The 144,179-nt window shown below is 36.1% G+C and overlaps 1 long non-coding RNA gene across 1 annotated transcript; it reads left to right on the top strand.

The window, feature by feature from the left end:
• Nucleotides 1-17,569: 17,569 nt before the first annotated feature.
• On the top strand, nucleotides 17,570-84,597 carry LOC144284955 (uncharacterized). Its single transcript, XR_013353365.1, has 5 exons — nucleotides 17,570-18,050; nucleotides 26,515-26,607; nucleotides 26,983-27,095; nucleotides 83,270-83,376; nucleotides 84,478-84,597. It is a non-coding gene; the product is annotated as an uncharacterized LOC144284955 (long non-coding RNA).
• Nucleotides 84,598-144,179: the final 59,582 nt, after the last annotated feature.

The following is a 144,179-nucleotide window of genomic DNA, read 5'->3' on the forward strand; positions in this document are numbered from 1 at the left end:
TGTCTTTGTCTGGTTTTGGTGTTAATATAATATTGTCCTTACAGATGACTTAGAGAGTATTTCCCCTTCTTCTAGTGCCTAAAAGAGATTGCGGGGAATTTGTATAATTTCTTCCTTAAGTATTTGGTAGAATTTACTAGTGAATCCATCTGGGCATGGCTCCTTTTTTTAAGGTTATTAATTGTTGATTCAACTTCTTTAATAGACCTTATAGGCCTATCCGGATGGTTTATTTCTTCTTATGTGGATTTTGGCAAACTGTATCTTTTTAAAAAGTGAGTTCATTTTGCTTAGATTATCAGATTTGTAGCATAGAGTTGTTCATACTATTCCTTTATCATCTTTTCAATATCCATAGTGTCTTTACAGACCTATATATTTTTTTAAAATGTATTTATTCATGAGAGAGAGAAAGAGGGAGGGAGAGAGAGAAAGAGAGAGAGAGGGAAAGAGAGAGAGAGAGAGAGAGGCAGAGACACAGGAAGAGGGAGAAGCAGTCTCCATGCAGGGAGCCTAACATGGGACTTGATCCCAGGTCTCCAGGATCCCACCCTGGGCTGAAGACTACGCTAAACCGCTGAGCCACCAGGGCTGCCCTACAAACCTATATTTTAAAACAATATTCTGGATGATGTCTTGAGAAAAAACTATAGAGGGACAAATGTGGAAGTCAGGCGGACAGTTAGGAGATGATTTCCATATCCAACTAGGAAATGATGGTTGTTCAGGTCAGTATACTAATATTGGTGGTGGTATGAAAAAGAGATCAGTCAATAATTACTAAAATTTTTAGTCTAAAAAAAATCTGGGAGAGTATAGAGAACACTGTAAGAGGAATGTATTTTGACACAGAGAAGATCAAGAGTTCAGTTTGGGGTATGTTAAATTAGAAAATCATATTCATATTCCAAATGGAATATTGAAAAAGCAGCTAGATCTGTCTAAGTCTGGAATTCAATACAGACATCCAGGTTGGAAACAGAAATTTAGGTTATAGTCAGAAATATGAGACTAGATTAAATCATCAAGTTTTGGTAAAGAAGAGATTGTAGCAAGCAAGCCCTGAATCACTCCAATTAAATTGTTAGGAAGATGAAGATAAATTGGCTAAGAAGCTGAAAATGAATGGCCAATGAGGTAAGAATAAAGCTAGGATAATTCGATGTCCTGAAAGTCAGGTACAGAAGGAGTTAAGTGAGATGAAGATTGAATCTTAGATTGAAATAATGTCAGATATTATTTGTAATATTAAGTTGTCAAATATTAAAATTCTAAAATGCCAATTATTTAATATGTATTAAGTATAATTTAATATTATGGCTTCTAAAGATAGAAATAGTTATATAGGTAGAGTTCTACTATTTGTATACAAAAATATTTACAAATGTTCAATGCATCAGTTATGAGGGGAGAGTTTGGCAAAAGCTGGACTGGTGTTGGTTCAAGGATAACAGGAGGTGCAGAATCCGAAGTAGCCCATCAGTGCAACTATTTTGAAGGGTTTAACTGTAAAGTGAAAGAAAGAAATGGAGTGCATACTGAGGTAATGGGATCAAGTAAGGGTTTTGCTGGTTACTTTCAACTTCAGAGAAATAACGTTTGAGTGCTGATAGGAAACATTCAGCAAACTTGGGGAAAATGACTAAGCAGGAGAGGATGGCTGAAGTGATGATCTTGAGTAAGTGAGAGTGGATGGAGTCTGGCACATAATTAGAGCATCTGACCATAGCTGGGAGCACAGAGAGCTCAGTCAGAGAGAGGAGATAAGGCAAATGATGGGTCAATGTGGTGGGAGGTTATGGAAGTCCTCTTCTTATTTCTTCCATTTTTTTCCCCAATGAGTTAGGAAGTAAGGTCATGATTGCAGAGAGATAATGAGTGAAGATGTTGAAATTTTGAAGAGAAGGTGTGGAATATTGACTTGACAGAATGGGAGAGTGGTTGAACTAAAGAAATATACTGTGAATAGCACTCAATTAAGGATCCAGTTAGGTCATTGTCCCTTAATTTAAAGTGGCTGCAGTTCACAGGGCTGCTGGCTGCTCCCAGGCTGTACATCTTCACCTGTTCAGGCACAGGAGGACAGCTTCATGTGAGGGGTTGGGGATTGCCAAGCAAGCAAAAATAAGCTCCCACTCTAGGCCATTTCACATTTTCTTCTACTTCATCTTTAATAAAGTATAGAACTCCTTGATTTCTCCTATTTGTCACGATCTAGGGATAGTTAAAGCAGAAAAATCTATCATAACCATTCAAATGTGGAAAATTTGGTTCTAGAGTACCATGGCATATTTTCACAAAACCCTTGTTAATCTTTAGAACTCTATGTCATAAGAAGAACCTGCACAGATGTGATGACCTGTGCCTAAACTGATGAATCAGATATAGGAGGAAGAACTCTGAAGAGGAAACACAGTTGAAAGTAGATTCATTTTCTGGATTTTTAAAAATCCATTGATTTAAAATTATGAAAGTCCTATATAAGTGGCTTACCAATAAAAAGGTATATAAATCATCATGTGCTAAGAGATCACTTAATGTTTTACCAAAATAAGCTCATCAGTAAGTGAAAGATGTATCTTAAAAAGAGAGACAAGAGAGAGGAATTGTTAATATACCTGAAGTCAGTAGGAGAGCCAAGACATTCCTCGGATTACCCATATACCTACATCTTCAGTGCCAGTTATGCCTAAAACAGCAAGACACAGATTTATACCTTGCTGTTGTAGCATCTTACATAATGATCATCTCAACATTTACATTGTATGTTTTGATTATTGATGGTGTTTTTTTTCCTTGACAACATTCACTTTCTTTAAATAGATGCATTATCAGGCATCATTATTTTTAAGCATCTTCCACTTTTATGGAAACAAAATAATTTATAGTAAAACTATCTCTAGTTTTACAATATGAGTTTGAAAAAAAAAGAGATATTCAATGTAACACTTAGAGATATACGATTTTTTTAGGCTCTAATCAGTCCCGTATAGAGAAGTAGATGTGTATTAGATACTTCTGTGGCTCAATTACAAGCAACTGATTAACATCTGTGGTTTTTCCCTATTGAAAGCTTGATTCTAAGATTTCTTGCATCATTGCTCCAGATAGCATCTTTTTAAAGAGTGTAAGTATCTTAGTTGGATTTTAAAATATAGGTAAAATTTAAGAGTTTAGGGCTCCCCCATTTGCAATAAATACTGATTAAACCAGATATTAGTGGGAAGCAGACAAAAGGTGAAGTTACAAAAATACCAACAAACTTTTCCATGTAACAAGAACAAAGGGAGTCTTTCTAATTTTTAACATGTGCAATTTCGTCATATCTCTTTGTATTAGAGCTAATAAGTTTAGGTACCTGCAGTTCCACATCTGGGTAAATTCTAATTTAAATTCCAATGAAAACATTGGTTCTCTGGTGAAAGCACTCGTGTAAAATTGGGTAGTTTTTACATAGTGAATTGTTGCTGGAATCAAGCTGCAACATACCAGTTGGTCACACAAATAACTCCATATTGCCCCTTATAGAATATGTGCATGTCAATTACAGATGCTGCTGTTTTCATATAGATACAATGAGCTCTAGCACTAATTTCACTGATTTATAAACTGTGACAATTTTATAGCCTGCTTTAAATACTTTGTGCTCATTGGGGAAAACAGCCTGCATTTAGGATCTTGTGGCATGTACCAGCTTCTTTGTAGATATTCCACAGGCCATATGCATCTGTGTGGCATCCTAAAAACCTGCCAATGATTCATACATGAACTAACTCAGATTAATGTTGGCAGAGGAGAGAGAGAGAGAGAGGCTGCTGTAAATAGTAAATAAACAAGGCAGTTTCAAATTGGAAATACTTCTTATTGAAAAGCTGAAGTGCCCAACTATTTCATTTCCTGGATGCCCTTAAAGGAGAGGAAATATATTCTTTAGTGGTGATTTAAGTGTTATTTTACTTTTGTTTTGTTCTTCTTTGTCAATGAACTGCCTACTATTAATTAACACGATGGAAAGGTGTTGCTGAGAGACACACCCTGTGTGAACTCTTTCCCACCAGTGGGCCCCCCTGCTCTGATACCTTAGTGTCTGATGGGCATATCTGATGGGCACCTCCACCCGCTGGTATTACTGCAGAGAGCCTGTAATGGAAAGTCACAGGGGGAGCAGTGGTGAGCCATCAATCATACATCCACATCTTGGCCAAGGAGGACTTCTTTCTTCATATGACTGATTTATAACTCGGGAAGACATTCTCCTGGGTAATGGCATTTACTAGAATTTTCACAGCTCCCACAGAAACCAGGGATCTTGTCATAAAACTCCGGAGCAAAGGAGAATGTCTGAACAAAGGTGCCATGGGAAAACTGTGCACTCCTCGCGCTTAGGCATGCAGAAAGCATTTTCTTAAGGAGCTCTGGTATAAATTTAAAATACGACATGTCTGGCAATTTCAATTTTTAACAACCAAGTCCTCAAAAAGAAGCAGGGCCAGACTCGAGAAAGAGAAAGGAAGGTAAATTTTGGATGCAAATGAAGGCCAGCTACAGCAGTGCACGGAGGGAAGGCATTTGGGTAAATGTGCCTGCGGAGGAATTTGTAGTAGGTCATTTCGGGTTGTTCCCGAATACGCAAGATCTCTTGGCAGCAATACCTGGGAGTGATGTAGACGCAGTCTGAATTGTCGGCCAAGGGTGGTAGGCTAGTGTTTTCTTTCGGAATTCAGGTGCTTAACCGTAGATTACAAAATCTGCAGGTGTCAATTCAGGACAGCAGAATCCTTGGATTCAGGGCTGATAGGCCTGAGTGTGTATCCATGGGGTGCTCCGTGGTAGCAGTAGAGGCAGTGGGAAGGGAAGCCAAAAGGCTGGCACCCTATCACTGCAGGCCCTGGGGTTCACACCAAGACAGCCCGGTTCATCCCTCCCCTTGCTTCTCTGACCTTTTGGATCGCTGGGCCATGGGAGCTGTCAGGTACCATTCAGAAAAACAAGAAGCATCATTCTTAGTCCCAACAAGTCACACCAGTAGGAGCCTTGGAAAATTGATTTACTGTGCTTCGAGGCTCGGTGGAGAGAACCAAAAAGGCAGTGAGCACCTAGCAATCTTCAAGCTAAGGCCTGTGTTTTTTAAGCAAACACACTTCTCAGGAAGAAAGTATATTTCTTTCCAACTTCCCGTAGAAACAAAGTTGGCCAGGAAAGATAGTAGTAGGCTGGTGCTGCTGTGGAAGGAATTGGCTATAAATAAATCATTCAAAGAAATGCTCCATACCATCTACAGAGACCAAAAACTAAAGGAATACCTATGAAAACATAATGCATAAAAATTATTATAAATATTTAGGCAGTTGAATGACTATCTCACATCTTTTAGGTAAAATCAGAACATGTCAAGTCACTAAAACTCTTCTACTTCTGGCTGGGAAGACATGCCAGCTGGGCTTAAGCGTGTGCATTAGGAACAGGGCAGAGCATTTCCTGCGACAAAGGGAGTTGGGCCTCCTTGCGTCTGTCTATGCTCACAACCAACATCCACATCAGTAAGACCTGGGAGGGTTGGGTGGTAGGGGTACTCTATCAACCTTGATCACAGTGGGTGGACATGAGAGATATTCAGGAGGTGGAATCAGTACAACTTGGTGACTCACCGGATGCAGAGGGTGAAGGATGGAGCACAGTAGGGGCAATCCCACTTGGATTCCAGCTTAAGTGATAGGGTGGCTGACGGTGCTGCCCACTGGCGGATGAAGTGCAGGAGGCACATGTGTGTGTATGTATATGTATATGGGGTCACCAATCGTGATGATAATTGTGATTTTCAATATCCTGGGTTTAAAGTGCTTCTGAGAGGAATGGATGTGAGTGGAGAGAAGGCATATATGACTTCCTATTTGGTTATGAAAAAGATAAAATAGAACAAAGAATGCAGCATGTAGAAGAAGGGGTCTTTTCTTCATGATAATCCTGTTCCACTTGATTAATCTGCCCACGATACCCTTCCCTCCAACACCCCCACCCCCCCAGGAACTGTAGCCTCCACTTGAGACTGTCCAGTAGAGAAGTCTTCCTTGGTGAGCCCTTTCCTAAACATCCTTTTCCTTGGAGAACAGAATATTGTATATTTTGTGCCAGGTAACACAGATTCCTCCTAGATGTGTGACTATGGGCACCTCCTTATCTTTCCTATTTCCTCATTGTCCATGACTGTAAAATGGGTATAATAATAATAAAGATAGCACCATAGGGTTGTTACCAGCATTAGTTGAGATACTATTTGCAAAGGGTTTTGAATAATACCTGGACCTAATGAGTATTACATGTGTGGTTTTGAAAAAAAATAAGGAACAACTGCAGCTAAGTCTTCCTGAGTAGTGACAGGAATGGAAAGGATTGGTTTAGTAACTTGTCTAAGATCACAGAGTGAACAAAAAGTTAACAGAGACCACGCTGTTCAGGACACTTAGAATGCTTCTTGTGACATTTCCATAGTGAAAAGGTTGTCAAAATTCATTTATCATTTTGGAGGAGAAATGTTTTCAGAACCTCTAGTTTCAGTGTGAATAATAAAGATGAATTCCTGAATATTGGTTAATAAGATCTATTAGTGCAAGGATCCTTTATTTAAATGATATTTAATGCATAGAGTAACTAGAGAATAAATTCTATGTTAAGAACCTAATAAATGCCACGGGTATAATATCGCCAACAGCAATAACTAAGAGGTCAGCCAGAAGGTAAGCACAACACTAATCACTTATTCCTGGAATTAGGCTGGAGATTTGCTAACAGTTTAAGCTAGGGGAAAAAAAATCCTTCTTCTAGTATTTTTGGACATATTACATTAGCAGAAGTTATCTTACTTCTCAGAATAAGCATCTAATAGAAAAAAAGCTTCCTGTAGTAACCACCAATGAAAATCAAAACAAATCAAAAACATTATGACATTATTTTGGAAAACTTGGATAGCACACTGAGAAGATCACTCCAAGTCAGGGTTTAGTTACCCACAGAAAAGCAATACCTTTCTCTTTTTTTGATACTGAAATATTCCTTTTATATTCATCTCATCTTAAGATTTCAGACATGCTCCTTAACTCTCTTTTTAACACATATAATACATTCCTTATTTTCCAGAAAATAGGATTAGTTTTTCTCTACAAAAATATTATAATCTATGAAAACTTTCCCAATTTCATTAAATAACCCTCAAATACATTTTAAAAAAGATTTTATTTATTTATGAGAGACACAAAGAAAGAGGCAGAGACATAGACAGAAGGAGAAGCAGGCTCTCTGCAGGGAGCCCGATGTAGGACTCGATCCTGGGACTCCAGAACCATGCCCTGAGCTAAAGGCAGACACTCAACCACTAAGCCACCCAGGTGTCACCTTCAAATACATTTTTAAAGTGACTTTTCCCTTCTATCATATGGATAAAATTGTTTGAACACCCTCACATTATTGGAATGCTTTGTTTCCATTTTATAAAAATTTTGAATAAAATTGTGATTAATTTATGTGTAGTAAAATATTTGTACGGATCCTTCATGTTTCCTTAGGATAAGTGTATAGCTATGACATTCTTTTGTCAATAATTTTAAAGCTTTGGGTATATATTAATTATAATAATAAAATTAATACAATAATAAAATAAATAATATATACTTATACTACCCATCATGTATCTCTGAAATTATAAAAATATGTATTTTCTATATGCCTTCTATATCTGTTTATATTGTTAGGGAAAACATTTCAGTAAATGGTAAAGTGGAATTTGATTCTCTCCTTTCTAAAATTTTCAATTTGGGGGGTCCCTGGGGGGCTCAATTGGTTAAGTGTCTGCCTTTGGCTCAGGTCATGATCTTGGGGTTCTGGGATTAAGCCCCACATCAGGCTCCCTGCTCAGTGGAGAGTCTGCTTCTTCCTCTGCCCCTCTCCCTGCCCGTGTGCTCTCTCTAACTCTGGCTCACTCTCTCTCAAATAAATAAATAAAATCTTTTTAAAAAATAAAGCAAAATTATCAATCTGGTTAAGTATTTTCAACCTTTGTAATATTTATTTTGTATTATATTTATGCTCCAATATCTTCCTATTAAAATTATATGTATATATACATGGAGATATATTGTGTATTATAATAATTGATGACAGTTTGTATTTGTTTTTTATCTCTACTCTTTTTAAATGTATAGAACTTTAATTTTCCTATAGTCTTTCATTTCCCCTTTATCAGTTTTCCAATGTGTTTATGCTACAAAACGCATTTTTCCTTTTTTATATATTCACCCTTTACATTTAACTCTTTAAGTATACTTGATTTTTATGTAGATGCTTGATAACTTACTTTTCTTACTTTATCCATTATTGAACAACCAAGCAATCACCCTGGAAATACTCATTAGATCTAATACCTCTTCCCTAGTCATTTGAAAGATAACAGTGCAAGTTATAATTTTTTTAGAATTCTTTTCTCCAATAGCAAACAAAAGGAACAAAAATAAGAAGTAAAAGCAGTGAACTCTACACCATGAATGCTGATGTTTCTTCAATGGCACTAGCTGCTACTCATCATCTGTTGTTTCTCTTTTGAGTTGCTACCTTTAAAAAAATACTGTTTATTCTATTGACTATTCCACTTTCCATCTCTTACCTATCACCTTCATTTCTTATGCTCTTTCTCTGGATCAACTTCAATTGCCTTCACTGTTTTCTCCTTTTGCCATTTTCAATCACTTTAAATTTTAACCAATTATAGCTTCTGCCTCTGTGTTCTTTGGAAACCATTATTTCTCACCAAGTCAAGATTTTCTCATATCAAAGTTTGCAAGTATAAATTTGTCCAAAAATGTATGACTATTAAATAATTTAAAAAATATTTCTACCAAGTCCCATTTGGATCAGCTTTTATGATCTTCAGTGTCACAATTTCCTTTGTCAAAACACGGTACCAGTTTAGCTAGTTTTTTTGAAGGGTGAAGGTATCCTCTCTAATCCTTTCCAGATGGCAAAGACATTGTTGAGAACACATCTGTTTTGTCACGTCAACCATCTTCTCCCTCCTTCTCTCTTTCTCCGCTCATCCTCCATCCCCTTCCCCTTCAACCCTCTTTGCCTTCCTTCTTCTGGTGCTACCTAGCTTCTTTTACTGGCTTAGGAAACAGCTAATACAGATGAAGTAAAAGATACAGGATTGATTTTTGAAATTTTTATCATATAAGCAGATAGACTGACAAATATTCTTATTAGAATTTAAGTAAAGTTTAAAATATAACTCAAATAACTTAGTAAAAATGTCTACTGTCCCATATTTTTATATTTATCACCATAAATGCATAAAATATTGTTAATAATAAGTTATGTTACAAAGACTATTTTAAGATAAAAAATATTTTAACTTTAAACGTATATCTTCTTGATTCAATCACTGCTGAACTAACATGAATCAATGTGTTATATGATTAATCTGGATACATTTTCTTTTTGTAAAATAAGTCCAATACATTATCAAATGTGGAAGATGTTAATATCAGCCTATTAGTTGCACATGTTTTCAGGGTAATCATATTATATAACTGGCAGTAATTTTCTATAGATTTGGTCACTTGTTCTGTAGCAAGGTACGTGAGTGTTACTATAAACATTTGAGTGACACCACTATAAAAGAATATATTCCCTTTTTGGACATGTTGCGGGGAAAGCCAAGAAAGAATAAAATAATATAAAAAACAGAGTAATATGGGCAGACACAAAAATCACATATAGATTGCAGTGGAAAAATGTCAACCTGAATGTATTTTAAGAAAAAAATAGACAAAACAGCAGATGATGAAAATTCAGTGGAGATGTTTATTGTGAACCCAGTAGCTTAAAACAACAGGCATTTATTTTCCCACAGTTCTAGAGATAAGCTTCAAATTTAACTAAGTGAAAATTGAGGAGCCTGCAGGGCAGTGCTCCCTCCCCTGGAAGCTCTAGTTGGAGGATCCTTCCTTACCTCTTCCAAATTCCAGTGGCTACAAGCATCCTTGACTTTGGTCACAGTCCTCTCCATAGGTGTCTCACAGTTGACCTCCATCTATATAATGTTCTTCACCTCTTTCATGTGTCTGTCTCATCTACTTCCACCTGTCACTTATGAGATGCTGGAATATTATCCATCCAATCCATCCATGGAAAAGAAGAAAATCTTGCCATTTGTGACAGCATGGGTGAACCTAGAGGACATTATGCTGAATGAAATAAGCCAGATTTAGAATGGCAAATCTTGCATGATTGCACCTATATAGAATGATGTCTTCCAGAGGCTGTATGGTGACAGAAATTGGGGAGTTGTTGGCCAAGGACATTTAGTTATAAGCTCTGGGGATCTGATGTACACTATAGTGACTGCAGTCAATAACGCTATATTGTGTATTTGAAAATTGTGAAGAGAGTAGATATTAACAAAACAGAGAAATAGATAGTTCACTAAAGGGAACTATGTGAAGTGATAGATGTGTTAATCAGCTGATAATCATTTCACAATATATACATTGAATCATCACATTGTGAGCCTTAAAAAACACACATTGCATTGTACATCCTAAATATAGACAATTTTTATTTGTTAATCATACTTCAATAAAGATGGAAGAAAAAAAGACACTTAGGATTGCATTTAAGATTCCCCTGATAATCCAAAATAATCTCATCAGAGAAATCTTAATTTAATCACATTTGAAAAATTTTTATCATATAAGGCAATAGTCACAGGTCACAGGAAATAGGACCTGATATCTTTGAGAGGCACCTGCAGCCCACTACAACTTACAATTTCCTTTTTTGTTTTCTCAACTTTCTTATGAATTTACTTCTTTCACCCCAACTTCCTGTTTTTTAGATTATTAATAAGGATTGCTAAAATAATTCTATAGAAAATTCTATAGAAAATATATTTAATGTTATATATGATTATATGTCATATATTGTATAACACATGTTACTATGTATAACATATGTTTATACATTCATTTATACAATTGACCCTCGGAACAGCACAGGTTTGAACCAAGTATATCTACTTACATGAAGATTAAAAAAAAAAATACAGTAGAGTACCATAGAGGTATTTTCTCTGCCTTGTGATCTTATTAGTAACATTTCCTCTAGCTTACTTTATGATAAGAATACAGTACATTATACATATTACATACAAAATATGTGTTAATCAACTGTTTATGTTATTGATAAGACTTCTGATCAACAGTAGGGTATTGGTAGTAAATAAGTTTGTGGCAATTCAGAAGTTATACACAGATTTTCAAATGTGCAGGCACCAGTGCCCCTAACTTGCACATGGTTCAAGAATCAACTGTACTGCACTGGTAATTCAAACATTACAAATTAAAACAATAAAAAAAGTAAACTTCTTTGATTATCAGATTGCCAAAGATGAAATATACAGACACTATACGGACGGATGAGTTTCTATGAGGATACCCCAAGTATCAAATGGGAGTTACCCAACTAAGAGTGGTCTAAACAATAAGAACATTTATGATTTCAAACAAAATGAACTCCTGAGATCAGTAACTTCAGAGTTGTCACAAAGGCTCTATTATGATTTCAACTACTCAATTTCTATTTATTTCTGTGATGTCATCTTTAACTGATGAGATTCATGCTTGTGCTTATTCATTGAGTTCCAGGCATCAATATAAACAAAATGTCCACCCACATATTATTTGTTACTGGGGAACATCTTTCATAGAGGCCCCCAGAATACTCTCCTAAAAGTCTGAATGGTCAGGATTAGATCACACGCAGGTGTCCTGATTCTAGGAAGTCCAGAAGCCGAGTTTACAGCATATTCAGCCTCCATCATGAGAGCTGAAGCCTACCAAGGAGAGAAATTGTCCTGAGAATCCTCTGTAGGTTGACATGGAGCATACAGACAGAGTGGATTAGGAGTGCCTTCAATATCTAGGCACAATTTGTTAATCAGGAGATGTTTCTGGAATTTAGATATCTCAAATTGAAAATAATGATGCACAACAACAACTTAGTATCTATGGTATAATAAATAATATGAAACTTTAGGTATGAGAAGTAATAAAGAAATGTAAGAGCATTTATTTAGACGAGATCAGGCTCGTTCAGGGTGGTATGGCCGTAGACAAGAGCATGTATATAAAAAAAACCATATATATATATATATATATATATATATATATATATATATATATACCCATCAATGAGAGAAGTAGTAAATATTACATATTTAATGATATAAATATAATGAATGCATTTCCTTAGTATTTTTCTCCAGAAATACAGATTTTTTTATTTATAAGAGAATCTTTAATAATTTTCAGGTAATGGTATTGCAAAAATCATTTCCCAGCAAGATATCCCTTTAAAACCTCTGCAGACAACGAGGAAGGTGGGGATAGGATAGGACTTCTGACAAGACCTCTGTGTCATCTGTTTGCTGCTGAGATGCCATTTGTTCACATTTTCAGCCAATACTACTAGAGCATGTCTGCATCAATAGTAAATAATCTTTGTTCAATGTAATTTGGGAGATTTTTCCAACATGAAATAACTCTTGACTGAGCCATTTTCTACCATCCTTTAGGACCAACGGCTCTCTTCCTGTTTCATGAAATTACTAATCATCACACATCAATGGCTAAATAAAAATTTCCTTCATCTTTAACATAGTACTTCTAAGAATCATTCATTTTTTTGAAAATACCTTTTTTTTGGGAGCCTTTCCAGTACTGATCTAAACACAAGTAAACTTCTATTGTGTACACTTTTTTGGGAGCCTTTCCAGTACTGATCTAAACACAAGTAAACTTCTATTGTGTACACTTTTTTTTTAGATAATTTGGTAACATGAATCAAAATATAAAATGAATATATCTTCTGGTCCAGGATTCATTTCCAAGTATTTATTCTAAAGGGATATTTGGCCTAGTGTAAAAAAATATGTAGATTGGTGTTTGTATCAGTTGGAATAGATTCTTTGAATAATCTTTCAGTAACAGCAAACATCTTAGTGTCTTAAAAATGACAATTTATTATTTGCTCAGACTCTATGAACATTACCAGTAGATGGGGACTCTGCTTCATACATCCTCACTTCAAGACCCTAATCTCAAATGTTGTTGTCTCTGTGGCAGAGAAAAGTTACTTCTTGAGGAATGTACTTGGCAAGTAAAAGTGCTGGAGCCAGACAGGTGACAGATGGCATTTCCACAACAATTCATGCCATCTACCTCCACCTTCACTACCACCACCACCCCCCACCAGTGGGGTCAGGCAATCACATTTAGATCTATGCTTAGAACGAAGAGCGTCAGAGAAAAGTTGGTGAACAGTATTATTGTAGACTACCACCATTTCATATGTGAGTTTCTTGTTATGTTAAAAATTGACAACTCTCAAAACAGTTATCAATGAGAGTTAGTTAAATAAGTTATTGTATACCCATACATTGGAATATTCTATCACTATTTTAGGTAATTTAAGTCAAAACTTACTAACCTAAAAGATTTCTGGTAAATACTGCTAAGAGAATGAAATACTGTTAGTTTGTATATAATATTTGGCCTCTTTTAATTAAAAACATAAATAGAAATACAAAAGGACATGAAAATAATCATAGAAGGAAGCTCAGATATGGTGGTTGATGTCAAGGAGGGTGTAACTGGACAGAGTATTGGTTTCTCTATTCAGCTTTTCTCAATTATTTTTCTATTTTTTCTAAAAATGTATGTATTGTTTTGTAAGTAAATAGAATTTAAAAATTATACTTGTAAACAAATACTCCATATAGACTTGAACTTCTCACTGTGACTGAGAATGGCATGTCCTAATTATCATTGTATTTCCAGATGCTCTTTGCTTGAATATGGAAAACTAGTTGATTTTGTATTTTATAATCAGTAATTGATTTGTATTTTGTTATCGGTCAATAAAAATATTCTATTACTACTTTCATGGACTTTTTTGATTTATGGGCATAATAATCTTACTACTCATAATTAATGATGATTGTATTAACTCTAATTTGTTTTATTTTATTTTTTACTTTGATTACTTCTATTAAATTCATTTTAATAGTCATTCCTTTTATTTCTGCGTGCCATCTTATTGGAATAGTGTGAGCTTATGGAATGCAGTAAATAATAGTGAGGATGGGGGAGAGACTGGTGTTGAACTAGCCCTCCCACCAAATATTAGACAGTAACTGTACAAAACACATGGAACAGGTGTTTCCTTCATGGGATAGAGGCTGTACAAGAGCCAAATCCCTGGACACAAAGGGAAACTCTCCTGATAAGTCTTACAATTATCCAGCTCTCTGCCTCAGGACACTTTCCCAAACCTAATGCAATGAGCTGGAGTCTGAGTAAAGCTCAGCATGCTGGAGGGATGAGGAGGCAAAACATGGACATACAAATTCTTACCGTATGTGAGTCCTCCCATATTCTTGCTTGAGGTTTGGGTTGCATAGGGGTAGGGTGAAACACCGGAGTCTTAAAGGAACATGGTGGCTACAAGCTGATAACAGAACAGAAATACTAGCATTCAAACAGTGCTGAGGAATGTCTCTTGCCTTGCCAGAGTGGAAAAGTATCACTGACCCTCATTAATACCAGAGCATCCAGCTCCATCTTGGGAGCAAGGACATCACCCTAGAGTGAGACCTATTCTGGACCCACCCTTGCAAAGGTAAAGATCCAGAGGTAAGCGAGAGGTAGGAATTGGAATCTTGACCAGCCTAAGGTGCTTGGGGATACCTCAGATTGCCCATTGACCTTCCTTTTCATAGGATAAAGGGAGATCCACACAAGTTCAAGGTAAGCAGTCAGTAACTGCCTACCACAACAAGGACACAACACTCTGCGAGGGAGGATAATGAATTCCAGGGTCTCTACAATGTCACCACAATACCCAGCAAACAGCAGAGTACTATTAGATATCATGCACATGTATGTGTTTGTTTATAATACATATGTCTTCCGGGCAAAGAATAACATAAAAAGCAGTCATGAGATACCCAGATACTGCTTTATTAGGCAAAAATGATAAAACAACTATTACAAATATATCAGGGAATAGAAGATAGAGTCTTAAGGAATAAATGGGGAATTTCATCAGAGAAATTAACATTTTAGAAAGAATCAGTTGCCAAACTTAAAACTTACAAGTTCTATAACTACAAAGAAAAATCTCTGAATGGACTTAATACCAGACTGGGAAGGGCTGAAGAAATAAATAGTCATGTAACTTCTACAATCTCTGTAGAAATTTCTAAGACTAAAGAAGCAAGAGAAAAAGGATTGAGGGAAAATGAACAGAGCCTCAGAGAAGCATATGGCAGTATCAGGCATTCTAGAGTACATGCCATTGAAGGTCCAGAAGGAGATGGTAGGGAAAGCATTGAAAGATCTAGTGGAATACTGATTCCAGAATATGATGAAAAATGTCTACCTAAAGTTCCAAACACTCAGCAGCTCCAAGCTAGAAAGGATAGAGACACACAAAAAAACCCACCTGGATACTTCTTACTCAAACTGCTGAAAACTAAACAAAGGAGAGAATTTGAAGCCAACAAGAGGGAGGCAGAGGTTCTGCACATAGGGAAATAGTCACATCAGTTGAAGCCTTAAAGTGGCAGGACAAACAGTAACAATAGCAATAGAAACTACCCCCACCCCTAGAGTTCTATGCTCTGTAAAAACATCCTTCAAAATGAGGGTGATAAACCTTCTCAGATAAATGAAAGCTGAGCATTTCTCTGCTGGCAGATGTTTGCTACAGGAAGTGCTTGAGGCGGTCCTTCCAGCTGAAGAAAAATGACACTAGCTGGAAAATTGGGTTTGTAGGGGAAGGAAGAGCAGGATCTAGAGTTGCTGGATGACTTTATCTAGGGACCTGCCACCCAGGAAGGGCAGGGGCAGAAAGGATGCCTGGGGCTCCCCATCCCTGGCTCCATCTGGAGCGTGTCACGAGGAGGCTCCCCAGTGGATCTACACATTCTGAGTTACTTGGCCCAGAGGATTTCTTCATGCTCTTCAGAGCATAGACCCAGAACCCCATGGACAGGAGGGCATGCCTCCACCGGCTGCCAGCTCCGAGACTTTGGGACCTCAATTCTGGTTTCCAGGTTCAAACATTTAAATCACCATCTATTCTTTCAAGATAAGCACAAAGCTGCTTCTCCCACCTGACTCCACACAATTCTTTTTACTGTAAATACTTAAATTCATAAATTCCTCAAAAAACAGCATAGTGTGCTTCCAGCTAGGAGTTTGTGAAATTGGAGAACAAATCATAGGGCACCTAGCAACACAGAATCTCTGTCCTTCAAGCGTGGGGACTTCTTTAAAACATACCAAGTAGATTATAATTGAAGAATTAAAGAAATGTAGCAAGACGAGTAATAATGGTGGTGAGAACCAAATCTATCTTGTTTCTTATTTCAATAATAAAGCCACTACTATATATGACGAGGGCTGTTGATTTCAGATAAGTGTTCTTTATTAAGGCTTGGAAATGTGCTTCTCTCTCCAGGTTATTAAGCACCATATTGAGAGTTCCAGCAACATGGTGAACTTAAGCTAATGCTAGCTAATGTCCCACCCCCAACCCCTGCCAGCACAAACTCATAAAAATTCAGGAGATAGCGTACTATCCAGAGAGATTATTATTAGCATATTACCCAGAGAGATTATACTGATGTGCCATTCCCACTCAGACATAGAGCAGACAACAGTTTCCATGCCCAAAATCGAGCTCCAGAATTTTTTTCCCCTGCAAGCCTGTGTCCTTTAAAGGACTTTCCATATCAATAAGTGGAAATCCCTTCTTTGGGGTATTCAAGCCCCAAACTCGAAGTCTTCCTTGACTCCTCTCTTTCTTTGCATCTCACATCCAACCCATCAGCAAATCTTCTCAGCTTTACCTTTACATTTATTAGACCATGTTTACCACCCTGGGCTAACCCACTCCAAACTTTCCTCTGTGCTGTTATGATAGCCTCCTATGGCACCTTGGGGCAAGACTGGAGTGGCCCACAGTAGTAAATATCGGATATTTCTCTTCAGCTCCCGACCCTGCGATGACATTCTATACCTCTGGAATTAAAAGTCAGAGATTCTGTAATGGTCTATAGGGCCTTCCATGATCTGAACCCATTGCATGTCTGACTGCCTTGGGCTGGATTGAGCCCCACTTCTCCCATCCATCATACTCTCAGTGGGACTGTATTTGGAGATATGGCCTGTAAGAGGTAAGAAAGGTTAAGTAAGATCTTAAGTGTGGGTCTTAAACAATGTGACTGGTGTCCTTATAAGAAGAGGAAGAGACAAGAGAGACCAGAGCTTACTCTATCTCTCTCTCTCTCTCTGGCGACAGAGGGAGAAGATGGCCATCTGCAAGCCAGGGAGAGAGCTCTCACCAGAAACCAATAGTGAAGACATCTTGATGTTTATCTTCCTGCTTCTGGAACTGTGAGAAAATAATGTTCTGTTGTTTCAGTCCCTAGTCTGTAGTGTTCTGTTACCACCCTAAGATGGTTAGTTCTCTGACCTGATTCCTGTTGAGGTTCCCTGCCCTCACTCAGCTCCATTTGCCCATCTGTGGGGCTCCACTGACCCAGCACACTCCAGCCTCCTGACCCGTACTTGCTGTTCTCTTGTTCTGAAAACTTTCCCTCCACATTTCTCCACGCCCTGAAAGAGTCCTTGGAAATGATCTGTGATCCACCAATATTTTAAAGCTTTTTAAGGGAATGAACTTTCCACATTGTGGGTTTTTTTTTTTTTTTTCCCGATTCTGGCACAAAGGAGTGAGCAAAAGGAGCTCCTTATTCCACAGTTATCCCAGTGGCTTTGTAGGTATGAGGCTGCGTCTCATCATCTATCATCTTCACAGCCTGTACCTGACCAGGGGGAAGAGAGGCTGCTGCCTTATACAGAGGCTTTCCAGTTATTTCCTACTCTACCCAGTTGTCAAGGCAAAGGAGCACTCAAACATTAGCACAAAAGAGGCAAGTCATCCTCCTCCTCCTCATCATCATCATCAAACAAAAAAAAATTTTACATGTGATTTTAAGTTAGTGTGGCTGTGATAGAAGACCCCCAATCCCTCTCCTCTGCTGGTATTGGGATAAATCTGCTATTCTCTCTTACACAGGAGTTTGTGTTTGCTTATCAGGCAAAGAAGGCAGGTGGCGATTTCAAGCTGTTTTGACATGAGACTTGGGCCAATGCCCAGAGCACGGGAGGAAACTCCCAGACTGCACTCTGGAAACTAGAGCTTGGAGCCAGAGGTGACCAGGAGAGGTCAAGCACCTGGGAATGCACATAAATTACGGGGATAGCATTGATTTGCTATGGGGTGAAACAGGGCTTAGATGAACTTCATCTTTACCTGTAGGGGCCGAGTTGACATTTTGATGACAGTGTAAATAGACAAAGTAGACAGGCCTTAACTAAATAAAGAATGAGAGAGGAGATACAGATCTATTCTTTTCCTTAGACTTTATGAAAATACAAAACTCATTATATCTTAATTATGCAGTGAAAGTAAGGTCCACACACGGTTTCCCACTGAGGGCAACGTGAGCATGTAACACACAGGCGGCTCTTAACCCCCTGAATGAGGGCAATTTTCTTCGACAGGTGAAAATATAAAAAGCAGTCCCTTTGGGGAATGCTGGGTAATTCCTGACAGTATCTCCTTTCCAAACAATGAGGATAGAAAGTTACTTGAATTGTAAATGAAATCCAAAGACACCTTTTTATAATCGTTTGAACGTTGATGGTAATGGCATGACTATTTTAGAGAACAGAGAAATCACGTTTCTGAAAATCAAGAAGGAAAAGCACATTTTAATTATTCATAAGTTATATTTATTTATATTGTTAGGCGGCACGCATTTTCTTCCACAAATCTGTTATTTTAAATGTTTTTTGTTATATCAATATTTTCAGCTAAAAATTAAGAAACATTTTTTTTCAAAAAAATATGAGATGATCTTATCCAAAAATATTACCCACATCTGCCTCTCTAAATTACTTCATGTATTTTAATCTTTTATCTGGTGAAACAGAGAAAGATAAGCTAGCAGAGGCTGCATCTTGATGGTGGCAGGTTACGGCTCCCGGGTGCCCAGGGGAGGTTAAAGCACTTGTCTCTTTACCTGGACGGTGCTGAGGTGCGAAGAACGTGGCCTGAGGACTTCTGCTGCTCCGTACGTCCTAGACTTATGACAAGACAGAGATTGCTAGTTGTCTATAAAACCCATTTTTTTCTCTTTCATGGTAACACATGCTGGTGGGTAAGAATGTTTGGAATCACAGAAAGTGAGGGTTTAGGAGTATAAAATTGTAATGGTTTCTATTCAGAAGGCAGTGGCCTGGGGAAGCAGAGGTGTTTATATTTTGATATCATAATAAAACTAGAGGTAATGTTGAATATCTAAGAATGTAGCAGGTGAATTTAAGTAATTTATCTCTCCTCTGTTTCCAAACATATCTTAAGATACACAAAGCAGATATTATGCCCCATTTTAAAATGATTAGATGAAGCAGATCTCTTATTAAAGTGAAGAAAGAGAGAAAATTTAAGACTTTAAATAAACAACAATCACTTTAAAAAACAACAACAACAAAAAATCAAAGTTGAAGGATTAGCACTATAAATGTCAAGAGGCCAAGGATGAGCTGATGATGGTTATCGCCAGGATGGACATGGTAATGGTAATAATGGTAATGCTGGTGTTCATGCCGGCGCAGTGACATCAGACATTGTAGTAAGAGGTTCCCATTTTAGAGATGAGTAAAGCGAGTCTCTGGCACGTAAACAGCTTGTCAAGCACATGCAGTGATGGACGAGAGCTGGGACTTTCAGTAATGTCAAGTAGGAGAGAGGTTGTGGTGTAGACAGACAGTGTGCATGAGCAAGGATGTGTGTCCCAGTGGAATTTGGTGACTGAAGCAGAAAGAGGTTCTACAAACACAGGGGTCGTTAGATGGTGGATGTGACATAAATCCCAGTGTGACAGTGCGCCGGAGAGAGCCCACCGGTCTGTTCCTGTTGGGGGAAGTTGAGGGAGGTCAAGAAAGTGGACAGTGGGAAAAAAAAAAAAAACAGATTGATAGAGTTTATGCACAATCATCAGATTTTGTTCTATTGTCTTTCATCCACATAATGATATTTAAAAAATACTATATCATTAAATCTGTACCATATGCCAGCGCTCTCTCCTACCCTTTCCCATGCAAAGAATGGCAAAGTGGATGAGTCAAATCAATGCCACAAACCAGAGAATTTCATAGCGTAGGGTGATACGGAGGAGCAATTAGGAAGCAGTCTCGTCCACTGTTCTGTCCCCCTGTTCTGTGCCAAGGAGAGGAAGAGAGCTAACAGCAGGCCAATACAGGCCGAATTCCTCCCAAACCAATCTGGAAGACACCATGTTTCAGATAATACGTGCGCTCCAATTCAGATGCTTCAGGTTATACAGCAAATAACAGTTAACTATTATTAAGGGTCTAATTAATTATCTATCTGTAAATCATTGAGGTACCTTGATTTTCTTCTGGAACTCTGATAGTATCTCTGAGACAGAGAGAAGCGGTTGGGGGGGGGGGGTTAAGTAGCATGTTCTGCATTGGTGAAAAGTCCCTACAAGTAATCTGGTGGTGAAAATGATGGTTTAGGTTAAAAACAGCACCTCGAGCCCCTCGGTGGCAGTGGTAACCCCAGGCCCGAGAGCTGGGCTGGTGGTGCTGGGCTCCCGGCCAGGTGGAGGAAGGAGGAAGCAGGCAGGTGGTTCTCCTGCACCGCGCTGGCTGCTCCAAGCCCTGTCGGGGTGCCTGCAGCTCTCCCGGCCCCACGGGGAGGACACCGTGACAAATGGCACAGAAGCAGACATGGTGTCACAGCCCTGCCACTGCGAGATGGAAGACACGCCAGGGGCCCTTTAAAACATCTCTTCACCAGAATGGGGATGGCATGTGCCATTTTCAAGGTGAGTTTCTCCCACGTTCAGTGCAGAAGGGGCTTTCTGGGGGCAGAGGGAGCAGCTGCTGCCGGGCAGGGGCAGCAGGGAGGACTCAGAATCCGGCACTCCCGGTGCTGAGGCCCAGGTAACCGCTGCCCCTCCCTGCGGGGAGCCCTGTCCCACATCCTTCAGGAGAGTGCTTGGCAGCTGGGACAGCCCAGAGGTTGGCTTCCTTGCTGCCAGGACCTCTGCACAGACGCTGCTTTGCTTCCCGTGTGGTCTCCATCCTGCCCATAGCAGCTGCTAGCTCCAGCCACTCTGGTCTCTCAGTTCTTCCCACCAGCTCTACAGGATTCCACCTGTCACAGGCCCTTTGCTCCTCCTCAAAGCTGGTGTTGTCAGGTCATGAAGCCTGAGATTTCCTTTCTGTTCTGGCACCCAGCACACAGAATTGATCATACTTGTATATTTATCTCATCATTACCATAAGAAGTGCAAAGCATTATGAAAAGTGTCCTCCCTGTGCTTTTCAAGACACTGAGGATCCCGCTTTAAACAATTTCTGTCTTTGAAATCTTAATGATCTTTGTAGAATTCTTTACCAAAAAAAAAAAAAAAAAAAAAGTTTTCTGGATAATCCCATTAGATTCTCAAATAACTCTCTGGCATAGGAAAGTAAAATATTATAATTTCTGTTTCACTAATCAATCAATTAATCAATACCAGCAAAAAGCTGTACTTCACTTCATCTATTGATGAAGTTGAGAGCATCTTTTTCTCCAGCATCTCCTCCTCCTCATGTGAAGGGTCCTTCTCATTCAGCCTCCCATCAACCAGTCTTGAAAACACAGCGTCGGTCAAAACTTCTTGGTTTCCTTTACAATCCACTTCCAGACTCTGGGTTTTGTTGTCACTCCCTGAACCATAGCCCCTTTGCCCACCCTGAGTCTGTTTCTCTGCCATGTCTCACTGATGCTCTCAAACTGGCTGCCCACGTGCCACACTTTTCACACCATGAGTCCTAACTACGACTAATTGCTCTGAAATACAACTCCGATTATGTCCCTTGGGTCTTCAGTGATTCTTCACTTGCCCCTGAATGTCATATAAATGCTACTGTGATATTCAAGGCCTTTCACCATCTCACCAAACCTGTATTCCTAACCTTTGGTACCAATAACTCACCCACAGATACTGACCCAACAACTAATACTAGATCATATATTACAGCAGGTACTGGGTCCCAGGCTTTAGAGATATCTCAGGAATACCCAAAATATCATTGCAAAGTAATGTTTTAGCCTGCTAGGGTTGTCATAATAAAATTTCCGCAGAATGGATGGCTTAAACACCAGAAATCTGGAGCCCAGAATTCCCAGATCAAGATGTTGGCAGGGTTGGTTTCTCCTGAGGACTCTCTTTGGCTTGCAGATGACAGGCAGCCTTCTTGCTCTGTCCTCACATGGTTTTTGTTCTGAGCGTGTGCATCACTGGTGTCTCTTTCTTTTCTAAGGATACTAAGTCTACGGGACGAAGGCCCATGCTTATGACCTCATTTTATTTTATTTTTATTTTTTTCAAGATTTTATTTATTTATTCATGAGAATACACAGAGAGGAGAGAGACAGAGACAGAGACACAGGCAGAGGGAGAAGCAGGCTCCATGCAGGGAGCCCGACATGGGACCCGATCTCGGGTCTCCAGGATCACGCCCTGGGCTGAAGGTGGCGCTAAACCCCTGAGCCACCTGGGCTTCCCTATGACCTCATTTTAACCTTCGTTCTCTTGAAAGGCCTCACCTCTGAACACAGTCACAGTGGGGGTGTCAGGGATTCAACATACAAATTTCTTGGAGACAAAGTTCAGTTCATAACAGATTCTGTTCTTGCACCATTTTACATGAGAGAAATTGAGTTTCTGGAGTTTATGCAACTAGTTCTGTGGAGAGCCAGGATTTTAACACAGGTCTTCCTAATCCCACTTAATATGCCGTAAATGTCAAATATTAATTATTGTGTAAGCATAGGTGCAATATTTGATGAATTGTCTTTGATTATGTTAATCTCCTGGCCTGGTAGCCCAATGCCCCTATTTCACTGCCAACCATCTGAACCCTTCATACCCTGCATGGGCCACTGTAAAGGCTACAAGAGAACTTGATCTTACTCCTCAGGCGCAAAACAAAGATGCTGACCAAAGATGCTGACCTTTGGTTACTATCTTTTTTGTAGTTTAATAACTATCATGGAGACTTACTGAGATTTTTATTCGTTTTTCCCTACTGACCTATGATTTGTATTTGTTGTTTTATATCTAAGAAACTGTTTTCAAGCCAAATTCATAAATATTTCTTGTATGTTTTCTTCTAGAAGTTTTATAGTTTTAGATTTTTTACATTTAGATATATTACCCATTTTTTTCTTTTATTGAGATATAATTGACACAAAACATTACATTAATTCCAGGTTACAACACGATGATTCAGTATTTGTATATATTGTAAAGTGATCACTACAACAAGTCTAGTTAACATATGTTACCATGCAAAGTTACAGAATTATTTTTTTTTGCAATGACAACTTTTAAGATTTACTCTTAGCAACTTAAAAATATGCAGTATAGCATCAACTATAATTGCTGTTCTACACATTACATCCACATCACTTATTTACTATATAACTGGAAGTTTGTATCCTTTTTTTTTTTTTTTTTTAATTTGTATCTTTTGACTTCTTTCATTCCTTTCACCTACCCAAAACTAACTAATCCCTGTTTCTGGCAACCACCTAATTGTTCTCTGTATCTATGAGCTTCTTCCTTGTTGTGCTTTGTTTTGAATTTTTATTTTTTCTACTTTTTATTTTTTTAATATTTTATTTATTTATTTGACAGAGAAAGAGGGAGAGCACAAGCAGGGGAAATGGGAGCAGGAGCCTGAGAAGAAGAATTAGGCTCCCACTAAGCAGGAAGCCCAACGAGGGGCTGATCCCAGGATGCTGGGATCAAGACGTGAGCCAAAGGCAGATATTTAACTGACTGAGCCACCCAGTGCCTCTTGGGTTTTTAAAGGCCACATATAAGATATAAATATCATGCAGTATTTGTCTCTTTATCCAACTTATTTCAGTTAGCATAATGCCCCCAAGATCTAACCATATTTCCATGTTGCCACGAATGACAAGATTTTATTCTTTATTACAGCTGAATAATAATATATGGTGTGCATGTGTAGATAGATAGATATACACAAAACACACACACAAAAATTGTTTTGTATATATATATTTATCTGTCAATATGCATGTAGATTTTGTCATATCTAAGCTAATTATAAATGATTTTCAATGAATAGGCAGGTGCACGTATCTTTTCAAGTTACTGTTTTCAATTTCTTTGGATCAATAGTCAGAAGTAAAATTGCTGGATCATATGGTCCTTCCATTTTCTTAAATTTTTTGAGAAACCTCCATTCTGTTTTCGATACTGGCTGCATCACTTTTCATTCCCAGGAATAGTACACAGGGATTCCCTATCTTCACCAACACTTATCTCTTGTCCTTTTGCTAATAGCCATTCTAACAGGTGTGCAGTGATATCTCACTGTGGTTTTGATTTGTATTTCCCTAAAAATTAGTGATGTTGAGCCTCCCTTAATGTACCTGATGGCCATCTGTGTGTCTCCTTTGGAAAAATATCCATTCAGATTCTCTGTCCATTTTAAAATTGGATTGTTGATTTTGTTTTTTTTTAATATTTTATTTATTTATTCATGAGAGACACACGGAGAGGGAGAGAAGCAGAGACACAGGCAGAGGGACAAACAGGCTTCATGCAAGGAGCCCAATATGGGACTCGATCCCAGGACTCCAGGATCACCCCCTGGGCCAAAGGCAGGCACTAAACCACTGAGCCCCCTAGGGATCCCGATTTGGGGGTTCTTAATCATTTTTGTTTTTTGTTTTTCCTGTTGTGTTGTATGACATTTTAAAATACATTTTGGAAATTAACCCCTTTATCAGATATATGATTTGCAAGTATTTCCTACAAATCAGTAGGTTGCCTTTTCATTTTCTTTATAATTTCCTTTCCTGTACAGAAGCTTTATATTTTAATATAGTTCCACTTGTTGATTTTTGTATTTGTTGCCCTTGCTTTTGTTGTCAAATCCAAATAATCATCACCAAGATTGATGTCAAGGACCTTACTGCCTATGTTTTTTTCTATGATTGTTTTTGTAAGTTTAGGTTTTACATTCAAGTATTTAATCCATTTTGAGTTGATTTTTATATATCGCATAAGAGTGTGGTCTGGTTTTATTCTTTTGCATGTAGTTATCCAGTTTTCCCAGTGTCATTTATTGAAAAGACTATTGTTTCCTCATTGTATATTCTTGGCTCCTTTGTCATAAATTAATTTACCATATATGCATGGGTTTATTTCTGGGCTGTCTATTCTATTCCATTGATCTATGTGTCTGTTTTTATTCCGATACCATACTGCTTTGGGTTCGATAGCTTTGCAATATAGTTTGAAATCAGAGAATGTGATGTCTCCAACTTTGCTTTTTTTTCAAGATTGCCTTTTGGCTGTTCAAGATCTTTTGTGGTCCCATACAAATTTTAGGATTCTTTTTTTCTATTTCTGTAAAAACCCCGTTACATTTTGATAGGGATTGCATTGAATCCACAGTTTGTTTTGGATAATGTGGACATTTTAATAATATTCTTCTGATTCATGATCATAGAATATCTTTAATTTATTTCTGTCTTCAATTTCTTTCACGAATGTCTTATGGTTTTTAGTGTACAGGTTTTTTTACCTCCTTGCTTAAATTTATTCTTAGGTGTTTTGTTCTTTCTGATGCAATTACAAGTGGGATTATTTTATTCCCTTCTTTCTTATAGTTTCTTAGTAGGTTATAAAAATGCAATAGATTTCTGTATATTGATTTTTGTAACCTGCAACTTTACTCAATTCATTTATTAGTTCTATCAGGTTTTTTGCGTGTAATCTTTAAGGTTTTCTATATATAATATGATATTATCTGTAAGTAGTGACAATTTGAATTCTTTTTATTTCTTTTTCTTGCCAAATGCTCTGGCTATAACTCCCAATATTTTATTGAATAAAAGTGGTGAGAGTGGACATCCTTGTCTTGTTCCTGAACTTAGAAGAAAAGTTTTTCCTTTTCCACCATTGAGTATGATGTGAGTTATGGGCTTGTCATACATGGTCTTTATTATTTTGAAGTACGTCCCTCTATATCCACTTTATTAAGAGTGTTTATCATAAATGGATGTTGAATTTGTCAAATGCTTTTTCTACATATGATTCTTTTTAATTTAATTATTATTTGTGCTATAAGAGATGAGTAGAGGACATTTTTGCATATGGATGTCAAATTGTCCCCAAACCAACTGTTTAAAGACTGTAATTTCTCTACTGGGCTTCTTTTATACTTCTTTTTTTTTTTTTTAAGATTTTATTCATTTATTTGAGACAGAGAGAGCACACAAGTTGGGGAAGGGAGAAGCAGACTCTCCACTGAGCAGGAAGCCTGACACAGACTCAATCCCAGGATCCTGAGATCATGACCTGAGGTGAAAGCAGCGCTTAACCAACTGAGCCACCAAGGCACTCCTTCCTTTAACTTCTGCTAAAATTTATTAACCATATATTTAAGACTATATCTGTATTTTTGAATGTTTTATTGATATATATATATACATATATATATACCCTTTCTCCAATATCACACTGTCTTTATTATTGTAGATTTATAGTTCATCTTGATATCAATATAAGTTGCCAAATTTGTTCCTTTTCAAAATAATTTTGTTCTTCTATATTTTATATAATATTATAATATATTTCTATCTTCTATTTTGTATTTGTTCCTCTATTTTTACATACATTTAAAAATACTTCGTTGGCATTTTGTTTTTTAAGATTTTATTTATTTATTCATGACACAGAGAGAGAAACAGAGGGAGAAGCAGGCTCCTGCAGGGAGCACAATGCAGGACTCTATCCCATATCCCCGGAATCTCGATCTGAGCTGAAGGCAGACACTCAACCACTCAACCAGGTGAGGTGAGGTACCCAGATGCCCCAATATTTTGTTTACTTATACAAAATTTCTCATTTTAATTTAAATTCTATAGATCAATTTGGGAATGAATCCTATCTTAACAATATTGTCTTTTAATCCATAGATATTGCACATCTATGTATTTAAGCCTTTGAATTATCTCAATAATTTTTATAATGCTTGTAACATATGGACTGTATGTCTATATTCATTTAATTAGACTTTTGCCCAAGTGCTTAATAATTTTTGGTGCTATTATAAATGATGCCTTAAATTTTAGTTTCCAATTGTTCATTGCTAATATACAGAAAGGCAAGTGATTTTGTATATTGACCTTGTATCCCATGACTTTGCTAAACTAAATCATATATTTTAGTAGCTTTTCTCAGTGATTCTTTGTGATTTTTTTCTTACATAGACTGAAAATAAGGACAATTTTATTTCTTGTTATATATCTTTATTCTGATTTTCTTCACCTTATTTTATTTCTTTAAAGAGAGCTCTAGTACAATTTTAATAGGGAGGTTGAGAAGAGAAATCTTGCCTTATACTTGATGATAAGGGGAAAAATTCAATTATTTTACCATTAAAAGTGTGATATTAACTATACCTTTTCATCAGTGCATTTCCGCTATCATATTGAGGTCATTTAGTTTCCAGTTTGCTTAGTTTTTACAATGAGTGCCCATGGATGTTGAACTTTGTCAAGTGCTTTCTCTGCAACTGTTTAGATAATTATATATATATTTTTGCCCTTTTGGGGGGCTGTTAATATGACAAGTTACATTGAATGTTTGGCATATGTGAAACAAAACTGTGTTTCCAAGACAAATCCACTTAATCATGATAAATGATCTTTTCAATATATTGCTGGACTTTAGCTGCTACTCTTCTGTGGAAAATTTCTGTCTGTATTTATGAAGAATATCAGTACATAGTTTGCTTGTGACCTCTTTGTTTGCATTTGGTATCAGGATAATTCTGGCCTCATAAAATATAACAGGACATGTTTATTCCTCCTCTATATTCTGGAAGAGTTTTTGTACCAGTGATACTATTTTTTCATTAAATATTAGGAAGAATTGATAGTGACATCATCTGGCTAATAAGTTCATGGTCCTGTTGTTCCCTCTGTTTTTGTTTTTCACAATTATGTTACATCACCTGGAAGAGGTGGTTCTCCTGTTTCTTTCCCAGCATAACCATTTTGGCTTGTCACTAGGTGTTACTAGGTGTACCCTTTATAAAAGAGATCTCAGCCCCCATTGCCCTCCCACCATGTAGCATATAGCAAGAACATGGCAATCTGTAACCTGAAGCCAGTCTCAGTCAGAACCTGACTGTGCTGGCATCTTAATCTCAGGCTTTCAGCTGGAAGAGTTTTTGTACCAGTGATACTATTTTTTCATTAAATATTAGGAAGAATTGATAACTGTGAGAAATTAATTTCTGCTGTTTATAAGCCATTCTATCTATGGTATTTGTTTTGGCAGCCCAAATTGAGACACCCATTCTTAGCATTTAGCAACTCTTTAAAGATTTCAGCTGAATCCTTGTTGCCCAGCTCTGTGTCACCTGGTGCCATTGCGTCCCATGCTCTGCCACAGATAACTAAATGTTCCCATCCCATCTGCTTGGAGAGCTCATCCTCCTTGGATTTCCCTGGCAGCTCTGCCATGATAGCGATCTTTTGGGTTCAAGGAACATTATGATTTTGTAGTTTTTCTGACTTTTTTTCTTGTCGGGCGAACACTCCCTCCAGGTGAATTCATCCTATCCAGAATGATCCAAATCCAATTTTGGCTTTGTTTTGTTTTTTGAGACTACTCAGTTCAAAAACTGGGGAGCAAAAAAAAAAGAGACATGTGTTTATCTACATATGAATCATATCTAAGTTAATAGGTAGAGAGTTGGAGAATCTTCTCACCTTAAAGACAACATCAGCATCAGATTAGATTCCCTCGCCACCTAGCCCAGCAGCATGCACAGAGGAGGTTAATGAGGGACAAACTAACACTGCTAGGTTAAGTTAAAAAAAAAAATAGTGGCAGCAAGACTCAGATATTCAAGCTCTGGGTGCATTAGAACTCCAATAATACAAAATTAATGTGCATGCCTTTCTTCAGTGCCATGAAAACAAAGCAGAATGTGGCACACAGACGCATTAACTCTGTGAACTCTGGAGGGTGTCTCAGAAACGGCCTGTCAGGAAAGCAGTTTCATGATGCCCCACATTTCTGAATTTTTTGTATCCCTCTGTGACTAGTTTCCTTCTCCAAAATGCGTCCCTTATCTCAGATAAGCTCTTTCACCTTAAGACTCAGTTTTGCATTGGGTGTTATTCTATATGCTGGCAAATTGAACACCAATAAAAAATAAATAAAAAAAAATGACTCAGTTTTGGAATACGTGTTTCTCTTTAACAGTGACCTTGTTGTCATTTAAATTCGCAGGATTGACACAGAAATTCTTTCTGGGTCAGCATTTTCCCTCCTGATGGAGAGGTGGAGGAAGGCAAGGGAGGATGAGCCAGTGATAAAACAGTACCCAGTCACTCTATTGTTGGGAGTCTAAAATTTCTTGGCACTTGAAACACCCCATTGATACTCACGCTCCGGAATAGAGACTGGCAGTGCCCAGGCAGCAGAGGGATTAATTGTAATTGCTAACTTCTTTTGAGAACATTTAACCAAGTAGCAGAAGCACATTGCATTCTTGCCTGAATTCAGGAGCCTGCTAGCAGGCAGTGTTATATTACTCCTGGGTGGGAATGAAATCATGTGGGAGCAGCAAGAACAGCTCATGGAGAAAGATTACCATTTTATATTTATTACTTTGGCTAGTTTAAGTGCCATAGGAATAGACTCTCTAATGCATTAAAGAACAATTCCCCAACATTTGACTCTGTTGCTCGGTAAACTATTTTTAGGGACTCTTTCAGTCGGCTTTTAAAGGCACATGCCATCCCATTCTCAAAGGTTATTTTAGTGCTTTGTCAAAATGATATAAATAGCACAATCTCTCTCTTCAGATTAGAGAAATATGGGACATTCTATGATGAAATTTGTATTCTTGAAAAAAAAAAAGTCAGGGTTTTTTTTTCTCGCTTGTATTTTTCATGGCTAAGCTTTGGCGCAATTTCGTTTTATCTTTCATATGATGCTTATCTCGTAGCTTAGCTTTGCTTAGTTGCATAATCAGATAATAGGATTTTCTTGATGCCACAACTTGGAAGATAGCACATACTTATCTTTAGCAGAGTTCTAGATACCAGGTAAATTTTGTTCTATAGATGCACTGCCAGGTCAGCTCACTGAACAGCTCAGCTCCCATTAAGTATGAAATGCACTCAGAAAACTTTCATCCTGACACACTCTGGGGCTTACTTAATGTGAAATGGAACATAGAATCTATACTTTGATAATTCCTTTGTGCAACTGAACGAAGTAGTAATGAAGAGTCATTTTGAGTTATATTTACTTAAATGACACATCTCTAAAAATGAACTAACACCCCACAGCAGTTGAAATCCTGCATCAATTGAAGGAGCTAGAGGTGTTCAGGGCTTTTGTTTATCCAACAGCTGAGGGCCTATTGCCCCAAGGAGACACAGCATGGAACTTACTATGTGTACCAACCTTTCCCTTTTCTCCCTGAGCTAATTGTGTTAAGTACATCGAAATAGAGAAATGGAACAAAGTAGGAGGTTTTCTTACATTTTTCCTCTAATCCTTGGAAAACATGTGTCCTTTTAAAAAGTATATTCAAATAAATATATTCACTACAGAAGAGAAGATCCTAAGTGAAGATTTTGGAGAATTGTGTTAGAGAGGAATTCCTAGTTCTTTCCTAGAATAGTTGGTCTGGATTTTTTAATGTTGTTCATTAAGCTATACCTATTATATAATGCTACTGTGTTCTTGTATATTACCATCTCCGCATTGCTGAGCCTTAGATATGCTAAAGAAAACCAATTATAAATTCAAGAAATAGGAAAAAAAAGAAAAAAAAAGAGAAGAAAGAAAGAAAGGAAGGAAGAAAGAAGGAAGGAAGGAAGAAAAAGAAGGAAAGAAAGAAAGAAAGAAAGAAAGAAAGAAAGAAAGAAAGAAGAAAGAAGAAAAGAGAAAGAAAGAAAGAAAGAAAGAAAGAAAGAAAGAAAGAAAGAAGAAAGAAAGAAAGAAAGAAAGAAAGAGAAAGAAAGAAAGAAAGAAAGAAAGAAGAAAGAAAGAAAGAAAAAGAAAGAAAGAAGAAAGAGAAAGAAAGAAAGAAAGAAAGAAAGAAGAAAGAAAGAAAGAAAGAAAGAAAGAAAGAAAGAAAGAAAGAAAGAGAAAACAAAAGAGGCAGGTAACGGGGCACTTGAATGGCCCAGCTGGTTAGTCATTGGACTCTTGATTTCAGCTCAGGTCATGATGTCAGGGTCCTGAGATCGAGCCCTGGGTTGGGCTCCAACTCAGTGCAGAGTATGCTTGAGATTCACTCTCTTCCTCTCCCTCTGACCCTTCCCCTACTCATGTACTCCAAATATTTATATATATTGGATTTTCTGTCATGTGGCTCATTATGTGACGATGGTTATAGTGAACGTAGTTCTTTCTGCCAGTTAGGAAATTAAACATATTTTAACTGTACTACTGTAAACTTCTTGAAAGTCAGAGACTTCTTTATCTATTTTAAGTTCTTACCTTTATAACTAGCATGTAATTAGTGTTCAAGAAATGTTTACAAGTGAATGAACTGATGGATGAGTGGTGGATGGTTGAGGCAAAAATCTTTGAGTGCATGAGGGCCCTATGAGGTATGAATGTGAAGAAGTGGTCTATACTGATCAGTGTCACTGGGGACATGAATCTGGAAGGAACACATACCTACTAAAGGCAGATTTATTATCTTTTCCCCATGAATGGGCTTGAAAGTATTCCTTAAAGATTTTTATTTACTTGATAAATAATACTTTTTACTTCACAGAAAAAGTACATATTAAAATATATGTAATATTAGATAAGATTCTTTTCATCAAAATTCCTCTTCTTAAATTTAAACCAAAGATAAAAATAAATAAATAAATAAATAAATAAATAAATAAATAAATAAACCAAAGATATATTATTACCAAGTGCAATGTCTCAAGGGTGCATGACCCTCCCCATCTTCTAACACATGGGTTTGGGTGAAGATAGTCTTTGAACCCAGAATACATGCTGTGTATCTTCTTGCATTATCAATTTTACTAAAAAAGTTGTAAAATCCTCATTATCTTTGTATATTAAAAATCAAACAGCTGTATAATGTGGTAAAATGCACATTCTAAAAGTTGTTTGGTTGAAAGACAAAACTTCAAGTAAATACTAAAATGAAAGTAGGCCAATTGTGGCCATGAGGTTAAAGGTATCTAGGAATTACTGGTTGCTTTCCTCTGCATGGAGTCACTTTACTGGAATTGTAAGAAAACAGTGGTATGATACAAAAACTGACAGCTGAATACTTGGGTTTAAATTTTACCTTCTTCTCTGGCAGGAGTGAGTATGAGTGGGCATTTTAACACACATGAGGCACAGCTGGCTCATGTATAAAAGTCGAACAGGAGTACCTGACCCACAGATCTCTTGTAAATATTAATAAAAATACCTGTGAAGTCTTGGCCCAGTGGGTGTCACATATTTGACCGTCAGAATACTTGAATGTCCAGTAGAATATCAAGTCAACTTTCAGATTACTTACTTCTTAGAATCCTGTCACTTGCATCAGATAGTAGCACTAATCCTTCACTCTTGTTGACAAGAGCATGATGATAAAGAGTCCCTCTCATTGTTTTTTTGTCCATGGTAAACAAATCCAATGTCCTTATGTTTTCTCAGTGAACATGATTTCATTAAGTACTTTAGTAAATTGGTAACTCTAGCTTCTATCTACATCACTTTCATGAGAGGTCTCTGAACTGAGGAAGTCTTGCTAAGGGAAGATAATATTTGATGGATTCTGACATTGTTTTATTATTCTGAAATGTTCAAAAACTTGTACCAAGTACATGGCAAATTGGCCATTTCCAATGTATTTGGTGAATTTTTTAACTTTCGTAGTACAGTAATAAGAGAAATTTCAACTGAATGCTGATTTGGTAGTCAGTTGGAAATCGAAATCAGCCATCCCTATGCTCTCAAACAATGTCACGTGGGTTTTTTTTTTATCAACTTTGACATTCTTCTTGGCCAATTTCAACCTCTAAATTCTAAATATGTAGAAACCCCTTAGCTCATTGGCTTATCACATTCCTTAACCTAATTGACACTAATTCAGATCTGTTTCCTTCATTATAGCCACTTTCTTTAATTCTTGTTCTGATCTTACTCTTCTACTCCCTTACTTCTGCATGAGGTATCGTAACAGGTGTGCATGGGGGGGATGAGTGCAGGTGCCTGGAAGGACCGGAGATCATATCCTACTGGTTGTCCTGAGGCACAGCCCCATGTTTGTTATAAAGTCTTGTTCAGGCTGGTGCCAAGCAGGGCAGGGCCACCCCATATTCCTTCCCCTATCCTTATACCTCTTCCCTAATTCTCCCTAATCCCCTCTCCATCTCTCTCCATTTCTTTTTTTTTTAAATTTTTTTTAATTTTTTAAATTTATGATAGTCACACAGAGAGAGAGAGGCAGAGACACAGGCAGAGGGAGAAGCAGGCTCCATGCACCGGGAGCCCAATGTGGGACTTGATCCCGGGTCTCCAGGATCGCGCCCTGGGCCAAAGGCAGGCACCAAACTGCTGCGCCACCCAGGGATCCCCTCTCTCTATTTCTTTCTGCTCACTTGCACAGCATTTATCTCCTCCTTTTATATCACTTTAATTTTCTCTTACTGATATGCATTAAATTCATTAACTGATACTTAATCTTTGTACCCATCTTAAGGCATAAAAAAAAAGTACTCACAAGTACAGAGAGTTAGGTTTTAAAAGTCCACAGAAAGATTTAAATTCACAAGGACACCTTTCTGAAACTAGGCTTTGAACCCTAAATTAAAGCTTTACTGCTATCCACATGAAGAGTGGGACAAAAAATACTATTTTTTTTTTTTAAAATACTATTTTTGAAGGGAAATGAACTTGACTTGTTGAACATCTTGACACAATCTTCCTGACAGACTTGAATATAGCTCTTAAATAAAACTGTTGAGTGACTATGGCTGGAAATAATGCTTCTGAGTTAGTGGTGCATAGGTTAGGTGCTTAAAGAAAAGAGATGGACAGGACATACAAGTATCGTTTTGTTTCAATATTAGTCTCAGATACGTGTGTGAATGTGCGTATGTGTGTGATATCTTTTTCATGGTAGCTGCCCTTTAAAAATCAAAAGTAAGTCATTTCCAGATAAGCTTTTCAAATGCTTCCTTTATTGATCCTTCATCAGGCTGTTAAAAAGATAAATAAATAAAAATACAAGCAAATAGACATAAAGGAAACAGCGCACAGATGCACCTGCTCCACTTAGGTCCCACCCACCCGGCCTCGTCTTCAACAGCATCCCTTCAGGTGGAGATTTCATTCCCCTCTCATTATCCTGGTGGAGCAGGGCTCACAGAGTCCTTACCTATGGAAGCTCCAAGTAAGGCCGTGTTCACAAGGGTTTGACGTGACCATAAGGATGAGCCATTCTTCAACCAGCCATGAGCCTGTCTTCTCTGAGTTTCTGCTCTTCTGTTCCTTGCCATCAGGCACCTCCTTGCCCCTCACCCAACCACACTGTGTGCAGGCAGACACACCATTTATGTTGAGTTCACAGTCAGCAATACCATGAAGTACCTGGAGTATGCACAGAGATCAGAAGAGACGCATTTCATTTTAATCAGGCCACCACCTCACACAGTCATGGATCCAGGGCTTCGTAAGTCACAATAATTGCTTTTCCTCTGGTTCTTGGGAAACTGCTCCTTAAAACTTTGATTATGATACCATGATGGAACAGAAGTAACCTACGGGGAAAGAGAGTTCATTATTTGGATCTTCCTCTGGGGAGCGGCTTTTTGTCTGCCTCAGGAACCTGTTCTTGTCCTCTTATCTTGGCTAAGATGCCTCAACGTGCCCCTCAGCTGGATTAAGCTTTGGACAGCTTTGTCCTGATTAAAGGTCCCTAGTCTCCCCTCCCTTTCCTTAAAGCATTTACTTTAGAAAACCTGCAGTTGTAAATCCTTTCTCTGCCCTGTGCGATAGAAAGCATCTTGCCATTTTTATAGCCCAGCATTGTCTTTTTCAAAGACCTGGTCATTATCCCTTTGAAATGTAATCATAAAAGGACAGACCCCTGATCTCTCCTTTTCTGGGGAAGAGAAGGAGCCTCTTCCAGAAGAGCCAGTTCTCAAACACAGACAGCCTCATCTCATTGACCAGCCTCCCTGTAATGTCCTCCAGTACTTTTCCACTGGCCCAACCCAACTTAGAAATCATCCTGCCTTTCATTTCAGCAGAGCAGAGTTTAACCCTGTACCGTATGGCAATTGATGGAGTCTTTCTTGTGTGTTTAAAGCTACCCAGACCCATTTTTAAATAGCAAACTCAGTGATGAAGGTAATTACTGGTCCGTTAGTCTGTCTGCCAAAGTACAATCTGAACCCTAAGGTCTGAAAATATGACCTATTCATTTTTCAATCCTCTAGAAATGGCCATATGTTCAATGCTTATTGGATGGTTCTTTTAAAAGTGAGTAAAAGACAAAAAATGCAGGAAGCATCCCAGAGAGATCAAGACAAATATGAGCACTCATGCAATCCATTCTGGACCTGGGATTTCTCCCCATCTTCCCATGTACCTAGAAGCTCAAGGCAATAGAGAGGCACTTATTGAAGATAAAGTGACCCAAGCCTCTGCACAGACTGAATTTCAGAAATGAAATACTGAAAAAAAGCTTAAAAAAATGATCTTTTGCTAAATGGTGTCTTTGGTTCTAAATACAAATAAATCTTCATTATTTCCCAAATGAGAGAAAGTGACTTGTCTCCTCTGACTAATTTTATTACTGATCTGGAATCAGAGGTGTCTGAAGAACTAAAGGCTACTGGAAAAAATATCAAGTCCAAAGCCTTCACTTAAAAAAGGAGAAATTTGAGCCCTGAGGCTCTAGATCTCTCTTTGGGGCCATGGAAGCAGATCATGTACTTTATTTATTTAGAGTCTTTTCACCAAACTGCACCAATCCATGTGCATCCCAGGCAAGAATATTACTGACCCAATTGTAAATACTGCTCTTGACTCCATTTCGAGCATTAACAAAGTTGTGGTAAGCAATCTCTGCCCAGTTCACAGTGCATTAATTTCTCCAGGTTTATTAGAGTTCGAGATAGTTTCACCAAATACGTCTCAACATATCCAAACTCTACAAAAGTTTCTTTCCACCATGTACGTGGCAATTCTATTTCTAATTCTATATTATTTGGTAAGGTTTTAAGTATCACAAGAAGATGATAAAAAATGGAGGGGGGGAAGCACCATCACAATTGATCAAAATCTCTTTAGGTATGATGGTGACCACAGGCAGATATATATATAATTTTTTAATTATATACTTTTTAGGGAAAGCCTACCACCTACCTAGCAATCATCTCCTTGTGCCTGAGCCCTTTTGGAAATGCAGTCATCAGCACTGAAGCACAGAAGCATCAGCAACATAAAGACATTTCCACAGCTTTTAATTAACTCCTGGGATTTTTCTTTGAGAGAGTGCATTGTTTTAGGAGCAGCAATTAGAAGCTATTTTGGCTCTCTCGTTTGCTCCTGTGTTTCTGACAGTCTCTCTTGGATTTAGAGAGGGAACAATTAGGTTTGGAAAAGGGCAATGATAGGGTTCTTGCTTGACAATTGCAACCCAGCACTGACTGAGTCATGGAGGTCCTAGCACCGACGGAAAGGGGGTTGGGAGCCTGATTTCCACTGTGCTCTTTGCATTGCAATTTCAGGACATTTATCTTTGACCTGCATCTGCTTCTTTCTTAGTCCGAAATATCATCTTAAAGGCATAGCAATAAAAGTTTCTTTGCTATCGCTGAAGATTTTTGATGAAAACAAATGTGAAAATTCTTCAGAAAAAGGTGACAACATGGTGGCCCTTTTCTGTTGAACATTGGGATAAAACCCTACATGAGATTTCCTGCAGGCTTTTTCCATGTTTTTCTTTGTTTCCACTGATATTTTCTTTTCTTCTCTTTTCTGCCCCCAAGGCTCTGCATCCAATAATCTTTTCTAAAGATTTATTTACTTGTTTTAGATAGAGGAAGAGAGAACATGCTGGATCAAGGAGAGATAGAAGGAGAGGGAGAGAGAATCTAGCAAACTCTACTCTGAGTGAGGAGCCCAGTGCAGGGCTGGATTTCATGATCCGGAGATCACGATCTGAGCCGAAATCAGAAGTCGGATGCTTGACCAACTGAGCCACCCAGGCTCCCCATCAGCATTTTTTTTTTTAAATGCAGGTAATTTTATTTGTACTGTAAGTGACTGCCAAGATTGTTTCAAAAGAACTATCACAAATGCCATCAAACACTCTGTTAAAATCTAAATTTATAGCACCTGTGGCAATCTTTTTACTAACAGTTTTATGATGATATAATTTATACACCATATGATGGAATTTGATGTTCTTTTTAGTATATTCACAGATTTGTACAACTATAATCTCTACAAATTTTCGAATATGTTCATCATACACCCCCTCCCCCGTAACACCCATACCTATTAGCAGTCATGCCTCATTTCTCTCCACCCTACCTGGCCCTGGGCAACCAATAATCTACTTTCTATATAGTTGTGCTTATTCTGGACATTTCATACAAATGGAATCACACCACATATGGCATTTTACGACTGGTTTAGCTCACCATGTTTTCAAAGTTCATTCATGCTGCAGCAAGTACCAGTCATTCATTCCTTCCTGATCCCCAGTAACACTCCCTTTTACAGACAAACCACATTTTATTTATCCATTTATCAATTGATGGACATCAATTGGGACAAAGAACTGGTTGGTGGTTTCTACTTTCTGGTATAGTTTCCTGTACAGGTTCTTATGTGGGCCCTCTTGCTTATTCATCTAGGGGTTGATTGCTGGGTCACAGGGTAACTCTGTTTCACTTTTTGAGGAACTGACAAAACTATTTTACAGAGAATCTGCACCATTTTGCATTCCCAAACCCCAAGGGCTCCAATTTTTCCAAATATTTGCGAACACTTCTTATTAGATGTCTTTTTTATTATAGATAGTCTCTTGGGTATGAAGTGACATCTCATTGGGGTTTGGATTTACATTTCCCTGAGGCCCAGTGGTGTTGAGCATCTTTTCATGTGCTTATTGCCCATCTGTATCTCTTTGTGGCATTCTTTTAATCAACTAGTTTTGTGATTTCACTTTTTAAAAACTTTCTTTTATAAATCTGTCATTCCAGTTAACACATAATATCATTAATTGATTCCTATTAAAACATCACTCTCCATGTTTTTCCTTTATTAATATGTCTGCTCTCAACTTCAAGTCTTTTCTAAATTCAGCTGTCTACAATTTCTACCAGCTCTGTTGCTTGTGATCCTATATGCTCCAAGATTGTTAGAATTTATGGATTATTATCCTGAATAAATAAATAAATGAGTCCATCCAGACTTTGCATAGACCAGTCATTTGTATGAATCATAAAACTGTGTGGCCCTGAGTAATCAGATTTGTAGCTCCAAATCCAGGTCCTTTAATATTTACCTGATAAAATTTTCTGGAAGGAGGTAAACTCATGTATCAATGTTTTCCATAATTACTTATTATTGTGTCAGGCCTTAGAAATCAATATTTTAAAACCATTGACCCTAATTTCTATTTTTAGATTAAATACCGAATGACCAGTGTATTGCAAAAAGGCCATTTTACAAACATTTATGGAACCCTCACATAGTACTAGACCATGAGACAGACAGGTTTATTGGCCCTTGTGTGTAGGTTAGACAAACAAGATGCAGAAAGGTTATAGAACTGGTCAAACTGCACAATGAGTAAAAAATAAAGTCGGATGTGGATCCAGCTAACCACTAAAATATTGTGTCTTTTCTATATTTTACTGTCTCTTTAGGCTTGAAAAGATCACACTGAAAATTAACCAAAACATCAAATTTATCAAGATAAAAAAGTCTTCGAATATAACCTTTAAAGCTCAGCTCAAATGTTACGTTCTTTATGAAGCTTCCCTTCTCTTTAGTTAGAATATAGCACTTCTTTTCTTTTTGCTCACCAAGTGTTGTATTTGTATCTCTTTCATACCACTCTGACTGTCAGATTATATAGTTAGTGAACAGAACCGTATTTTCTGGAGGGTGGAGACTGTCTTATTGACTTTGTATTTTAATCTCTAGCTGCCCGCCTTGAACACAGCAGGTGTCCAAGACAGGTTTGCTTAACTAAATTAAACTGTGGGCAGGCAAATGTTTGATTATTAAATGAAAACCCATTTTCAAGAATTTCAAGTTCTGATTTATGGCAATTGGAGAAACATCACAACGCATCTATGCCAAGAATCATTATTGAATTTAAACAGTTCTTGTATGTTCTTGTTCACCCTGGCTTCCTTTGTCCTGATGTGAAAAGTTTACAAATGCTTAAGAACAGATATTTCAGGGTCATTCAACCTGCATTCAAGTCCTAACCTTGACACCAAGTAACTATAAAACATTTCAAAAATGTGGGCATAAATACTAAATTCATAGTGTTGAAGAATCAGGGAAGGGTTGAAGATCAAATAAGACATCACAACTCTCTTAGCGCAGTTTCTAGCATTGAGCAGGTCCTATTAGTAAAGATTGCCATCATTCTTTCTCTGTTGGTCTGTAACAGCAAAAGCTTTTAACTACTTCTATATTAGCCAAACATAAGATAAATGTAAGACTTTCTGGGTTCTCTAGCTCTCGATTCTTAGCTGCCCTACCCGTCCCCCCCAAAGGAAGATAACTACTCAGAAGCATTACCCACTGCTTTTTCTAACAGAAAGAAGCAGCTTTTTATTCTAGACATAATAACTGTGCTTTGGAATTCTCAGGATCTAGGGCTATATAGAATGACTCTCTCTCTCCGGGGAAGTAAAGGTAAGATTGGGAAAGATCAGCTGTAATTTAACATTACAACAGGAGAAAATGGGAATAGATGGGAGAACAAGCCACGGTGGTAAAATGCAGTAAAATTACAGAACTCAGCCAAATGCCAGGAAATATATAGATTACATGATAGAGATTAATAATGCTCTCACTCAAATGATTTTTTAAGAAAATCTTGTGCTGATGGTATTTCAGGTTTGGTAGCATGCTTTGATATAAAAAATGTTTATGTATTAAATGGAATATAGTTTTTGTCTTTATTACTTTCTTTGCATTCATGCCCTAAAATGAGAGCCCTCAGACATGAAGGCATGTGCTAAGACCCTGGAGAAGTTGTCTGTCTCTGCAAAGCTCATGCTGGGAGGTGTGAAGGTCCAAGGAGAGAATTCAGGCTGAAAACTTCAGCACTTGCCCTGGCTACAACTGCCCACCTCCCATCAGTGTAATAAGTTATGGAGTGCTTTAAATAGTTTGGAGCTATGCTGAGCTGTATCTTCTGTGTTCTTTCAAGGAAGAGGATATAATGATTGGGAGGTCATGACAAGCACAATATCTTTGCTTGTGTCTTTCTTGTCATTACCTTAAAAGCAGTTTGCACAATGTCTGTGCTTAAAAGGACAGGGGGATTATCGCATTGTAGCTCTTTATATTTTAGATGAGTGAGCAGCAGTCCAGCAAAGCAATGTGATAGCACAGGTTATCACAGGTTCGAGTATAACTAGGAGAGGAGTTGCCTTCCCAGTTTTGATCCAGGTTCTTCCATTACTTATGCTGGCCTTGCACTGCTTTTGGAAAGGACAGGACCAGTGAAGTGGTTCTCACAACATGGACACAGCATCCCTGGGAGCTCTGTTAACAGGCACATTGGAACAAGCTAGGTTTAAATGTGAAGAATGAACGTGCCTCCTTTGGGGGCATGTTCCAATATGTATGGTAATGGTCTCTTCATTTTCCTGTAAACACACTCACAGACACACACACACACACACAGACAGACATGCTTGTTGCCACTTCTTCATTTGAACTTATATTTATGATTTTGCTACTGCTTCCTTAATTTATATTTGAAGTTCCAACAATGAGAAAAGCATATCTAATCCCCTTAAAAAAAAGAAACCTTATTTGTTAGTGGTGTTGCACAAATAAAATATAATCAATACAATCTAAGCTGCAAGAGGCTAGTTGGCCTGACCTCACATAAATAATGCTACTGCACTTCCACTAATGAAAATTTCACACTACAAGTCAACCACTGCCATCTCCACCTGGCTCCCTCCACCTCCTACCTGAACCTGTGCAATGGCTTTCCAAGTCTTTAATATATCTGAGTGGTAACAACATTTAGTAGAATAACTTATCTCTAGGAAGAGTGATACTGAAGCACACATGAAAAAAACACAATGGAAAATAGACACAGTTTGGTGGCATTTTATTCCCAAGCCCTAGAAGAGCCCCCATTGGGGTTAGTCTATGGCCTTGACCTCAGTTAACTGTTAATTCCAGAACCTGAAAACTCCCACACCAGCAGCCACCTGCAAGTATTTCAACTTAATGGCTGCTCTTTAGATGATTCTTCCTCTCACGTTGCATACTCTTGAAATAGCCCGAATGAATTCCAGTTTTTCCCACCACATGAACAGAGAAGACAGAAGGACCGGCATCAGCCACAGCTATTAGTAGCTCACAAAGGCCCTTCCCTGAGTGCCCAGAGGTGGACCTGTTCCATCCCCCTGATGTCACAGTGATCTGGGAAACAGGCATGACACCCTGAACTAGATTTTAAGCTTCTTTGTTAGAGATACTCCAGTAGCTACCACAATGCTTTAACCACAATACCAGCTCCTTGAACACTTGTTAGATGTGGTTTTTATTCTGTCTGTGGTCTAGGTTCTTAGTCATTATCAAAGAAAAGATAATACTCAGAGGGTTAGATTCAGTTTCTCTCAAAACATCAGCCCTTTGATGCATCACCACCTCCATTGAATGGATTGCTCATTTTCAATGGAAAGTTCAATATTCTGCATTAAATGACTCAAAATCTCTTTTTTTTAGAAAAAAAGGAAGTTATGTACAACCTGTGATCATTACAGCAGTCAGAGAAGGATTCATACAAGATACATATACCTCTAACCAATCTCTGAAAGGTTTAGTGTGATGGTCAGCTTATCAATGATGAGGAGCCAACTGTGCAGAGTCTGGCATCAGCTAGCTCCTGAGAACTGTCCACACTTCTGTTCATGTGACTCACCAAACAGTGACACATGGAAGCAGATGTGAACATCATCATCCCTCTATTGCTGTGTATAAAACAGAGACAAAGAAAGTTTAACAGTGCTCTCTGGGGTAGAAGGGTTCCAGGAATTATGTGCACAATCCAAGTCACTGTGCTTCAAATTTCATTTAAGATCAAATAGTTTAGCCTGGGTGCCTCAGTGGCTCAGTCGGTTGAGTGTCTGCCTTTGGCTCAGGTCGTGTTCCTAGGTCCTCAGATTCAGCCTTGCTTTCAGCCACGTGTCGGGCTCCCTGCTCAGCGGGGAGCCTGTCTCTCCCTCTCTCTTTGCCCCTTCCCTCACTTGTGTGCTCTCACTCTTTCTCTCTCAAATAAATAGATGAAATCTTTAAAAAAAATACTTTAGATTGACTCTATGAGGCATTCTATTGCAATTCATTCTGTGGGCAAATTATGCTTCATAAATATAAATAGCAATCTCATAAATAAAACTGGAAATTTAGAAAAGATATAAGTTGACATATAGGTTTTGCCTCAAATGCAAGTGTTATTTTTCATCTCTCAGCTCCAAACGCTCCCTTCAGTAGGTGGTCTGTGATCAAGAAAATTCCTGCAAGTTTCTCTTTCCAAGCGAGCACCATGCCTGTAGAAGGCCTTGGAGAGACCGCATGGGATGAGGGGGCCCCATCTCAGTCCTGCCCTTGTGGTGGCCCCAGAGTACAATCTCTTCCAAATTTTGCAGTCTCCTCACTGCATGGGAATTAAAGCCCTCACATGGCCTGTCTGCAGCTATTTGGGCTCAGGGGTCCACACAAAACTGCACCTCCCACTGAAATCCCCTTCTGACCTGCCTGCTCTGAAGGCAGGTACCCCTCTAGCATCTGGAAGCCCACTGGAGCCCATGGAAATAGCCTGATCCCCCATTCCAACTCTTGAAGAGAACCTAGTGCTTGCCTGCAACTACTAAACCAGTTCCAACCTGGCCAAGCCACCAAAGTTTTCTGCCAACCTTGACCTGATCCACATGTTCTCCAAGGATGCCAACACGTCCTCCAACCTTCTCCTTTGGGTTTTCTCCCTTATTACTAGACTAGTATATTGAGTGTCCTAATATATCTTAGTCATTCTTTATCAAAATTAATACTTCTTATATTAAATTCTTATATTAAATGCCTCTGATTAGCCTAGTGGCCTGTGTGGCTCCTATCTCCTACTTGGCCAGGATTTCCATACTGGAGATAAACAGAAGATGAAGCCCCCCATCCAGAGTAGAAAGAAAATCCTTTTCAGGAGCATCCTGAATCCCCATTTGAAAGGCTGCAGACCCTTTTGAGGCCAGGACAGGGAGGATAGAGATTCTCTAGATGCCAGGTGCTACATGGATTACACCTGAAGGATCACCATGGTGATCACTTGACTGGGGCCCAACCTACACATTATGTCTGGAGGGTCCATTGCTCATCACCATGTGAGTTCTTAGCTGTCAGTTATTTGCTACAGTATTTCTAGGAGGTCGGTATTACCTGACTCCATTTTACAGATGAGGAAACGAAGGAGTGTCTAACGTGGCAAGGTTATGCTGCTTGGTAAAAAAATAAAAATAAAAAAAATAATAAATTTTAAAATAATTAAAAAATAAAAATGAAGCAGGAGTAATTTGGATGGGGAAGGCATAGCTAGCATCCATTCTAGTTCATCACATGGAATGGGGATAACTTTTGACATACACCACATTCCACTCTTTTTTTTTTTTTTTTTTAAATGATTTTTGAGTTTTTTTTTTTTTTAATTTTTTTATTTATTTATGATAGTCACACACAGAGAGAGAGAGAGAGAGAGAGAGAGAGAGAAGCAGGCTCCATGCACCGGGAGCCTGACGTGGGATTCGATCCTGGATCTCCAGGATCGCGCCCTGGGCCAAAGGCAGACGCCAAACCGCTGCGCCACCCAGGGATCCCCACATTCCACTCTTCCCCAAAATTCCATTCAGATTGTATGAGAAGCAGTAGAAAAACCTCACAGCCCTCACTGTGCTCATTCCCCCAGAGAGAAGAAACAAAGAAGACCTAGACCTTATCATCACAGTGCCTACCGTCTGGTTGTGGGGGACAGGTGCAGTAGAAACAGCTGTTGGTCCTTTCTTTATAGAAAACCTTTGAATAAAAAATTATATGGTCTGTCAGTTGATTTTCAGCCTAGTCAAGTTCTGTTTGGGAGACTTACTAAATCTAAGGAAATGCTGCGAGCACCCTTCCTCCTGAGCTATGGTCTGAAAGTTTATGTTCTCCCCCAAATTCACACATTGGAACTTTAATTCCAAAGCAATGGTGTTAAGAGGTGGTGCCTTTGCCTCACTTAAATCATGAGTGTGGTGTCTTCATGAATGGGATTAGTGCTTTATAAAGGAGAACTCAGGGAGCTCCCTACCCCTTTTTGCCACAGGAAGACACAAAGAGAAGACTGCAATCCAGAAGAGTTCCCTTACTGACCATGCTGACATTCTGGTCCTGCCCTACCAGCCTCCAAAACTATGAGAAAGAAACTTCTGTTGTTTATAAGTCACCAGGGCTGTGGCATTTTGCTTATAGCAGCCCAAGCAGACTAAGACACTTTGTATTAGTGCAAGTACTCAAGCACAACCATGGGTCCGTAAGTGGTGCCTTTTAGGATCTTTCTGGATAATGTTCTCCAAATCATTTGCACTTATCTCTGTAATAGGAACCCAGTGCAATTCTATTTCTCAAACTCCTAATGTTTGCATAACTTGCACGTTGAAAGAAAAATAACCCCCTTGAATAACATAATAATATATCTCTCATCTGCTTATTCATACGCCAGATCTCTTTCCTGGAGACAGATTTTATTGAAATATTATTTCATCACAGTATCTGGACTGGACTAGAAATTATCATACATTCAGTTACACTCTGACCTGAAACATTTTAAACGATGTTAAATGTATACTTAAAGTTTCACAGGAAAATATCGGATTATGAATAATAAATACTGAGGGAAATACTGGCTGGTTATATTTCAAGAACACATTTCAATGTATTATTAATATTTCTGATTTTAAATAAATATAACCGGATAGACATACCATATTTTTTAATATTAGATAAATAAGTAGTAAAATTGTGAATATCAATCTTTGTTAATAAGGAAATTTAAAAGGTTTTAGAACTTTTATTTCAGAGAGTCAGGGTCACCTGATCTTAGTTGGTAACTGATCTGCAAAACCTCTTATGTTGTCAAGTAATGACAAGAGAAGTAAAGTACAATCAGAGCAGCTTAGGGAGTGAGGCGGTCAGTGCCACATCTGAACAGGACCTGGGGTTCCATGGAGAAGCAGGCAGTGTTGCCCTCAGTCTACATCTCACAGTGAAAACCATACAATGCTGCCACATTTTCCAGACCAGAGCTGATATGACCATTCAGGTCATGGCTGGTTCCTTAGGAGATGCTCTAGACTCTAAGCAATTCTAGAACAGTGCACTGTGTCTTGGAAACCCCTGATTTCATTGCTTTTGAAGCTGTTGAAAGTTTCTTCAACGTTCATGAAAATTATTTTTGAGAAATGAGAAAGAACCTCCAAGTGCAAATAACCCCCAACTCCCAAAGACTGAGACCCAGAGACAGTTAATAAGAACATTGACATTATTCCAGTCCAGTCTCTGTTTGGAACCTGGAATCTAGTTAACATTACTGTTTCCTTCACTGTTTCGCTTTGGGGCCCGTTAAATACAATCCTTTGTCAGCTGTCATATTCTATGTTCCAGTTGTTGCATTTCTGTATTTCCCACATCTACTCCTTCATGTTACAACTTCCCACTTCCTACTTCTTCCAACCCTTTGAACTCTGCCCATTGGACACTGTTCTAAGTTTAAACAAAGAAACAAATAAAAACCCAACTTACAAAATTGTGAAACACCATTCCACTCCATTCACCTAGCTGTATGATCATGTACTTGGCCATCTCTTTATGCAGCATTACTGCCTTTCTGACATCTTAATGACACATGTGGAAGCCTCTGCTCTCCTGCGCTAATGGTTATCTCACTTCATTTCTGCTGTCACCCTACACTATTCTTCATCCCTGTGGGTATTTCCAGCCCCTCCCTTTGTCCATTTCATCTCAATCTTTTAGTTCCATTCTTTCTTCACCACTATCCCTAATCAATCTAGATATCAGAGTCAAGCACTTAAACTACCGTTATGAATATTTTTATTTCCAGGGACCCTTCACTTGGGGTCTTATATACCTATCAAAATCCTAAGCCTGAATCTACTTTTAAAAATCCATCTTTCCACTCCTGTAATAAGATTACTCAACAATGAAAAATCACAGAATGGAACCACTTGAACTCATAGTCCTTGATGATTTCTTAAAACCAAATCACTCTTCTTTTATATGTTCCTACTCGTGTACTTCTCTCTCTTGTGAAACTCAGAAAGTAACATCTCTCATTTCAGACAGAATGGAAGCCAGAGGTGCAAGGAAGTGAAAAAATTGCCCTCAATTTTTCTTCCCTATCACCTTAAAAAGTCTGTCTCTATCTAGACTCTATAGAAAACCATCTTTACTCTTTCTTCTAGTTGCAGTGAAAGATAAAGTTTCTTCTAGTCATGAGATAATCTTGCCATGCGTTTAAAATAAGCCCTTCATAATTCCTTTGGGAGTTTATTAAAACATTAGATACTATAATAGTTTCTCTCCAGGACCTATAATCTATCTATCTTGGCTCTTACCCCATTCCCCACAGTAAATAAACACAGTCATATCTCTCCTGTCATAAAACAAAAACCTTCCACTGACTCTCCCCCTTCTCTTGTTACTGTGTTTTTCCTCTTTCTCTTCAGTGAGGCTTTAATAAATAAAAGTCAATACTTCTTGTATTTCCTTCTACAAACTGCAATCCGGTGTCTGCTCTTGCCACTCTATGGAAACAGTTATTATCCAAATCATAATTGGTCAGATAACTTAATCCAGCAAACATTGTTCAGTTCTTATATTATTCATTCTGTTTATAGCATTTGAAATTGATTGCATCTTAGGATTTTTAAAAACCTCTCTTTTCTCAGTCCTTAGTGACAGAACTCTCTATGGCCTTTCTGTCACCTTCTCCATCTCTAAATTAATTGTGACACAAGTTCTTGGCCCTTTCAGGGGATGTTTGCCACATACCAGCATGTGAGCATCTAACCCATCTTGATATTGCAGTATTCTTTATTATATGAGTCTCTGTCGATGGAGTCTGCCTTTCTCTATGGAAGCTAAAACTTTCAGAAATTTGTTTTCCAGCCTTCTTTACAACTACTATGTATACATATAACACACTTACTTTTGACTAAGGAGCCAGCTAATGACAGAAACAGAAGTGGTGAAAACCATTCTGGCAGTGCTCATGGGGCAGCAAAAACCTCTATAGAAGGCAGTATTGGCAGGATCAGGGGCTAGGGCAGTCCCAGTACTGAAAGCATGGACGGGATGAGCCTCAGAGTAGTCTTCAGGGCTGACGGCAGCAAGTTCTAAACAACGGTCAAGAAAATCGTGTTTTTATCCTCATAGAACTAAACCATAAAAGACTAAACAAATATATAACATATGTCATATAGTGACAAATGCTAAGAAAATGTGAGATGGGGTGGTGGTCTAGGAGATGGCAAGCAAATGTGTGAGAATGCTGTAACTAAAATGATCAGAAATTACCAAGCTGAGGAATCACACTGGGTCAGATTACTAAAGAGTGAAGCCATAAGCATGAAACTATCTTAGAAAGTAGCTTCTAGGCAGAGATTAGGGTCAATGCAAAGCCTTCATGGTGGGACGGGCTTGGCAATTTTCAAACAAAGATGGTGCAGAAGGTTGGAAAAAGTCACTCTGACAAACTTGGTGAGAGATGAGACCAGGGTGTGGGCAAAGGTGAGGGCCCGGAAGAGTTTGGATTGAATTTATGTGTGATGGGAGTATTTGGAGCATTTCTAGTAGTGAAGAAACATGGCCTGGTTTAATTTTTGAGAAGGGCACTCTGGATCCCAAGTGCAGAAGAGATTTTTAGAAAGTCAAAACCAGAAGCAACTGAAAATAGCTAAGCTGAGAGATCTTGGTGACTTGCTATAAAGTTATAGGAATTAGAATGGCAGGATGTGATCTGATTCAGGATATATTTTGCAGGAAGAACTGATAATATGATGATTGATAGCAAATGAGGCATGACATCAAAATTTTGGACCTTAGCAATTGGATAAAGGTCGGTGGCATTTACGCAATGGGGAAAGTGTTGGGGAATGTAACTTGGAGGATAAAGAACTCTCTCATAGACAATTTAACTTGATTGTGCCACCCAAGACATAGAAGACATCCTAGAGGAGAACCTTAGGCTGAAGAACTTGAGAATGAGTAGAGATTGAGGTTTGAAAATATAAACCTGACAGTGGTTCCAGGTAGCGAATGTATGCAGAGAACAGAGATATGCCCGGGAACTTCATTGAGAGGCCACGGAAAGGATGATCCATTATAAATGATCAAAAATAGAAAAAAGAGAAGAAAACCAGGATTGGATGGCTCTGGAAGCATACATGTGAATAACATGTCTCAAGAAAGAGTAAATCTTTAAGAAATGGCATGAAGTTGATGATTGGAAGTCAGAGTGCAGGTTACATGTCTTTACCATGAGCAGGTTTATGGAAGGGAGCACCTGAAAGCCTGAAGAGTACATAAAGAAACTTGAGGAGTTGGAGAGAACTTAGAAGGGACCTTACTAAGGTGTTATGAGAAAGAGGAACAGGTGCAGGAGTTAAATCAGATTATGAGATCTAAAAAAGTCTACGTAGTTACATATTTGTTAAACAATTGCATGTTTTTGTGCTAAACATGATCTACTCAAGAGGGACAAATAATGATTCAAAAAGGAAAAGGAATAATTGCACAAATAAAATGCTAGGGAGAGCAAGAAAGGATGGAATTCAGAACAAAAATAGAACAGCTTGAAATGCACCTGAGTAATTCATCCATTTTAACAGGAAGGAAAGCAGGGCACCTCAGTACCAAGGGAGATAGGCTGTTTCTTTTCCTGTGGCTTCTATTTTCTAAGCAAAATGAGATGAGATGTCATGAGCTAATAGTGAGGTGGAAGCTGGAATGTTGGACATTTGGGGTGGGGGAGAAGATGTAAAATAGACGTGTCAGAAAGTAAGAGTGTAATTTATAGCAATTTGTAGGATTGCCAGGCAGTAAGAAGGACCCACTTGGGAATTGTGGCAATAAATTTAAAGAGGGACTAGTTAGCACTGCTGTGAGTTGTCACACTCTTCCAGAGTAGGAATTGCATTCTATTTTCTCTATATTTTCTGAGCCCACCCCAGCAGGGACTAAATGAATAATAGCAAAGAAATGTCTGCATTGGACAGTACTCCAGATTAGAAAATCCTTCTTCAGATAAAATAGGTCTCAGGCTGTATAACAAGTAAGAGTGCATAATCCATCCCAAAGCCTCTTTTGCAAGCCCTCATTATCTTCATGATCATCATCATTCTTTATATATTTCTATAATGCTTTCCAGTTTGCAAAGTTCTCATTGTGAAATTGTATTTATTTTTTTAAATAAGAATTTTGCCTTTTAGCCTATTTGCATAAGTTAGTATTCCACTTTAGGTTATTATATCAGAGATAAAAAATAGGCTTATTTTGGAGTTAGACTGTCACACATTTGATTCCTGGCTCAAATGCTTATTAACAGTGTGACCTAAGACATATTACCCAAACTCCTACAGCCTCAGTTTTTTATCAATAAATTAAAAACATGAATGTCTGTTCGATACACAAAGTGCACAAGGAGTAAATGCTCAGTAAATGTTAACTATAATTGCAAAGCACCACAGTGGAGTAAGAGAATCAATGTTGATATCACAAATTAGTATATGTCATGACTGTCAGACATCTGGTGTCTGAAACGCCATAAACAACTAGAAAACTAGACAGAATGTATGAAACAGATGCTGGGCCATGGAGAGGAAAGGACTCAACCTTAAGGAGAGGAAATGGAAGAGGGGAACCCTGCCATTGCCCTGGCTTCCTGCAGGGAGTGCTTGAAAGCAGTGCTAAGGGGAATAGTTATGGAAGCACAGCCTGGAGGCCTTGCTGAGGTGAGAGGGCCCATACTGGAGTTCAAGGAGGCCTCATTGGCTGGGATTTGTGGAGCAGAATTCTAGAGAAAAGAAAGCAAAACACAGGAAGCACCCCAGAAATCTATGTAGTAGACTCTTGAATCCTTGGCTAAGTACTAAGCTATGCAAGTGGAGAGCGAAACTCATGAGGCCAGCAAAGAAAACCCATCATGGAGCTGTCGGCTGAACCAGACCAGGAAATCACAGGAGGATTCGAGATGTTAGAATTCCCATCAACTAGCCTGGGAAAACCTCCTGGAACACTCCAGCATGCTGTAGAGACCCCAGAAGAGTCATGCCTAGGGTTAGATTCAACCAGCTCTAACACAACAGCCGGTCCAGAACAGTCTTAGCAAACCTTGAAATGAAGTTTGAAAATGTTCAAGCACCAAGACTTCTGCCCACAGCCATAAACAGTAACTGGTCCAGGGTAATTTGTCCTCTCTCATTACTGTGGCTTATAGTAATGTGCAGGATGAAATGTTAGAACCAACTGTGGGCCGCAGGCGGCACAGGGCTGTGATCACCGAGGTGAGGGAGACAAATGATGTGGATTCCCACTTGCACAGTACAGAGTGAGTACAAGCAGGAGGCAGGAGCTGGGGAGACCAGGACAGCTAGAATTTGTAGTTGGACTAGCAGGGAGAACATTGCACTAAGAAAGGACTCCAGAAATCTGCACAGGCATCTCCTCAAAGCCATGACAGATTATTTAATGGTGCGTGCCCGAGGTAAAACTCCATAAAAATTCCAGGCAAAGAACAACTCTCAGGAACTTACAAGCTGAATAGGATTCAGCTGAGAGATTCCCAGAACTCACACAGGACTCAGAGATGTTTGAGTTCCTACCCACCACACCAGAGGGCTTTGCTCACTAGGCAGATGATTCAGCAGAGCTCCCCAAGTCCATGACTTAGTAGAAGAGATAAATATCCCCAAGGTAAAAATCCACATGAGACCCACTGTAAATGTGGGAAAGTGGCCTGGATAAGTGCGTCGCTTTCAGTTTCAAAAGGGATATATAATATTTCTTATGCTGGAGTGAAAAAATAAAGCTTGAGGCAAGACTGATAGACCCAAACCAGAAGCTGCTGCATTCTATGGAAGGGAATCTCTCAGACATGGGGCGTGGTTTTCCCCCATCTTGTCTTCTTCCAGAAGACTGAGAACTGCCCCAAGCAATAGGATGTGATGCAGACAAAGGGAGTGCTATGGAAGCAGTTGCAAATGTGTTGCTTCTAGGGCTCACTCACAACCCACTACAGATGGATCTTGTGTTACTTCTCTGTTTCCTTGGATATCTGTGACTTGGGAATGCCTATTGCACAAGCTGTGTAAGAGTGACATATCTTTGGCATTCTTCATGTTTTTTTCTTGATATAAATATGCCAGTTTTACATTTTATATATTTGAACCTAAAATGTCCTCATTGGTAAACTGTTCTCAAATAATAAAACACATCAGGAGCAGCTGCTGATCTGTGCATCAGGGAAACTTTCCTCATGCTTTCTCACCGTGAAGATCTCTTCAGAGCATAAGACCTATTAAACTGCCTTATTTTGTCACCTAGAGTAGATTCTTTGCCCCAGAGTACTTTGGAATCCCTCCTCAACCTTGAAAATATTCCATGAGGACTCTGAGTTAAATATTTCATCCTTGACTTGTTCTCCTACTGCAAGATTGGAAATGAGCTTGAACAGGAAGGTAGAGCAGAGAAGTTAGGGGATGGCAGGATAGCTGAGAGGGTCAGAAGGAATCTTCACACATCATCAGGTGTACTGAAGGATTTTTGATCCAAACATCTGAACCTAGAGTGTTCAACTTTCTTCATATTCCAGACCCATTCTTCACTGTGCGAGGCTCCACCTGCAATGCACAGTGGGGTGTATATGTGTGTGTGCATATGCATGTATGTGTGTGCAAAAATCTCAAAGTTGGGTATGCATAAGGAGCATGGGTTCTGAGAATGAAAATCACTGGTACCTCTCCCATACTGCTTGAGGATAAACCATAAAACCAGGTTTAGATTCCCTAGACTTTGAAAATTCTGACTTTTCCTGCTTGACTTGTGGAGAAACCCAAGGAGGGCTTCCTTGTGGTGCTAGGGGCCAGTATCCATCCTTCCTTGCTTCCATAATTACTATATAATCAGGGGAAGATAGCTAATGGAGATGAGGGAAGGGGGTGTTAACAGTGCCCTGGGGGCTCACCATCTATGTGCTATGACAGGGCAAATGCACTGTAATACTGTGCATCTTGCATCCCACAAGTGCTTCTGCCTTAGTTCAAGTAATCATGTGAGTCTTGTAGAACTTCAAAGTTACTAGTTTGGCAACTGGTAAGTTTCCTTGCTTGTGGAAACATGATATATTGGTCTTTCTCCAGGTTCTATTAAGCTTTGTACTGGTTACAAACTTATTTTTGTATTGAAAGAAAAATAGCCAGATCATCTTTGACAGAGAGTTTGTGCCAGGCTAAAGATCTGAAATATCAAGGTGCCTCTTCTCAAAGTAGAAATCTTGAACCATCTCTTTTTGGTGCTCTTTTTTTCCTGTTTTCTATTTGAACTAGATCTTCTGTTCTACCCACTTCCTTTCCTGACCCACTCCAGAAAAAAAAAAAAAAAAGCCCTGCACACACACATTTTATTCTTGAGATGATGTCACCACTTCTAAAATATCTATGAAAAACCCCAAGAGAGTAGAAAGGCTTCATCCTTCATACCCAACCCTCTTGGATAAGAGACCCTGTCTTATTGTAATTCATGCTGAACATCTATACTATTAAGCTTGGATGGCATGATCCTAGTCAGTCTTCAATCCTAGAAGAAATAAAAATAGTACATGGCCTTCTACATAGAAAGTAGAGTGAGTGTGTATCTAATCTACTCTAGAACTTATATGTGGCTATAAGTAACCTATGTCAAGAGGTCACAAGATTGTTAAACTGGAGGCAGACAAATGTAACTCCATGTGTACTACTAGAAATCAAACTGTATAAAATCTCAAATTTATGACAAGGAAGGGGAAGGAACCGTGTGCCTTTTTGTTTTTTATTTATTCAAATATGAATCTTTCCTAATGATTTTTAGTGGCATTCACATCATGTAAGCACTTCATTGCTTTAAATCTCAATTTTTTCATGATCTTCTATTTGCTTAGCTAGCACTAGCCATTAGAGTTGGGGTCTTAGCTTCCTGTTAGCATTCACTATCATCTGGAATAGCTTTTGTCTCTCAGTTCAACTACTTTCTGTCCATTTAGAGACTACCAGTATAAGAGAACCACCTGTTCTTGGCAACCCCATAATCATTTTTCCCTTCCCCACTCTCATCCATATTATTGCCCTTGGGTTGGAGTTTCAGTTTAAAAGCTACATAAAATAAAGTGCCATTTTTAACATGACATTTTCTGTTCTTGATTTTTCATGTAGCTTATGTAAACTAGCATTAGAGCTTTATTGTCAGAAGTCAGAAAAGCGACACATTTCCTACTGTGAAATATATTTCTCTGGACTATTCAAGTATGTAGAACCTATTTTTGTTTGTTCTTTGGTTTACAAATACAACCAAACTCTCATGGAGGTAGCCACTATTAGGAAAGACAAAAAATAATAAAAATAGACAAACAATAATAACTTTTAGCCTGTGATTCTGTGTTTACAATGAACACTTATGCCAAGCTACTGAAGATTGTCATTTTTGTTTCTAAATTGTTGAAATGTAGATAATAAATATACACATATACTTAGCTTTGCATAGAATTTCAGGGTACTACAAACAGGAAAAATGTAATGTGAGACTCAACATAGTTTACCATGAAGTAATAACATATTATAAAAAGCATGCAATAACATTAGAGCAGGCAGCATACATTCTTTCACTTGATATATAAAGTCGTGGATAAAATAACTTGTCATCTGACACTAATTCTGCCTAGATCATATGGCTACTCTATCAGAAAAGTATAACAACAAAGGAGGACACTTACACTCTTAGAATGTTTTTTCTATGATTAGAGATTATAGAATATTTCACTCTGAGGAATACAGTAACAAACTAGCCTCAACCACCTAAAAATATCATTTATGTTAAATAGTTTTCTATGGTAAAATTGGACCCTAATTTTTTTTTCTAATTCAAAATTTGCAAAGACAAATGATGAGACTAGCTATGAAAATGTGTCATGTTTTTCTCAATATGACAAAAATAAACACTCTTTTAAAATTTTCTGCCGGGGATCCCTGGGTGGCTTAGCAGTTTGGTGCCTGCCTTCAGCCCAGGGCATGATCCTGGAGTTCCGGGATCAAGTCCCTGGATTGAGTCCCACATCAGGCTCTTTGCATGGAGTCTGCTTCTCTCTCTGCCTGTGTCTCTCATGAATAAATGAATAAAATCTTAAAAAAAAATAAAATAAAATTTTCTGCCAATACGTGAAAGAATATCTTTGTGAGGGGGCTACCTCAGGATAGAACACATTCCCCGTCATTAGTAGCCATCAGTCAGAGGTCATTAGTCAGAAGAATGTTTTAGAGAAGATGTAAACACTGTGTATAAATGATGAAGTAAGTGGTACTTAAAATATCACTGATTCAAAATCACAGATAGGCATTTCTACTTTTAGGCATATGGGGTAGCTGCACTTTCCCCTATCCCTTTTTTTATGTCATTATACATAAGACAAAGTTAATTTTCTGGAAGGCAGAGAGAAGATTGACTAGGGACCAATGAACTCCTGATATAGTATTTAATTCCCTGGATTTTCAGTTTACCTCACATATCCCAGAATTTGAGATGGAGAAGCCAGAAAAGGAAACACTGTTGCACATAGACAACAATAACCTCCTCCCCAAACCTGCTCTCTATAACTGAAAAGTCAGTAAAGAGATACCTGAGCAAGGTAGAAAAGTTAAACAGTAACTTCTCTACTTTAGTCAAACACCACAGAAAAAAAAAAAAAAAAAAAAAAAAAAAACGTGATGGCACTCCCCACCACCATACCAGCAAAAGCCAAGTGGGAAGCCTAAACTGTCACTTTTGCAAGGCTGTCCGCAGGAGTGACAGAGGCTGTAGACAGCAAATCACACAGACCCTACTACAGACCCTATAGACAGCAAAAGGATAATAAGAAAGTACTATGGACCACTCTATATACATAAATTTCTCGAGTCAGATGAAAAGGACCGAGTACTTGAAAAACAAAAACTACCACACTAGACCCAATATAAAATAGTTTTCTTAGCCCTATAATTATCAAGAAGATTGAATCTGTAATTTTAAAACTCCCCCCAAAAGAGATGTTCTGGCCCAGATCATTTCACCGAAAAATTCTAAGAAATATTTAAAGAATTAACACAATTCAATAAAACCTCATCCAGAAATTAAAAGAAAGAACACTTCACAATTTATGTTACAAAACTAGTATTATACAAATACCAAAACAAGACAAAGTACAGAAAGAGAAAACTACAGGCCAACAAACCTCAAGAGCATAGACAAAAAATCCTTAATAATTAGCAAATAGAAGTCTGTAATATCTTAAAAAAAATTACGCACTGTGATCAGTGGAGTTTATTATGGGAATGCAAGGGAGATTCAATACTCAGAAATTATTTAACATATTCTATTCTATCTATAGGCCATACAAGAGAAATCAAGTGATCATATCAATTGATGAAGAAAATGTATTTAGCAAAATTTAGTATACTTTATACTTTAGGTTGAAGTCTGGATGTTTTCACCCTTAAAATCAGAGCGAGTTAATGATGTTTATTCTCACCATTCTTAATTCAGTGTCATTCTGGAAGTTCCAGCCAATGCAATATGACCAAAGAAGGAAACAAAAAAGTATACAGATTGGAAAGAAAAAAGAAAACTGACCTACTTGTACATAACATAATTGACTATGTAGATAATTTCAAGGAATCACAAAAACTAAGTACTAGAATTATTAAGTCAATTCATCAAGGTTACAGGATACAGGATAAACAAAAATACTTATTTGTGTTTCTATGGACTAGTAATGAAAATGTGGACCCTGAAATTAAAAATAAGATACCATTCACCATCACTCAAAAACTGTAAGACTTAGGTGTAAATCTAACAAAACATATGCAGAACATGTATGCTGAAAACTACACAATGCCGATGAAAGAAATCAAAGACCTAAATATGTAGACATATCATGTTCATAGATTGGAAGATTTAAGAAAGTAAAGATGTCAATTCTACCAAAACTAATATATAGATTTAAAACAAATTTTGAAAAAATAAATAAATAAAACAAATTTTGTCCAAATGCCAGCAAAATGTTTATAGATATAGATATGTTATTCTAAAATTTATATGGAAAATCTAAGGAACTAGAACATTAAAATAATTTTGAAAAGGAAGAAAAAACTGAGAGAAATCAGTCTAAAACTTCAAGACTTCTGGGCAGCCCGGGTGGCTCAGCAGTTTAGCGCCGCCTTCAGCCCAGGGCATGATCCGGGAGATCCGGGATGGAGTCCCACACCGGACCCTGGCAGAGGCTTCTCCCTCTGCTTCTCTCTCTCTGTGTTTCTCATGAATAAATAAATAATTTATAAATAAATAAATAAATAAATAAATAAATAAATAAATAAATAAACAAACAAATAAATAAATAAATAAAACTTCAAGACTTCTTATATAGCTGTAGCAATCAAGACTGTGTGGTATTGGAAGAGGTATAGATGCATAGACTAATAAAGTAGATTAAAGAGCCAGAAATAGACCTTATGCAATATAACCACACAACTTTGACAACTTTCACCTTTGACAAGGTGAAAGCAACTCACTGGAGGGAAAATAGCCTTCGTAGCAAATGGTGTTGGAGCAATTAAACATCAATTAACAAAATAAATCAAACTTGAACCAAAAAATTTAAACTCACACGTTGTACAGAAATTAACACATGGACCATAGACTTAAAATAGAGAATAGGCAAATAGAAAATATAATATAAAACTTTCAGAAAAAATCAGAGGAGAAAATCTTTCAGATCTAAAGCTAAGAAGATTTCTTAGACTTTTCACCAAAATTACAATCCATAAAAGGAAAATTTGATAATTTTGACTTCACTCAAATTAAAACTTTTTGCTCCATGAAAGACTATGAAGAGGATTAAAAGGCAAAGTATAGAGTAGGAGGAAATATATGCACACCACATATCTGACAAAGGACTAGTAAAGAACTCAAAAGTAAGAAAAACAAACTATCCAATGGACAAAAGACATAAAGAAACATTTTACTGAAGAGAATGCACAGATGGCAAATAGGCACATGAAAACATATTAAATATCATTAGTCATTAGGAAAATAAAACAATTAGATTTATTACTTCTCAGAATGGCTAAAATAAAAAAAAAATTGTGACAATATTAAGTATTAGTGAAGATAGGAAGACCTGGATTACTCCACAAATATAAAATTCTCCAGCCATTCTGGAAAACAGTTTGACAATTTCTTTAAAAGCTAACAACTACCATGAACCCAGCAATTGAATTCCTGGGCATTTATCCAGAGAAATGAAAATGCATGGTTACTCAAAAACCCATGCCTGAATGCTTTATTTGTAATAGTCAAAAACTGGAAATAACCCAGGTGTCCTTCAATGGGTAGAGGGTTGAAAAACCATGGGACATTCATATGGTTGAATATTTCTCAGCAATAAAAAGAAAAAAAAAGGATACAACAAAGATAAATCTCCTAAGAACTATGACTGAGTGAAAAAGCCAATCCCAAAGGTTGACATATTATGTGATTCCATTTATACGGTGTTCCTTAAGTTACAGTATTTTGACAGAAAATATTAGTGGTTGCCAAGAGTTAAGGAAGGAATGAGAGGGAGAGACAAAAAGTGGAAAGTGAATCTAGCTACAAAATGACAATATAAGGGATTCTGGTGGTAATGGAATGTTCCTATTCTTGGGTACACCAATGTCAGTATCCTGGTTGTGCTACTATAGTTTTTTAAGATGCTATAATATGGACAGGTGACACTGAGTAAAGAGTACTCAAATATATCTACATTATTTCTTACAACTCTATGTGAACTTAGAATTATCTCAAAATAAAAATATAATTAGAAATATAGATTATTAACCGTGCATGGACAAATTTTCAAAAGGAGAATTATTAAATCAACTAACTATAGATAAAATTGAACAATAAATTAAGCATAGAATAGAATTTTGACTGTAAATTAAGAATATTTTCCAAAATGAGAAGCAGTTTTGTATACTGAATAAAAGTATCAGCTTTGGAGACAAAACAAGATTGAATCTGGGAATTGCTGATTATTAGTTGTGTCAACTTCTACTAGAACTCATGTTTACTGACTTTATATCTGCTGTTTTCAATTACACCACTAGGTCGTTAAATCACACTGCCTCCATATATTAATTTACAAGAAATATATTGAAGCATGAATTATCTTTGTAAGATAGGATACTATGTTACCAGAAAATTAACAATGGTATTATAATAAGTCTAATATCATTAAAATCCATCCCAACATATACTATTAAAACTAATTCAAATATTATGTTAGGTATCAGCATAAAATACTCAAGGAAAATGCTAAAGGAAAGCTGATTCTGCCAATAATTCTTCAGTGAGTTGTATTTACGGGCATAATCTAATTAAATTGAATTGTTGAAAACAACATTGTGTCCTAGGACCAGGCAGGATAATAAAAAATCTAATCAGAATTTGGTTTAAAGTTTAACTTTCTAAAAAAAAAAAAAAGGATGATCTAGAAACACCAGACATTAATGATTACTGAACCCTGATGCAAATATGCAATGAACACACGTTTGTAGAAAGTACTCAGCTTTACAGCCATGTCAGTTTCAATATTACAGCTCATCCTAACTGATACCTAGGGTATTGGTTCAATATTAACTTGAGGAAGAATGCCATCTACTGAGTCAATTACTGCATTAACCATAACAGCACTAGCGTTGTAAACTTAAAATGACAGAAATAAATTGGTCAAAATTAATAAACAGTGCCAGTAGAGAAATGTCTTTTTTTTTTTCAAACTTCTTGTCAAGCTAATACCAAGATCCTCAGACATACTCTGACTGACATTATTGGTTATGTTATAGGAAATTGCCACTGCTTTTCCATACGATATCTACACCAAGGAGGCAAAAATATAGCTATATTATTGATAATTTATACAGCTACCTTAAGAATGTTATTTCAGTTCCCTGAAGTAATTGAATCACACATAATTTCTAAGACAGCAGGTTCACTAACCTTATGGATCTCTTTTAATCTTTTGTAAAAGAATTCAAACAGCAAGAGATAACAAAATACACACAGCTCCCCAATAAGACATTTCATTAATTTTTTGTAATATGTTTTTATTTTTTCTAGTTGTTGAACTATTCTTTTCAATAAACAGCTATTCTTATTATTGACATAGATCATCTTTTAATATTATTTGTTCATTTGCATGAGTTTCCAATCTTTTTTTTTAACTTACCATTTCCAGGGTTTTTTAAATGCTACTTTTATTTATTTGTTTTTAAGATTTATTTATTTGAGAGAGAAACAGAACAAGGGGGAAGGGGTAGAGGGAGAGGGACAGAGTTCAAGCAGACTCCAAATTGAGCACAGAGCCTAACTCAAGGGGGCTTGATCCCACCACCAATGAGATCATCATGAGCCAAAACCAAGAGCTGGTCGCTAAATAGACTGAGTCACTTAGACAGCCATAAAATACTAACTTTAAAATCTCAAGTATTATAGGGCACCTGGGTGGCTCAGTAGTTGAGCATCTGCCTTTGGCTCAGGTCATGATCCTAGGGTCCTGGGATCAAGTCCCACATCAGGCTCCCTAGAGGGAGTCTGCTTCTCCTTCTGCCTATGTCTCTTCCTCTCTCTGTGTCTCTCATGAATAAATAAATAAAATCTTAAAAAAATAAAAATAAAATAGTATTACAAAACACAAAGTATAAAATTAAACCAAATTATAATTCTATTACCAAGTAATAAATATGTAAACATGTTAATGAACATTAGGGATTTTTTTGTACATATATAGTTAAAAAACAAAATTGATTGATTTAAATATGCAAATAGCAAATGGGATCAAGCTCTACATGTTCTTTTTTCCATTTGACAATATTCTATGTCAAATGGAATATTCTATGTCAAATATTCTAGTATTTTCCCATTGCTTAAATAATCTGCAACATTTTAATAACATACTAACCCATGCTAAATCAGTCTGTTTTGTAAATAAAGTTTTATTGGCACATAAGCATGCCTATTGTTTAAAGGTGGTCTAAAGTTGCTTTCATTGCTACAGAACCAGAGTTAAATAGCTGGACAAAGACCCTGAGACATACAAAGACTAACCTACTTTGTCCTTGTAGGGTAAGCTCTGACAGTTGGGTTTTTTCCCCTTTTTTAATGCAAGTGCCCGACTTAAGTTCTGATTGCCAAACCATGCACCTCAAAGACCACTATCTCAAGTAAACACATTGCCAACTATGCACTAGATAAAAAGTCAAATCACCTTCCCCAACTGGGCCTTCATTGTTTTAGAGCTTTTGGTTGATTTCTATAACTGCCCCTTTGGACGCCCGATTTCTCTCTTCCCTGCTTTAAATTCCTGCTTTTATGCTTTAAATTTATTAATAAAGAGTGAGCCCATGAAATCCAAGGACCCCACCCCTTGACCCCAATGAAAGCAGAACCCCAGGGCCCCACACTCTATCATTCTCTCTACCTATGATTGCTCTATGCGGCCCCAGGTGTACCATGTAAATTTCCAGGCTTTACAAGTAATAATTTTTTTTTTGGTCAAAGTTTTACAATAGTTGATGCTGAAGGGTATCCTACAAACAGAACTAAACCTGCAAGGACTGATCCAGCCACCACACTGGTTAAAGATAGGCTGAGACCAGAAGAGAAGAGTTCCTTTACAGAAAAAGTTTGCCAATCCTGATATAAATGTCATGTTTTAGTTAAGTATTTTCATTATATTAGAAATTATGCTATTATTTACTTATTTTTTTAAAGATTTTATTTATTTATCCATGAGAGACACACAGAGAGAGGCAGAGACATAGGCAGAGGGAGAAGCAGGCTCCTCTCAGGGAGCCCAATGTGTGAATTGATCCGGAACTCCAGGATCACGCCCTGAGCCAAATGCAGACGCTCAACCACTGAGCCACCTAGGCATTCCAACTTTACTATTATTTAAATCAAGCATTAGTGGATAGCATTGTTCATTCAATATCATAGTCTTTTTGGGGGTACAACTTTAAGTTAAATATCTAGAAATTATATTAAGATTGCTGAAATAAATGATTTGTTTTTTATTGATAGCTTTAGATACACATCTCTAATTGTAATTCATAAAATGTATGTTTCGTTTTTAAGATTGATATATTTATTTTAGAGAGAGAGTGCAGTGGAGAGGGGCAGAGGGAGAGGGAGAAAGAGAATCTGAAGCAGATACCATGCTGAATGAGGAGCCCAATTCAGAGCTCCATCTCATGACCCTGAGATCATGCATGACCTGAGTCAAAATCAAGATTTCAACACTTAAGCAACTGAGCCACTCAGGTGCCCCAAAATTTATGTTTCTAATTGCAGCCTATTATCCATTTTCTAATATTAGAACCAACATCTGATAGTATTTTCACAAAATTGTTGCCTTCACAAAATTATACTAGTCAAAATGTCATTTAATTGTTTTGATAATTCAAGGTTATTAGTGAGGATGAAAATTATTTTATGTGTTTATTTGTTGTTCTTTCATGGATTTTGCTGTTTTTCTTGGCTATGTTCTGCTTTCTTTCACCGCTATAAAATCTTACATTGCATTTTCCTTATTGTGAAAATTCAATCCCCAAAATAAAATCAAGCCAACAAAGAAAACAAAATTCACAATATTATTCACATAGAGACATCTACTCTGAGTGCTTTGTTTTATGTTTTGTTTTTATGCCTTGAAAGCATCTATTGATTTATTTTAATTCCAGGGTATTAATTCCATTAATATACAATGTTATATTAGCTTCAGATGCATAATATAGTGACTTAATTCTATATATTACTCAGTTGTCATCAGGATAAGTGTATTCTTAATCCCCTTCACCTATTCCTCACCTCCCCTCTGGTAACCATCAGTTTGTTCCCTGTATTTAAGAATCTGGTTTTTTGGCTTGTCTCTTTTCTTCCTTTGTTTATTTGGTTTGTTTCTTATATTCCATGAGTGAAATCCATTGGTATTTGTCTCTCTCTGACTGACTTATTTCACTTAGTATTATACTCTCTGGTTTCATCCATGTTGTTGCAAATGGGAATATTTCATTCTTTTTGAGGCTGAATAATATCACTTCATATTCAATCATCGGTTGATGGACACTTGGACTGCTTCCATAGTTTGGCTATTGTAAATAACACTGCAAAACCCAGAGGGGTGAATATATCATTTCAGATTAGTGTTTTCATATCCTTTGAGTAAATACCTAGTAGTGCAATTACTAGATTGTAGGATAGTTCTATTTTTAATTTTTTGAGGAATCTCCATACTCTTTTCCACAGTGGCTGCACCAGTTTGCATTCCCACCAACAGTGCACATCCTGTTCTTTTTCGCCACATCCTAACCAACACCAGTTTTCTCTCGAGTTTTTGAGTTTAGTCATTCTCACAGGTGCTGGTGACATCTTATTATGGTTTTAATTTTCATTTCTCTGTTGATGAGTCATGTTGAGCATCTTTCATGTATCTGTTGCCCATCTGGAAGTCTTCTTTAGGGAAATGTCTATTCATGTCTTCTGCCCAGTTTTAATTGGATTATTTGGGTTTGTGTGTGTGTGTGTGTGTGTGTGTGTGTGTTGAGTTATATATTTTGAATACTAACCCTTCATTGGATATGTCATTTACTAATAACTTCTCTAATTATACAGATTGCCTTTTAGTTTTGTTGATTGTTTAGTTTGCTGTGCAGATGCTTTTTATTTTGATGTAGTCCTAATACTTCACTGTTGCTTTTCTTTCCTTTGCCTCAGCAGACATATCTAGGAGGATGCTGCTATGACCAATGTCAGAGAAATTACTGCCAATGCTCTCTTCTAGGATTTTTATGGTTTCAGGTTTCACATGTAGGTTCTTGATCCATTTTGAGTTTATTTTTGTGTTTGGTATAAGAAAGTGGTCCAGTTTCATTCTTCTGCATGTAGCTGTCCAGTTTTCCCAACACCATTTTTAGAAGAATCTTTTTTTCCCATTTCATACTCTTTCCTCCCCTGTTGAACATCAATTGACCATAAAATTGTGCATTTATTTCTGGGCTTTCTATTCTGTCCCATTGATCTATATGTCTATTTTTGTGCCAATACCATACTGTTCTGATTACTGTAGCTTTGTAGTATATCTTGAAGTATAAAACTGTGATACTTCCAGTTCTGTTTTTCTTTTTAAAGATTGCTTTGGTTATTTGAGCTCTTTCTTGGTTCAACATAAATTTTAAGATTGTTCTAATTATGTGAAAATTGCTGTTGGTATTTTATAGGGATTGCATTAAATCTGCAAATTGTTTTGGGTAGTACAAACATTTTAACAATATTTGTTCTTCTAACCCAAGAGCATGGAATGTCTTTCTATTTCTTTGTGTTTTCTTTCCTTTCTTTCATCAACTACAAAGTTTTCAGTGTATGGATCTTTTGAAGAATCAGCTCCTGCTTTCATCGATCTGTTCTATTGTGTTTTTTGTTTTGTTTTGTTTTATCTACTGTGATTTTTATTATTTCCTTCCTTCTACTGGTTTGGGGTTTTGTTTGTTCTTTTTTTTTTTTTTTAGTTCTTTTAAGTGTAACGTTAGGTTTTTTTTTTTTTTTTAGATTTTTCTTGCTTTTTTTTTTTATTATAGTTCGATTTGCCAACATATAGTATAACACCCCGTGCTCATCCCATCAAGTGCCCTCTTCAGTGCCCATCACCAGTCCGCCTGCCCGCCTCCCCTTCCACTACCCCTTGTTCATTTCCCAGAGTTAGGAGTCTCTCTTGTTTTGTCACCCTCTCTAATTTTTCCCACTCATTTCCCCTCCTTTCCCTTATAATCCCTTTCACTATTTCTTATATTCCTTGTATGGGTGAAACCATATGATGATTGTCCTTCTCTGATTGACTTACTTCACTCAGCATAATACCCTACAGTTCCATCCACGTCGAAACAAATGGTGAGTATTCATCCTTTCTAATGGCTGAGATGTCTTGCTTCTTGAAGTAGGCCTGTATTGTTATAAACTTTCTCTTAAAGCTGCTTTTGCTGTATCCCAAAGATTTGGGACCATTATGTTTTCATGTTCATTTATTTACATGTATTTTTAATTTTTTTCTTTTTTTTTAATTTCTAATTTCTTGGTTAATTTGTTCATTGTTTAGTAACACTTTATTTCACTTCCATGTATTTGTGGTCTTTCCAGTTGTTGTTGTTGTTGTTGTCATTGTTTTCTTATGATTGATTTCTAGTTTCATGGGGTTGTGGTCAGAAAAGATGCATGGTATGACTTTGATTTTTTTTTAATTTGTTGAGATTTATTTTGTGACCTAATATGCAATCCGTTCTGGAGAACATTCCATGTTTGGGATGGAAAGTTTTGTATATATCTGTTATATTCATCTGGTCCAGTGTTTCCTCCAAAGCCACTGTTTCCTTGATTGTTTGGATCATTCCTCCATTTATGTAAGTGAAGTGTTAAATTTCCCTACTATTACTTATTCCTATTGATTAGTTCATCTATGTTTGTTATTACCTGTTTCATGTATTTTGATGGTCCCATAGTGGGTTACATAAGTATTTACAATTATTATCTCTTCTGTTGGATCGTTCTTTTTTTAATATAATGTCCTTCTTTGTCTCTTGTTACAATCTTTTTTTCAAGTCTATTTTATTTAATATAAGAATTGCTACCCCACCTTTCCTTCACTTCCATTTGCATGATGACACTATTTCATCCCTTTACTTTAATAATCTGCATGTGTTTTCAGGTCTGAAATGAGTCTCTTGTAGGCAGTATATAGATGAGTCTTACTTTTCCATCCTTTCTGTCACCATATATCTTTGACTGAAGTGTTTAGTCCATTTACACTCAAAATAATTATTGATATGTATGTACTCATTGCCATTTTGTGACTTGTTTTGTGTGTTTTTTTGTAGTTCTCTTTTTTTTCTTCTCTTGCACTTTTCTCTCATGGTTTGCTGGATTTCTTTAGCGATACAGTTGGATTTTGTTCTCTGTTTATGCATATCTGTTACCAGTTTTATCTTTATTTGTGGTTACCATCAAGCTTATATTTAACATTTTATGCATATTGCTTTCTATATTACGTTGATGGTTGCTTAAGTTTGAACCCATTCTTTACTCTTCCCACCACCACCATTTTAGATATACTTTACATTCTCTTATTTTGTGAATCCCTTGACTGATTTTTGTAGATGTTCTTAATTTTACTGCTTTTATGCTTCTTATTTTTATGCTACTTACTTTTCTTACTCCTTATGGTCTTTCCTTTTTACTCAAAGAGGCCCTTTAACATTTCTTGTAAGTGTGGTTTCAGGTCACGAATTCTTTTAACTTTGGCTGTCTGGGAAACTTATATCTTCTTTTATGAATGATAGTGCTGCTGGAAAGTGTATTCTTGGCTGAAGTTTTTTTCCTTGCAGCTTTTTGTGTATATTATGCCACTCTCTTCTGACCTGCAAAGTTTCTGTTGAAAAATGAGCTTATAGCCTTATGGGGTTTCCCTAGTGCGTAAATGCTTTTTTTTTTGTTTGTTTTTTCCTCTTGCTGCTTTTAAAATTCTGTTTATTACTACTTTTTGACATTTTAATTGCTATGTGTCTTTGTGTGGACCTCCTTGGGTTGATTTTGTGGAGGGTTCTCTGTGCCTCCTGGATCTGGATTTGTTTCCTTCTCCAAATTTGAGAAGTTTTCAGCTATTATTTCATCTAATAAATTTTCTACCCCATTTTCTCTCTCTTCTCCTTCTGGGATCCCTATAATGTTAATGTTATTACACCTGATAGTGTCACTGAGTTCCCTAAGTCTATTTTCATTTATTATTACCTTTTCCTCTCTTCTGTTAGCTAGATTACTTTCCAGTATTCCTCCAAGTCACTGATCCATTCTTCTGCTTCCTCTAGTATGTTTTTAATTTTAGTTATTGAGTCTTCATCTCTGATTGATTCTTTTGTATATTTTCTACCCCTTTGTTGAGAGTCTCACTAAGGTCCTCCACTCTTCTCAATTCCAGTGAGCATTTTTGACCATTACTTTCATTTCTCTATCAGGCATATTAATTACCTCTATTTATCTTTTGTCTTTTGCTGTGGTTTGGTCCTATTCTTCCTATTGAAACATATTCCTCTGTCCTCCCACTTGTCTAATTTTCTCTGTCTGTTTCTATGTGTTAAGAAAGTCAGCTACAGGGATGCCTGGATGGCTCAGTGGTTGAGCATCTGACTTTGGCTCAGGGGGTGATCCCTGAGTCCCAAGGTTAAGTCCCATATCGGGCTCCCTCCATGGAGCCTGATTCTCCCTCTGTATATGCCTCTGCCTCTGTGTGTGTGTGTGTGTGTGTGTGTGTGTGTGTGTGTGTCATGAATAAATAAATAAAATCTTTAAAAAAAGAAAAGAAAGTCAGCTGTATCTCCTGCTCTTGAAAGTAGTGGCCTTATGAAGGAAAGGTCCTGAAGTGTGCCCTGAAGTGTGCCCTGAAGTGTGATGTACCCTGTTTGCCAGAAATTGAAACTTTAAGGGTCTCCTATGTGTGTTGTGTGCACCTTACTCTTATGGCTGAGCTGTTTTTGCCTTCAGCCCAGTCCTCCACAAGGGCTCTCTTGGTCTGTTGTGAGCAGGATTTAATCCCTTTGTTGTTACTGGGCCAGTCTGGGACAGCCTTGGGCTTGAGTTGAGTCAGACCTGCTATTTGCCAGAGATGCAGTAGCATGGAACTATAGGGCATTGTTCCCTATGCTGCCCTGAGAAGCTTTCATTGGTGAGTAGGACCTGCAGTCAGACCAAATGTCTGCTCCCAGCCCATTGCTTGGGCTGCAGTCAGACTAATATGTGTGGTTATCTTTCCCTTCCTTGAGGCAGGAATCACTTTGGAGTGCTACTGACTTGTCAGGGCTGCCTGCACACTACAAGACTTGTTGCATCACTTGGGATGTGCTCCAGCCAAAGCCATATTGGATGGGGCAGGGTGCATTGTGGAAGCAAGGAACAAGTCTTCTGTGTGAGGGACTTGGAACCACTTTAGAAAGCTCTTGTCATGGCGGTGGAGGAGGAATCTACAGGATAGCATGATGCCAACAAGATTCAAGTGGTTTTGCTGTGGAAGGAAACCTGGAACCAAGGCCTGGCTGGAGGGAATACATCCACAGGAAAACACAGGGTATGCTATTAGCAAGTTAGGTGGAAAGTGTTGGCACTGAGGTCATTCCTGCAGGTTTTCTCGTGTCTAGGCTAGGGGAAGAAAAATGGTACCTGCGAGCTCTTCTGATCCTGAAAAAGTCTCCTAAAATTCCTGCTTCTCCAGCACATGCTCTGAGATTACTAAACAAATCTTCCCATATACCACAGGCATTTTTTCAGACTGTTACTTCTATGCTGTAACTCCATGGGGCTATTTGTTGTTACCTCTTTAAAATCAGAGACTTGGGGGTGCAAGGGTAGCTCAGCAGTTGAGTGTCTGCCTTTGGCTCAGGGCATGACCCCGGACTCCTGGGATCATCCCACAACAGGCTCCCTGCATGGAGCCTACTTCACCCTCTGCTTGTCTCTCTACCTCTCTCTGTATGTGTCTCTCATGAATAAGAAATAAAATCTTTAAAGAAAAAAAAGTCAGGGACTTGGTTTCCAGGCTCTCTCTGAGTTGACCTCCTCAATTTCTAAAATTCCAGGTGTTAAGCCCTGCAGATTGCAAGAACTCACAAAATTAGGTCCGTCTAATTTTCAAAGGCAATTGTTAATAGGGAATTGTCTTTTCTATGCCTGGGCTCCTGATATGAGGGTTTGTTCTCTTTTCTCTCTGTGCCCAGGCACTCCTCTTTCTAAGAGTCTTAGCCCTTTCTACCCTCCTTAATGTGGCTGCTTCTCTATAGTTAGCTGTAAAGAGTGTTTTCTGCCAGTCTTTGGGTCATTTTCTGGGTTACTTACACTGATGTGGGTGTTATCTAGTTATATCTGTGGGAGCAAGTGATCTTAGGATCCTCCTACTATGCCATATTCCTGTTTTATGTTTTTAAACCTATCCATGTGGACAGGCACACACATGGACACTTTTTCAAAATAAATGGACACCAAAATATATTAATATTTTCATACTTCTATCACTTTATTATAAATAATTACATAACGTTCAGGGCCTTGATCTAACAAAATTCCTATTTACTATTATATTATATTTTTATTGCTTTAACCTTTAAAATAAGTACTGAGAAAAGGAACACCTTTTTAACTCAACATGTGAATATCCATACCCTAATGATTTGTCTACTATAAATTACAAAAGGTAAATGTATTGAATCAAAAGTATGTAATATGCAGCTGTTTATCTAATCTATTTAGGTATGTACATGTCCTAGCTCATCTATCAATTATGTATTTACTAACAAGTATTTACATCAAGTTATTATTCAGAGTGATTGCATAAATTAATTTACATAAAATTTCATAATCATAAATACTTAAATAGATCTTAAATATTTAGAATTCAAAGATATTTTTTAAAGATTTTATTTATTTATTCATGAGAGACACAGAGAGAAAGAGGCAGAGACACAAACAGAGGGAGAAGCAGGCCCCATGCAGAGAGTCCTACGTGGAACTGGATCCCAGGTCCCCAAGATCACGCCCTGGGCTGAAGGCAATGCTAAACCACTGAGCCACCTAGGCTGCCCTAAAATTCAAAGATATTTTTAAAAGAGACAGTCAATTCCATATGTTGGAAAAAAACAAAAAAATAAAATAAAGGAAAGAAAAAGAACATATCTAATGATAAGAGCAGAGGTGAATTCATTTGAAATTGGATATAATAACTAAAAAATAAATACAATTTCTGCTTGTCTGCAGAAAAAATAGTATTTCAATAGAGAAAACACTGTCTTATGAAAAATAAAGAAATATAAGTTCATTGAATTATAACTGAGAATGTGCACAGAGCCATAGATTTGAAGGAGATGTAAATAGAGATATTAAATATGTTGATCAATTTTCTTCAAATTTGAAAAGCTGTGTGAAATGGGAAATTTTCTGGACAAATATAGCCAACACAAGTGACTGCCTCATGTAATCTAAAGTGATCAATCACCACGTAAGAAATTTAGAAGGTGTTAGAAACTGCAGGTCTATTCCATTTCACAAGTGGACTCTATCAAAACTTCAAGGAACATTTAACTACTAAGCTTCTTTTATGTAGCAAATATAACACTTCCATAAAGTCCTGAAAGAGATAACAGAAAGGGAAGCTGCAGACCATTACAGGCATAAATCACTAAGACTGCTTCCCTACAGGATTTCAAGGATGATTCAGTCTATTTGAAAACCTAGTAAGAACTGGACTCTCTTAATGGGTCCAAAGACAGGGAGACATCTTATTATTCCTTCACAAAATAAAAGAATTCTTAATAAAAATTTTATTTTCTCACTATATTCTTCAAAACAGAAATCAACTTCATACGTAATGTGAAACACTGGAAACCATCATATTCAGCTGAGAAACAATTTCAATATGTCTACTGACACCAGTTTGGTTCATCAGTTTTAAAAGATATAGTCAGTGATATTATACAAGCAAAAGTAATGTGGTGAATCATGAAAAGAGAGAATAAAATTTGTTTACCTGATGTGAAATTTCTATGTATAATGGAAAAGCTGAACAGTTTCAGTTACAAATTACTCATAACAAAATAAATTAGTAAACAGAGGGATTAGAAATTAATATGCAAAAATCAACAACTACATACAAAAATCTAAATTATACTTAAGAAAACCTATTTGCAGTAAAGAAAATTAGAAATAAACAAAAAGTAATCTATTAAGGGTCATAAAATAAAATTTGAGTTAATGTAAAAGTGTCTCTATGCTTGAACAAGAACGTTGCATATTGTAAAAAATAATGACAATAATCCATCCTAAATTTGTTTTTAAATCCATTGCTATATTTTTCTACCACCACTTTTTCCAGAATCAGCAGGCTGACTATAATGTGTCATGACATAATAGGCATGATTTAATTGTTAGAAAGATTCTGGATCCTGAGTAGCAGGCAAAAACATAATCTACAAGATATGTGACATATTAACCCACAGTATTGGAAATACTGGAAATATATCATTAGATTAGTGAAACAAACTAGATATTCTGCAAACAAATCTGCATGTAAGTAGAAATAGTATATGACCAAGAAGTGAACATTTCGATGCACAGGCAATGATGGATTGTCAAGAAATCAGTATGAATAAAACCTAATAGCAAATCTAGTAGTGAAATAGGCAACTGATATGAACAAACTGCTTCCTAAGTAACTCAAGTGACTTAAAAACATTTTGAAGTATGCTTGATCTTATTCTTAATTGAATCTATAATGGTGAAATTAAAATGGGGAACTTTGGAAACCAGTAGATTCTTGGGCATCAAGAAGTTAGGTACAGTTCATTTTGTCTTCATTGGATGTAAAGAAGGATTTTGTACAGTCCAGGGAGAAATAAGGATTGTTGAAATCTCTCTGACCATGGTTATCAAAAATATAAAATGTTGGGAAGCCTGGGTGCTCAGTGGTTGGGCATCTGCCTTTGGCTCAGGGTGTGATCCTGGGGGTCCAGGATCGAGTCCTGCATTGGGATCCTTGCAGGGAGTCTGATTCTTCATCTGCCTGTATCTCTACCTCTTTCTCTGTGTCTCTCATGAATAAATAAATAAAATCTTTTAAAAAATATAAAATGCACATACTATTAACCATAGTTATCAAAACTTAAAAGGTACATACTATTTGACTGCAATCTCACTTCCAAGTCTCTAGCAACAGATAGTTGCATGTATAGAGAAAGATGCATAAGGGGTGTTTATGGTCATTGCAAAGTACTAGAAACATTTTAAAAAGCTGTTTATTTAAAGCATACTTTAAATAAACTACAGTATGTATGCAATAAAGTACTCTGCAAATGTTCAAATGGATGAAATAAATCTATGTTTGCTACTATGAGAGAGCTCCCAGAAATATTCTTGAGTAGAAAGGCAAGTTGCTGAAAAGTGTGTGTACCATACATTCTCTTACAAAAACATCATAAATGAGAATGTGAGTATAAAAATTAAATACAGAAATTATATATACCAACATTTTCTGAAAGGATACACAAGAAACAAAAATACCTGTAATTCTGGAAGGAAGAGTGTTAGTTTTTAATTCATGAACTATGTGACTTTTTTTTGCCTGTACGTGTATTACTATTTGATTATATATATATATATCTATATATATATATATGAAAACTATATATATATATATGAAAACTAAACTAAAGTGTATGGTATATTTATTAATGTTAAAATATATTAAAGAATCTAGGAGAAATATTTGTTATTCGTAGTACTGAGGAAATAGTCCAGATTAATTTTACGGTCATCGTACGCTTTATTGAAAACCATAAAACATATTTAAAGAATCTAGTAACAAATCCAAAGTGAAATTTTAATGTTTGGTTTGTGCTTTAGAAACTAGCTAAAACTATGAATAGTTATCTTCACATGTAGCATCTGTGACAAGAGACGTGGTATTCAGTAGATCCAGAATAAGGCACAGAATAGCATGTTATGTGTAATATGGCAGCTGCATGGCCATGGTACTTCTAACTGTGAAATATTTTATTTTCCCAAACATGAACTTTGTTCTACCACAAACAAGATAAAGCACAACTGTGCCAAGAACCACACTTGGCTGCTAGTAGCTTGGAACTGGCCAAAATCTCTCCTGGCATTTGTTCAAGTCATGAAATTTGTAGGCAAAGATTTGTGGCATCCTTAAGATAACAATACCATAAAAGTATCATATCTTGTGAGGATTAGAAAAGTTAGCTTCCATGATAACTACTGAGCATCTCTAACTAATCCTTTATGAGAAGAGTATTGCTCCTTCTATCTTCATTTTCATCTATAGCAGTTTCTTTACCTAAGATCCATGGATGTGGTTCATGAAGTTTTGTGGACAATATGTATGCGTATATTTCCAGAAAGCAGGTCTGGATAAATTATTGCAATAATGCTCCCCAAAGAATCACATTTCCTGCATTCATATCCCCTTACAATGTAAGCTTTCTCCTTCAAGAGATGGAGTCAATTTCCTGAATCTAAATTTGCTTTGAGGAATAGAATATGCAAATTCTGAGGCTTTGATACTTCTGCTTTCACTCTTGAAACTTTGCCTTCAGAACAAGAAGGCATTCTCATTACATGGAGGAGAACCAAGGTCCACTTGACAATGGACATTAATTTCTAGGCATTGAGTGAGAACAAATTAGATCATCCGGTCCCACATCAACCACCAAAGTCTGCAGTCCCAGGACTCACCCCAGTGGAGACCAGAAGAATCACCCACTGATCCCAATTCACATTTCTGACTCACAGATTTGTGAGGAAATTAATGGTTGGTGTTTAAGTCATTGTGACTTGAGATGGTTTGTTAAACAGCAATAGATGATGCAGCGTCCTTAATATCCATCAGATTAGAAAATAAAACTGTGAACCCAAAAGTCCTTCAAATTGCTCCTGCACACTTAACGAAAATTTGATGAGAGTGTGGCATATTCCCTTTTGCTGTCTTTCTCTCTTCTCTGGGAGAATTTACACAGTCACCTGTTTGCCTGAAAAAGCCCAGACACATGGTTTTTGGGTTTTATGATAAGGATTGCCAACATGTTTAAAATGTGAGTGAGGTGAGAACAGAATTCTATTTATATACTTTTTTAATTTCCCTTTTTCTTTGTGGATACCTAAACATATAAGAGAAACCAACAAAAGCATTTTGTATGAAAATTAATTAGTTTGGTTCTTGTGTATATTCCTGCTGACAACTGGTCAGAGTTTTGTTCTCCTGAAAGAACCACACAGAGTGAGTGGGTATAAAAACAAGACACTGCACAGGGAATTGATTCCAGTTTTGTGACTGGATGGATTCACACCATTTGAAATATTTCACCAGAGAGGAAGATAATTAATCAAGTTAAAATATTTCTGATTGTGCTAGACACACAATGCACACACTTTATTCTTTCAATTAGATATTAGAGCGCATTCCAAAATATTGTTCTTCTTTGAGAAAATATATGATCAGCAACTTAAGTGATATAGTCAATTCATACAGCTCCATCACTGTATGATCTTTTTTTAAAGATTTTATTTATTTATTCATGAGAGACACAGAGAGAAAGCAGAGATATAGGCAGAGGGAAAAGCAGGGAGCTCCGTGTGGGACTCGATCCTAGAACTCCGGGATCACACCCTAATCCAAAGGCAGACGCTCAATGGCTGAGCCATTCAGGGGCCCAAGGTATGGCCTTTCAATGCCTGATAAAGATGTTATAATTTATAAAGTTTATCATTTGTAGGATCCAAGACATTTCAACCCTATTATCTTCAATGGAGCTGAAATTAGAGCCAAAATATATTTGTTCTGTGTCTATACCTATTTGAAGATTAACTCTTCTCTGTTTCCAAGGAGAAGCTGATGACAGCACACCTTTCCTGAAGAACAGATTATCAGTACACTTAAGCTAATTCACAACCAGACAGTGACTGTCATGACTCAGGTCTTCACTCTGCTCCTCACATGGCCTCCTTGCATCTCTTAGGGGAGACCTTCTCACCTGGCATAGAAGATTATAATCTTATTAATTAAAGCGATGTAGATAACTTAATCACCTAGAATATATATACTTGCAGAATGGTCCTGAAAGGGGCATCGAATTCAGTCCCAGCTAACTTCACGGTAGAGAAAAACACATGGTCCACGTTTTTGGTTATGTTGAAAATTCAGGTCTACCCATAATTGTGCCATTTGTGTTACTTGTGGCACATAACTGTCACTAGGAAGCTCTGGGAAATATTGTTAAATTAATGGAAAAAGTGGCATTGAATAAAAAACTTATATTGTGTCCTAACGTTGTAATTTCAATATCAAAGTTTCAAAGTTAGAAACCACCTTAAGAGTAATTTGCTCAATAGATGGTAACAAAGATTAAAAACAAAAATTTTCATCAACCATATGTAACTTTTATTTTCTTTTACCATCTGGTTAATATGTTTTTGTATAATGTAGTTTTTAACTTGTCTGTTATCTTAATTTTTGCATTATCAATTTACTTCACATTGATTTTTTCTGTTTTTCTCCCAATCTAATTTAAAAAAATGTAACGTTTTTGCACTCCTATTTAATCCTGATTCTACCTTACATTAATATCTTATAATTTTAAGAATGAATTATTATAAAAGAAAAATACAAATAAAATATGTAATTTACTCTTTTGCTCAAACACAAAGGGAGAAATAGAAACAAATAGAACTTACACTTCTTTTTCTTTTTTAAAACAACAGAAAGGGAGATAGAACATGAGAGACTCCTAACTGTGGGAAATGAACTAGGGGTGGGGGAAGGGAAGGTAACAAGGGGGTAAGGGTGACTGGGTGAAGGGCACTGAGGGGGGCACTGATGGGATGAGCACTGGGTGTTATTCTATATGTTGGGAAATTGAAAACCAATAAAAAATAAATTTACAAAAAAAAAAAAAGAAATAAGAAGAAAGAAGAAAGAAAAAAGAAGAAAGAAGAAAAAGAAGAAAGAAAACCACAGGCCCCAAAGGTTCTCATTTAGACTGAGTTTCAAACCAGGGCTTAATACCAATCTATTGGTACTTTTACATCCCCCAGAAATGTGGCCTTAACAGCCAGGCAGGAAACTTTTCTTTTCTTCAGCACCAATGAGTCTTTCACTTGGGTCCTTTCCATCTCCAAAGAATGATGAGGTCATCTCTATGATAAGACTCTCAGCTTTTCCCCCTAGCAGACAGCCTCTTCTGGAGGAGTCCTTCTTTTGCTAGTAACTTTCTTGCCCCACCCTTCATCAATAAAAACTTTCCACTATAAATATTCACACAGGACATGCTCTGCCAAAAGCAGGCCAAGAGCATGATTTTTCTGAGAACCACTTATTAACACTGGTTCCTTGGTTTTTTGAAATACTCAGACCCCTGCATGTCTAGTTTTTATAAAGTTCTTTGACTTAGTTGTGTACAAATGTTTTTGCTCACAACCTGTAATCTTAGAAGGCATTAAATCAACAAATATTTATCTATTCTTTATATGTACTGTGCACATAGAATGGTTCAACTCTAGCATTCCTTCTAAGTTTCCATGCATCTCTTTTGTGTTCAGGTTATTGCATTATTTAAAAATCACATTTCTCTGTACAAGATCAGTTCAAAAGAAAAAGTGCTGACATCTGACTTCTATCCCAAATTAGCAGTTGTTCTCAGTTTGCTGGGATGTGTGATGTCTTTAACCTTATCTTTTTGTGTTGGTAAGCGTGTATTTGTGTATGTGTATTTGTTTTAGTTGGTGGTTTAAGAATTTAAATAGATTTTCCTTACTGAGCTAAAAAAAAAAGTGCACAAACTCACAATCTCCACTTTGTATAACTTAGATTGCCTCTCTACTTGCTAGATGGGGTGCTGCCCCATGCATGAATCATTTAATAAAGCTAATTAAATATTCAAAAAAAGGAGTAATATTCAACTGAGAAATAGGAGTCATGTGGGATAAAAAATCTTGCTATGTTCTTTTTCTACGTTGTCTAATAATACTGCATTGTACATTAAATTCCAAAGTATGTATTTAACACTTCACCAATAAATATGATGTAAAATTATGGTTTCAATCCTTTAACAAATTGGTCAATTAAAGTAATTACTTTAATAGACACTATGTTATTCAGATTCCATTTCATTCAGTGTCAATTTTGATAATTTATGATTTCAAGGACAATGTGCATTTCTAACTTTTTGACTCTAATGAATAAAGTTGCTCACAACATTATTTTTATCATTTTAAGATATGTGAAACCTACACTGTTCACATCTTTTTAATTCTTTACTGAGATGTGTGCCTCTTTCTATTTTGTCAATTCATGTGGATTGCTTATCTGTTCTTTCAAAATAGCAGTTTTTTACTTTGTGAATTTCCTCTATGTTTTTATTTTGTTGGTTCAGCTCTTTTCCTTATTATTTTATCCTGTTTTACTTTAGGTTAACTTTGCTAATTTTTTCTACGATTTACACATATGTTAATAACTGATACTGATATTAATCTATTAATTTTATTTCTTATATTATCCTTCATAGATTTTGTTGTCAATTGCCTGCCGACCATAAAAAATGCATTGTTGAGTGCTCGTTGTTTTTTCTATGCGTTGAAAGATTTGTTGAATCTTAAAATTATTTCTCCTTTAAAATATTTGTTAATATCTTCAAATAAAGCCAACAAAGCCTGGAGTTTTATTTGTAGTAAGGTTTATGATGAATTCAATGGTTATAGGACTGTCCAAATATACTACTTTTTTGTTTCAGATTAAATAATTTGCATTTTTCTTTGAATTAGTTCGTAACATCTAAGTTCTCAATTACTTTTTGCAACAAAGTTATTCCTCCAATTTTATATTAATGTGAAAAGGACCTGTATTTCTTTTCCCCCTTTTAATTCCTGATTTTTGAATATTTGTCTGTATATTTTTTGACTACATGACCAAATATTTATCAATATAATTGATTATTATATTGCTCTGTATGTCATTTTTTTCTTTTTTCTACATGAGATTTACATATTGGGAATCATTGTATTTTCTCTTGTTATTTTTTTCTAGTTTCTTTTTCTTTTTTTTTAAAGACAGTTTTTTTTTTAAGATTTTATTTATTTATTCATGAGAGACACAAAGAGAGAAAGAGGCAGAGACACAGGCAGAGGGAGAAGCAGACTCCCTGTGGGGAGCCGGAGGTGGGACTCCATCCTGGGTACCTGGGATCACAACCTGAGCCGAAGGCAGATGCTTAACCACTGAACCACCCAGGTGCCCCTTTCTTCTAGTTTCTTAAGGTGACCATTTAGGTCACTGATTTTCATTCTTTTTTCTTTCCTTTAAATATAATATTTCATCTAAATTTCATGCATGTCCATTCATTTATTTGATTCAGTTATAATCCCTATGTATTTTATTATTTCTTTTGTTTGAGAAATCATTTATTAATATATTTTTTAAAGATTTTATTGATGTATTCATGAGAGACACAAGAAAAGGACAGAGACATAGGCAGAGGGAGAAGCAAGGTCCCTGCAGGGAGCCCGATGTGGGACTGGATACCAGGACCCTGGGATCACGACCTGAGCCAAAGGCAGACACTCAACCACCGAGCCACCCAGGTGCTCTCATCTGTTAATTTTCAACCACGTTTTTGCTCATCTTTTTTTGTAACTGCATTTAAAGTTGACACATTAAAGAATATGGTTTGCATGACACTAAGTCTTTGAAAATGTTTCATTCTTTTTTGCTTGACAATTGTCAGCTTGACTTTTTTTCTCTTCTACAAATCAATGACGCTTAGCAACAGCCACCCAATTTTGCCTTTCTAATAGTTACTATACTCTCGAAAGTGTGAGACATCATGTAGGCATCCCCCACATTTGTACTCCATGCCCGTTCTCCAAAGTGAAAATCTCAGTGGTTGCACTGTGCAGGCACTCCAGGAATCTCAGTGGTTGCACTGTGCAGGCACTCCAGCAGGGATGCAGTCCTCTTGGCCAGTGGGTACCCCTGCTCCACAATTCCATTGCAGGGTCTCCTCTGAGGACAGCCTCTGACACCAGCTGTCACTACTCAGATTCCCTAGAAGGAGAAGCAAAGGCAGATTTCTGTGGAAGTAACTTTCTTGAGGAATGCCTTTGTGTGAACAAGAATGGGGGAAACAGGACAGGAAACCCACTCCGGGTGTGATCTCTGCTACAGATCAGCTTCAGTCTGACCACCGGAAAGCTCTGGAACTTCCTTTCGTGGAAATGTCATGTGAGACACAAATGTCACCACATATGTGCATTAAAAGTGTTAGTCCCATTAAAAAGTGAAAATGGGCAAAAATCATTTTGAAGATATACTTTATTCGAACACCGTGTGCCTCTCTGCAGAGAGCACTTGTTTAAACCTAATTTAGAGCTATCAGGCTTCTGCAGCTAATGCAGCAGCCAGCTGAGAGCAGTTGTTTTTTTTCTGCTAAAAATCATAATTCTACTTCACTGATTCTGCCTCCTGTTGTTTAGGAAAAATCATGTGTGAACCAGCAAACTTCTTTTTCTTTAAGACTGTAAACAACACTGAGTGCCTGTACCACCACTCCTTTTTCTCATTAACCTGTGTGTTCTAGCTTGTGCCATAAATCATGGTGACAGGAAAAGTATAAGGAAAGGAAAGGAAACATCAGTATTTTTTTTTTTGAAACATCAGTATTGATACTATCCTTTCCTTTTAAGAACAATATACTTGTCTCTATATCTTCTAGATTTTCTACAGATAAATTTCTACAGATAAGTTAATGGAATTAAAAAGGGAAATTAGCAAAGTTTCTACATAACAGGATTCAAAAGAATGTATTTCTATGTATCAATAATACACAAGGAAATATTCAAATAAAATAGTTTAATAGCTATCATTAGTATCAATTCCCTGGAAATAAATCTTCACAGAGGAGAAAGCTCAATACTCAATCAACTTTAGAAAAATATGTTCAAATTCATCAATAATCAGAAAAGTGCAAATCAACAACATAATGGGTTTCCATTCCACATCCTCTGGATTGGCAGACATTAGTGAGGATTTGGAGCAATAACTCACATGCATTGTTAATTGGAGTGTCAATGGTACATGCAAACTGGGAAATGATTAGTGTTAATATGTAAATATAATCATGTATTTATCCTACAACCTGGCAGCTAAATGAATGCTTTTACATATGTACCCAAAAGACATACTATAATGTTCATAGCAGCATTATCCATTAGAGCAAAACCCAGGGCAGCCTACATTGTCTGTCTGATAAATAAAAATTGCCAAGTATGCATTCAGTAGAATTCTATCAACAGTGAAAATAAAAATAGATTGGCTACCTAAAATATGCACTAATTTCAAACATGCACTGTTGAGTAAAGAGTCAGAAAAATATATATGGTATGATTCCATTTATATGTAGTTCAAAATCAAGACTAAGCAGTATATCTTTTCATCACATGCACATACAGACACACACACATATCTATTAAAACTAGAGAAAGGCAAGAGGATAAGTAACACAAGGATTAGGATAACATTTACTTCTAGGGAGAACAACGTCAGTTGGGAAAGGCAAGGCACAAGAAGCAGGTAAATTACTAATAATATTCTAATTTTATTATTTCATCATTCTTCAAGCATTCAAAGCATTCCTAATCATTCTTACCCTGTTCTGTTGCAATCATTTATTCCATAATAATAAATGGAAAGCATATTCAGGAAGAATGACATTTATCAAACATAATTTATTCAAAAGTAAAAATAACACAGATAATAATTTAAATGAATGAAAGTTCATGATTTTGTGAATTACATTTGTGTGACAACAAAAATCTAGTTTTGAACTAAGAGAAAAAATTAAATCAAATTGAATATATTTACCTGGATATAAATATGCTTGTATATATATATATGCATATCAAACGATTATTATAATATTTAAATAATAACAATTACACACTTATTAAATACTTTTTATATAACATGCACTGGCGTGAGGCAATTTACATTTAACATCTTGGTTAATATGAAATCCGCAGATTCTCGTATTTTGCTGTTGTTGTTATTGGCTATATGGTGTGTATTTTCTTATTTTAGGGAGCTTTAATAGACATTTAAGGAAGTAATTTTTGCATAGCCTTTTTGAGAGCCAATATCTATTTGAGAGCTTTATTGAGTGATACTTAACATAGTATAAAATTCACCCATTTCAAGTATAGAATTAAATGATTTTAATAAAATTACAGAGTGTGCAAATATTATAATATTGTTTTAGAACGTTTCAAACATTACCTCAAATCTGTTTGTAGTTATTATCCACTACCAATCCAGGCCCAAGGCAGCTATTGTCCACTTTTTGTCTGTAAATTTGCATTTTCTATACATTTCATGTAAGTTGATTCATATGATCCATTCACATAATCTTTTCTTTCTGGTTTCTATTACTTTCACTTACCATAATGGTTCCAAGGTTAATCCACACTGTAGCATGTATCAATAGTTCTGTGCTTCTGGTTGCTAAATTGCATGCCCTTTTGTGAATATTCCATATGTTTTTTAACTATTCACTAGCTGATGGACACTGGTGGATTCAATTTGGGGTTGTTACAAATAATGCTGTTGCATTTCTGTGTCCATTCTAAGGAGTTGAATCGCTTGCACTTGTGGTGATTTATGTTTAACTTCTTTAAAAATGGCCACAATGCTTCCAAGACATCTATAACATTGTATGTACCCACTTGGAATATGCAAAGATTCCAGGTTCTCCTCCTGTTCACCAGAAGTAGGTACTTTATGTCCTTTTAATTTTAGTCATCCTGGTTTTCTCCTAGTCCCTGACTTGGCTTTTCATTTCCTACATGGTGTCTTTGAGGTGCAAAAGTTTTAAATCTTGACAAAGCCCAATTTTTCTTTGTTTTTCTTTTATGGATCATGCTTTGAGTATTATGCCTAATTTTTGATCAACACACAATCATGAAGATGGTCTCATAGAAATGTTTACTCTAGTATTTTCTTCTCTAGTAGACAGTATTACTATTTTCATTTACCAATGAGGCTTAAAGTTATAACATGACAGCCTTGAATCACACAGTGAGTAACAGAGGGAGCCAGGATTTGAACCTGGGGCACTAGCATGCTTCAGCTGTTTAGATACAGTACAATACTGCTTCATGCATATGTATACAGCTGCTCTGTCTAGACACATGACATCTTTGAGACTCAAAAATGACAATCTTCATGTAGATGTGCAGTTTAGAGGTCAACAGAATAAGCAACTATGTACTCTTCATGAGTATGGAAACAGAGATATTTAAAATGTTTAAATTAAATAAACCTGAGGCTGCACTAAAGATTTTCTGCTGCTTTTATGCAAGTGAACTCCCCTATTTTGCTTGCCCTTTGAATATTTTGTGTGCCCTTCTTACCTGACTGGCAGCACACTTGCTCCCTGCAACAGCCACTGAACCCATTTTGGAACATGAAATGTGGCTCTCAACTGTGCACCTCTTGGGGTGCCTGGGTGTCTCAGTCCATTGAGCATCTGCCTTAGGCTCAGGTCATGACCTGAGGGTGCTGGGGTCAAGTCCCACAGCCCCACACCTGGTCCCCTGCTAGGCAAGGAGTCTGCTTCTCCCTTTTCCTCTACCCCTACCTCCTGCTCATGTTCTCTCTGGCTCTCTCAATCTCTTATAAATAAATAAATAAATAAATAAATAAATAAATAAATAAATAAATAAATAAAATCTTAAAACACACACACACACAAATATGCAGTTCTCTGCTCCTCCCCTGATTTGCTTTTCTTGACTGGAAAAGCATTAATGTTCTGTGATGTGACATGCAGTTACAGAGGTAGCTGGGATGACCAGATTTAATCTACAGTAGATATAATCTAGTGGGGTGGCAAATGTTCTCAAAAGGTCCCTGTCTCCCTAACAAGCTTTGTGTCATTAGTTGTCCGTCAACTCTTAGAGCCTTCACAGTTCTAACATTCTCTGATTGTAATGTATGGCCACAATATTTAGGAAGGAGCAATTGATTATAAAGTAGAAGAATTCCTGAAATCTTCACAGAGGTAGTATTTGAACTGCAACAAATACTGTAACTCCTTTATTACTTTTAAGGCCCACTTTCATATAAGGACCTTGAAAAGTGTTTAAAGTTCATTGCTGAGCAGATCCTATGATGCTTTATCCTCCTAATTTACAAATCTCTAATGAGATTAATGGTTTGATGGATCACTGCTTTAATGATAAATAATAATAAAGTCCAGAGATGTGACAGTTCCTGTGTTATACTTCATTCATATAGGAACTTTTATTTTATTCTTTCCTTTTCCTCCCACTCAAGCTAAAAGCCAAATCAGTGAAAGGTCAAGCTGACTGGTATGGATTATTATAATATTGTTCTCAACCTGTCCAGAGATCAATAGTGAATGTCATCATCCATTTTCCTGAAACATGGACACTAACTTCATTATCTTAATATATTAAAGAAAGCAGAACCTAAAGCTATACCATTTTAATACTTCTACTCTCACAACTAATGTTACAATTTTAAAAATCTGTGCATTACATTTTTACAATACTTTCTTATTAGAGCTGTTTTAAGATAGAATCTGAATCAAGCCCTCCCAATTTACTTTGGTATGTGAGTTTCAGATTTATATCTTTAAGAAAAGGCCAAATGATTACTCCCTAGTCAGAAATTCCAAAGAAAGAGAAATGTCCTGACCCAGTTCCTCATTTTTAATACAGATGCTGATCATCACAACCATTGCAACTGAGAATCATCCATAAACCATCCCTTCTCTGGTCACATATCCTCCAACTCTCAAGTAATTCTGACACAATAAGTCATTTTGGTAAGTACGAAATTAAAATACTATATGAATATAAATATTTATTGCATATCTGTTTGAAGTCACATCAGAATGGGATCTTAAATTTACTAGTTATAGGACAAACTTAATGATTTAACGCTAAAGTTGACTATTTTATTTGTAATAATATCTACTTTGCATGCTTTTTGAAAAGAATAAATATTGATCTACCTATCTCAATGTCTGGTTAACACATAGTATCTGCTCTGTATAATTTGGTTTTATTTGCTTGGATTGTAGAACATACATAATTTTCAAAGGTATTTTTAGGACCAGTCCAAATATCAGCATTGACAGCATCTTAATAACTACAAAGTAAATGTTCAAAATATAATTTAATATTTTATTTATTAAAGTGTTCTGTATGTAGATTTATATGTATTTTGATTTTACGATAATGAAATAATGCCACACACAACATACTACAATACATTTTATTATTTATTTATTTATTTATTTATTTATTTATTTATTTATTTTACTACAATACATTTTAGAAGACGTTTCCCTTTTAGAACACATTTTCCAGCTTTAGGAATTTGCTACCAATGCAGAGAGCTTACTGTTTAAAGAGAAATAGAAAATAGCTTAAATATTAAATTATTTAGAAATCTTAATATAAGGAAACAAAGTTAAACCCCACCTAAAAATTATCTCTCAATATCTGAACCATCATGATGTTCAACCATTGATACGAGCATGCATTCCATGTGACACCACACATCTTACTTCTGTAATACACTTTATGTCTTTTAATGACTGTGATCTTTTGGCACCAGGATTGATGAATGATTCCTCTTTATTTATTTTGTAAACCTAGTATATAGCCTTGTACATTTCTAGTGAATGAAAGAATTCATGAATGGACAAACTTAAAGGAGAGAGTGCATCACAATATTACATACATGGAAGGAATGCAATGTCTTAGTCTATAAAATATAATCCTTATCCTAGTTTTTTTCTAAAAGGAAATGATATCATCTTAGGAAAGAAGCTCTACTCATCAGGTCATTGAGAAGATTTAAAACAGTAACTGTGAATTTTTTCCTGGAAATCTGAAACCCCCAATGATTGTTATTACAGAACACACCTGAAGAAGAAGATGGAAAAGCTGAAATGCGTTTTAAAAACCAACACGATATGATGAAGCAATGCAAATTTATTCTATCAAAGATACTGAAATAAGTTTCTTTTGTAAAAAAGGTAAGTTTAGGAAAATACAAAATCTGAAAGCCTGTTGCATATAAAGAAATTGGCCTTTTGTAGAAACTTAAGAAGAAGGTCTGCCACCCAGGTTATGTTTTGTAGGGAAATGCAAATTAGAAATTTTTTGGAGGTACACTTTGACTGAATCTAAGAACCTTCTTATCGACAGGGTTACCAAGTTAGGAAACATGTCGCTCCCAGTGCTCCTGGTATCAAACATAGATGAGACATCATGATGGAAAAAAATTCCAAGCTTCACATGAGAAATTCCAGGATTATTTCCAACCCAATAATTCTGAGAATCTATGATTCACAAAGAGAAGATTTTTTTTATACTCTAGCACTAACACCATGAAATTTTTGAACATTCATAAAATAGATTTATTAAAGAAAAAGTTGGTAAAGAAGCAAGAAGACCCCTCACTGCAGCTAAATTTTCTAGGCCATGTGCTTGTACCAGGCCCTAAGGAATAGGCACTTCCTTGTGTGCATGTGTGTGTAATGTTTTCTTTTCATTTTGTCTTTGATGGGAGGGATATTACAGACAGTTTTCTCATGCTTTTCTAAGTGGTAAAAAATATGCGACTCCAAAACATTCACTCACTTGACACAAGAATTGAAGAAATGAGGCAGCTTTTATTATTCCCCTTGGGGGCTTTTATGTTCTGTATTTTAGAAGTAGTAACCCCCTACAAATGGTGTCCATTAAAAAGGTCTCAGAGGAAATAGTGTCATCCACCAAGCCATCAACAATCTATCTTGTTGATTTCCTTTAGAGGCCTCTCATCTAGTATTGACCAACACCTCATGTCACTGATGAGACTTGACACCAGCTACACCTGGTATACTTGGCTTCCTGTTGAGTAGGAAGACCTCTGATCTAATTAAATTGGACTGCCTCAGCCGTGGCAGTAGATACATTTTATAATACTGTATTTCAATTGCACATCTTGAAGAGATATCACATATTTTTTAGCAGACTTTTTTAGTAACCAGCTAAGATATTATCTGAGAGCTAAAGATGATTTAAGGTGAATTTTTACATTTTTTTCTAGGATTGTCAGAAAATCGCATGGAAAAAACAAAAACACAAACTCAATAAAAATTCAGTTAGTAAATATACTGCAGGCAGAAAGCAAAGTCAATACCCTGCCCTTCTTCTCCTACAATAAGTAGTAGTTGCTCATTTACTGATGAACAAGAATTAAGTGCCAATCTGATTTTCTCAAATAAAATATTCTATAAAATACTCATGAGGGCATTTTGGTATTCAAATCAATTGAGCAAATTACAGTTATAAAGATACAATTTAAGGATAATAATGTTTTTTCCCATTTAACAATATAAAGCACTCACTGATTTTGATTGATTTTTTGTGCTGAAAAAATTTATTAATGAAGCTCTCTATCCTGAATGGCTGAGTCTGACATAGTTCCTCTAGCCAGTGAAGATCATCAGTGTTGACACTCCCTCCATATATGATATTGAATGTTAGACCCTTGTTTTATATATATATAAAGAGAGAGAGAGAATAATAATATATATATTATGAAGATGATCTGAGAATAAAATTGGATACTGGAAAAAATTAACAAATTCTGAAATAACACTGAAGAACAAAATGCTTAGAAATACTAAGATTGTTTTTATTGTGTGGTAAGTATAAATGCTGTCAAGATATAAAGGAACTATTTTGGTGGTATTTTTGTTTTTATAGATCCTTCACTTCCATATCTACCATTAATAAAAGAACAAAGTGTATTTAAAAACATATCTTATTCATAACGTATAGCAATCTAGAAAATAAATATATAGGACTGGATGCATTCATAGTTATCCCCCTCCAGGAAGAAACTATTTTTCCAATATCATGCAAGCACCTTGACTATATTCTTATTAGCATTTCAAAAATCAGGTAAAATTAACATTCTGGCATAAATTATGCTAAGTCATTTGCATCCTGTTGTCTAGTATATTAATTTGCAAAGGTGTCATTTTAGAATCAATTAAATCAAGGAAGATTAAAAAGTGGAATATGACTTGACCCTGTAAAAGTCTTCCTGCACTGATTGGTAATAAAAACCATCTTCCATCCTAATTTTCTGTGGCCTAATTTAAAAGGAAGCACTAACGGAAATTGTCCTTGGGGTATTAATACAGAGCAAAGACTGAGCTGCAATCCACTGACCTGCTTAGTGACCTATTATGCCAATTCCAAGTTCAATTCTTATTAAAAATATTTATAGCCTCCAAAAGTTCAGGCATAAAAAAAATAAATCTTGTGCTCATTATATCTTGTAATGAAACTGGATTTGAGCACAAAATTTCACAAAAAATTTATGAATGAAATCTTGGAAATTTAGATCCTGTTGATGCCAAGAAGGTTTATATAAATCAAGATCATCTGCCTTGAATTCCATAGGCCCTTTTCTGGCTGAACCCAAAAAGTCCTCTCTCACAGACTGTATTTCATTGGATGGTTTAAGCTCAGTAGGGCTCCTGGAGAAGAATTTCATCTTTTGAAAATTCTAAAATCTTTTCCAAGTTATGGGCTATAATTTATGCCAATTATATTTTAATTGTTTTAACTCCACAGACAATGGTCCAATCTGATTTGTACCAGACCTAATATAATCTCTTGGCACAAATGGACTAGCCTCACAGATATCACCTGGGAATTTGTCAGATTGTTGAATTTCAGGCCTCCCCCAACCTCAGACCTACTATTTCATAATCTGCATTTTTAATCAGATGCTTTGAAGATTTGTATGTGCATTTGAGAAACACTGACCTCATCTCTTTATATAGTATATATGTAAAATTATCTGCACTTATATTTTTATTGAGGTATAATTGACATATAGCATTGTATTACTTTTAGGTGTCCAACATAATGATTCTATATTTGTATATATTGCAAAATGATCACCACAATAAGTCTAGTTAACACCAATCACCACACATGGTTACAATTGTTGTTTTCTTGTGATGAGAACCTTTAGGATCAAGTCTCTTAGCAGCTTTCAAACATTTAATACACTATTGTTCACTACAGTCACCATAATGCATATTACATCCCCAGGACTGACTTACTTTATAACTGGAAGTTCCATATCTATATCTATATCATATCATCTATATCTATATCTAATCTATATCTATCTGTATCATCTATCTATATCTATATCTATCTATCTCATGTATATCTATTCTATATCTATCTATAGATCTATAGATATAGATATAGATATATTTGGGTCAGATATAGATATAGATATAGATATAGATATAGATATAGATTTTTTTTTGAGATCTGAAGCAATTTAATTTTAGCGGATCCAGGACACAAGAAAAACACCCAAAACCACATGGAGACAGAAGACGAGACACAACTCCTCCCCCACCACCCCCCTGGCCCTAGAGTGGGGATGTGGGGGGGGGCGAGACAGCTGGGGGAGACCTTGAGCCTCAGTCCAGCCCAGCAGGCTCCAGGCCTGTGGGGGGTGCTGGGGGGGAAGGGGAGGCAGGGCCCATCCCCACGTTGGAGAGGCTGAGGGAAGGCCCCCCTGGAAGGACTGCCCCCTCCCCAACACCCCTGCTGAACTATATATATATATGGCTCAAATATATGGAAATACATACAATGAAATTAACCCTTTTTAGGTTTACAGGTCGTAAGACTTGAGAAATATGTTATGATCAACTAACCACCAAGTGAAAGACAAGGCATTTCCTTCACCACATGGACCCTTCTCCTGCTCCTTTGTATTCAGTCACCTCCTGTCCCCAGTAGTGGCAACCATGCACCTGGTTTGGGTTCCTTTGCCTCTGCAAAATGTCATGCATAATGAAATCCTTGAGTACAGAGCCTCTTTCCTTAGAGATTTTCCACTTAGCATAATGCTTTTTCAGATTCATTTATATGGTTGTGTGCATCAGTCATTTTTTCCATTTCATTGCTGAGTAGTGCTCCATTGTATAAATGTATCCCAATTTGTTTACCTATTCATTCATTCACCATGAAAACGTGCCTTGTTTACTCTTTTTGGCAAGCATGAATAAAGATTTTGTAAAGATTTGCACACAGGTCTTTGTGTGGATATATGCTTATATTTGTCTTGGATGAACAGCCAGGAATGACTCATCTGTTAAGTTCATGCTTAACTTTACAAGAAACTGTTTCCAAAGTGACTGTATCATTTCCAATTTTTTTCCGAAGTGACTGTGTCATTTTGCTTCTCATACAAATGTAAACAAGTTTTATTGTTAAACTTCCTCTCTGGTGACTAGTATTCTCAGATGTTTTTAAGAAAATTCTAAGAGTCATTTTTAACTTACATTTCCCTAGTGACTAATAGTACATACCAACTTTTCATGTAATAATTTGCCATTTGTTTCTTCTCATTCACAAAGTGTGTGTTTAAACTCTTTGACAATTTTCAATACCCTTATTTTTGCCATTTTTCCTTAATACTGAGATGTGAATGTTTTTTATATTTAACTGTTCTATGGGCATGCTTTTCCTCACATATAATTAAGAAGGTAAGATCTGCATCTTGATGTTCCAAGCTCAGAACACAAAACTAGGTTCTATCATGTTGCTGCTATAAAATGAGCTCAGTGAATGATCCTATCATTGTGCAGACTTGCACCCTTCTTGCACGCCTACACAAAGTATTAATCTTTCTCTCTTTCTTTTTTTACAAAGTATTAATATTTCTTACTGATTGACCTGTGTTTTAAATGCAATCAATGGACAGAAACAAACTTGCCTAGATACCACAGAATGTATTTCTTCCCTTCGAATCCACTTTGTGTTAACTTGCTGAGATGTGCTGACTCTGTAGAATCACTGCAGCAACTTGTAAATGATGCATGAAAATGAAATGAAAGACCCTTTGCTCTGTTTACAGGGTGATCAAAACTGTGCTTTGCTGTTCTATCTGACTATACTACTAAACTGAGGGCAAACATGGCCTCCTCGTTTTTCCCATTAAGTTAAGAAAATCCCTATCTGTAAATGAAAACGGTGTCCCTTAGATTTTCATTTCCTTATCACCAGCACTTTAGAACCAAATGCTATCCTAAAACATCAACAATTACACCACCACACCTAAAACAAGTCATCCAATACATTAAGTGTATTTCTACATTTCAAAAGACATTCTCTAATCTACAGGGAAGGATTAGCAGAAGCATCTAAGTTTTTTGATCATCTGACACAAAAGCTTTCCTAACAAAACAAGTCCTGAATCTAGTTCATAATTAAGGTGTTTTTTTCTATAAACTGCTTCCTCAATGATGTAGGCTATATGAACCTATTTGCAATAAAGCATTCATAATCAGGTTCAGATAAGGAGTAAAGTTCTTGTGTTACTTGAAAATATGGAAATTAGAAGGGCAGAGTCCATACTGCAATTTCACAGTAAAAGACTCAAGAGGAGTTTCTGATTTTAATATTTTAAAAACCATTGTCTTTTGTAATATATTAAAGCATAGAACTTAAAACTAGAAACTTAAATTATCAAAATTATTCAACAAATGTAAACCTTCAAATATATTATGTTTGAGTTTTCTCAGGGTCTATTGTGAAACCGAGAAGCAAACTTTTAAAAGTGGAAATACTTAGACTTTTCCGTGCTAGTCAATCTCTGTCTTTTATAGAAGAAATAATTATGATTACTTTCTACTCAAAAATTGAACAAACCTTCAACTGGACAGATATAGACTGTTTCCTTGGACTATGCCCTTATTCCTGGGATACACGTACCTTCAGGTTAAACACGTTTTCCTTCTTGATTAGGCTGTCAGGAGGTTTAACTGAGTACAAGTTTGAGAATGTCAGGCAGGTGCCACTCTATACACCACACCCAACATGCATTTTGCTCCTTTTTCACATTATTAGCTATTTATCTACTGATTAAGCTACAAATACAAGGGGCGTTTTTGTGTTTTCTAGATCTGTGGTATTGAGGCGAACCACTGAGCATAAGACTAAGCCAAGACTAATCAAAAAATTACTTTTATATTTCACATTTAAATATGCTAAGGATGTGGAGAAAAGCAATCATGCTATATTTACCGTTGTGGAGAGAAAAAAAGGAGAGAACTATTTTCATTAATTTGCTTTCTCTAAAGACTCAGAGCCTAAGACATAACGAGTGTTTTAATCTATTGAGGTCCTGCTCTGTGTCATTTATTAGGTTTTCATAGCACTTTACCTGCAGAGATTATTATAGACACTGGAGTCAGAAAAGCATGATGTGGTGGATCAGATGAGGATTGAAATAATAGAGATGGAACACTCCACCATATCCTACATTATCCCTCCAAAGTGCTGCAAGAATGTTCCAGACATTTATGGTTAGACATTCTTTCTTGTTTACCTTAATCTTTTATAACAAGAAAAAAAAAAAAAACCTTAAGAATTTTTTTAATGTTTGAATTCTTCTATATCCTTTCTTGATATTATTTTGAGAAAAATGTTTTCTTCTGAAAGGCCATCTTCCAATTCTTCACCTCCACTCATCACACATTGTGATTATTGATAAGAAGCGCTCATATAAAGTTAGCTGTCTTGTGAATTTCCTTTTCACAATTGTGTTTAGCTTCTGACAACTTTTATTTTTATTACATTGTCCATAATAAATCCACATCTTGAAAATGGTTTGGTTCAGAATTGTGGCAGAAAGCTTGTTTCTCCTCAAGTCTCCATATCATCCTTTTTTTTTAAAGATTTTTATTTATTTATTCATCAGAGACACAGAGATAGACAGAGGCAGAGACACAGGCAGAGGGAGAAGCAGGCCCTTGCAGGGAGCCCGATGTGGGACTCGATCCCGGGTCTCCAGGATCACCTCCTGGGCTGAAGGCTGTGCTATACCCCTGGGCCACCATTGCTGTCCTCCATTCTATGGACAACAGTATGCAACACACCCACACCTCTGCCTCAGCTAGCTCAACCAAAAGAGTATCAGCTTAACTCTATGGCTTATTGTAGTAGAGATTCTTAGTTTGCCTGTATACCTTTTCAACATCTTTGTTTCCTGTTAGTTATAGCAGTTTTGATTGAAACTTGCTTGGCTATGCCAGGAACAGAGGTTCAGAATCCAATGTTACTTCCTTAAGGGATGATTTTTCCACAGAAACATTTTGCATAATTAGAAAGCTTCTCTCCAGTGAGGTATTAAGTTTTCTCTCTTGTTCCCATCTCCACCTCCTGGTTTTAATGCATTTCCAGGTCAATTCCCATATAGTTCTAATTATTTCTACTCCACTTGTTTAGGAAATTTAGCAAACACAACCCTCATAGCCAACACTCTTTGGATGATAGGTCAGTATTCCATCCTCACTTGAGTGGGATATGCCATGATTAATATATTAGACCTGTGTCAATCTTCTAAAAACACCCCAGTTGTTCTCCAATATTATTTTTTAGAAGATTCCTGAAAGCAAAACTAGAATTTGTTATAAATTTCAAAGCTACTTCCAGCATCTCTTAAAAGAAGATTCAGTTTTTATTTTCCAAGGAAAATAAGGTGTGAGCTTCCAGTGCTGGGAGGACATAAGACACAGCATTGAAATTTTTACCTGGCCTGTCCCTGACTGCATGGTGTGGTCTTATAGGATGTGGTTCATAATCACTGCTCAAAATGCCCATTTAACAGTTGAATGAAAGATGAATGAATGAATGATGCTAAAAAGTTACTTTATTTTAAGATATTTTATTTTAAGGTATTTTATTTTAAGATCCCCCTTGGGTGGGGGATTGGCATTTATATTATTATAAGAAATTTTCAGAGAAATAGCAAAGAATGTAAGAAATGTTTTGAGGCTAAATTTTAAACACAACTACTCCCTTCTTTGACTCAGTTTGATCCTCTGATTCTTTTTTTTTTTTTTTAAGATGTATTTATTTACATCTAAATAAAAAAGAAAGAGAGGCAGAGACATAGGCAGAAGAAGCAGGTTCCTCGCAGGGAGTCTGATGTGGGACTTGATCCTGGATCCCGGTATCACGACCTGAGCCGAAAGCAGGTGCCCAATTGCTGAGCCACCCAGACATCCCGTCCATCCTGATTCTAAAGGATGTGGGAGCCATGGAAGTTGGATCACACCTAAGACAGATTTGGGATGGGGTGTATAAAACCAGCAACTCCGGGAAGAGCTCATGCCACAGAAAAATCAAACCTCTGTGAAAAGTCTACATTGCCACCATCTGAATCTGACCAGTTTTGCCCCTGGGTAGCCAAGCAGTTCCTGCTCAATTGGGTTGGTGGCTGAAAGGCCTAGACAGAAAAGAAGAGGGAAATTAGTGAAACTTTCTCCAGTGTTTGTTGATCTGCCCTCTTCACCCTTTCAACCAAAAGGGCACTTACTCTTTGTCTTTCACAACTTATGAGGCATCCCTTTTAGGGTCATTTAGTCCAGCAGACAGATGTTACCCCAAGGACTGACCTAGGAAAACTAGAATACATCTAAGAAGATTCAATAGCAATAAGAGAGAAAAATATTAGAACAAACTGTAGTCAGTAAATTATGGCTGCTGGAGAAACTATATTAGTCAGAGTTTTACAGAGAAACAGAGCCAGTCAGATCTCTATCTATTTCATCTCTTTCTCTCTCTCTCTCTCTCTCTCTCTCTATCTCTCTATTCTGTACATGACAGATAGACAGATATAGATAACATACAGATAAATGGATATAGTCAGACACATATCTGGGCAACGTGATGCAGCCAATTTGACACATAAATTTAACTATCACAGGAACAATACAATATCTTTAATAGAAAAAAAACAAAGAAAAAGGAAATGTAGAGAATCATAAGAGATATGAAGGAGCTAAAAAAAACCAGCATGATTTACCAACTAAGAATTCAGTAAAAGAAATACAAGGAGGGATGGCCATTGCTTCCACGTGTATTAGTAGCCCCAAGAAGCACATGAAATTAATAGAGAATTAATTATTCTGGCACAAAATTATAAATGGATGGAAACCATGAGACTGTTAGGAGATGCAGAAGATTGCAAGTAGTCAAAGTCCAGGAAGATAAAAAGATATGCATGGAAGATAAACAAAAATTCCACGGAAAACAGAGCAAAGTGTCTACAAGTTGAGGCAATACCTACATGTATAAATTTAAAGGATGCACCTGAATCTAAATCTGAAGTGATGAGGAAAAGCCAAAACTTAGGCTCATCCTGGCTTAAAAACATGCCAATTTCCAGATCAGAAGATCATGTTTTCTCCAAAGGAAGAAAGGTCAGACTGGCTTTGGAATTCTTTTATATAAGCTTGCGGGCCAGCAGATGGTGGGATCATTTCCAACTCCCTGAAAGAGCACGACTGCCACTGTCCAGAAGATTTACAGATATAAAAAAAAAAAAATTAAAACACACAATACCTATATCTTTATCTAGATTGAAAATAGCAGATTATCTAGGAATATAGAAATGCTAAATTAGAATTCTTAAAGCAATGGATTCATACCACAAAAGAATTTCTAATAATAAATATTGAAATTAAATTAAAATAAGTCAGCAAAATCAAAATCAAAGCTTCTCAGAAAATACTGGGTGAGGGATAGGTATTTCAAAGATTTCATTGGAGCAGAGATAAGGGGAAGATAGGAAAGAAAGATATGAAGAAATTAAGATATTATATACACATATATATGTACACACTTGTGTGTATAGTGTATATATATCTTGCAAAGTGAGAAATATGTGAGGGATAAATTTTATTTATTTTTATTTTTTTTTATTTTTAAAGACAACCTTTTTTTTTTTTATTTTTTGATAGTCACACAGAGAGAGAGAGAGGCGCAGAGACATAGGCAGAGGGAGAAGCAGGCTTCATGCACCGGGAGCCCTACGTGGGATTCGATCCCAGGTCTCCAGGATCGCGCCCTGGGCCAAAGGCAGGCGCCAAACAGCTGAGCCACCCAGGGATCCCTGAGGGATAAATTTTAGATAAATAAATAAATATTGGAGGAAGAAATCAAATAATTGGATCCTCAATAATTGATAGCTTCAAGAGACACTGCTGATAGCTTGATAGTAGAAATAGGGTGCTTGGAGAACAGAATTACTAGAGAAACACATTTGCATTTAGTAGTATAGGGAAATGGAAATGAATTTACTAAGAAATATATTAAAAGGGAAAAATCTAGATTTTTCTAGATTTGCAACTCACTAGATAAAAGAAATGTAAGGAAAATGTATAAAGGAACAAACTATGGAAATTAATATTACATAAAAGTAATAATCATAAAAGGATTTGGAGAAGATGATGATAGAAATAATAGCAGAAATTTTTATATCTTTCCAAATACCCACATAATAACAGAGCAATTAAAATAATATAACAAAATTTTTTAAGTCCATGTACAACATTTGCAGCAAAATAAAATAACAAAGTATAATCTTAGTCTTCAAAATCAAATGAAAGCGGGGGGAAAAATCATCAGCTGCCCTAAAAGTTATAAATTACTGGTATCTGCATGGGAGACAGCAGAGGGAAGACAGGGTGGGTTTGGTGTCAAACAGGAGATCCTCTAAGTAACTATAAGAATAATGGGCCAGTTTGAAAACAGAAATTGGAACAAGAAGTGTTTTGTCTAATTCAGTATAAGTTGAATTCAAGGAGCTCCCCTGTAAGAACTACAAGGAACGGAGAATTCTAGCTGCCATGAACTCCCAAAGTCATTGCGTTAGGACTCCCTTTCCAAACAGGACTCCACACTGAGGGGAAAACAACCAAGTGTGGACCTAAACTTGGTCAAAATAAAAGCAAGAGAAACAAAGGATATAGTCACCTCCTTTATCAACATAAAGTGTATTATAAAAATGAGTTTTAAAAAATGATTTCAAGAAAAAATATATTATTTAACAAACAAACATAACGGGGCTCCTGGGTGGTTTAGAGGCTGAGTGTCAACCTTCAGCTCAGGTCATGATCCTGGGGTCCTGGGATGAGTCCTGCATCAAGCTCCCTTCAGGGAGTCTGCTTCTCCCTCTGCCTATGTCTCTGCCTCAATCTCTCTCTCTGTCTCTCATAAATAAACAAAATCTTTTTAAAAGTAAAAAAAGAAAAAAATATATATATCACATATAAACACATCCTTAACTTTCCCTGCACTCTCCCAAAGAAAAGTTTGTCATTATTTTGCTAGAGGTAGTTTAATGTCCACCAAGACATTAGTGTGTTCTGTAAGTTTAAATGTACTTGTCCATTTGCATTTGCATGTGTTCAAATGTGAACTTTTCAAAAAGGAAGATCTTACTTTAAGGATCAGAAATACCTACTGTAATTAAACTTTTTCAAATCGTGTGGAAGCCCTCAAAGGACTCTGTTAGTGTGGCATCAGTGATCGAGTACCAGGCGATGATAACATTAGTGCTGGCTTATCCCGGAGGATCTCAGAAGCAAGTTTTTCAACCACTTTTTTCCCCATCTGTGTCAGAATGACATTATAATTTCCAACTTAGTGTATGCAGACTGTTGTCTAAAGTTAAGATGGCACAAAGAAAAATCATGACAATCACCAGGACATCTTTAAATGTGCTCTAACCCCCCAAAATCCTTACATATCTGGCTCCAACTGGCCTCCCTGATTCCTCATCATCCTCTGCTGTCCTTACTCATTGTTACCTGCTAGCAAAGAGCTTCTTTAATGTTTTGCCTACAGTCTTCACCTTTCCCTTGACTTTTATACTTGCTGTTACCAACATCTGAAATTCTCTGCTTCAACTGTTTATTATCATTGTAATGTAAAAATTGTGGGAATGGAAAACACTTTAGATAAACCAATCACAACCAGAGATATAGCCTTACCCAAATAATTACAAATAAGTAATAATCCTTGATTTTGCAAGATTTTATTAAAAAAAAGAATTAAAGAACACCTTACAAATAGCTCAATGCACATATCTTAAGGACAATTAAATTTTAACCAATACACACACACACACACACACACACACACACACACACCTTAGCATCACCCAGTCAAGATACATTACTTGTTAGTCTCCTCATAGACTTTCCATGTGCGCCTCTGCCAAAGCTCTCTACACAGTTCTGATTTTTATTATAGATTAATATTGTTTGTTCTAAAACTTGCTATGAATCTTCAACATTTCTTCACATCTTTTCTTCATTGAGATATATGCATATTTTTGCACATACCAGTAGTTCATTTTTTTAAAAAAACACTAAGTAGCATTTCATTATATGCTTGAGTACCTGATTTTCTTTTTTTAAAAAATATTTTATTTATGTATTCATAAGAGACACAGACAGAGTGGCAGAGACACAGGCAGAGGAAGAAGCAGACTCCCTGTGGGAAGCCTGATGCAGGACTTGATCCCAGGACCCCAGGATCATGACCTGAGCCAAAGGCAGATGCTCCACCACGGAGCCACCCAGGTGCCCCTGATTTTCAAACGTTTTTAAAGCTATAGGAATCAACAGAATGTTACATTGACATATGAATAGATAAGCCGTCCAATAGAACAAGTTATTGAGTCCAGAAATAGGCCTAAATGTAAGGGATAAATTAACTTGGGGAAAAATTGTCCAGAATTTTATCAAAATATAGATAGTTGAGTTTTTATTTCATCCAGAGATTTAATGGGGAAATGAGTCAAGGTAATTTAATGTGGGAGAATAGAATTTTCAACACATATTCCTTGAAAATTGTGTATTAATATATTTAAAAATCTTGACCTTATCATCTACCATGCAATAAAAATAATTCAAAATTAGCCATAGCTATGCAAAACTATAAAATGTTTAGAATGAAGCATAGAATAAGTATTTTCATCATTGGAAAGTCTGGGTGATTCAGATGAGCATCTGCCTTCGACCAGTCTGGGGGTCAAGTCCCAAATTGGGCTCCCTGGGAGGAGCCTGCTTCTCCCTTTATGTCTCTGCCTCTCTCTGTGTGTCTCTTGTGAATAAATAAATAAACAAATAATCTTTAAAAAAAAGTATTTTCATCATTGATGTAGTCCAAGATTCCTTAGCTGTCTTACTACAAGTAAAACACATAAAGGAATTATTTGTTAAATTTGACTTAATAATTAAAACCTTTTTCTTTTTGAAATACACCATTAAAGAAATGAAAATGCAAGAGAGAAACTAGAAGAAAGGGATGCCTGGGTGGCTCAGCGGTTGAGCATCTGCCTTTGGCCCAGGGCATGATCCCAGAGTCCTGGGATCAAGTCTCACATCCAGCTCCCTGCAGGGAGCCTGCCTCTCCCTCTGCCTGTGTCTCTGCCTGTGTCTCTCATGAATAAATAAATAGAATCTTTAAAAAAGAAAAAAAAATAGAAACTAGAAGAAAATATTTGCTCTGCATATATACGAAAAAAGTTTGTATATCCAAAATGTGTACAGAATTAGCATTTGATATGAATATGATAAATAGCACATGAAATGATGCTAAATTTTATGACACCAGGAAAATGCAGATTAAAAGCACAGTGAGACAATACTATTCTAGAGGCTCCTGGGTGGCTCAGCAGTTGAGCTCCTGCCTTTGGCTAAGGCAGGTTGTGATTCTGGGGTCCTGGGATCAAGTCCCACATCAGGCTTCCCATAGGCACGTGCTTCTCCCTCTGCCTGTGTCTCTGCCTCTTTCTGTGTTTCTCATGAATAAATAAATAAAATCTTAAAAAAAAAATATATATATATATAACACTATTCTAGAACTTCTATTACAGAGACTGACCACAGCAAATTGAGGTGGAAAACCCAGAAACTTTCATACATTGCTAGTAGGATGTAAAATTCTGCAGACACTTTGCCCTTGTGTTTTAAAGCTAATTGTACACTTTCAATATGGCCAAGATATTCAACACTAAAGCATCTACCCAAGAGACAGAAAATCATGTGTCCACACAGAAATATATACATTAATGTTCATAGCTGCTTTAATTTATGATAAACCCAAACTGGAAATCAACCAAATATAAACTAACAGATGAGAGAATAATCCAATTTCAGAATACGTATGGGATAAAATTCTATTTAGCAACATAAAAATTGGGAAGCCCAGGGCTTAGAAATTATTAGAAATTGTTATCTAATTGTTAGAAATTATTCCTGGTCCTTTTAGTTGAAGCTACTTGTGGAGTGTTTGTTTGTTTGTTTGTTTCTTTTTTTTAAATTTTTATTTATTTATGATAGTCACAGAGAGAGAGAGAGAGAGAGAGGCAGAGACACAGGCAGAGGGAGAAGCAGGCTCCATGCACCGGGAGCCTGACGTGGGATTCGATTCCGGGTCTCCAGGATTGTGCCCTGGGCCAAAGGCAGGTGCCAAACCGCTGCGCCACCCAGGGATCCCTGTTTGTTTTTTTTTCTATACAACCATTGGAAAATCTTTGTGGGTTTCCTGTGTATATAATTGTGGTTCACGCCATGCCCCAAAAGCCCCATGCGTAAATCTCTTTTGCTGTAGGCCCTTTTATACGTTGGTTCCAGTGTGAGAGCTTTAGCACATACACTGATGATGCTTAGAAGCCCTTCTGTCAACTTGGTTCTACCATTCACTGCCTTAAATCTTTCTGACTACTTAAAAGTGGGCTTTATAGCCATATACAGATTTCGTCTATATTCTCATGGTTTGCGGGTGTTTGTCTTTTGCTTTTGTTTCTGTTTTGTTTTTGTTTGGTTGTTTTTACCATTTACAGACTTCTTCTAAGGACAAAAATTCTATTTTTATTCTCCCGACCATAATATCCTAGGTCTTATATATAGCCATTAAATTCTGCTTGCAAACTGAACACAACTGAATAAAGGAATTTTGAAACAAATGCAGTTGAGAATTTCAGGAGGTCAAGAGATTCAGAGTGTGAATCAATCTGGAGAAAATTAACAGAAACACATTTGTGTATCAGGTCTGCTCCTATCAACCCAATATTGCCTTTCCTGTAACTCTTTAAACAAGATAGATGACTAGTAAGCTCCTAAATGGAGGGCACTCTTCTCTGAAAAAAAAAGAAAAAGCAAAACAAAAAACTTCTTTCATAAAGAAGTATGACCTAGGCCAGTTCAGATGGGAGAAGATTAAGAAAATAAAAATATTTGGGAATGCTTGGGTGCCTTGGTCAGTTAAGCATCTGCCTTAGGTCATGATGTTTGGGTCCTGGGATTGAGCCCTGTGTCAGGCTGTCTGCTCAGACAGGAATCTGCTTCACCCTCTCCCTCTGTGCTCTCTCTCTCAAGTAAATAATTAAAATATTGAAGAAGAAGAAGAAGAAGAAGAAGAAGAAGAAGAAGAAGAAGAAGAAGAAGAAGAACAAAGAAAATTAAAAAGAAGAAGAAAGAAAGAAAAAAGAAGAAAGAAAGAAAGAAAAAAGAAGAAAGAAAGAAAGAAAAAAGAAGAAAGAAGAAAGAAAGAAAGAAAGAAAGAAAGAAAGAAAGAAAGAAAGAAAAGAAAGAAAAAAGAAAAGAAAAGAAAGAAAAAAGAAAAGAAAAGAAAGAAAAGAAAAAGAAAAGAAAAGAAAAGAAAAAAGAAAAGAAAGAAAAGAAAAGAAAAGAAAAGAAAAAAGAAAAGAAAGAAAAGAAAAGAAAAGAAAAGAAAAGAAAAGAAAAGAAAAGAAAAGAAAAGAAAAACACTTAGAGAGAAATACATTCTAGACTACCGATCCATGAACCTTTTTGTCACATCTCTGGTATCTTAGGTCCTGTCCCCTTTTTTGACATTACTCACATTACTCACTGCCACTCTTCTGTAACCTCCCACCCACCAAAATGTTTTCATGTGGAAACAGGGGATTATTTCACTAAATCAGGAGCCTCCTGACAAAACTGAAAATAACACACATATCACAGGAGTCTCATACTGAAAGAGTACTGGTAAAGTGTATGACCAGAGCCAAGGGAATGGTTTGGTGAAGGAGAATGACAACATGATAGGAGTACTTGTCAGTAGGGGGGATAAATAAATAAAGAGGTTAATTCTCGTTTCCTCTCTACTTCTGTTCTTCTATTCTTTCTTTTCTTTTCCTCCCTTCCAGGGAGAAGGGTGCCGATGAGATGGATAAGCAGCAATCACTGGCAGCAGGCTTCTCAGTGATATGAGTCAATCCATCAGACAGTCTGGTGGCAGTCACTCAGCCTTTGCAGCCACCATCCCCCACACCGGCAAATGTCACATTTGGAATTCATTTGCATAGCTGGGTAGTGCTCCCTGTGGAGTTACATTGAACAATTTTGCAGCTGTCACAGCTTGAAATAGAAAAGCTAATGCAACTACCTATTGGCTTCCTCAGTGTCTTCTCTTCCTGAACCCTAACGGGGAATTCGTGACATAGAAAGGGTGAGAATCACTTAAAATAGAAGGAAAAGGTGTATAAAGCTCTCAGATATTTTGTGAAAAATATTATCAAGTATCCTGCATTTCTGACTTAACATGCCTTGGCTCTGATTTCTGCTTTCACCTTTCACTGTATTTACCTGCTTTGCCTCATTGGTTAGAAAGAGTAGTGCTGTTAGGTTCCTTAGTAGGTACAGTTCCTTTGGCCCTCCATAACTTTCCTGAAGTTTGACAATATGGCATAAGCATTTTTTCATTTCTCCTTTTGAAAATGTCTCTTCTATTTGTGTCTCTCTAGCACCATGTCCCTGTCTGCCTCTCAATCCCTACCTCTATCCCTATGTCTACTCTCTCACATACACATGCAAATGTGTACACACCATATACATGCATATGGTGTACAGCAAGATGAAACAGAGTCCTTCGGCTGATTCTCCTGAATTAACTGAATTTTTCTTAGAGGAAGAGTGAATAGGAAGATAGATAAGTCCACATTTATTGAATTTTTATTTCTATTGTTGAAATACAACTTACACACAGTTCAACATTAATTGTCTGAAGCCTATTGCCCAAGGAATTTTCACAAATGGATAGACCCATGCTACCTGCAACCTTGTTAAGATATGGATAATTGAAATCACCCTAGGAGGTTCTTGCATGAGCCTTCCTGATCAGTCAGTTCCCCATCTCCACGGCCAGTCCTCCAGTTTCTGCCACCACAGATTGGTGTTTCCTCTTCCCAGATTTCATGGAAATGGAGTTCATGCAGTATTAACTCCCGTATTTGCTGGACTTCTCACAATCAGCAGAGAACTTTTAATTCTCTAACTTGTGCACACTGGGTCTCCAGCAATGTCAGTACAGTTGAGGTTGTCCTGTACCAGTACCTGTTTCCATAGAAGTCCTGGGCTTCTGCTCCATGAGGTACACTGTGATTCTCTGTAACCACCTGTCTCTTCAATTTAGGGGCCAGTAGTTTGCCCTATGAGCCCAATTCTCTGATGGATCTAGGAGTTGTTGATTTTTTATTTGCTCAGCTCTTGTTGTAAGGATGGTGTTAACAACTTTCAGGGGATCCCTGGGTGGCTCAGCGGTTTAGCATCTGCCTTTGGTCCAGGGCGCGATCCTGGAGTCCGGGGATCAAGTCCCACGGCTCCCTGCATGGAGCCTGCTTCTCCCTCTGCCTGTGTCTCTGCCCTTCTCTCTCTCTCTCTCTCTCTGTCTATCATGAATAAATAAATAATAATAATAATAATAATAACAACAACAACAACTTTCAGGCTATTTACATGCGAGACCTGAAACCAAAGTCTCTCAGTGTCATTTCAATTATTTGGAATCTATTGAGGCTTTTTAAATCATGTAGTCTGCCTTGGTGAGTATTTCATGCATACTGAGAAGAATGTGCATTCTGAAATTGTTGGGGGAAATTTTCTCTAAATATTGATTAGATTTAGCTTATCAATAAAATCTTCTATGTCCTTACTGATTTTTTTTGTCTAAATTTGTCTCCATTATTGAGAAATGTAAAGCTTGAAACTATGACCATATATTCGTCTATATATTCCTTCAGGTTTTAAATGTAATTATTGATTACACTATCTACTCCTTTTAGGTGAATTGAGTTTTATTTGAGTATTATTTATCTCCTCTATTATCTTATTGTTTTGCCCCTTTGTGTTATTATTGTCCTAAAGGTTACAATATGCATATTTAACTTACTACAAAATGCTCTTTGAATGCATTCCCATAGTTAAACTTTATTTCACTAGGTAACATATGTATAATTTTACTTCTACATACATCATAAACCACATAACATATTACTATTTTTGTTTGTTTAAAAGACAATTGTAAGGTATATATATTTATATTTCTTGATTGATGTTCTTTATTTTTTCCTCAAGATACAGGTTTCTATCTGTTATCATTTCCTCTCTCTCTGAAAAACTTCTTTTAGCATTTCTTGTAATGCAGTTCATTTGGGGATACATCCTCATCTATCTGAAATGACATATTTTGTACCTTAATTTTTCAAAAGTATTGATTTCTCTATTTTTTTCTTCCCTGAGCACTTTAAGATATGTTTTATGCATTTTCTTCTGCATGTCATAGTTTCTGACGTGAAGTCAGCTATCATTCAAATAGTTAATTACGTATATTTTTGTATTTTCTCCTATCTGGATGATTTTATGATTTTCTCTTTATTTTTGTTGCAGCAGTTTGATTATTATGTACTTACTTGTGGGTTTCTTTGTATTTTTTTCTTGCTAGGATTCACTCACTTAGGTCTATAAATTGTTGATTTTCTTGAAATTTAGAATCTGGGATATTATTTCTTCATGTACAGTATTCTTTTTGCCCCATGCTCTTTCTTCTCTTCATCTAAAACTCTAATTACAAGTATACTACAAAATTTGATTCTGTTCCAAAGATCTGGAAGGTTGCTCTTTTTAAAAATTGTTTTCTGTGTTTCATATAGGATTATTTCTGTAAAATGACTTTACCTTTATTGATTCTTTCTTGTACTGTATCCCTCTCTAATATTATACTTTTCACAAACATCATCACCATTTCGTTCCTCCTACCTACCATCTCTCTTGTGAAATTACCCATTTCTTCATACATTTTGCCCACCTTTTCTTTAGGTATCTTGATATAGGTATAGGTGGATATTTTAAAGGCACTTTTAAAGATGGGTTACTCTATATAATTTAACAATTCTAAAATTTAGTCTATTTCTACATCTGCCATTGTTGACACTCTCTTTTTCTTGACAATGGATTATATTTTATAGCTTCTTTATGTGTCTTCTAATAGCTTATTGTAAGCTGGACAGTGTGTATAAAAGAAAAGTAAAGGCTAAAATAAATGATATTAATTGTTGATATTAACTAATGATATTAGCCTGATGGCAAAACCAACATAAGCTGAGTCTGAGCTTTTTTCTTGTTTTAGCAATATTCACTTCATCCTTGGCTTCAGACAATTTGATAATGAAATCAAGATCTCTACTTAGCACATCATGCAGGGAAAAAAAAAATGAGAAGAATTAGTTTTATTTACCATACATTTATTTACTTTCTGAACTGCAGTAGATCTCATTCTACTTTAACCTGGCTATAAGCTTTTTGGGTCTTTTAGGATATTCCTTTTTTGCTCCCCAGTCCTCTCTGAGATTTCTAGGCCTCAATAGATATCTACTGATATGTATAATAATTTGTTAAATCAAGAAGACCAGAGCTTTATACCTTGGTCCCTCTTTTGACAGTAGGCTATATAACACCTTATATACATGAGATTCTTTACACCTCTTTAAAGCCTTAAGTATATATAATAATAAATATATAATGTATATATAATGTATATGTATGGGGAGTATGATGTTTATAAAATGATGGAGAATACATTAACACAAACTTATTTGAAGAATATTTTAAAGTCTTCATTCATTCAATATAGAAGAAAAATACAGCTAAACCATCATATAATTGTGTACTTAGACCTTGATGGTCACTTGAGATTTTGATGGTCACTTGAGTTCTTAAAAAAATAAATAGTTTTAATTTGAACTTTGTAGAAATAATGGCATACTTTTCATTCCTGTACAGTTTCTCTTTTATGTGTTTGTTAATAATATAATAGAGAAAAAAGTAACTTTTTCACAGAGTACTATAGATTTGCCCATTAAATTTAACATCAAGTTGGAATTTTAAGTGATTATTCTCAAAAATAAAAATAATCATATGTTGAATTATCACTCAGTGGAATTTCTCTTCACATAATGGGTTATATGTTAAGCATATTTCCTTTAAAATAAGGAAGTCGTGGCCATATGCCCTTACTATTTTAGAATATGTTATTATTATATAGCAACCTTAAGGTAGGGGAGAATCAACTTTCCTCATTAAATTTATTGGTCCAACTAAAAGTGTTTTTTTTTTAATTTTTTTTATTTATTTATGATAGTCACACACAGAGAGAGAGAGAGAGAGAGAGAGAGGCAGAGACACAGGCAGAAGGAGAAGCAGGCTCCATGCACCGGGAGCCCGACGTGGGATTCGATCCTGGGTCTCCAGGATCATGCCCCAGGCCAAAGGCAGGCGCTAAACCGCTGCACCACCCAGGGATCCCTAAAAGTGTTTTATATAGCATGTACTGACTATTCCAAAAGTTAGTAGTATGCCTTCTCAAATTAACAATGCAAAATTCAATAAATATAATTTACTTTATGCCAAGTATCAGTTATCAGTTTCTTTATCTGAAAGGTTTTCATGAGTTAAATTTTACAAAACTTTCTAGATTATCACTGCTTCATGATAAATTTATAATTTCACTGATGCTGTTGGGGGCTGTGGTGAATACAGCAGCAGAAGTGGTAGTTGAATAAACCTACTTGAAAAAATCAGAGGGCTTCATACTGTTTCACATGTACGTAGGGAGGGTAACATGACTGGGTAAGAGACTATGCAGAACTCTGATCAGGAAAATATTTCATGCTTCTGATGACTCCTACTAAACTTCAAAATCCCACCATGACTCCTGTTTCATCATAATCCATACAGTTTTCAAATTACAGGCACATAGAGTTTCTTCTCCAATTACATCTCTAGGCCAACTTCTTTGCAAGATGCCATCTGCTTATGCTGGCCAAGAGAAAAGCAGAACATCTGAGGACTGGCACCAGCAGAAATCTCCGACACATATTATTGGAAATTATATGATAAATCTTTGGTAAGGTTTCCAAATGGGGTTTGTATATTATCAGGTTTTGCTAAAACTAAAACAAGAATGAATTTCTAGATCAACTAATGTTGAAAATTTTATATGAAAAAATAAGTATTAGAATGGTCTGAGCAGAAAATTCCAAATAGTTCTTAATTCCATTTATGTTTACCCCAAGTGGAAGTTTTTATCTTCAGTTCCTTATCTTATATATTGACTGTCATCTATGCCACTTATTTATTTCTTATTGTTTCGTTTTCATATATTGCATAATGTATTTCATTATATCATTCTAAGAATTAAGCAATGATATTAGTCTTATTATATAAATGAACAACCTAAGATTCCAGGATAAATTACGGTAATAGTGAAAGGAAGAAGAAATATAAATCTCTTTGTTCCATGTGTGAGGCAATGTAGAATATCTTTAATCTCTGATTCCTTTCAATTCTCATGTTCAATGAAGTATTATCTCTTTTCTACAGCCAAAGATAATAAGACTTGCCAAATGTTACAGAGATAGTTAGTGGAAGCAGCACTGTCTTAAGAGACAAAGAAGAACCCCTGCTTCAGAGGGCTGCACTATTGCCCTTTTCTGTCCACATCACTATGCACAGGCCAAGAGTCCTGGGCAACAAAGGGATGTTACTCCTTCCATAGACCATGTCCAAGGCCCTTGAAAGTCCAGAATTCCCCACCCACATGTCCACGTTTCCCTTCCTTAGCCAGTTGGGTCTTTATTCCTCAGAAGGGTAAATGATACTACTAATGATCTATTAAGATTTTCTATTTCTTCTCAGTCAGTTTTGTAGTCTATATCTTTTTAGGAATATGCCTATGTTACATAATTCATTGACATACAATTGTTCAGAGAATTCCCTTATGATTTTTATTTCTGTAGTTAGGTGTAATTTCTCCTTTTCCACTCTTGCTTTTAATAACTTGAGTCTTCTCTCTCTCTCTCTCTCTTTTTTTTTCTCAGTCACTCTTGCTTAAAACTTGTCAATTTAGTTGTTATTTAAATTTTTTTGTTCTTGATTTTCTCTATTGTTTCTTTTTCCTATTTTGTAGATGTGGTTTATATAAATTGGCCTTAAGTACAGGAGATTACCCTCAATAAAGAAAGTGGACCTCATCCATTTGGGGCCCTGGAGTGAAAATTGAGATTTATTGGAAAAGAAACCCTGCCTCAAGACTGCAGTACCAGCTTCTGCCTGAATTTCCAGCTTGTGGGCCTACCCTACAGATTTCAGACTTGCCAGCCTGCAAAATCATGTGTGTCAGTCAGTTCCTTAAAAAAAATGTGTATATATATATATATATATATATATATATATATATATGTAAATTTTATTTTCATTCATTTAGGCTGGGACTTATTGGGCATCCTAAATGTATAAATTGGTATATTTAAACTGGAAAATTGTGAATCATATCTTCCAATTTGTTGTCCTCCCTTTCTGTTTATTTCTGGTGTTTTGATATTATGTGTGCTGGACCTTCTCACATTATATGATATATCATTTTAATTTTCTTTAAAATGTGTCCCTTTTCTTTCACAGGGTATTTCCTGTGTAATTTCTTCAAACTCTTTGTATATTTTTTTCAGGTCTATCCCCAAGTAAATCTTCAGTTATGTTTATTTAGGTATAGTTATTTAATTTCTATTATAATCTTTACTCTATAATTTCTCTTTATTTCATATTTAAATTTATTGTTACAAATTATACTCTCTTTTTTAATTAAGTTTCATCAAGTTTATTTAAATATACCAAATGTATTTATTTTATATATTATATATGCTTGTTCCAATACTGATAATCATTGGATCTCTATGTCTGTTATTATTTTTCTGATGAATCAGAATAATTGTGGCCTCTTTCATGTCAAACTTAGAGATTTGGTCTGAGATCAGTAAGAAATCTTTGAAGCTAGATGTTAAGTGCCTTTCTTCTGAATGGGTTTCTTCTCTCTGTCTCTCTGTCTTTATTTCTGTCTCTCTGTATTGTATGTGCACACACTCTCTTTGACACTCCCCCTCCCATTTTTGGCTACCTCTAGAAGCTAAAAGGCACTATTTACCCAAAATAGACATAAACTAAATGTTCAGCACTGAGATGAATTCTGTTTCCTGTTTCATCCACTGAATCTGCTACCCATCAGAGGCCTTTACATTAAACAGGATTTCTTCAGTATAATTTTTTGCCCTACACAAGGATTTAGATTTGCCATTTGTCTCCTATAATGGCTACTTAAATTTGCATTTTAAGCCATCAGAAATTGTTGTATACTCTTCAAGAAAAACTGGCTCCACCAGTTTCTTTCCTTGTAGATTCATGATTTATTTTTGTTTCTGGACACAATATCATGCAAAAATTTTTAAATCTTTGCTTTAAATTTTAACTCAATAGAAATGAATTTAATCTTCCATTCATTGACATCTAATATGTTCTTGATATTTATGGGATATAAAGAATTTTTATTCTCATATAAGAATATATTTAACAAAATATTTTTATATCTTTCATATATATATTCCCACACAACTATAGCAAGAGAAAGTTATATTAACATTACTATTACCATATGTTTCATAATGGCTTTAAATGTTTTAAACATTGAAATGTGGAGTGTGTATTTTAAATTATATTACTGTACCCTTGGGCTTAGTGACATAGGGTGTAACTAATAAACTGTACAAATATGAATATTTATATACACACATAATCATACATATTTAAATATGGTGCTTTCTCTGATTATTCTAACTCTAGTGAATTAAAATACCTTGCCATAATAAAAAACTTGCCTTTTTATGGAGACTATAGTGAGAATTCATTATATTACTTGTGAAACACCCTTGAGAAATCCTTTTTGTCAAAAATTTCACATCGATTCTAGTTACACATTCACCATGTTCAACCCAGAAACATTATTTCTTTGGAACAACATTCAAGAAGATTCTCCTGGGAAATACGAAAGGCAAGTGATAAAGTTTAAAGTATTGCTTTAAAAAGTTGTAGGAGTAGAGGCTTTGTTCAAATTACCTAGTGCGTCTGTAGAAACTCCATGCATTCTTTTAGTAGGCATAGGTAGGATTTGGTTGTGTTCTGAGTGAAATCTAGGGATGATTTGAATGTAGAACAAAGGAAAGAATACAATAATCATAATCCAAGCACAGAATTGCCTTCAGATCTCCCTGTTAGAATCTGTGAACATGTTTGAGTTGAAGTGCACGTCTATGCTGCTCACCTGCCACTGACAGCCCAGCAATCACTTTTTTTGTTTCTGCCATCATTCACAATGCCACATCATGATTCCAATCCAAAGGCAGGAAATAGCAAGATTGTAAACACTTGTAACAGAGTTGGGAAGGGGGTAAAACCATTTTGGTTTTGGGAAAGTGAAGGCTAATTTGCCGACAAAAAGATCTTTAAAGGAAATCTGATATATGGTTAAACTCAAGATAGTGCATTTTCAAACTTAATTTTTCTTTCTTTTAAATCCCATGAATTCTACATATTAACACATGTTAAGACATAGAGGACTTTTTACATTTTCTTTTGCTGTTCAGCTTTAAAATTACCTTTCATAATCAGGGAATTAGAGTGTAGGAAAAGCTTCATGTCCCCTATGGAGACCAAAAACGCCGAAGTTTCATTTTCTAAGGCTGTCTTCCAGGCAAGGCAGGGTACACGCCGGAGATCCTCCAACTGGACCTACTAATCTCCTATTTTGAATCCTAAACCACACAGACTGAGCAGAACCTATTCTTTCTATAGGAGGCAGTGCAATAGCAGATACCTCCAGGTCCTAACAGAAACATTAGAGTGACCACATTGTCCACTGTTGGTGGAATGCATTTGAGAAACAAGTTAAGACACCCTAGCAGCAGTGTTTCCACAGACTTCATTGCGAGTATTGTTTCTCCCTATGCAGATTTCAAATTTTATTTGTTAGATTTCCTAGAGCCTTTGTGAATCACTTAATATCCTATTAATACATTCCTCTTCTAGTTAAATTATTCATAATTTATTTGTTGGTTTCAACTAAGTAATATAAAAAGAGACAGCAAAGCTTACTTTGTTTAGCATCTCATTTGAGAAAATGAACGTATAATACTATCAATATTTACTACCTAAAGGGTTATGAATCTGCAGGATGGTTATAATTTTGCTGAGCTTTTTTGAAGATAAACTGTTAGGTACTGTGCTAAGAGTTTTATGTTCAATGTATTCTGTAACACTGACAATAACAAGACAAAGTAGGTATTGGTATTATCTTCATCTTACAGATGTGAAAACTGAGCTAAAGAAGAACTTACTAACTTGGCCCGAGCTTACGCAGATTTTCCCTTGTTTCCATGGCCATAACTTCAGAGATTCTATTCATATCAGGCTCAAGCTCGAAAACCAGAACTGCTCTTTGTTGTATATATGCTATTTGCTCCTAGGAAGTTTCATCAATGTTATCTGTAAGCTAAAAGGATAAATATGTGGTGACTCCCCAAAAACCCCAAGCTCACCCATTATACTTGATATGCCACAGAAGCCTGACAAGTGCCACTCCTGGGGATTCCCTCGGAATTTTATATTGTCAGAAATTTCTTAATATATTGTTTTGATGACTAATTGGGGGGGTAAGGAAAAGAAAATAAATATAATATTTGTTTATGATATTTAAATGCAATGTTAGAGATATGAAAAGGTACAAGCTTATACTGGCTGTTGTTGGCCTGGCTACAAAATATTTTAATTACATAGACAATTAAATGTTGTCTTTGCAAAAAAAAAAAAAAAAAAGTTTTTAAATGTTGTCTTTGCATGTTAGAAAAAATAATTTTGTCAATAACAATCAAGTGCACACTTTTAATGAGATGGTTTGATGAATAAATAAGTCAATAAATCAATAAAAATAATCTCCCACTACCACAAACACATTTCAGATGTTACATCTTTAAGGGAGACTGACCAGATAAAAGCTGTGTTAGCTTCCTATTGCTGCTGAAAGAAATCACACAGATTCAGTAGCTTAAAACAGTACAAATTTATTAACTTATGATTTGGGATGGCAGAAATCTGAAATGGGTCTCAGGGGGCTACAGCCAAAGTAACAGCAGGGCTGTGTTCTTTCTGGAGGTTCTAGGGGATGATCCATTTCTTTTCTTACTCCACCTTCTATAGGCACCTGCCATCCATGGCTCTTGGCCCCTTTCATCTTCAAAGCTAGCAATCACTTCAGTTTCTGCTTGTGTCTTCACATCTCTTCCTCTGACTCTGTCACTCCTCCTTTTTTCAGTCGTAAGGACCTTTGAAATCTTGCCTTTATGTGGATAATCCAGGATAATCTCTTCATCCCAAAGATCCTTTAGTTGATTGCATCAGCACAGTCATGTAACAGATTCATAAATTCTGGATTAGAATGTGGATATCTTGGGGAGCCATTATTCTGTCTATCGCAGAACTGTATTTCTTCAGTTGGCACTCCGTTCCATCTGGTCTGATGAACCTCTTTTTCTCTCCTGATCTCTTTCCCTTGCATGTGCAACCATATTCTGGAACATCTCAATAAAGCAAATAAGCCCCTCTTTAACTTTATATCTCCCTCCAACTCCTGTCCTACTAGTCAGTTTATCTTCTTTTACAATCAGATTTTCAAAAAGTTTCACTGACTTTTTCCATTCCTTCTCTCTGCATCTACCTCCAATTCACTACAATTTTATCCCTAGGAGGTTAGATAGCCAATAACTCCAATGATCTCTCTGACATTGAGTCCAATGAATACCATATTCCCTCATATTCTAGAAAGCCTCAGACTATTCTCCTTGAATACTCATTAATTCTGGATTATGATACTATACATTCTACACCTTCACAGTGTTCCTTTTCCCCTTGTGGGTTCATCTTTGCCCAGCTCACTTTCTGATTTCTTATTCTTTGTCTGCCCCAGTCCTGAGCTTTTCTCCATTTCCACAACATTGTCTCTCAGTAGATAATCACATTTACTTGCTTTACATACTACCTATATGTCTTCTTTCTTGTATTTCTTTCCAAAAAAAAAAAAAAAAAAAGAAAGAAAGAAAAGAAAAGAAAACCAAATATATATTCTTCTTTACTTATAGGAAAAAGGGATAACAGTTACCTGTTTTTCACTAAAATCATGGCATGTAAATTTTCCATATCAGCCCATGCATATCTACTTTAGTTTTATGACAATGCAATATATATCTATATCATACTTTATATACAATTGGAGCTACTCCATAGCTAGTTATATTTTTTTCTATCATAAAATTATTTTGAAAATATGTAATATGCTGTAAATATTTTAGTAGTTAAGAATGTCATAGAATATTTAGTTCATTCCAGATGAAAAATAATAGATAATATTAATTATTATTCTGATCCTATGGTCATACCATAAGCATAGCACAATAGTTCAGTAACTATGACTTCCCTGTATATTAAAGGACCAGAATGTAAGTCTTCAGATAAGAAACGAGTAGTCATTGAATGACATATGGAAAGTCATCAGTTTTTATTTATTTTCTTTTTTCTTCTTTTTTTCTTTTTTTGGAGTGGAGATAGTTTTTCTTTGAAGCTGGTTCATTGGAATCTCCCTTCAAAAAAAAGAAGCAATATCTCAATAATATGTATGTATTAGGTGAAAAATTTGTTCTATATGTTTTGTTAAGTGAGTATAGGCACAATGGCAATTTCTTTTGACTAACAATTTGAGTTAAAACTCAGAATTTTCTTTTGGTATATCTCTATCGATATTTATTTTAAAGATTTTATTTATTTATTCATGAGAAACAGAGAGAGAGAGGCAGAGACACAGGCAGAGGGAGAATCATGCTCCATGCATGAAGCCTGATGTGAAATTCAATCCTGGCTCTCCAAGATCATGCCCTGGGCTGAAGACAGTGCCAAACCGCTGAACCACCCAGGCTGCCCTCTATTGATATTATATACCTATGGAAGGTAGTTGACATACAGTGTAGCAGTGGCTTTGCTAGAGGTAACACCCTCTGCCATATGAGTTAGGTAAGTCTCAGGGAGACTGCCCTGCTTCCCTCTGGCAAGGTTAGAAACAGATACTCCAAATTCCCATTCTTCAACTTACAGATGATTAGCTGAACTGTTTGTACTCACTAACCAATGGAAACAAAATGCTTGTGAAGCAAACTTTAGTTAAGATTCTCTTGGGCTTTAGACTACTCAGCCTAGGCTGGTACACCATCCCTCCTTAGGTGTCATCCTAAAAATTAAGCTGACCTCAGGTGAAACATTTAACTTCCTAGGACACAAAGGTTGAGGGGATTTCTTAACCTTTTCTATTTCCAGGATCACAAGACTCAGGTAAAAGTCAACATTGTTTAGAATTTGGGACAGAGAGTGGCAAAAGCAATTCAGTCAGGGGCAAGTACAGTTTTTAAATAATCATGATGCAACAAATGGATATCCATAGGCTAAACAAACAAAAAAACTCATTAAACCTGATATTTTATTTTAAAAGTGACTTATAGATCAAAATGTAAAATGCATACTATAACTTTGCAAATCACTGAGACCTAAAATTAGGCAGAGTTCCTAGACATGATGTCAGGAGCACTGTCCATTGAAAACATAATCATTAAATTAGACTTCATCAAAACTAAAATTTTCTACCCTGTGAAAGACCTAGCTAGGAGGATGAAGAGGCAGAGGGGAAAATATCAGCAAATTACAATCTGACAAAGGACTTGTTTCCATAATACATGAAGTATTTTCTAAATGTTGCAGTAAGAACACAACACAGTTAGAATGTGAGCAAAAGACTTGAAAGACACAAGGAAGTGGGGTGGGGGGCGCAGAGAAAACGCAATAGCAAATATGCACCTGAAAGATGGTGAGATCGTTATCCACTAGGGACATACAAACTAAAGCCACAGCAAGATAGCCCTCACTCTTCTAAGAAAGGCTTAACTTTTTAAAATAATTATACACTGACAATACAAAATTCTGACAAAGACATGAAGCCATGGGCTCTCTATGCATCTCTTGAGAATAAGTCATCATAGCCACTCTGGAAACAGTTTGACAATTTTTTACAGAATTAAATGTGTACTATATGACCCAGCAATTACATTCCTGGGTATTTGTAATAAAAGAATAAAAACACAGGATTGAGCAGGCTGTGGTCTGTCCATATGATAACATAGACTTACCACTTGACTCAACAGACAGGCAACATTAATCCACACGCAAATGTGAAACTAATTGTTTATAGCAGCACTTTTTATAATAGTCAAAGACTGTAAGTGACCCACATTTCCATCAAATGCTGACTAGATAAATAAAATATTCATATATCCATAAAATGGAATATTATTTAGAAACAAAAGAGGAATAAAATTCTGCAGCATGCTAAAATAGAGGTGGACTTTGATGCCAGTACTTTGAGACGTCAGTTACCAAAGACCACATATGGTATGATTTCATCAATATGAAATATCTAGAGTAGAAATATCTGTAGCGACAGAAAGTAGGAAGTAGATTCTTGATTGTCTAATGATGTGAGCCTTTGAGGGTGGGGGAATGGAGAAGGACTGCTAATGGATATGGAGTTTCATTTTGAAATGAAAATAGTTTAAAATTATGGCTACACAACTCTGAGAATATACTTAAATGAACTGAATTTTGAACTCTAAATGGGTGGACTTTATGACATGTGAATTCTATCCCTGTTAAATCTGTTAAAATGGCTTATATACTTCATCCTTTAAATTTTATAATATTCTTGAAATGACAAAGTCATATTGGTGGAGACAATTCCATAACTTCTGAGGGGTAGGACTGGAAGAAGTGTGTGACTATACATTAGTGTTGAACCAATGTCAAATTTCTGCTTTCACAAATGTAGTATTGTTTTGTAAAATGTTATTCTTGGGGGAGGCTGGGTGAGAGGTACATGTGGAGGCTTTCATTTTTGCAACTTCTTTTGAATGTAAACTATTTCAAATTAAAAAGTTTCTAAAAAATCTAACACTTGAGAGAGTGAATCTTATTTTTGAGAAACTTTCTGACATATTCTGAGTCAAAATTGTTTCATGTTAAATCCAGTTGCACTGCTGTCTTACTGATATTTTAGTCTGTTGGATCCTTTTCTTTACAATGTAGGTCCTGTGGTTAGTTCAGCTATGTCCACAAATTGATGTTTGAACTTTAAAGTTTTCAGCTTTGGAGAATATTACCTTCAACATTTAGAGAGATGTTCAGTCAGAAATACTGCAGGTTTAAGGAACAAACATAACACATTTAGTCACAAAGTCTCTGGTTAAAAGGAAAAATAAAATATGTAACTCATACCCTAACCCCATGAAAAAGAAGAGATTTAACAGAGTCAGCAACAGTTTGTTAGAAACAAACCATTTCTTGTGTATACATTGTCTCCCATCACATTTTTTTAAACACCAAAATAGGTTAGTTCATACATGTGTTTTCCTCACTAGTATCTTATGCTGATTTACTGATTGCAATCCTTCACTGCATCTGTGTGATCATGTGACTTGGAAAAAAAAAGAAAGAAAGAAACTCAAAAATGATCCCTGCTGGGCCTGCCAATACAAAAGTATCTTTGACAGTTACAAGACAAAACAACCATACTGTCAGAAAGGCTTTGACAGAATGAAGTGAACCATATTGACAGGATATCATGGAAGCATCTGGTGGGTTGTTTCAGATGAATGCTCTCATTTCATTGTCAATGTGCTTATGTGTGATGAATTTCCTGGACTGTCTTGGTTTCTCACAGCTCCTTAAAAACACAGAATGTTACCTTTAGCAAAGGTATTACCATACTTTATACCTACTGCCCTCCATCAGAAATGTAGATATCATCATAGATGTGCCAATGGAAAATTTTGAGTCTTAGCCCACCTTATCAATCAAAACAAATTACAATATTCCTAGACCACATAGAACAGGAATTTTTGCTATATATATGTATATTTTTGGAAGGATTACTTTTTTTTTTTTTTTTGAAAGGGCATTCTTATGGAAAAGCTTTTATCTGTGCTCCAAAGGAGATAATAGTTAAAACCGATGACTTGGGCAGCCCGGGTGGCTCAGCGGTTTAGCACTGCCTTCAGCCCAGGATGTGGTCCTGGAGACCAGGGATCGAGTCCCATGTTGGGCTCCCTTCATGGAGCCTGATTCTCTCTCTCTCTCTCTCTCTGTCTCTCTCTCTCTCTCTGTCTCTCATGAATAAATAAATAAAATCTAAAAAAAAAAAAACAAAACAAAACTGATGACTTTCCAAGTGTGATTCAGTAACTACTCATTTCTTATCTTATAACTGACCTTCTGGTCCTTTAATATATAGAGAAGTTATAGTTAATGAAATACCGGACTCATGGGATGGCCAAGGGAACAGAATAATATTTAATATTATAATATTAATTATTTTTCTTTTAGAATGAACTTTCATTCTATGACATTCCTCACTGATAAAATATTTGTTACAACATATTACATATTTTTCAAAAATGATTTTATAATGGAAAATAGAGGCAATTAGAGCTGCTCAATAGGGAGCTAGTTATATTAATTATGGTTTAGCCATAACGCTGCATTGCCCAAAAATTGAGGTAGATATACATATGCTAAATGTGGAAATTTTACATGACATTATTTCAGTGAAAAACAGACGTGAATAACTATCATTCCTTTCCTCTGAGGATTGTATACATATATTTTTTTTCATTTATTTCCAGAGAGTCAAAGGAAGTATAAACAGTGGTCCCTTTAGGGAGAGAAATGAAGTTGCAGAGAGGATTGATGCTTTCATTTTTCATTTCATTCTTTTCTAAATGGTTTAACTACTGTAACTAACTAAATAGTAGTCTGTTATATTAACTGAGATTATCTTGGAAGGAAGAATATGGACTGCTATTTGTTGCGTTCATTGTATTCTCTTTTGTAAAACAAACAACAAAAAGACTGACAAGACTGTACGCTTCAGAGATTTGGGAAATTTTGTCCATATTATTCACTGCCATGTTTGCCTGGCACATATTAGGAACTCAGTAAGTGTCCATTTCATAAAGAAACAAAAATTAATAAAAATATTTAATATAACATTGAAATGAAAATAACTGATCTCCTTAAATGCAACATAAATTGATTCAATTCCATGTACTTTTAGCATGTGCTTTCTCTCAAATGTTTGCTCTGCCTTATACATGATGATATAACTATTAATAAAATGCTCTAATGCTGAAGTCATTATGAAGCAACTCATTCAGTCAGTCATTCAGGCAATAAATATTTACTAATACCTATTATGAATTAGATGGCAGAGGTAGAGAAGTAAACATAGACAAATGTGTATATAAACTTCAAATTATTGTATGAATACAGTCATAAATATGAATTGAAAGAAAGAGTTGCAACAGACTAAGAATTCACTTAAATTGGCCTTTCCAGGAGACTCCTGATTAAATTATACCCGAATAAATCTAGAGACAGGAAAAGGAAAAAAGGTGGAGAACTTTCAAAGCAAAAACAACTTTGAGAATATATATATATATATATATATATATATATATATATATATATGAAATTAAAATATATTGTTGGAATAAAGTAAGAGTAAAGGAAAATAGACTCCACCTTAATTGTTTTTAACAAAAAGGAAGAAAAAATAGATTTTTCATGCATGGAAAAGAATATTGGTAGACTTCAGCAAATGATAGAAACACATTCTAGGGAGTGATGTCATCAAGATGGTAACATATGTTCTCAACTACAGTCCCTTCCAAATAATATAGTCCATATATAACAAGCCCACCGCTAACATTATACTGAATGGCAAAAAGTAAACTTTTTCCTATGAGAACAGTAAGATGAAGGTGAAGGTGCTCACTCTCACCACCCTATTCATAGCAACAGAAGTCCTAGCCAGGGCAATCAGACAAGAAAAACAAGTAAAATGCATTCTAATTAGAAAGGAATAAGTACAATTGTCTTTGTTTGCAGATGACATGAGCTTATACAGAAAATCTGAAAGACTCCATCAAAAAAACTGTTAGATTCAGTAAACACATTCAGAAAATTCTAGAATGTAATATCAATCCACAAAAATCAGTTGTGTTTACATACAATAAAAATGAATTATCTGAAAAAGAAAAAAAACTCATTTACAATAGTCTGAAAAATACTTAGAAATAAGTTTAACCAAGGAGAGGAAAGATCTGTATAATTTAAACTGAAAGACATTAATGAAAGAAGTTGATGAAGACACAAGTAAATGGAAAGATATCTTATGTTCATTGTTTGAAAGAATTAATGTTAAAATGTTCATATCACCCAATGAAATCTATAGATTCAATGTGCTCTATCAAGATTTCAAATACTTTCTTTTTACAAAAATAGAAAAAAAATTATTCCAAAATTTGTATAGAACCACAAAGGAAGCAAAAGCAATTCTGAGAGATAAGAACAAAAATGAAGGCATTGCACTTCCTGATTTTAAATTATATGTGAAGCTATAGATGTGAAAACAGTATGATATGGCATAAAAATAGACACAGACTAATGGAACAAGACTTAGATTCCAAAAATAAACCATGCCTAAACAATCAAATATTTGACAAGACAGCCAAGAATACTCAAGGAGAAAAAGACAGTCTCTTTAATAAATTGTCCTGGGAAAACTGGATATTCACCTGCAAAGCAATGCGTCTGTACTTCTATCTTACACCACTTAAAAAAAATTCACTCAAAAATAATTAGATACTTTAATATAAGAAATGAAACCATTATACTCCTGGAAAAAAACAGAGGGAAGATTTCCTTGGCATTGTTTCTTGGCAATGATTTTATGAAGATGACATCCAAAGCATAAGCAACAAAAGCAAAAGTAAATAAGTAGGACTACATCAGACTAAAAATCTTCACAGCAAAAGAAATGATCAACAAAATAAAAAGGTAACCTGTGGAATGGAGGGCAATATTTTCAAACCACTTATCTGATAAGGGGTTAATACTCAAAATATGTAAGAAACTCATACAACCCAAGAGAAAACAAATCCAATTTAAAAATTACCATAGGACCTAAATATACATTTGTTCACAGAAGATATTCAAACAGCCAACAGCTACATGAAAAGGTGCTCAATATCACTAATTATCAAGGAAATGTAAATCAAAACCACAATGAAGTATCACTTTGCACCTGTCAGAATGTGTATAATCAAGAAAACAAGAAATAGCAAGTGTTGGCAAGGATATGGAGAAAAGTGACCCTTGTACTATTGGTGAAATGTAAATTGGTATAACCATTATGGAAAACAGTATGGAACTCCCCTAATAAATTTGTAAAAATTAAAAAAATTAAAAATAGAACTTCCACATAATCCAGTAATTTCATTTGTGAGTATATATTCAAATGAAATGAAACCACTATCTTAAAGAAATAGCCACACCCTTTGTTCACTGCAACATTATTTACCATATCCAGGACATGAAACAACCCAAATGCTAAATGTCCATCAAACAAATGAATGGATAAAGAAAATGTGATTATGTATATATATTGGTATATGTATATATACATATAATGTAAGGTTATTCATCCATAAAATGAAGGAAATCCTGCCATTTACAATAACATGAATGAATCTTGAGGGCATTATACTGAGATAAATAATTCAGAGAAAGACAAATGCTAAATGAACTCACACATGTGGAATCCAAATTAATAGAAACAGAGAGTAGATTGGTGGATTCTACCCATGAGGGAAATAGGGGAAAGTGATCAAGGGGCAAAAATTTCAGTTATAAGACAAATAAGTTCTGGAAATGTAATGTATACTTGGTGACTATGGTTAATAATAATGTATTTCATATTTGAAAGTTGCTAAGAGAGTAGATTATAATAGTTTACCAAAAAGAATTATAACTATGTGGGAAGATGTTTGTGTTAACTAATCTTAATGTGGTAATCATTTTTCAATATAGACATATATAAAATCATTACGGGGACCTGGGTGGCACAGTAAGTTGAACATCTGACTCTTGGTTTCAGCTCAGGTCATGATCTCAGGATCTTGAGATCGAGCCCTATGTTAGGCTCAGCACCAAGTCTGCTTGATTTTCTCTCTCTTTGCCTCTCTCCTTTTCTCTCTCTTTCTCTTTCAAATAGACAAATACATCTTTTAAAAAATAAATAAAAATATGCACCTCCAACTTATACAATGTTGCAAGTCAATTATATCGATAAAGCCAAAAAATATTCTGATGACAAAATTAACAAATATTGGTGTTTTGACTCCATGTGTATGTGCTATGAGAATATTTATTTAGAAAATATTGCAAATAAGGGGGTCGTGTCAGTCATTTTTTAGTTTGCTTCACTTTGTAAAAAGAGGAATGGTGTAATGATAAGAAAATCACATCTCTGATACCATAATGGGTCTTTGATGATTTTAAAGCAGGCAGGCAATATGAGATGTATATGATAATTATGCTCAAGGTGAATTGAGAGAATTGAAGAGAGTTGTAGAGGCAGAAATGACCAGGTGTTGTTCTTGCAGTCCATTCATGAGGTGGGGAAGACCTAAATTAAGTTAATTAGGAGGTGGAATGCTAGAAAATATATACTTTAAGAGAAAAATATAAAAATGGTAATAATCATACCTTTTGTTATTCTTTTAAAGAAGTACTAAATTTGCATTAGAATCAAGTCATAATCAACTTATTTATCCATCTCCTATTTATTTATTCACATTTTCTGAACATCCTGTATAAGAGAAAGTGGATTTATTTTCATATAGATTATTGTTAATTCTCATGACAACTCTTCAAAATATATATTATCATACTTCATTTATGGGTAGAGAATTGAAGTTCAGGGAAATTAAGCAACTTATTTTATGTCACATAACTCAAAGTAGCAAGGAAAATTTAAATATAATTATATTGGCCACCAACTTCCATTTCTTTCTAATAAGTATATTGAGGAGGATCAAATTCATATCAGTGAACTCAACATTAAGCAGTTCAATATTTGAAGGATTCCTACAACACTGCTTATATCTTTTCTATACCCATTGGTCATGACCTATGATCTTTCTTGAATTAAAATTAAGTATTCTCACTTCTTATTTCACTTTTTAAAAATATTTTATTTATTTATTCCATGAAAGACAGAGAGAGAATGACAGAGGCAGAGACATAGGCAGAGAGACAAGCAGGTTCCTTTCCTTGCAGGGAGCCCGATGTGGGACTTGATCCCAGGACCCCAGGATCATGACCTGAGCCAAAGGCAGATGCTCAACCACTGAGCCACCCAGGTACCCTTACTTCTTATTTTCTATACCTGGATTGTAAGTTTTTAAAGCAATTCACAATTGTTTTATACATCACTTTGATAAAAGCTGATAGAAAATATTCTTGAGGGAATGGATGGAGAAAGATGTTGAGTTAAAAACCCAATCTCTTTCTCTTAAGAATAGAGACAAAGAGTAGTACATGCAAGGAGAGTGTTCCAGAAGCATGGATCAAGTACAATTATCAGAAATAAGAGTATTTACTTTAGGATACACTGGGACTCAGCCACCTAGCCAGATAAAAATTGGGTTGTCAATACAAACTCAAGACTACATCACAAATACACTGATGAGTAAACAAATGTGGTGATCATGAAAGACTGGGTAAAAAAATAATTTCCAATTAGTTTGAAGGAATTTTGTGTCTCTCAGAAACACATCTCTGGGAGCTTTCAATATGGCACATTATAAGTTTTAAGAGGACTCCAAAGTTCAACATTGATCTGTTTTATCCTTCAATGTTCTAGATTCAAAGAGCTGTTGGCTTTGTATTTATTTCAATGAAAAAAAGTTTATTAAAATGCAAGCATGTATAGCTTCAAATCAATGTACATACTTCCACATTAAAGAATGAAGAAACCTAGTCAAGGGAATATTTACCCTTATATATATATTTTCTAATAGTAATGATGAATTACACTGTGTCATCTACATTCCCGGGACACATCACTTTTATAACCTTTAATGTGAGACTACAAGACCACAAGGTTAGAAGTGCAAATGATAGTTACACACAGGGTTTTTCTAACTGAGAAGCTAACTGGCCCATATAGAGATTAAAACCACAACTCTGGCCTCATAATCACCATTCTACCCTCCAGAGCTAACTGACCCAGACAATAAAGACACAGAAGATACCCACTGAGCTATTAGGTTGATGAATGGGAAATATTTCAGAACATGGCATCTTGTGAAAAATAATATAATAATTTAAGTAGTTGCCCATCCCAGTGGTACCAATTTATAGCCAAAGCTAATGCAATAGCTTCTTCTTACCCAGAGGCCAAGCACTACTGAACTACATCATCACCAGAGAGACACAAAATAAACACATATACTATGTAACAATGATACAACAAAGCTAAAACAAGAGAAATTGTACACAGAATTTTCAAATCAACCTTTTACCTCTACCATTAAAAGTAAAAAAAAAAGAAAAAAATGCATCAGAATGCTTTTCTAAATTGTCATTTATCTAAGTTATTTAATTAATCAATATAAATAAATGTCTTTAAGGAGATGAAATATGTTGTCATAAGGAAAACACTTTTTTTAATTTACTAGTACATATTAATAATAAAGCATAACACTTTAAATTGTATAGCAATTATATTGGTACAATCAAATTGGGGAAGTGTTTTTTCTTCCCTAGTTCACCTAAAACATATCCAGAGTGTTCTAGGTTTGAGTTATCAAGGAATAAAGAAAAGATCCTGAATAATACACATATTAGTAGTTATATTTTAGCCACAATGCAGCCCTTCAGTATGGGATATTTGTTGTTAAAAAGCATATAAAATTATTTTAAAAGCTATGCAAACTTATTCATTTGAGAGAAAAATTAATAAAGAATATATTTTGCTATCATTTGTTGGATTTCCTAATAAATAGAGCCTGGAATTGAGAAAGCTATCACCTACCTACTAGTTGGAATCTGTGATCACATGACTAACCAGTTATATTTTCCAAAAGAATTATATAATTGACAAAGAAAATTTTTAAAAATTTAATAATTCTATCATGAATATTATCTAAATTACATATAATAACTATATATGTGTATTTTTTATATTTTCAATATATTCCCCATATATGTGTTGATTTCATAGATATGTAAATATATATACATATATATATTTAAGGAGATATAAAATATGTAACAAGATGTAAGTTAATGTAATTAAATACTCACAGATTATAAATGTTCTCCAGTGAAAAGTTAGTCTTTTCCCTAACTCAGAAATAAGTAGAAAACTAGAAAAATAAACAGTAAAGGCATATATAATTTTAACAATGTGATCAACATACTGACCTCATTGCTATTTATAGAATACTGTACCTCACTAATGAATAATATACATTTTTTAAAATGCACATGGCATATTTACCAAGATAGAGCATATCTTGGCCATAAAATATGACTTAATAAATTAAACAGATTTTTGCCATACACAGTATGTTCTCTCACTGATGTGAGAAATCAATAAAAATAGGAAATATTTGAAAATTAAGGGGCATAATACATGAATCAAAATACATGAATCAAAAAATAAATTATGAAAGATTCTAGAAAATATTTCAGATAAAATAAAAATGAACATACAATATGTCACAACTGTGAAATGTAATTAAAGTCCTAACAGGATAATGTAGACCATTTGATAGATATATTTGAGAAAAATAAATGTTTAACTTCCATGCTGTAAATTTCTACCTTAAGAAGTTAGAAATAGAAAAACACAGAACACTTAATGGAACCAAAAAGAAGAAATTTATCTAGGTAGAAAAAAGAAAATAATGAGGATGAAAATAAAATCCAAAGACATAGAAAACAGAAAAACAAGAGAAAAAATTATCACAGCCAAAAGTTAGTTCTTTGGAAAAATTAACAAAATTGGTAACTCCAAACTGGTGATAACATGATGAAAAGAGAGAGAACTTGAAAATAGGCAAATTAGTTGACCATAAAGTTCAGGGGCCACTTCTGGGTTCTCTGTTCTGTTCCACTGATCTATGTGTCTGTTTTTGTGCCAGTACCACACTGTCTTGATGACCACAGCTTTGTAGTACAACCTGAAATCTGGCATTGTGATGCCCCCAGATATGGTTTTCTTTTTTAAAATTCCCCTGGCTATTCGGGGTCTTTTCTGATTCCACACAAATCTTAAAATAATTTGTTCTAACTCTCTGAAGAAAGTCCATGGTATTTTGATAGGGATTGCATTAAACGTGTATATTGCCCTGGGTAACATTGACATTTTCACAATATTAATTCTGCCAATCCATGAGCATGGAATATTTTTCCATCTTTTTGTGTCTTCCTCAATTTCTTTCAGAAGTGTTCTATAGTTTTGAGGGTATAGATCCTTTACATCTTTGGTTAGGTTTATTCCTAGGTATCTTATGCTTTTGGGTGCAATTGTAAATGGGATTGATTCCTTAATTTCTCTTTCTTCAGTCTCATTGTTAGTGTATAGAAATGCCACTGACTTCTGGGTATTGATTTTGTATCCTGCCACGCTACCGAATTGCTGTATGAGTTCTAGCAATCTTGGGGTGGAGACTTTTGGGTTTTCTATGTAGAGTATCATGTCATCGGTGAAGAGGGAGAGTTTGACTTCTTCTTTGCCAATTTGAAAGCCTTTAATGTCTTTTTGTTGTCTGATTGCTGAGGCTAGGACTTCCAGTACTATGTTGAATAGCAGTGCTGAGAGTGGACATCCCTGTCTTGTTCCTGATCGTAGGGGAAAGGCTCCCAGTGCTTCCCCATTGAGAATGATATTTGCTGTGGGCTTTTCGTAGAAGGCTTTTAAGATGTTGAGGAATGTTCCCTCTATCCCTACACTCTGAAAAGTTTTGATCAGAAATGGATGCTGTATTTTGTCAAATGCTTTCTCTGCATCTAATGAGAGGATCATATGGTTCTTGGTTTTTCTCTTGCTGATATGATGAATCACATTGATTGTTTTACGGGTGTTGAACCAGCCTTGTGTCCCGGGGATAAATCCTACTTGGTCATGGTGAATAATTTTCTTAATGTATTGTTGGATCCTATTGGCCAGTATCTTGTTGAGAATTTTTGCATCCATGTTCATCAGGGATATTGGTCTGTAATTCTCCTTTTTGGTGGGGTCTTTGTCTGGTTTTGGAATTAAGGTGATGCTGGCCTCATAGAACGAATTTGGAAGTACTCCATCTCTTTCTATCTTTCCAAACAGCTTTAGGAGTATAGGTATGGTTTCTTCTTTAAACGTTTGATAAAATTCCCCTGGGAAGCCATCTGGCCCTGGACTCTTGTGTCTTGGGAGGTTTTTGATGACTGCTTCAATTTCCTCCCTGGTTATTGGCCTGTTCAGGTTTTCTATTTCTTCCTGTTCCAGTTTTGGTAGTTTGTGGCTTTCCAGGAATGCGTCCATTTCTCCTAGATTGCCTAATTTATTGGCGTATAGCTGTTCATAATATGTTTTTAAAATCGTTTGTATTTCCTTGGTGTTGGTAGTGATCTCTCCTTTCTCATTCATGATTTTATTAATTTGAGTCTTCTCTCTCTTCTTTTTAATAAGGTTGGCTAACGGTTTATCTGTCTTATTAATTCTTTCAAAGAACCAACTCCTGGTTCTGTTGATCTGTTCCACAGTTCTTCTGGTCTCGATTTCATTGAGTTCTGCTCGAATCTTTATTAACTCCCTTCTTCTCCTGGGTGTAGGATCTATTTGCTGTTTTTTCTCTAGCTCCTTTATGTGTAAGGTTAGCTTTTGTATTTGAGTTCTTTCCAGTTTTTGAATGGATGCTTGTATTCCGATGTATTTCCCCCTTAGGACTGCTTTTGCTGCATCCCAAAGATTTTGAACGGTTGTATCTTCATTCTCATTAGTTTCCATGAATCTTTTTAATTCTTTAATTTCCTGGTTGACCCTTTCATCTTTTAGCAGGACGGTCCTTAACCTCCACGTGTTTGAGGTCCTTCCAAACTTCTTGTTGTGATTTAGTTCTAATTTCAAGGCATTATGGTCTGAGAATATGCAGGGGACGATCCCAATCTTTTGGTATCGGTTCAGACCCGATTTGTGACCCGATATGTGGTCTATTCTGGAGAATGTTCCATGTGCACTTGAGAAGAATGTGTATTCAGTTGAGTTTGGATGTAAAGTTCTGTAGATATCTGTGAAATCCATCCGGTCCAGTGTATCATTTAAAGCTCTCGTTTCTTTGGAGATGTTGTGCTTAGAAGACCTATCGAGTATAGAAAGAGCAAGATTGAAGTCACCAAGTATAAGGGTATTATTATCTAAGTATTTCTTTACTTTGGTTAATAATTGATTTATATATTGAACTTTATGGTCAACTAATATTCAATAAAGGAGGAAAGACTATCCATTGGAAGAAAGACAGTCTCTTCAATAAATGGTGCTGGGAAAATTGGACATCCACATGCAGAAGAATGAAACTAGACCACTCTCTTGCACCATACACAAAGATAAACTCAAAATGGATGAAAGATCTAAATGTGAGACAAGATTCCATCAAAATCCTAGAGAAGAACACAGGCAACACCCTTTTTGAACTCGGCCACAGTAACTTCTTGCAAGATACATCCACGAAGGCAAAAGAAACAAAAGCAAAAATGAACTATTGGGACTTCATCAAGATAAGAAGCTTTTGCACAGCAAAGGATACAGTCAACAAAACTCAAAGACAACCTACAGAATGGGAGAAGATATTTGCAAATGACATATCAGATAAAAGGGCTAGTTTCCAAGATCTATAAAGAACTTATTAAACTCAACACCAAAGAAACAAACAATCCAATCATGAAATGGGCATAAGACATGAAGAAAAATCTCACAGAGGAAGACATAGACATGGCCAACAAGCACATGAGAAAATGCTCTGCATCACTTGCCATCAGGGAAATACAAATCAAAACCACAATGAGATACCACCTCACTCCAGTGAGAATGGGGCAAATTAACAAGGCAGGAAACAACAAATGTTGGAGAGGATGTGGAGAAAAGGGAACCCTCATACACTGTTGGTGGGAATGTGAACTGGTGCAGCCACTCTGGAAAACTGTGTGGAGGTTCCTCAAAGAGTTAAAAATAGACCTGCCCTACGACCCAGCAATTGCACTGTGGGGGATTTATCCAAAGATACAGATGCAATGAAATGCCGGGTCACCTGCACCCCGATGTTTATAGCAGCAATGGCCATGATAGCCAAACTGTGGAAGGAGCCTCAGTGTCCAACGAAAGATGAATGGATAAAGAAGATGTGGTTTATGTATACAATGGAATATTACTCAGCTATTAGAAATGACAAATACCCACCATTTGCTTCCACGTGGATGGAACTGGAGGGTATTATGCTGAGTGAAGTAAGTCAGTCGGAGAAGGACAAACACTATATGTTCTCATTCATTTGGGGAATATAAATAATAGTGAAAGGGAATATAAGGGAAGGGAGAAGAAATGTGTGGGAAATGTCAGAAAGGGAGACAGAATGTAAAGACTGCTAACTCTGGGAAACGAACTAGGGGTGGTAGAAGGGGAGGAGAGTGGGGGGTGGGAGTGAATGGGTGACGGGCACTGGGGGTATTTCTGTATGTTAGTAAATTGAACATCAGTAAAAAATAAGTTAAAAAAAAGAGAGAGAAAAAGGAAATATGCAAATTATATGAAAATTTCTCATCAAAACATGAAAATTTAAATAATCCTAAACCATTAAGCATTTAAAATTTTTATTAAAAATCGTACTTGTAGACTCCTGTGAAGTAAAACTATATTGTTTTAATTTTGTACAGTACCTGGCAGTGGAAGAAGCAGGCATTAAAAAATAATTTTTTAAAAAAAAATCAACCAATTGTTATACAAAACAATTGTTAAACAGTCAAAAACTCCAAAATCTACCATAAAGAAAACTCAAGACTAGATGGCTTCACTAAATTGCATCAAATACTTAAAAGATGAATTAACTCTATCTTCCACAATCTCTCTCGGAAAATAAAACATCTCCCTATCTGATTATATATTGTTGATTATATTTAAGGAAACCCACTCCTTTATTTAACATGATATTAAAAAAATAAGACAAGAAAAACAGATATGTGAAATAAAGTTCAGGAAGGAAGAAACAAAATATATTTGCAACTTTTGTGTACTTTTGTATGTACAAGCATTATATATATTTATGTAAAATAATTTTATGTAGACATCCATAATAATCTACAAGATAGCCAGAAAAATCAGTAAAATTAAAATATAATCTATCAAATATTAGCAATGAAAAATGAGGTGTCATGCCAGACACTACAGAAATTACAATGATGAGACAGGGAAATCATGAACCTTTTATAAATAATTGGATATGTACCTGAAATGGACAAATTTTTTGAGAGATAGAAACTTTTATAGTCTACTAACAAAAATTATATATAGAGAGATTACCAGAATATGCCATACCTACGTCCTTCATTTTTCAATATAAATTTTAGATTTAGCTGACTAATTTTTAAAAAGCCCTGGTGGCATTATTAATGAATTTATATTGAATCTATAGATCAGTCTGAAGAAAAATGGTATCCTAAAAATATTGAGTTTTTTAAACCATGAACATGGTTTTTCTGCTTTTTTGTTTTTCTTAGTGATATTTTTAATTTTAGGACTTAAATATTTTTTAAAATTTGTTCATTAGCATTTAATAGTTTTGATGCTGTTGTAAGAAAATATTTTAAAAATATCATTTTCAATAGCTTGCTATTAGTATAGAGAATGCAATTACTTTTTTAATATTATGCTTTTAAATCAAGTTAAATTTCCTTATTGCTATTTATAATTCTGGTGTACAGTTTTCAACTATTTATATATTATCTAGATATCTTTTTATTATTGATTTGTCATGTGATTTGATTTTCGACAGAAAAAGATATTTTATATAACCCTAAAGCCTTAAGTTGGTTGGTAACATTCCTGTAGGAAATTAGCACACTTGAAAAGCATTTGTTTGATTTTTTTTTTTCTAGTGGAGGAGAAAGAGTAATGCATCCTGTCTCCTAGTGTGTTTTTCAGTCACTATATATCAAGTGTTCCTTTGTACAACTATCACATTAAAATAGGAGTCCTCCATAGAAGGGTAGGAAAGATTGAAAGAGGCATGAGAGACTACTGAATAAACTCTGGAGCTTGCTTTCAAACATGTCAGTCTACCCATACCATGGTTCAGGGTGGGATGGGAGGACTTATCTAGAAAATATTTTGCAGACACTTTTGACAGCACTACCCTTAGACCTCATAGTCATGTTGACTTTTGTATTAAATAACCTCTCTCCCTCCATTTCTTTTTTCCTTATTTCCTCCTGACACCCTTCTTTCTATGCTTTCATCAAGAATGGTCATTTATGGGGGCACCTGGGCGGCTCAGTTGGCTTAAGGTTCAACTCTTGATTTCAGCTCAGGTCTTCATCTCAGGGTCTTAAGATCAAGCCCTGCATCTGGCTCTGGCTCGGCATGGAGTCTGCTTGGGATTCTCTTTCCCTCTTTCTCTTCTCTCACTCACTCTTGAGGAAAAAAAGAAAGAAAGAAGAAGAAAAAGAAAGAGAAAGAAAGAAAGAAAGAAAGAAAGAAAGAAAGAAAGAAAGAAAAGAAAGAAAGAGAAAGAAGAAAGAAAGAAAGAAAGAAAGAAAGAAAGAAGAAAGAAAGAAAGAAAGAAAGAAAGAAAGAAAGAAAGAAAGAAAGAAAGAAAGAAAGAAAGAAAGAAAAGGAGGAGGAGGAGGAAGGGAGGGAGGGAGGGAGGGAGGAAGGAAGGAAGGGAGGAAGGAAGACCTATTATGTGCTTTCTAGATGTTACAATTAAAGCAAAAAACAAAAAACCTTACTTTCATAGAGTTTTTTGTTTGAAGAGAATATGCACACACACACACACACACACACACACACAATATACTACATACCCAAAATTTCACAAAGAGAATATAGTTGAATGAGAAAATAACTTGCATATCAGTTGATTGCTGACAAATCTATGTATTATAGGTTGGTTTGTAAGAAATTCTGTGCGTTCAGTGTAACCATAGTTAGCTCTTAAATATAAAATTTTAATAGGAAAATTTTGGAATTAGGCATAAAATGTAGGAAAGGGAATACCAAACAGTACTGAGCAAATAATAGTCACAAATATATTAATTAGCAACCTACCAGGTTGAGGAAATGCTAAAAAAAAAAATGAAAAAAGTCTCAGCTTTATGTCAGATTAAATCATACAAAGTCTGCAAATAATCCAGGAATTTTACCAAAATATTTATAGTATCTTCTTTTGACACTTGATATGTTTAGAATATGATTTTTTTTCTATATTTACTTAGTATTTTCCAGTGATTCGTATTATTTTTCACTCTTTAATACATGTTCTTAATTACCTGAGTTATATGAAAAGATGATCTCATTAACAATTCATATGACAGAAAGTGAAATTAATACTTGAATCTAGAATTGTCAAGTCTCAGTTTACTCACTCGAGAGTGTTTCCTTACAGATCTTTTCTTTATGAGTTTATCTTCAATTTTATGTTTAAATAAAAATATATAATTTTATGTGATTAAAAAGTCAAAATGAGTATCTGCTATATTTACTGCTCTAAAACTGGAAGTTTATGTTTCTTAACATAATTTCTTAAAAGTGTTCATATATATGTATATACAATCATATACTGTGATATAAATGAAGTGATTAAAATAATACATATTATATTTATTAGCTGTCATTTTACACACAGAGATATATAATTTACATATATAATTCATAATTATAATATAAATATTATATTATAAAAATAATATATAATATTATAAAATATTTATAATTTATGTGTATATATAATTATTTCAATTGCTCCATGACTTTGGTTCCTGCTAGGGGAGCCCTGCAGGTTCCCAGACTACCAGCCTACTAGTCACTCCCACTCTGCACCAGGCCATTCCTGCAGCACTTTTTAGGGAATTTTACCTTTCAGAAATCATTTATAATTTTGTGTTCACTAACAGCATTTTATGTTTCCATGTTATTTTGGATGTATCTTTCTAAAAAATGCCCCTGTACCCATTTCTAGATACCATGTACAGGAGAGGGGCACCAGGGTTGCTCAGTCAGTTAAGAATCTGCCTTTGGCTCAGATCATGATCTCAGGGTTCTGGGATCAAGCCCCACATTGGCCTCCTTTCTCAGCAAAGAGTCTGCTTCTCGCTCTCTCTCTGTCCTTCCCCTGCTTGTCCTCTCTCTCCCTTGCTCACTCTTTTTTTCAAATAAATAAATAAAATCTTAAAAAAAAAAAAAAAAGATACCATGTACTTGAGAGACTTGCAGTTCTTGGGCTCAATCACCCATGCAGATCAATCCATATATTACTTTTTATGGGAAAAAGTAATCACCCTCCATAATTTAAGAATGTTACAATCTAGGTGTTATTTTTATAATCTATTTTTCCTCAGGCAGTAAATCCAATCAAACATTGAACACACAGGGAACAAATTTCATCTTACAAAACAAACTAAAGGTATATATATATATATATATATATATATATATATATATATATATATATAAAAACTAAGTAGATCATATGCCAGAGGAGAACAGGATAGGTATAGATGAGTGTCACACCAAGGCATCTCTATTGCTTCATCCTTCTGCTTTCCTATTGTTCAAGTACTATAATCTAGTCAATTGAATAAAAGATAAAGGAAACCAAAGGAGAAACAGATTAGGCACTCTTCCTTTTTTTTTTTTTTTTTTATCTTGGAAGAGCATTATCCTTGCCCTGGTTGTCTACCCAAGTATAGTTATTTCATCCATAATTTACTTTGAATTTGTTGTCTTTGCTTGAAATCAATATTTATCCTGAGGAAACTTGATGTGATTTCTCCTCTTTTTCTATTTAATTAAAATATCTTCTTCCCTTTGGTCCCCCTAAATAATTTGAGCTGATAGGAAAAGCTAGATTAGAAGTATAGTAAAAAAGAGGGAGGCTCTGGATTTATGTAATAGTTTGCATTACTATTCAACAGATACTCACTGCCTTTTCCCCACACCCACCAGCAAGAGCAGAGGATGCTTCTTAATCACTTGATGTGGTCCTCAGCCACATCACTTGCTTTGGCCAGTAGGATGTTAGTAAATGTGATGTGAACAGAGGCCTTCACATGCTGCGCAATATGGCTTCACTCTTGGGCTATGGTGATTTAAAATGGGGAAACCCTATTCCAGAGAGCTGATGGATTTCCAGCCTAGGCCTAGTAACAACACCTGAGAACACTTGAGCCAGTTATAGCAGGAACTAAGTGTGGGAAACCAGCAATCAGAAGTAGGGTTAGGGATCCCTGGGTGGCGCAGCGGTTTAGCGCCTGCCTTTGGCCCAGGGCGCGATCCTGGAGACCCGGGATTGAATCCCACGTCAGGCTCCCGGTGCATGGAGCCTGCTCCTCCCTCTGCCTATGTCTCTGCCTCTCTCTCTCTCTCTCTCTCTCTCTCTCTCTCTCTCTCTGTGACTATCATAAAAAAATAAAAAAAAGAAGTAGGGTTAGCCATCAAACACTTCCTCCATCATCAGCAAATGATACTTGTCTGCATGTTCAGGAACATGGAAAGTGCTTACATGTATCTGCCACCGGGTTTGGAGATAGTTTGTTAAGAAGTACTTCTGTGGCAATCTCTGGCTACTGCGCTGTGAAATGCATCAGATGCGCTCAAAATGCAGACACCATTCTATGGTCTAGTTCTGTGGGAAGCAACAGCCACTCTCATAGACCTCAGGAATGTCTGTATTCCTTTCCTCACCTTTCACTTCTCAGACCTGAGGAAAAAAAGGGGGAGGGGGCACAGAAGAGAAGGAGAGAAGCATGTAACTTACTGTTTGGATCTTGACCCACTGCAAATAGGCAAAGGAAGTAAAGCCTCTTGTTGGAGGACAAGAAGCCATAGGCAGAATGCACAAGACATTCTGCACAGAACCTGGGCAGCAGCACTGCTCCCAGGGGTGATCTAGCATGAAGCAGCAATTGCAGAAATTTCATATGCCAAACTCTTTTCAAGGAACAGTGACAGACGTTCACTGCTCCCTCACACAGCATGACATCATCATCATCATCTGTGTACCCTTCCAGATCCTCTCCCACCCCCCTTCATAAGACGTCAAGGAGACTGCCCAGTGATGCCATTTCCAGGTACTCATTAGACTGGCTCTAATGGAACACTTCTAAAGTGAGATAAATTCTTGGCTTACAGTGACCACCACACAAGAACACACACAGCCACTGGTGGCCCTCTTCAGATTACTGTTAACATTACCATATTAATAGTGCTGAAAAGTTACTGTAGTAAAGAAATGTGTTAGCAATGCCCAATTCTACATTTATTTTACCATTTTGTTCACAGCAATGGAATTCTTTAAGCAATTATTAAAATCCTTTGAAACAGTGTTCTGAGGGAAACCAGTGTGGGAATCCACACTATAATTAACACCATATCAGATTTATATATAGAATGCAACATATCTGGCATTTTAACAAAATTTAAGTAGTAGTTATTATCTAAAGTGCTTTCTTAAGGTATTTCTTAAGGTATTGAAAAGTTCTAAAGAGGAACTTTTCAATAGTCTGCAAATAACCATCAATCAGCAGAATCTAATTGAGCTTTATTGAACGTCCCACCTGACAATAGCAGAAAACACATTATTTTAAAGATGTGTGGAACATTCACCAAGATTGATCATATTCTAGTTTATTAAACAAACCTCAACACATTTAAAAGAAACTATGTCACAAAAAGGATATTGTCTGACCATAATGGAATCAGACTAGAAATCAATAATAGAAAGACAACAAGAAAACCCCCAAATACTTGGAAATTAAACATACATTTTTAAGTACGCCATAGGTAAAACAAAACAAAACAAAAGCCTGAAAGAAAATAAAACAATACATAAAACTGAACGAAATGAAAATACAGAAGTCTGTGAATTAATACTTTCTCTCTTTAACTACCTTAGGAAGTTGAGGATTACCTGCAGGAGTTCATAATTAAATTTATGTAAAAATAATAATGAGGTACAGTCATCGCCCCAGGATTATTACGTGCCTTTCTCATTTAATTGTCTTGTTTATTTATTGTCTCTGCTTTGGTTCTGTCTTGACTGTAGGCATCCTTCCTCCCATTCTATTAACATGAGTGAAATCAGAGACCATCCTTTCATCTTCCTAGTACAAATAGCAAGGATAGTATCTGTTTTAAGAGCTAATAAATAAGTTTCAAAATAAAGAAGCTTTGAACCATGGATTAAATGGATCTTTTAGGTAATTTTGTATAATCATATAGCTGATGTCTGAGTCTATCCTGAAACAAACCCACACATGATGATATATTGTGTTTGAACATTTCAATTCATGAAAAGCGTGTTGCTTGCTGAGGCAGTATATTACCTTTCTAGAACAATTTTGATTGTTTCAGAGCTCTTTTAATTAACCTGAAACCTATTTCAATTGAATTTCTATCACTTGGTAATTCCTTAGTTTGACTTCCCAGATTTGGGGGAAGTCCTAATCAATCTACATGCATTTTTTCCACTGTTTTTTTGTAGGTTTTATAACTCACTCTTACGCTTATTTTATTGCTTACAGTCTCAATGCTGGGCACATTGGCTAAGAGCCTCCTACAATCTCGGGACTAAGACTTTTTTTTTTTTTTTAATTTTATGTATTCATTTGAGAGAGAGAGAGAACAAAGAGATGGGCGGGTAGAGGGAGAAGGAGAAGCAGATTTCCCCTCTGAGCAGGGAGCCCCAAGTGGAGCTTGATCCCAGGACCCCGGGGTCATGACCTGAGCAGAAGACAGATGCTTAACCAGGTGAGCCACTCAGGCGCCCCTATGAAATCGTTTCTATCTGTTGAGATCCTCATTGAAAGGAAGTATTCACCTGCCTCCTCATCCTCTGGCAGTGTCTGCAGATGGCCATTCCTATTTAGCTGCTCAACCGCTACCACCAACAAAACAGGGATGGGGGGTGGGATTGCCATCCATTTTCATTCAAGATTTTAGAACTCTTTATTTAGTTTTGTCATTATTTAATCAAGGAAAATGTCGGTACTGCCCTCTTGTGTTTTTTCTGTTCCGAATCTGTTCTGTTCCCTATTTTCCATATCATGAGATATTGATTAGTAATTTAACACTCTTGACTGGAAGTTTCTTTAGAAATGGTTTCAAGTACAGAATCTATAAGTTAAGAAATCAAAATGTAACAGCATAAAGAGTGAGCTGTATTTTTTAAAATTGATTCCTGGAATCGGTAGCTACTAAGGACCACATCATCGTCAAAGTGGCCGGGAATCAATAGTGGATAAAGGTGTTCCAGGTCTGAAAGACTCTTTGAAAACAGTCAAGAGATAAATAATGCCACTTACTAATTCTGCACACAGAACTTTAAAAAGTCCCTAAAGTAAACAAAGCAAGTAGCTAGGAGGGAAATACTGAGTGTGGGAGAGATGATGAGCTAATTACATAATTATTAAAATATAGTAAAGTAAACAGCCTGCAAATCTAAAGGGGATGAACTCATCGTCTGAATGCAACCTCTCACAGGATGTTACCAAAACAATAAAAGAGAGTGAGCACGGTTGGATCAGGAAACGAAATATTGCATGCTTCATTGCTGGTCTCATTTAAATACATTCCTCTGAATAATGTTAAATCTCAGGGTGGAAATATAATATTTCATTGCTATTTGCAAAAATTCTCCCCCTTTTTCAGTACAAAAACAGGAAGCATATTTTTCTCTGACCCATCTTCTTAGGTTCAAGGGAAAAAAAGAGATAAAAGATAGCAGATAATCTGGTTGGTGTGTGAATGAGAAGTGCTTTTAAAATTAAGTGCATTTGGTATGTCAGACTAACTGCATTTTCATTAATGTGAATGATATGAGCAGGGTGGTTAACATTTTAGTATGCTGGCTCACACATTAAAATCTTACTCACGATGTGGCCTGGCTTCCTTGTTTTCATTAAATTGCTGCCTCTCGGCAGGAACCCAGACAAACAGGGTGCCTGCATCACTCTGTGTGACTTTCTGTAGGAAGCTTCCATAAAGGGCTGCATAATTGTGAATAAGTCCTTTGGAAGAAATGTGAACACTTCCATTGTGTTAAAACAAGGAAAGAGGCCAATGCTGGAGAGGAGGTCGCTACAGTTTTGCCAAATTATAGAAGGGAAAAATGCATGGGGACCATTTTAAAGCCCAGCTGCCTCCTTCTAATCTAAATATATAGAGAGATAAGGGTTCAATTTTCTTAGCTTTGAGTAAAATTACAGCTCTATTAAGGTGACGATTAAAGAGATTTTTTTAAACTTTATAAAAATAATACATCATCATCTGTGTAAAACATCATAAACTCAACCACTCTTTTACCAAAGTTTTAAATGAAATAAACCATTCAGCAAGCAGAATTAAAATGCTTCTGGTGTTGTAAATTCCCTACTTAAATCCAGCAATGGTTCCAGTATCTGATCATCTCCACTCAATCCTATTTTCTTATAAGTTTGTCTCCACTAGACCCAAACCCTAGACCTCTGCTTTATTTGGGTGGAGCCCTGGGCTCTCCATGGAATATGTCATACTGAGTCTTGAGTGAGAGCTCAGGCTCCCATTATTCTGGATTAGAATATCCTCTCCACCATCTCTGTTTCCCCTTTCTGAGTAGAACCAAACTCATTTTACAAGATTTTATTGCTCTCAGCTACACTGAATTATAGTTCCTCGGTTATAGCACACTCAATCACTCAACCAGGTCTTTGCAGTGCTGTTCAGCTGTGTGCTGTCTGGGCCTCCCCACTGCCCAGATCCAGTGGTGGCAGGTCATTTACATGAAGCTCAAGCCTTACCCTGCCGTTTACCAGTATGTGCTTCTCTGAAACTCAGTTTCTCAACACCCTTAAAAAAGAGATTATAAAAGTCATTTTAACCTACTATTAGAATTTTATGAGGTTTCTATGTGGTTGAAGTTCTCTGTAAACTTTAAATTCTATACAATGTTAGTTTTTGTTATTAAAACTGCTTTATGTGTGTATGGATTGCTTCTTTGACTAATTAAAAATTACTGACGGGGAGGAACCATACTTTATACTGCATTGACTTCATAGAAGTTTAATGGACACACAAAGCATTGCAGACTGTAGGTACTTAATAATAATATTTCTTTTTTTAAATAATACTATTTCAACAAATGCGAGTTCACATGTTACCAATGGATGAAATAGTCATTCAGTCAACCATATTCTCCTCAAGCACATACTGCTGAAAGCACTAACTAATCCTATCACCTAGATACCTGGGACATAACTAGTATCTTCCAGAAAATTCTGAATCCTTCCATGGCTCCAGTTATAGATTCTATCCTCAAGAAGGACAGCAACTACGTGAAGCCACAGGCCTACGGTGATTTGTACAATAGTAGAGTTACATACAGGGAGTTCTACACAAGATTGGTATTCAAGAGTCAACAGGACTGCACTGGTGGTTAACCTTTCTGATCATGACACATCACAGTGAGAGTATGGGAATCAAAGAAGCCTTGTGAGGGCAAAACCATATGTCTTAAGCTTTCAAGATGGAAAGGGCTACCCAAGTAGAATTGAATGCTCACAGATGCTATAGAGATTGGGTGCAGTATGCAGTTGGAACAGCTCTTAAATATCTTTTAAAGTAAACAAAGCAGGCTTATGCATAATACATGATAGTTTGGCTAAATGCCTAGTGATTGCAGAACCCCTTTGGGGACAGTAGGTTGAGAGTCTGCATTTATTAAAACATACAATAACAATAATAACAATAATGAATCTTAACTCTTGTTTTTCCATCTTGTCTCTGCTTCAGAGATGCAGAATACTCAGATGCTCAGATAAATAAATGATGATAGACAATCTTCTATGATTGCATCTGCGTTGCAAAATTGCACAAGGGTTCCAAACCTTTCCTGGTACACCAGCAGGACTCCAAGATCTGACCCCCTGGTAAGCACCCCCAAACCCCTTCATCCCTAGTAAATACAGGCTTGTGGTTCCTTCTAGGACACAGATGTTTGAATCAGGACTCCCTAGGTCCCCCCAGGCCAATTACAAGAATTTGACCATGCTTCCTTCCTCTGCTTCCCTTGATGTCTTGACCCAACTCCCACTTCCTCCTTCACTCATCTCTATGTTTATTTGTGCCTTTGTATTTTTGTAACACTCTGTAGTCTTTAAAGACATAATGTAGTTATTCTTTCTTAAGAGCCTGCATCAACCCTGAAAGAAGGTCTGGATAAATTAAACAGGGGAGAGAATTGCCTTATGGAAAAATTATGTAATCTGCTTGGCAGTTCCCCAGGTTTTTCTATTAAGTGCATTTTTCTTTTAAAGATCACTAGTTCTGAACCTTTCTCTTTCTGTGCAATCTCTCTTTGACCCTCACTTTACCAGCTGTCCACTCTCAGCTATAACGCTTCCTCCTTTATTGAGTATATAGTATGTGGTAAAACCACCTCGCTTTTCAACAACTCAAAAACACATCTGCTTGCACAAGCATCCTCTCCTGTTTATTCCTGTACAGTGTTTTTTTTTCTCAGTGGAGAAGGACTCCCACAGCTTCCGAGGTACACCAGACTTGTGTGATCTTCAAGACTTTTCCCTTGATGCCATGGTCAAATTCTAAGATGCTCAAAGGTCAGAGAAACCAAGGAGGAAGCTGTTGCTAAGAAGTTAAAGCTTTTGGCTTCCACATAGAACTAGATAGGCAGAAATTAATTCAAAGCCATTGAAAGAGGAGGGGCTTTGTAAACACCGTGGGCTTTCTGTCCAGACCTCCGACTGGCTTTTCCTTGGCAGCAAGGGCCAACTAAGAATAGACCAGCACTCATAAAGTCTGAAACTCAGACTCAAAATGCCTCAACTTCTACTAGCTGAAAGAAAATTGAATCCATTATTAAAGAAAATAACAGTCTTATTTTATGTTATTAAACCAGAGAACGAGGCAAACCATAAGAGACTCTTAATTCTAGGAAACAAACTGAGACCTGCTGGAAGGGAGGTGGGGGTGTGGGGTAACTGGGTGATGGGATTAAGGGTACTTGATGGCATGAGTACTGGGTGTAATATGCAATCAGTGAATCACTAAATTCTACTCCCGAAACTAATTTAAAAATAAATTTAAGAAATAAAATAAAAGGGAAACAGCACAAAAAATGAGAAAATAACAAATATGCTTAAGATATAGGAAGGTAAAAAAAGTATAATGTAAAAATCAACTACACAAAAGCAGTAACCAAATAAATTTAAAAAGAACAAAAGGCACAAATTTAAATAAATACACATAAATGAAGTCAATTTTAAAATTAATTAATACCATTGATATCTAAATATCACAATAAATCTAATTGATGTGAATAACTTTTACTCAGAAATTTATAAAACATAACTGAGAATGACTGAAGACTTAAATATATGAAGTGATATAGCATTTCTATGCATTGAAGGTTTTTTGTTTGTTTTTGTTTTTAAGATTTTATTTATTTATTCATGAGAGACAGAGAGAGAGAGGCAGAGGAAGAAGCAGGCTCCATGCAATGTAGGAGGCCCGATGTGGGACTCAATCCTGAGACTCACCCTGAGCCAAAGGCAGATGCTCAACTGCGGAGCCACCCAGGCATCCCACATTGAAGGTTTAATGTTGTAAAGAAGTAACTGTTCTCAAAACAATCTGTAGTTGCAAAGCAATCCTAAATAAGATACCAGCTGATTTGGGGGAGCCAAATATGGAGATTGACAGGCAAATTCTAACATTTTTTATGAGAAGACCAATGTCCAATATAAGAAGAGTAAAATTAAAGATCTTTTACTGCAAAAAAAGAAGACTGGGGTGCCTGAGTGGCTCAGTCAGTTAAGCATCTGACTTCAGCTCAGGTCCTCATCTCAGGGTCCTGGGATCAAGCCCTACATCTGGGTCAGGCTCCCTGCTCAGTGGGGAGTCTGCTTGTCCCTCTGCCCCTCCTCCCATTTGTGCTTTCTTTCTCTCTTTCTCTCAAATAAATAAATAAATAAATAAATAAGTAAATAAAATCTTTAAAAAAAAGAAGAAATGAAGACTGACACAGCCACAGACATTAAAAGAGTGACATACTAATAACGTGGATAGATGAATAGAACAGATGGACTAAGAAAGTTCAGACATAGTCACACACTTAACATGGTCACCCAGTTTGCAACAATGGTGTGAAGACCTAAGCAGGTAGGAAAACTAGCCTACTCAGCATGATTTGAGAAGGCCCTTCTCAACAGAAGTTTCAAATGAAAGGAACTCCAACTTCAGAATTCATCAGGAAATACGATTTAAAACTATTACAAGAAAGACCTATATTATCTATTGGAATGCCTCAAATGAAAAAAAGACAGGTATTAACAAGTTTTCAGCAAAAACGTGAATCAGTTGAAACCATCACACACTGTGAGTGGAAGTGCAAAGAGGTTTAACTATTTTGGAAATAAAATTTGGCTTTTAAAGCTGAACATGCAAACTTTTGACCAAGGAACTCCACACCTTGGTATTTAATCAAGAAAAATGAAGACAGTTTTCCACAAAAAAGACGTTACAGAATAGCAAAGCATCTTACTCATAATTGCATAAAGCCAGAAATAACCTGATGAATATCAAAATAGAATGCAAAAATAAAATATGATACATTGAAACAAATGTAGTATTTATAGCAATGGAAGTGAGTAAACTGTTACACCCGATGGCATGGAAAAGGTTCACAAATGTAAGAAGGAGTGAAAGAAGCCAGGCAAAAATAAACCCATGCTTTATAATTTCATTTATACAAAGTTCAATAATATGCAAAGCTAACTGATGGTGATAGAAATATGGAAAGTTGCCTTCTTTCATTAAGGGGTGATGACTAGGAAGAAATTGGAGAGAAGTTCCTGGGTTTTTGCAAAGATGCATGTATAAAACGGGCTGGTCACACAAGTGTTTTAGCTTTGTTAGAGATTGCCTACCGATGCATTTATTATTTGTGCATTTTTCTGTATGTACATTGTGCTTCAACAAAAATCACCTTAAAATGCAAGCTCTAGTATCTCTCATGAAAAAACAAAATTCTTCCATTGCATCTCCTGACCTTTTAGTACTATATCCCTTCCCTGGATCTCTGTCCAGCCAGATTTCTAAAAAACAGCACCAGAGCACTTAGTTTTCGTATCCTCACCTCCCATTTTAACTCCAGTCTACCCATATATTTTTCTCTCAAAGTTCACAAAGAATATAAGGGTATTACATAGGATACATATCATTGTATATCAGTGCATATCACTATTTCTTTTTTTTTTTGAAAGATGTTATTTCTCTTTATTTCTTTATTTCTCTCTTACACAAGAGAGAAAGCACGTGCACCAGTGAGAGGGAGGGACAGAAACATAGGGAGAGGCAGACTCCCCACCCAACAGGGAGCCCAACGCAAGGCTTGATCCCAGGACCCTAAGATCATGACCTGAGCTAAAGGCAGACACTTAACCAAATGAGCCACCCAGGTGCCCACAGACAGTGATTTAAGACAGTGAATCCTGTCCTCAGCTTATCTGTCTTAGCAGAAGTCAGCTTTTCTGAAATCTCCTTCCTGAACATTATCATTTCAGGACAGGATACTATTCTATTTTCTTTCCAATCTTCCAGTTTACTCATTCCCATTCTCTTTGATTGGCTTCTTTGGATAATCTCAAAATGGAGAGTTTATCAAATCTCTGCTTTGAAGTTTACCACCATTTTAGTTTCAGCTGGCAATTTTACAGACTTGTACATGAATTGATCAGGAAAACAATGCTTAATCTTCCAAAGTGAAGTGCTTCATTCACTTCCTTTTAATATATTTCTGCCTTTAAGGTTTTCATCTCACTATTTGTTTTTATTTGTCTTATCTGTTCTGTGTGTCTTTATCCCTCCTTTCCTGTGTTCTTTTCAGATAATCAACTATTTTTTTCATTTAATTATCTCTCTTTCATTATATTATTTTCATAACATTTTGGTATTATTGTCTAATCAAAAATGTAGATATTAAAATCTAGACTTTAACTTATTAGACTATTTCCTAAATTATTTTTTCCCATATCTGGAATCATACAAGTGTCTTAAAATATTTTAAATCATTTCACCTCTTTTGGATCTCTGTGTTGATGTTGCCATGTGTTTTATTCTACAGCTCTTATAAATGCAAATCCATAGTTATTGTTTTTTGTTTAAACACTTAACATTCTATTATATTCATCCACAACTTTACTTTTCCCAGTGTTCATTTCTTCCCAATTTTTATTTTTGATGCTCAGCAATTTGACTATGTTACACCTACACGTGGTTTTCTTCTCTTTGTTCTGTGTGGCATTAACATTGATACATTTCGTCATCATTGGAAAATGCCCAATTATTAGGTAATCAGTTTTTGGTTTCATTTGCAACTTCCTGTTGCGTGTATATAAATCTATTTAAACATGTCCTGTCTAGTAGTTATGCTTTTTACTATTTTTATTTTTTATTTATTTTTTCTTTAAATTGTATCATTAAATACAACTATTTAATTTCTAAATTTTCTATTGATCTGTCTTTTGGTTTACTAATTTTGTTTAAAATTCAGTCCAGGCTGCTGTTAACACCATCTGATGAGTTCTCAATTATATATGTTTTATCATTTAGTTCGAGTGTTTTTTTATCCTCCTTTATAGATTCCAATTTCTTATTAAATCTATATTTAATCTATTTTCTATAATTGTCTCTCTACCTAAATTTGCATTAGCTGTTTTAAAGTCATTGTCTGTGCAATCTGACTTTTTGGAATTCAAGTTAGGCAATTTCTGAAATTTTTCATTAATTTCCAAAAACAATTACTTTCATAATTTTTTCCTTAAACCAGTATAAAAAAAACACAACTGTGCAGTGCTTTTTTTTAAAATCATGATTCATTGTGACCAACAATTTGAGTGGGAGAGCAAAAGTTTACAATTGAATAACATGTAGAGTACCCAAATAAATAATCCTTTTAAATGTTAATTTCCATTTCTATCTCAACTTTATTTTGAAAATGCTTTCTTCCATTTACCCATTGCTAAGTAATTAAAAAACTAATGCTTGAATTCCACTTTGCTTATTTGAAAATACCACTTGGGAAAATAAATAAAAACTCTATCCAAATACTCTTTACTTCACCCACCCTCAAATCTTGATCTTTCCTTTCCCTATGAAGATCCAATATCCTACCATGAGAGTCACTATTAGTATTGCCCTCTCTGTCATTGTTCTGCCTGGACAGGTGGATAAATGAAGTCAGACAACTTTTATGGACACAAGAGACAGCCAGAGGGTAGATGAGACTGCTGATGACACGTCCTTGCTCAGTAATGGCACCTTACTGAATGACAATAAGATTTCTAGGGCCAGCCTGGGACATTATGCTGGCAGGACTGATAACCATATTGAATATCTGGCAGCAAAGACAGTAAGAGATGTCATTCTATCATTTGAGGGTCTGCCCTAGGCAGCACCATTGGTTTGTCTTTGGTGGCTTCTCCCTTCTGCTTACCCTTCATCTAAACTCATTCCCAAATTCCCCTGCCTTTATACTATCTCTGAAGTAACTAGTTACCAAATCTCTCATTATAAACAGTGGTGTGTGTGTTCAAATTTAATCTACTCAAAAGGGCTGCTGACCAGGGTTTTGAAATACCCTAATCAGAAATCAACTGCATCAGAATGGTATTTGGTTTTTTAAAGTCTACTGGGGGTGGAGGATTGTAACTACCATAAATGATGTCTGAAATAAATCACTTTGAAAAAATGAGAATGTTGGAGATAATAAAAGTGGGCAAGAATTTTTAATATTTTCCAGATCCAATATGTGATTGAAGCTTAAGCCTCCAACAAAGCAACCAAAAAGCTGTGGGTCAAGGCTCACAGCCCAGGACCCTCTTGCTTACCCTTCTTACTTCACAGAGGTTTTGGTCCTCTGACAGAGAGGCCTGAATACTATTACAAGTTTCCAAGATATTGTTTCATGCATAGTAATAGTTGGAGGAGACTAGATGAGACAGTGAGACTTTATATGCTATATGACCATTTTTAATTTGCTTGATGTTATGTGTTTCTGTGTTTGGCAGTAATTTTTCTAAAACTTGCTTTCATTATAAATAACATCTGAACATGAAGCTGTAAGAGAAGAAATTTATATCCTTATTCACCTGTAAGTACCAGAATCTAGAATTATACATTAAAACAAGTGTCAGGTTTTGACCCATCAAATGGTTTTGGATGAGTTTATAATTGTCATTAAGGTACCCATTAAAGTGCACCTAAACTGTGTCACACGATACAGATGCTCAGTGTTTCAACT

The sequence above is a fragment of the Canis aureus genome, chromosome 1, assembly GCF_053574225.1.
Source record: "Canis aureus isolate CA01 chromosome 1, VMU_Caureus_v.1.0, whole genome shotgun sequence".
Taxonomy (NCBI): Eukaryota; Metazoa; Chordata; class Mammalia; order Carnivora; family Canidae; genus Canis; species Canis aureus.